We start from the raw sequence: 144,179 nt of genomic DNA on the forward strand, positions 1-144,179 counted from the left end.
ACGAACAAGATAGCAATAGACAGTTTAACTTTCCCCCGGGACGTTTACTGGTTGGGATGTTATTGGCGGTCAAGCTGTAGATCCTGGCTACAGAGGAGTTGCAGCGATCGAAACGAGAGGTGGGAATAGTCCCTTTGTAGTACTTTGTACATCATTTCAGCCATAGGACGTCCACTGCTGAACATAGGCCTCCCCCAATGAATAAGAATAAGAACACTATTCAGCATAGAAAGAAATAAAATAAAAATACAGTACATAACATTAAACTATAAACTATGCTGAAGTGGCGTCCGCTCAGCTAAATTCGCGACATAGCAAGCGCCATGTCGAGAAGCTGGTTTTCAGCGGGAACCATTATACGACGAGGATCGCGGATTGCGCGCCCTCTTGATCGAGACCATATTGAGGCTACCAGCCAAGAAGGCGCGCAGCAATGACTTTCCACATCGCACGGTTGGTAGCGGCCTGATCCAGCGCCTTCCTGCTACCCTTATCAGGTCGTCGGTCCACCTTGTGGGTGGACGTCCCACGCTGCGTTTTCCGGTATGTGGCCTCCACTCCAGAACCTTGCTGCCCCATCGGCCCCAGTAGTTTGTACGAATTAGACTAATGTACTTTTACATGCACGAAGCAAGCGCGTTATAAGCTCCCTAAGTGAACGTAATGGACACGCCAATATTGTGGTCACGAGATTTGTGCCATATCATAAAAAATATTCAATAAACAGGTATTTAGCTTTCGCAGCCATCGTCTGATAAGACGATGAGAAAAAAACCCGGAGAATTTACTTTTCTATGGAATATTTGATATCCGATGATAATAGTGATAACGGCAATAAGTTACCCGGTTCTCTTTAGGTAGTTAGTATTTACGATAGCTTTGTTTCAATGAAATCAATATTATGTTCTTAAATCTACTACACCAGTTCCAGGAATTCTACACACAGTACTTATTCAGGAAACTCGTTCCAATCGTTCTTTAAATTTTTGAACTCTCTTTCATAAACAGGATTAAACGTTAATGGGATTAAAAGCTTGCGATAACGGACCGGATGTCTAGCAGGATGAAAATGTTCAAGCTTTTCAACCAAAACTTTCAACGAATGGATTCGTTGAAAGTTGCTGCTTTCCGTTTAGAGTATTAGAGAGTATTTAACATGCGAATTTAAACAAGTTGTACACTATTCCATAGGCGAATTGCAAATGTTATGGTCATAAATACGAGTATGTAGCCTACATAGGTACAACCTGAAGCTATTTCACCATCGTACGTAACAAGCTAACTGGTTGACTAAGCTATCAGCAATATACCTGTTTCCATGAATTATTGTAAGTGGGGTCAACGCCTTATTCAGGTTAATGCACATAAATTAGTATCACATAGTTTCCGAGGATTAAGCGAAAAACCGAAAAGTGGTACCTTTCAACCCCCCTCTCCCTGCCGGCTCAAGGGCTAAGGGCGGGGACTTTTGCTATGTTCATCTCCTAACTAGTCTAAATGAAGTCCCGAGGTCAGAAATTGTGTTCCACGGATTTCTCTCTACACCGTCGTTAAGGCATTCATTGACTGGACTATTAAGTGATAGTTTATTATGTTTTCTGCGAATGACAAAGCCAATCTGGGTATTATTGTATTAAGGATACATTAAATAAGTAGGCTTTTAAAGGACCAGGAAAATAAATTTAAAATTTGCGGTCAAATACCTGCCTTGTCTAGCATAAAAAAAAAAAAAAAAAAAAAAAAAAAAAAAAAAAAAAAAAATATCGTCCATCCTTTGCCTGTAAAAATCAATTCCATTTCACACAAAATGCAACATTTGATTTGTCAATTTATACGAGGATTTAAAAAAAATAGTAATGTATTCCACTACAATCACCCCTTTTGGATTGGAAAAGTATTTTTACACGTTGATCTTAAAGTAGATTAAAGTCGCAGGATTATGGAAATCCGGCGACTTTAATCTACTGCAGGAATCGGCATAATAATAATCTCCTGTTTTCGCTATACCCAAAGTATTAAATTACTTTAGTTACTTTATATGTCTTGAAGGAAAATGCTACCTTATTTCATAATATTATATAATATACCTAGCAAGTTCTACGGAGGTTACAGTAAAACCCGCTCATATCACACATGACAAATGGTGCCTTATACAGGCTTGTTTGAACAGCTCGTAGTCATCTTGAAATACGCGTCATTGCCTTTTACAATATACCCAATATTTTTCTACCAAAAGTGGACTCTATTTGAATTGTATAAGGCCAATAGAGGGTACCGTTGATTCAATGACTCTACGTCATAGCCATGATAGTGCAAAACTTTGGGGTCAAGGATGTTTAAAGTTGCCCAAATCAAAGGAGCAGACGGATATCGATATTTCAATTTACATTTTAAATGCCTGATTTTATTGTATAATAGACATATTTTTTAAATTAGAAAAAAGAGTATGTGCTAGTTAGTCATAGCCAATAATATTAGCATTATAGGTACATTATGAGTTTATTGGTATTTCACAGTGAACATTTAACCTTATGGTCGCATTCTATTCCAGATTGTAGGTAATCGCTTTGAAACTGAAATGAATGTTTTTACAGTAATAAACACAGAAGCATGGCTCTTCTCAATCTAACAATTTTATGAAGGCATGGCCTAATTTTCAGATGAAATCTTTCACTAAAGCTTTCTATCAGGACATTTTTCAATTGTTGTACATTAAATGTACTTAATAGAGAATTTGCGATATTCCACCATTCACCGACGGTACATACTCTTAATGTTACTTTCGTTCTCTTTAGAATGCGATTGTCTCGTGAAACTTCTCGACGTGGTATCAGATGATCGCCACAGCGATGAATGAGCACCTGACCTGAGCGCATGACCGGTATTTTTAGAAGTTACTACTTGAATACCGACGCCAACGAGCCGGGCTGTCTGCCACCTCTGCTGGCGAGGATTGTTTGAACCTTTTATTCATAAGAACTGGTACTTTGAATACTTTAAGTGATCTGTGTTTTCTTCTCAAACATTCCCAACTCTCGTTGCCAGTACTGCAAGTCCTATAGGCAAGACTTACCTATACCTTTAGCCGTTAAAGAAACCCAAACAAAAATAGAATCCTTGGTCTATGTGTTAGTTATTGGGACTCTCTTGATACGAAAATTGTTGGTCCGATTGTCTAACTGTTCCTGTAGAATCAATGAAGCTGTTTTTTAAATTATTACAGTAAAAAATGATACAAAAAGATGACGAGTTAAAGCAAGAGAATAAATCATTAGGTGTGTAAATAAAAGGATGAAAATAATCAGTCAACCTAAAGTCAAAATAGTGTTTCTAGAAAGACGAATTATGCAATAACTAATTAGTGCATAGTTAAGGAACGTGACTGGCAGAACCAGTCAAAACAATGTGATAGAGCGCATTAATAGCTAATAACTATAAATACACCTGTGTTGTCTAGTGGAGAGTAGGTAGGACCCTCTCGCTTCAAAGGTAGAGCCGTAGATCGGACGCAAATAATGGCCAATACACTCTTTACCCGACTGGTTTAAGATTAGGCTTGAATCTGATGAAATTGGCTTCAATTAAATTTAAAATAAAAAATTAAATGTGAACGTAGAGTGGTAGAGTCGACTTCGATATACTATCTATATCCAAATTATCCATATCGGATAATACCTTATATCGGATGGTGCCCTCATGAAACGCTGCGTTTATTAGTTCGCGGTCATTATACTTACTCTATCCTTCTAAACGGCATTATAGCTTGATCACAATATTTATAAGATTTACTATCCTAAACCGTTTCAAAGCAAAAGTTACTTAAAGTCAGTATGAAAACTGTACAACTTTAAACATAAGTCGTTGACTTGAACCGTAACCATCCGTGAGCTTTTGTGAACACGTCGCTACGACACCATTGTCGAGTTAGTGACGTCACGACTTCGTGACGCGCACCATGCATGACGTATAGCATTTTCATTCCTAGAATGTACGTTTTATATGCTGTTTTAATCAGTTCTTTCTGCGAAATTAATTAATAGGATGCAAAAGCTCGTTAAGCTTAACTGCAGGGTAGGACTGTGATTAACTTGCAGGCGATTCGTTCGAAATGGTTGACGGAGTCACAGGATTCCTGTGACTTCATTAGTACGAGCACGTCATAATTATTAAGTTGACTACTGTTTCAAATCAAATCACTTTATTTCGCTTGAAAGTGGTACATTTTAACCCCGTAGCAGCTCAAACAAATTAAAAAGCATAATTACCACTTAATGCAGCAATCAATCTATTTATAGCGAAATACTAATTATTCACAATACATGAACAAAATACGAAAATATACTTAAATATTAAATATCAACAATTTAATTGACACCTAATTATTCGGTTAATGACAACAATTATTATTAAGTTTAATAAATAACAAGCAGGTATAATTTCCTAATCGATGCTGTGCTAATTAAGCACTTAAGTAGGTAATTACTTAGATCTATTTAATTTATAAATAAAAATACAATTACTTAATTGATACTTAACTGCTCTTAATGTTGTTTTAGTAAAAGTCGAGTTTAATAACGACGTTTCACTTTTTAAAGAAGAGTTGGAGAAGATTTCTTTGAATGAATCAATTAGTATAGCTATGTTTATCTGATTAAGTTTTATGAGTTTTGATAGTTACACCTGCAGGTACACCTGGTAGATAGGTGCACCTGCAGGTGTAGGTACCCAAGCAGGTCGCAGAAAAGAATTGGATACAAAACACTCAGACACGCCTGCTGTGCTATTTTGACCAAGGTACTCGTATATCCTCTTTTAAGTACACTTAAATTGGAAACTACCCAATGATATTCATATTATGATCTACGAATTGAATCTATCCTCTAAAGATTCCGAGTTCTGCTCCATAACCACGGTGGCGTTTGAAGGGTCATAGAAGCGTAAGAAAACGGGTGTCTTTGTATAATAAACATGCAGTGGTAATACTTAAACATCTCTTGGAAAGTTCTTACTAACAATTATTGTTTGAAACATTCCTCGATAACCTTTTATAACAAACATAGAGCGGAAAAATAATACTAATCTTACGTAAATACGGTGACATGCCGAGCATTCTGTTAGGTTAGGTCATGTGATTTCGTTATGAGCTACTACCTATCAAGTTTTGTACGGAATCAAAATCTATTGGTTTTAAGTTCCTCAGTGAACTTTAAGCTTAGGTTTCGGTATCTAAGCTTCGATTTTCTCTACTTTATTCTAGGAACTACAAATACATTTAGAACTTAGGAATAGTAAAGTCGATAAAACTTCTTTTAGTGGGAAAAAAGAACAATTTAATGTGTTATAACATGTAGGTAATCTTAAAATATTATTTGCAGGTGAGTGATAAGGGCTAGGCTTTCGAAGCTATAAAGTCACGCAGAGATATGACAAAATGAATCACTTTATCCACAAGGACTTTGAACTTACATATTTCGGTTATTGTACGACTAGTCAGTAAAATTGAGTATTATGTACAGAAATACATAATGTAATGCTGTCGGTATACTTCGCCCCAGGAACTAAATTTTCCTTATCTAGTGACGTGCGTTAAATAAGTAAGTCATTATACTTGCTTCCTTAAATATTCACAGGCTGATTAACAGTTATTACAGTTTTCGTTCGTTTCAGCCAAATGACGTCCACTGCTGGACAAAGGCCTCCCCCAAAGATTTCCACAACGACCGAACGAAATGACAGTTTTAGTAGTTAAGAAGCAGTTGTTCACTTTCATGCAGCTTTTGTAACAGAGGACGAGGAAAATTTTCCAGGAATGTAAACTGCATTGATAGTAGTCGCGATCTCTAATAACTTATATCGAGAGCTTACATCAAATAGATGGTAATAATATCAATAATAATAGCGATTAAGATTAGAGTAATTGTAAAATATATGACTATAAATTGCATCATTTGGAACACACTTACACTGATTAACCGTCATAATGGATTACGCTTATCGAATTCTTTTCGTATCTTTCAGGCAATTTGATAAGATTTCAGCGACCGGGCGCCAGATTTCTCCGTTCGGTAATTAGATCATAACTAAAATCATAATGACAATACAAAAATAGCAGTCTTAAAACACTGATAAAAGTCTACATCTCTAGTGATGAGAATAGACCATCTTTGATTGTAAAGTGAAAAGATCACTGAGACTGTTCGATGTCTGGTTTTTATCTGTTTTATAGGAGACTAAGTTCAAGTTTGACCCCAATCTCAACCAATAGAAATAATAGAAAGCATCTTTAAGATCAAACATGCTCCTAAAGTAAATACTATTTACCCCCGATATAAAACAGAATTTACAGGAATGCGGTGAGATAGACTCGAGTACTCGAGATGTAATGACACAAAAGATTGTCAAAATCAATTGGCGCGAGCTAAAGAGATAACTCTAACCGTAACGAAGAAAGTAGAAAGGAGCAGGCGTGTCGTGTCGTGACGTTGTGTAACACTTCCTCGATCCTGGCGGCGTTCGGCGAACCTCCACGGCTACGTCGCCGCTACGTAGGGCGGTGACGCAACCGCAGGTGTGCGCCGGCTTAAAACCAAACCCCGTCACCGCCACCACCAGATCACAACAGACCGCGTCCGAAGCAACACGCACGGAGTTACACGCTCGTGATAAGTGAATACAGTGCTCAGTGATTACTTGATATTGATAACGATGGCCAAACTACTGTGGTTCGTGGCGTTAGTGGTGGTAGTGGAAGCTGCACATGTACACCATTCCAAGTTCCGGAAAGGGACGGATGAGTACGAGTCGTCCGCTTACAAGAAAGGTACGTCGAAAGTTTTCAAAACTTTTTCCGCAACCTGAAATAAGTTTTAGATGTAACTTTTAATATAAACAGTTTTATTAAAACAATTTGAGAGTATTAAACGTGCAATTAAAGCTTTTGTAACATTTGTTTGTAAAGTTTTGAAAAGTTCGCAATAAGTTTAAAAACTTTTTAATTGTTGTGAAAATTGTGTTAACGATTTTTTTTTTGTTTTTTGCTAGTTCCCTGCTCTAATGATCACGATCGAGAGCGAAATGAAATCATGAACAAGTCAAGTTGTGGCGCCCCCAAAGAAGTTTTCGTACATCTAGCCCCTCAAGCCACATATGAACAGGTACATCTTCAAATATTTAATAACAATTTAAAACTTTTATTCTCTGACTGCAAGCTTACGGATTTGTTTTGATGAACTGATTTTTTAAGCCGGTTAATATGCTTTGCTGGCTCTTTGATCTAATGTAATCTAATGTAACCGCAGCTGTCCCCGCCCACTATTTTTCTGACCTGGTGCAATATCGGTGTTAAAAACACAATCATGATACGGAAAATTCTATTAGCTGTATGACATTATTAGGCAGTTGAACCTTGATAACAGTGAGACTTTTGCCCAACTGGTAAATTATTTTGATTATATTTCAATTATTGCATTATCATGCCTTCAATTTACTTGAGATAAGTATTTTATTAAGAATGTCATTAAATAATTACTTAAATAATAACTTCATTATGGGCGCTCTGGTTTTAATTCGTCCATTCATTGAACTCTTTACGATAGGCATTAGAGTATTTCGCAACTTAGAAAAATGTTACTTTGAGAAACCAATTAGCGCCTTCAGCGTGTCAGATCGTGATGTATGACAGTGACATTATCAGTGTATTCTAGAGCTGTGACACATAATATCAACAAGATACTCACGACGATTTTCTTTTATAATATAGACCAAGAGAAATTTTTAAACTTCAAGAATAAATAAATAGATTTTGTGCAATTTGTTAAGATAATTTTCTGATAAGCACCTTCAGGCACGTATTGATATACAATCGCCAAATTAGTGATGATTTAATATGCACATTAATCAAAACTTTTACCCGCATTTTTACTCGCAAAGTTTTCACTTCTGGAAAAGAACACTACCTGCCGTATGTGTACTTACGGTAGTGAAAATTGAATATCAAAATCGTAATACAAAACTGCACCTTATTATAATATCAGCATCGATAGCCTTTCCTGGGGGCGAAAAGATTCCAATTTGGGCAGTGATAACGTGTATACGCATCGTTAGGCACGCGTGAGAATCCGAGGCAACTATAGTGGAGGAGGCTCATAGTCCAGCAGTGGACTGTAAAGGGCTGTTGATGATGATGATGATGATGAGAATCCGAGACAATGTTCTGACGTGATCATAAATCCCCAGGTGAGCCCAAGCGCGGTATGGGTCAAACGCTGCGTCGGGCTCTGCGACCACGCCGCATACGGCTCCCGCTGCATGCCCACCAAAATCGTCCATAGGAACATACCCGTAAGTACCTACAACCTCAACCATCCCATTTCAACTTATCTAACCACACAAGTCACTAACCTATTGTGAATATCACTCCCTATTACAAATAGCCCAAGGACACATACCCAAAAATTATGTTTGTATTTTTACCCACCGTCAAAGTAATCAGCTCAAATGACACTGCTTATCACATTATCTGTTTATCTCTCCTCTGCTAATTCAAACGAGTCCTTGACACGGTTTCTTGTTGGCCTGTGTTTCTTGCGCAACTTAATGATAATAATGACATAACGCACTTTGATGATTCAGTCGTTTCTAACCGTGAATTTTTTGGCAGGTTCGAATATACAACGCGAAGACCAACAAAGCAACGTGCTCCACGTACAGAGTGGAGGAGCACGAGGCCTGCGGCTGCTGCTCGGCGTCGGGCGAGAAGTGCGAGGAGAATAGAGTGTTCAATCCTCGTAAGTGCTCCTGTCAGTGTCCGAACATGGAGGAGAGGCGGAGTTGCCTACGCAAGGTTTGTAAGATGATGGATGTCACCACTAACGTAGGTGTGGAAACACGCATGCATTTGTGTACCATCTCGCAAACGTCAGCACTTCCTTTTCTTTTAACATTTCGCTTCTCCTTCACTTTTTTTTTGTTTTCGATGTTGTGACTGTTGCAGAAGTCTACTTTGCAAATTGATTACGTTAAATCGATTCTCTTTGTATTTCTCGTCTTGCCAGCATCTTTTGGTGGATGAGAAAACAGATACAATCGAATATAGTGCAACTCGTCAGAGCTAACGCGTCCGAGTAAATCCTCGACGTGTTACAGCGAGATGTCTCGTTTTGATTTTGTTTGCGTTTAGACATCCATTATCTTCGGATCTTGAGCTTTTGATGTACGAACCGCCTTAGACCAGTTGTGAAATCATTTTCTGTTGACTCAAACGCTATCTTTTCCTATTTAAACTCTTATCGACGCTAAAATGTTTTCGTAGCTAACACTATTTGCAATTAAATCGCATCTGACTGTCTGTTTTAATAGATTGTCGATGGTTTATGTCATCATTATTAACACTTGTGGCGTTTGTAACCAACAAGCATCTCGTCTAAGGCTATTATTTTATATTTTGTTATCTAAGCGCTTGGTTAGAAGCAAAGTCAGCAAAGTCCTCTCTTTTTGTTACAGCGGAACCAGAATTTGAGGTGGAATCGGTCTAAGTGCGCATGCGAGCCACGGAGGCGAGCGCTGAAGTGAGCATCCCTGACAAACTGTGACACGGTGAAACTCAGCTCGAAGGTGAACCAAATCTCAAGACAGTCGGTGAAGAAGACAGAATAGGTGCCTAGTCGACATCAAAGATGGGAACGCGTTGTGAAATTTTATAGACTTTATGTGACTAGTTTCTAATGTTGACTGACTCGTGTGTCTTATTTTAGCTCGTATTAAAGAAAACACAACAGTATTATGTTTAGATGTAGGCTAGCTAATTTATTTATTGTAGGATAGTGAAAATTGGGGCCAAAAGGTGCTGTGAGTGATCCACTTTGTTTCGTAACTTTTTGGTGTTTAATGTAAATAGGCATTTGTACTTAGATAATGGACTCTCCAATGTATTTGTGAATTATGTAGTTGTGTAGCTGCACATTTGTACGATTGACATCACTGTTCAGTATTTAGTTATTTTTATACGTATAGTTAAGTGATCGAGCGTAAATTTGCCTTTGCGCCATTCCTAAATTTGTGATATAGTAGGTTGTTATTCCATTTTCTATAATGTAAGGTAGGTAAGCATTTATCTAGTTCAATACTTAGGTTGTAAAGTATTTGCTACTAGTCAGACGGTTCTTTAAACTAATGAGTGCGTCTCTATCTTTACCGATTGCTCTCTTTCACTATGATTTTATTTTAAGTAATACGAATTTTAGTTAATTTAATTTATTGTAATGTCTTATTATTATGTGCTCATGATTTTCATGATTGCTTATGTCCATGATGCTTTGGGCATAGTTCCTCTGTAATTCAAGATTTTATTAATACTATGGGACTTAGTCTATAGTGCCAAAGGCATCGAATCTCATAGGTTTTAATATTTCCTATTATTTTAACTTATTTAGTATTAATTAAGCTTAAGAAGCTTTAAGTGATGAAATCACGACATTTCGATTATTTACTGTATTTATGTCGAATATTATCTCAATTTAGAAAACAGCTGAATAATAAAATTCATACTTATTTTTATAATATCTTGTTTCAATAGTTTCCTAATTAATTCCACGCGGTTGAAAATAAGTTCGTATCTAATACAATATAACAACTATTAATAAATACATAACATCTAATAAAAGTAGTATCAATACAAAGATTCAGTGAAAAAAATAATATCATGGATATCGTCCGATATCGCCTGACCAAATATTCATTTAGTCACGTTTAGCACATGTATACCGATGATTTTCGATGAGAGTATACGTGACAGTTCACAAGTACGTGTATGCAAGTATGTATGGACCGACGATATCATGCTGCTAGTCAAAACAACGAAAACAAGATTATACTTTCTATATTCCCCACTTTAAAACAATTAAAGTCAATTGAAAGTTTGGAACAAATAATAATACACTTAGAGTAGGCGCACACCGTTGATTTTTAGTTGGCCGATAGTTGTGCCCGATTTTAATTGTATGAAGAATCGGCCAAATCGAATCGGCGTAGTGTGCGCACGCCTATACATGCCCATACTGATCAACTGCCCGACTAAACTATCGGCCGACGTAAAATCAACGGTGTGCGTCTAGCCTACTCTTACATGGCAGATATGTACCATCATAGACTGCATCCCACTTAACACCAGGTGCGATTGGGGTCAAATACCTGCCTTGTTGTAGGTACATACAAAAAAAATCAAGTACCTAGATACCTAATAATCTCAATCTTCAGCAATTTAGGTAAATAATACGCATACAAGTTCGATTGGTCCTCTATAAACGATAAAATAAAATAGACAATTTCAACTCAGTGAAAGAACTAATGATCCAAGGCCTTTCAACGCAGGCCTGTCTTCTCTGTTTATACATAAAGAAATAATACTTTGGAAGGAACTTTATTTAAGCTGTCCGTTCGACTCAACCATGACAGACTCGTGAAGAAGGGTAGGCTCATAAATTATGACACTAGAATTGCGACGTATAAAGTTGTAGAAAGTTTTTAATTTGAAGAACTAGATAAGTAGGTTGCATACAAAGCTAGTAACAAATAACTGAAAATGTAGAAACAGTGAAATGCAAGAATCAAAAGCTTCTTTTGACCATCAATATTCGATTATCACCTATCTCTTAAAAATTATTAAAATTATAACCTACTAGCTTTCCGCCCGTGGCTTCGCCCGACTGTCTGTCACAGAAAAACTTTATCGCGGCGTCCCTGTTTCAAAAACCGGGATAAAAATGTCCTATGTCCTTTCCCGGGACTCAAACTATCTTTATGCGAAATTTCATCAAAATCGGTTCAGTGTTTTAGACGTGAAAGCAAGACAGACAGACAGAGTTACTTTCGCATTTATAATATTAGTATAGAAGTATAGATTTTATTTATTATTTATGAAACTACCTAAGGCTGTCCACCGTTTTAACAACATCACTACAGCCACAATAGTGGATTTCAATATTTTCAATGACGTAAATAAATGTATCAGTCGGCGACAGCGGAATCGCATGACCTAGGTCAGAGATGACCAGCCTTTTAGAACTGCCACTGTCACATTTTCTTTAAATTGGACGGATAAAAAGTGACAGTAAACAAAAACATTTTAATTTTTTTAAATAGAAATATTCTGTGATACTAGGCCTCTGTTGAGATAAAGAGATCGCTTTTCTGATTGCATGGAGATCGTTTAGTTTAGGTAGTAGAGAGCAAGTGATTATTTTAACTTAGATTCCGATATCGAAAATAAGCATTAGCGACAAGAAGAACGGGACTATTCCCACCTCTCGTTCCCACCACTGCAACTCTTGTGTCGCCAGGATCTACAGCTTGACCGCCACAAAAACCCAACCAATAAAGGTCAAGTTTGTCCCGGGGGAAAGTTGAACTGTCATTGGACCCGCAACGAAATTAATCAGAAGAACACAGGAGGAGTTCGAAATTAAGGTTCGACTTCCCTCCATTGCAAAGCGGATGACAGGTGACAAACAAAGGTTTAAAACCTTTAAGAAAAGATTATTATGCACCACGGACAATAAATTAAATTAAGGGGGCCTATCTTATGAGCAATTAGCAACTACCTGCCAATAATATTTTTCACAAAATCGCTTAAAAGCACGGAAATTTTTCCTTGTCGCAACAAGATCGGTGTAATAAATTGCGGAAACAGATGTATGTTGTATTGAATTAAGCATTATATCACGTTCATGTTTCCAAAGATCACACTCCCACAAGATATGATGGGCAGACTGCTCATGACTGACATCATCAGTGGAACACTCGCAAAAAGGAGACGGAACTAGTTTATTAGCGACAAGAAGGCACGTTTCTGAATTTTACAGTAATATATTTTATTTTTATTTTATGGTCGCTATAGCCGTCGGTTAATATTTAATAGCATAGCACCTACTCTACTTTAAATGCATTTTATGTCGTAGGCACTAGGCTTACTACCCCTGACATAGGAAATAGTTGCAGCATTTTCCTAGAATTTGTTTAGATCTCGGGGATTTACCTATCAAGAAATTTATCGAGCAATTTCCATTTTCCTCTCATATTTATAGTCGGTTAAATAATATGTAATTTATCAACTTGATTACACCATTTAATGGCAGATTTTGTACTGAATAAATTATGTTGTAGGTATACGAGTATCTATGCAATGAATTACATATATTTATTGTTACTTTACAATTAGGCTCTTCTATAGTGACTTTGTATTATGTCTCGAGTCATGTTTAAACTTTCTTTTGGTCAGAACTTCGACAAAGCGAGTTCCTGAGTGAGAGTATGCTCTTCGCCTTTACGGACTGGACAGAGGAGGGCCAGGTGACTACCCGATGGACTCTACCTATTTGTCCCTAAGTACGTTTGAACCATTTTACATTTAAAACTCATAAAACTCATTTATTTCTGTAAATAGGCTTTAAAAAAGCACTTTTACACGTCCCAGTATTAACCCTACCACTGCTTCAGGACAATAAATGGGCCAGTGCTGAGAAGAAGCAGCGCAAGAAACACAGTCACTATTGTCAGCCTCTTTTTCAAAGGTTTACAGGCTTTAAAAATACATACCTAGTTATAAATATTTATGCGAGTTAGACAGTTACGCATCCCAAACATTTTTATCTTTTAAATAATCATCGACTTTATAGTAGCCCTTTTTCATTAAGGTACTTTTAATATGTGCTTTGAATTTATGAATGGCTAGTTCTACAACAGTTTGTGGATTTTACTGTTACATGACCCAGATGATCTGACCATTAGCCGAAACGTAGGTAAAGACTACCTTAACTATATGCCCTGTCGGACGCATACGTTTGTCTTACTAATTGTTAGTTACTAAGTAAGTAACTATAGGTAACAATGCACAATACCTTCTCTGTCAATAATTACGCAATTTTTCAAACAAAATGCATCAACACGGGTAATAACCTATCTATTTATGGAAATATTTCAGTTTCTTCCATGATGCAAATGAGTCAGTGGTCATGGAGACGAGCTTGTATGTGTGCGTGTTGTTTAGATGTACTTAGGCGGAATTACCGACAGTTAAGTCGTTGGTATTTCCAAGTTATCTCTTAATATTATAAAACAGCAACAGTTCCGTACTGGTGTATATTACGGATGTATCTTACGCACAATACAAAGTAAACATATGAGCAAATATGAAGACTACACATAAAAATACATTGATTCCACAATCAAACCACACTGTGTTGAAAACCATCATTTGTACACAGTGTTTGACACTGATTTTCTACTGCTTCGAAATCTATTAGGCAATTGACACAAAGGACAGTACACAAATGGACTAAACGAGATTTTCCTGAATGTCAATTTGATGGTATCCTTCCGTTTGGCCAAATTACTTTTCGCCAAATTTCACTTCGCAAACAACTTATCGCCAAAGTTTCATTTCCCAAATGAACTTTTAGCAACTGTACTTTTCGCAACTATTTCATTTGGTCAAATTATCATTTGGCAAAATTTTACTTGGCAAATGTTTATATAGCAAATGTTTTATTTTGCCAAATATTATATCCCAAATAATTTGTTTGGTCAAATTGACATTTCACATACTTACCCACCGTTACCCACAAATCAAAGCATAATATGGCACATGTTCGTGGTTTTCACAAGAATTTTATGTAAAACAAAGAGATAGCAGAAAATAGTATAGTTGCAGAAAGTAGGTATTGCAGAAAATAGTAGGTTAGGTTAGGTTAGAACAGTGATCCTTAACGCGCGAAGGCGAGCGAAGCGTGCCGCGGCAGCGGCCGCCGAGCGCTAGAATCACCTCTATTGTTAATAAATCATTTGGAAATTTCGATAAAAAGAATGAAATATGAAAATTAATTAAGAACAAATTTTATATTAACTACCCACTAAACAAAATAATAACCACAAGCTAATTTGTATTCCATTTTATGCACCAATCAAATTGTTTTGTAAATAGTTTATCGTGAAATACAGGGTGCTAGGTAAATGGGTATATGAGCCGACACTAGCCCATGTTAACATGGTCATATAAATGGTATGGTGAAGTCAGAAAATTGATATCTTCATTTTAATTATTTTAATTTTCATACAAGTCGGATTTTATAAAATTTATTTTGTATGAAAATTAAAAAAAAAAAATATGATATCAAATTTCTGACTTCACCATACCATTTATATGACCATGCTAACATGGGCTAGTGTCGGCTCATATACCCATTTACCTAACACCCTGTATATTTGCCAAATGAAACATTTGGCAAAACATACTTTGCCGAACAATAATTTGCTAAACAATAATATGCCAAAAACGACATTTGCGAATTAAAAGTTTGCAATAAGTTGTTTTGCCAAATAAGAATTTGCCAAATGAAAATTTGCGAAACGTTGTTTGCGATGTGATAATTTGGGAAACGTTTTTTGGCCAAACATTAGTAATCCCAATTTGATACCGAACCGAGTAAACGTTTGGCCAAAAAATCTGTGTAATTTTTTTTTTATCTAAATAGTAGGTACATTATAATACGTCGCAAAAAATACATATACAACTTTTCAAATAAAATTATCAATCAGTTTTTGATGTAATCGATAAGCGATAGGAGAACGTGCGTCTAAATACAATGACGTTATATTTCACTCTTATTTGTACTTTATTTACTACGAGTATGTTTACAAAAACTGCCACGAGCATTACTTTGTCCATAGGCATTGCAGCCAAAAAGAGTGCTGTTTTGGAGCAAGCGTAGAAACTAGCCAGGAGCCTAGTCTACATTTTCGTAGTCGCTGATGCTACGACTCGTAGCAATAAACCCGCCCGGGCGGGAGTGTTGCTGTATCCATAAACAGATTACGTTCAATTAAATGAACCGAAAACTAGATATATTTAAAGTTTACCATTTTTTGGTTAATTCATTGATGAGTGGTTACAATTTGTTTTTATTTTTTCAGTGATAGTGTAGTGACTGAAAGATTACTGATAGAGTTAATATAGTTAGTGTTAGTTTTCTAGCCTTCTAGTTTTTCTATGAATGCCAAAATGTATACGCGCTGAAACTTGTTTCATACTCCAAGCAACAAACAAACGAATACAGATAAGAAAGCATCATTTTATAGGTGAAATATTTATACCTACCTACATGTATTTTTATAACTAAGTATGACTGTTCTTGTGTTGCACAGTCAGTGTCAAAAAGTTCGCAAGATGTCTTTGTTACAATTAGAATATGGTTGAGGCCTCAACTTTTTGGCCAATTTGAGTGTCACGAATTGTACGCAGCTTCCGGTCTTTAAGGTAGAAATGTAATTTTCCCATTATTGTGAATCTACATATATTTTCCCCATTATTACGACACTACGTCTCATTAGTAATTTCCCCATTAGACGGATCTGGTAAAAAACGGAAAAGAATTACGGCTGGTTTTTGTGTGGTCAGCCTTCGAGCTATTTATGTCAGTGGGTTATCCCTCAATTGGGCGATCAGATACGCAAATTAATTGTGAACGCGTGTCCAACGTACCAGGCGTGACGACACGGCATTGTCTTATTGTACTCTTACACACTTGTGTGGATACAGCGACTTGAGTACCTATTTACTATTTGGAGAACAAATTATATGTAGACACGTTATTGTAGAGCACATCAGAGATATAATATGACTGTCTGTAAAAACATGTTTGCTGAGAAATCGCACTTATTTCGACTGTACTATCGCGGCGGACACAGTGTTAACTATCCGTTTCCATTTTTGCTCTCGCTCTCATCAAATGTTGATTCTTTGGGATAGAACGAGATGACATGACCGGCAATGGGTAGTTAACATTGCTGCCGATAGTACAAGATTATGGCCAGTAACTGTTTTGCAGTGTTAAGCTAGATATGCCATCCTCTTTACACCACACAAAGTTACCAATTACACAAAATAGAATTTACTTGAACCAGCACAAGTCAGATATTATCGTTGAAAGTGATTTTTTTTGGACAATTACAAGACAAACAGGTAGAATTAAATAACGGCGGTAAAGAATATGTAATTGGAACTCCAATATGTAGGTAGGTAGGTTCATATTTAAGTAAAGTAAAACAGACCTGTAGACTGCGAATTTCCCCTTGGAGATAACCCAACTTTCTCTCTAACCGCTATTTAAACAAGGAAGATGTCATGCTATTATTTGTAAACATAACAATGGACAGATCTGTTCATATTTGTGTTCGAGGGAATCCCAACACAATCGGTCGTCGACGCATCACATGTCAACATCGACATGATAGTGTGAAATTACGGTGACCAATTTGTATAACACGTGCCAGCCACGATTTGATCAACATGTTATGCTGTATGATATGATACACCATGTCTACAATACAACTATTTTCTTTATCTATATCAACAGGTGTAAACTGGCATTTCCGATAAAGCTCGTCTCGGATCGATTGAACCGAAACAAAACTTGAAATTAAATTACTTAAACAATACAATATCTAAGAAAACAATACCGGATGCACGATTTATTATACTACACAATTCATTTGAAACAACAATGGACATGTACCTACCTATTCTACGCGTTCAAAGTGCAAACAAAATGAATGTATTGTATTTGTTTTGTGATAATATCTCATGGTGTAGTAAGGTCAGTTTAACTTGACGAAATCCTTGGATATTGGAGAAACGATAAGACGAATGCATTCTAACGAAAAATTATATTGCCTCATTTAGTTTAGTAAGTCATATTTCCATTGAAGCAGCGTAATAATAATAATTGTTTTACCTGAATTTGGAGTCAGAAAAATTACTTGCTATTTTCCCTGCTAAAAACAATGAGTATGTATGATGATGATACCTAAATGAAACATGCACACAGCTAACAAGAAAGATAAACAAAGAGATGTAAAAATAAGGATAAAGAATGTATTTAAATTAGTAGGTCATCATTGTTGCAGTTCTATAAATGGTACATAATCAATCCGCTCCGTATGAAATTTGGTATTTCCCTGCACACGGCCTTGTGGTTTTTGCTTGTAACACGCGCAGGTCCAGTTAGGAACCGTCAATGACGCTGTAACGTGCTACAGTACACCTGCAAGTCATCATCAGAGATCTGTTGTAATTGATCTGGCAGGATCATTAACTTTTTTATTATTGTATGTGAGGTTATAAGACAAGAGGAAAAAGGGATCAAAAAAGTTCGAAGTTATTTGGAGATCTGAAATCTATTTAGGATGTGAGAATATCGATAATACAAGACGAGCGGATCCTTTATCAGTAAGTAAGCAGGCTGCTCCAAGCCTCTGAGTGAAGGCTTCGTTACACCTATACATTTCACCATTACACCACTTAAACTTTGAAGATACCTAGTTATTAAAGGTTAAAATAAGCTGAAGCAGATACAATTCCACCAAGTTTTTTTTTTAGATAGTCGTAGACGCTAGATTCGCTTTTTTTTGACAAAAGTAATGCATGAAATTTTACTTCCATGCGTGTAATGATGTAGTTTGCTACAAATCTGGTCAAGTGAGAGTCAGACTTGCGCATAGGAGTTCCGTACACTCCTCTCTATCCATTTTTCTTTGAAAATGAAAAAAAAATTCACTTATTCTCCATCCCCTCGTCACCATAATTTTCTGGCTCTACCAATGACAGAAAACACAAAGTCAAAGTCAAAGTCAAAATTTCTTTATTTGTTTAGACTAATAAATAGTTCTTACAAATCGTCATTTTGCTCTTAACGAGCCTCTACATGTCTCATAATCTTTTTACCCTACCAGCGCTTCGAGACCAACATTTGGCAAGTGCTGAGAAGAAGCGCCGCAACAAACTCAGTCACCACTGTCTGCCGGTTAATATAAATAAATAGAAATAGCAGTAGTAGGTACATTCGATTCAGGAGCACATTTACTTTTACAAAGTATATTATTCTATTTTTCATCTACGAAAGGGTGTGACTGAACATTTTTTGATATTTCCTCTTTGTTGTGAAACCAGATCTCATAGATTGAGTAGGTATACCACTGAGAGAAAACGATGTGATGAATTGTTTCGTTATAGGTACGGAATCGTACAAATCAATCAAAATAATAACTAAATTAAATTAGAATTTATTATCAAATACGAGAAAATATAAAAAATACAAGCGTGAAATCAATTTTCAGCTACGTAGTCTTAAATTTTATAGAAACAAAAAGGTGTAGTGGTTCAGGAAAAAGGTTACTGGTCGATTAATATTTCTCGTTCGAAATAAAATGAGTAAAAATTAAAGAGGTAAATGCATTTTTTCAGATGCTAAAACCAAATAACTGTAATAAGCTGGTAGTTTACTCTTATGAACGCTCTGCAAACGTGATTTTCAGAAAGAGTGAAAATTGATAAGAATGACACATTTAACGTGGGCCCTGACAGTGGTTACGATTCTGGCAGCCGGAGCGCAGGCTAACTTTACGCGTTATGCTTACTTCGATCAATTCTTTCAGCCCGAACCTTTGCACCACTTGGATCCACCTTTCGTGAAAGGTAAGTTGGAAACTTTTCCGAACAGCGTCCGTTATTACAATATACTGGTCATCACAAAAATCGGCCCACCTACGTTTTACAGGAAAACTCGTTTCTACTGACACAATCATGGTGCCCCAACAATATTGGTGTTATTTGAAAGCCCAATAAATATCCTTAAAGAAAAACACATTTCATTTCTTAATAAACGATTAACATAAACGCGATATACAATAAATGTGACTTGAAAAAAGACCTCACTTTGGGCTCACCTCTGGGATCAATTAGACCAATTTTTATGGTTATAAAACCAAATAATGATCTCACGTGTCCTCTTTAACAGATGCATAGCGTTTAATCCCAAATTAACAGTTTTATAGCCATAAAAGTTGGCTCAAGCGTAACTACCTATTTTTTGAAGAAGTGACTCTGGATTCTTCTACAGACACTTTTTTGGGGTAAAAACCTTTCCTTTAATGAAATGAAGTTTAGAACTAGGCTTTTAAATGGTGCCAATATTGGTGGGAAGTGGGAATGCATACTTTTGAAAGTGCTTGTTGCGGGAGGGTCGATTTTTGTGATGACCAGTGTAGTATTATCATGACCCAAGGAAGAAAATTCAGGATGTTAGTGACCTATGATCAGGAAGAGGAAAGAAATTCAAAATAAGTATGTTCCTTTATAGCAGGGATGTTATGGATATCCGTAACCGTAACTGAAACTTCCGGATATTCGAAATAAAAAAATATCGAAACCGGTATAATATTATTCCTATATCCGTAACTGTATCCATTACCGAAACTACATATCCATAACATCCCTACTTTATAGTAAACACATTGTTCTTTTTTCAGAAATCTGCAATGCTGACCACGACAAGCACTACCAAACTGAACTGGAAAAGTCTGATTGTAATTTTCCCAAGTTAGTTCTAGTGAAGATGAAAGTACCCTCGTATATATTGGTAAAATACTTTTCCAGTACAAAATTACAGATATCATCAAAATATACAGAATACTTTTGATGAGCAAAACCTTTAACCATTATTATCTAATGCCATGACATCACTCGTAAAGCTGTGACTAGAGTAACAATCGATTTCGATTCGAAATCGAGACCGCTTTGCTTCATCCCAAAGCTACGCATAAAATAGTAGCTAGATATGCGCAAATAAGCAAGACACAACTCATGACGACCACGACTGCTCCATCAAGAGTGTAATGACTAAGGCCCAGAACAGACGGCGAAACACAACTGCAACGAAACTGCAACTTTCTGATGATTCTTATGAATGAAACTGAATCTGAAAGTTTCAAACTGGTCGCGTCATGTGTGGTCTCTCAACGGACGCTATGGCAGAAACTTATATGCAACTCAAAAGTAACTAGCAGTTGCAGTTTCGTTGCAGTTGCGTTTCACCGTCTGTTTTGGGCCTAAGAAGATGCGAATTTATCGAATCGAAATCTATAACAAACAATACTTTATCTTTCAAGCTTATATTAATCTAATCCCATCAAAAACAATACTTGTCAAAAAAACCAAGTCTCGCAACTCAGTTGTTCTACGGTAAAAAGTTGTGAGATCCATGTAATACCAAGTCCAGGCCAGGAAATCTTTAACGTTTTACATAAATTATTGACTTGGCCATCGCACTAAATAATTTAATTTACACGTGTTTTCATGCGATGGCCAAGTCAATATATGTATTTATGTAAAACGTTAAAGATTTCCTGGCCTGGACTTGGTATTACATGGATCTCACAACTTTTTACCGTAGAACAACTGAGTTGCGAGACTTGGTTTTTTTGACAAGTATTGTTTTTGATGGGATCTCATTTCTTTTTGTATTTTGTAGACAGCAGTTATGTATCTAGAAAACTGGACCGAAATTGAAAAATTTTACTCGACTTGGCGGTTGCACTACCGTGCCCCCAAATCTCATTTCTTTTTGTATTTTGTAGACAGCAGTTATGTATCTAGAAAACTGGACCGAAATTGAAAAATTTTACTCGACTTGGTGGTTGCACTACCGTGCCCCCAAATATTTTAGTTTTTCCTTGATTCATACACCAAACACTACTTATATTCCAAATTTGAAGCTTCTAGGTCTGCTAGAAGTGCCTTAGAGTTTTGATGATCGGTGAGTCAGTGAGTGACAAAATTAAGTAACTTTGACCCGTTATAATTCTTAAACTACTGGTTCAAATTGAATGAAATTTTAAATATACCGTGTCTTTACAATGCCTGCATAGCTAATGAAAATTCAGCCTTCTAGTTTTATCCACAACGAAGTTACAGGCAGTCGAAAATGGCCTGAATTGCTTCGAGAAAAGGATGGTACGGCCGTGCCGCTTTTTTGCTCGACTTGGTGGGGGCACTGCCGTGCCCCCAGATGTACCACAATGGAAATTATTTCGACTATTTATTGCTTGTATGAATTACTATCCTATAGAATTATAATTAAAGTGTTTATGTCCAGCTTAGACCACACCAGGCGTGGGTGAAGCGCTGCATCGGGGCCTGCTACTCCGGTTCTGACCACTGCTCAGCTAGTAAAACAAATGACCTGGAAGTACCTGTGAGTTTCCTACGACAACCCACTCTGGCTGAACCAATTTGATGTTAAGAAATACAATCTGGAATGTTCCGACCAAACTAGAATCCAAAGCGACTGTAAATTTTAATGTAGGTAAAAAGAGGAGAGTTGAATTTTCCCAAGACCGATAGACCAATCCGAAAGATAGGAATATTTAATTGTCAGAACATTAGACATAAAATGACTTCTCATTATCCTGTTTTCGCCTCCGAGATTTATTTTACCGTGTAGTACCCCTGTACGACAAGCCAATCCGCACACAATATTCAGCGTAGTAGTAGTAAAAAACAAAAGAGCGGGCAACCCCACCCCTACCACGCTGTGGGCTCGGTGTCCGAGCGGTCTCATTCCTTTGTGCGCACGCGCAACGACCGCACGCAGTATAAGAAAAATGCTTAAGTGACGTCACCAAGGACGTTTTTACCGACAAAAAACGTAATTATTTTAAGTTGTGCAGTGTAGTGACGAGAATTAGACCCAACACAAGGTTGGTTGTAACAACTATTTTGTGCAAGTGCTCGTACATTTTTATTATAAGCGTTGTGACACGACGCGTAACTTTGACCCATTTTTAGCTCCAAGTTAACGCGCGATGTTAACCAGTAGCCATTTTTTGCTCCGAGGTAATGCGAGATGTTACCCAGTAGCCATTCTTTTGCTCCGAGGTAATGCGAGATGTTACCCAGTAGCCATTTTTTTCTCCGAGGTAATGCGAGATGTTACCCAGTAGCCATTTTCTGCTCTAGCGAGTTAATACGAGATATTAACCAGCAACCACTTTATATTCGGTCATATTTGCGGGTCATTTTTTAACCAGTAGCGTTAATACGAGATATTAACCAGCAGCCACTTTATGTTCGGTGATTTTTTAACCAGTAGCCGTTTTTTGCTCTAGCGAGTAAAAACGAGATATTAACTACCGAGATAGCCAGGTATTGTAATATTATTCACTTTTACGAGTTTTTAAGTATCTTCTTTTCGGCCATTTTTAAAAGCCGTAAAAACAGAACATAATGAGCTCATACAGAAAAATGTTGCGTTTGTACGAAACTACCCACATTAAGAGCTTGCCTTCTTGGCCTTACACCTTATGAACCATCAACCTTCTTGGAGCATGATGACCCGGCGCCGCGGACGCACTCGCCCCAGTCGAGCCTCCGCCTGCTTTTATAACGACCGATGACCCTGTGGCCATACACATTGTTCAATGCTACAAAGGGTAACTGAATAATTTTGTTGTTTCGTATTTTTATACATTACACCAATCGATATTGGTCTAAATACAAAGGCTAGTAAGAAAGAAATAAGTATCAGATCAAAATTCAAAGTGCATTTATGTAGATTCGTTACTTGCTATTATAAGGTCAGAATAAAAGATCCTAAATAAACCTTAGGCCGGTTTGTTGACCGAACCGAGTCGAAGTGGAAATAAATGCCTACTTTATATATGAAGTATGACAATATGTCGTTTTTTCTATGCAACGACTCATATTAACTGACATTGTGATTGTGAGTACTTATCAGTCTCACATTTTTTTGTTGGAAACTTACAAAGATCTTTCTACATTTCCGGTCGGTCGACCAATTACATCGACGGTCGACAACTATAACTCATTATAATCCTCTAAAACGGGAAAAGAGGTATTTATTTGATATGACAACTAATCCAGGCTGCTGCACTGAATATATAATTTAAGCTTTAGCCGTTCGCATAACTGTGTGAATCGAGGCTTTATACAGAGGCCGTACCGACAAGCTACGCCCTGCTGTATGGTATGATGGGCTAAGACCTATCACCCGCCCGCGGCGCAACCACGCCGCCTTCCACAAGCGCAGGCGCCTTTATTTACGCCGCAGCGCCGCGCCGCCGCCGCCGCATGCCCAGCGCTGCCAGAGCACCGCGGGAAGCGCCATTAAAGACCGACCAGAACACCAAGGTAACCCGCGTCCCTAGACGACGCGCCATCTATGTACACTAATGTACAGGTATGTGCTGGCCGCTTAAAATATTGTTATTTTAAATGCAATGTACCTAATATCCGGTTACAGAATTTATTGTACCGAGATACCTATTCGATTCCCGATTCGAACCCAGATGTTTTTTTTCATAATCATCATAACCATGCGAGTAAACATAATTAATTATACATAACAAATAATTATACACGTCGGCGCAGAGACGTTGATATTAAGAATATTCTTAATCGCATCCGTCGACACGAGTACATTCTGAGATTACCCACTTGTTAAAAAAAAAAAAAATGTTCCTAGATGGTGGACTTAGATAGCGTTTATATAAGATGCTAAACAAAGTTTATGTGGTTTAAGCACTTCAAAAGGGATGATATTTTAACCGCAATTAAACTTTTAACAAAAGATTCATTTATGGTTTAAAGAAACTTATTAATATAAAATATTTTATGTTTATTACATAAACACGATAGCCACTGAAAAGCAAATAGAATTATGGTCTTATTTTAACGGATGTTTGTTTTGTATCTGAACAAACAGGCAACATTTTTGTTTGTCTCTTTGCGGCCTTTCTTTAGCCCTGATATTTTTACAAAGTTTATTTTTTTATTCATGACGTCTCACCAGCTTGTATCTATAAATAATAGATAAAATCTAAGAGCTTCCTTAAACTGTATCAGTATCGGTACATAAGATGACGTCATTTTTTTCTTGTATTGGAAAAACATTGTTATGTAGGTTTGTACCTACTAATCAATGTATGATTAATGCTAATAATACTATTGATAGTCTTACAAAGTAAGGCTTCATCATCATTATTATTATTTATTTACTAAAAAAAAAAGGTCAGTTTTAACTTCATGTACTGTTTTACAATTGGTTCGTATAAATTATTTATGTATAACGTTAGAATTCTCATAAGAAGAGATGCGACATCATGAAATACATTGAATCATTTCTTATCTTGCTAAATCTTTTAGACAAGCAAAGTATCTTATTATGCGTTAAAGCGATAATAACTATGCCTTTATAAATATAACACAATAATAATTACATTGTAATCAATGTAATAGAAAATTATTGACGCATCAAAAAAGAAATCGGGCCGCTTGTAATAACAACCGGACTAGTGGACTTTGGTTAGTCAAAGAACGAATCAACCACATAAAATAAACTATGTATTATGTAGGTACCTACCAGTACTACCACTACTTGTAACCTTTAGTTTAGATTAAGGACATTTTTTAATAATACCAAAAAATAATGCGATAATGCGAATCGATAACGCTGCCACAAACTCATAATAATGAATGAGTCTTTCTTCCCTTTCTATGAAGTATAAATTGAGAATTAGTATTTGTTATTTTTTCTTAGCATGATTATAAAAATTCAATCATCACAGTCATAATACTGAAGCTGACTGAATCAAGGTGTCTGAATAAAGACACGGAGTAGGAGCTTGGTTCAATATTGTCTCAGAAAATGTTAGACGCTTTGGTTTCAGTACATGACATAAACCTATTTTTTGTTTCTTGAACTTTGTTTGATATTTAGTCATAATTCATATTTTATCGTCTGGCGTAGAGATTTCTACACGATTAACATGAATTAATTCCAATTAATTCGCCTTAGAATGGCGACCATTTTTTTTTAGACGTTAATACGTTTTTTCACTAAAAAATAAATAAATAAAAAATAAAAAAAATAGAATGCTGGGGCAACAGGTACATCAGTAGTACCATATTGCCCATTTAAGCTTACCTTTCTTTGGCAGTGAGTTTTGTATTTGGCAGTCGCGGATCAAACAAAACGTACCAGACTCCGCTATACACTCCGCAAATAATACATAAATATCCTTCCTTCGACATTTTACACTACGCTCCTAGTCCCAAACTGAGCAAAGCTATGGGTCCTAGACAACGGATATAAACATACTTAAATACCGTTTTTATATACATAAGTACATATTATACATAGTAACACCTAGACCCATCACAGAAATTAAAATGTATCAATTCAATTTCTGCCCGGCCGGGGATCGAACCCGGGACCTCTAGGCATAGTAGTCCGTTTCGAAACCACTACACCAAATGACTGACAAATAAATATTTTTACAATGCTCAATTACATCATTGTACCTACCTTACTCTATTTTCTTAGCATATTCTAAAGTCGGGTGCATCCTATAATAACATTAAATAACCACCGCTTAGCAATATCGTTAGTGAAATCATATAATTTATTGAAATATATAATTATTTAAATAAATATTATAATTTATAGGTCAGGTTTCAAGAATCAAAAGATTGCTATTAAAAGGTGCTATTAAATAGAAACCAAACTTTTTCCTCGCAACAGATTACTTGGAATCCAAATTAATACTGTTTTGGAATACTGGTCAAACTGTATCCAAATAAATTAATAAGTTTTAATTAACCACATTATTTATTTATTTAATTAAAATGCAAGTGAGCTTATGTTTTACAACAATCAGAGTGTTAGCCTTGCAATCACTGTGATCGATTCGGTGTTAACCACTACCGTCGTCAAGCTCAGTTCTGAGATGAAACTGGATAAATATAGGAAAGGAGTGTCGACACGAGGGTGTTCGGCCCACACAGCACGCGACACGCGGCAGTATTGCCTGCGGTTTGCGCCGCTGTCAACGTTGACACAATTAGCCAGTGTGCTGGATAGACAGGATGCTCTGTCAACTGTCTTGGCAACTTTTTACAATCAGTAGTCGTACTTAACAGTTAATAGAAGTACAAATAAATGTATAATAATAATACTTTATAATGAACAAAATCTTGTTGAGACCGTGATACTAACAATAACAATTGTTATGAATAAGTGATGCAATACGATTATAATACAAAAATATTGCTTTATTATGTATTTAGTACATTGACATTTACTCTCTTAACCATTAAACATGGACATTGATCCATGCTCTAAACATCTACACGGTAAAATAAATCTCGGAGGCGAAAACAGGATAATTATATGATCAAACGAACTTACCAAGTGAAGTTCGATCTGAATTATCCTGTTTTCGCCGAAGAGATTTAAGGTCCCTCCCAACCCGAAGATTTCTATATCTTCTTCCCTGGAGGTAAACGTCAATGTCATCTCTTCTCTAAATATAATGAGACCGCTCGGACACCGAGCCCACAGCGTGGTAGGGGTGGGGTTGCCCGCTCTTTTGTTTTTTACTACTACTACGCTGAATATTGTGTGCGGATTGGCTTGTCGTACAGGGGTACTACACGGTAAAATAAATCTCTTCGGCGAAAACAGGATAATTCAGATCGAACTTCACTTGGTAAGTTCGTTTGATCATATAATAATAGACCTACACATTCATTTGACGACTAATAACTTTCGGAAGCCTTCGTCGAACGTATTTGGCCGCACGCAATCGTGTTGTTGATAAGTCTATAATACACAATATCACCGTAATATTAGTGACTAACCTTTATAAAACTGTTTAACTTATAAAGCAATTTATATCTGTTCAAAAAAGCATCCGAACGAATGTTAAGATCATAAGCTTAAGTTAAGATAATAAAAAATAAACAATTTTTTTAAACAATTTTTTTATAAGCTGTAACGTAGGGCGGCGCCGGTGCAGGACCGATCGTTTTAAATATGTGGACATCATTCGGCTGAAACGAGCGAACGTAACCATTTAGTCTATAAATTGCTGCCCAAGAAACCTACTAACTCCTAATTTATATTTTGCCAGGTTCGAGTGTTCAATGTAAAGACAAAGAAGTGGATGTGCGGCACTTACAGATTAGTGGAGCACTCGGAATGTCACTGTCCTCTCGAAGCCAAACTTGAGGCGGATTCTAAAGATTGATTGAAGAATAAATTTAAAACTTTGTTCACTTTGAAGTTACAATAAATAACCGCATTGTGCGTGTTACCTTTACACTAGTTTTTATTTGTTCCTATTGGGGGTACTTACTGAAAAAATATTTACCAAAATACAAATAAATATTTTTATTTGTTTCGAAGACCTATGGACATATTCGCCCTGTAGCATAAATTATACAAAGTTATTTTTAGTATACAACATTATTTTTTGTATATACGAAAGCCGAAACACGTGTCACGTATTTCAAATTTTAAATTTCAACAATTAGACCTAAATGATGTCTGCGTATTTTGGCTGCTACTTACTGGCACACGCACATTTTTTTACCTATACATATTTAGGTACTTATACCTACTTTGAAGTAAAACACAAATACTTAATTGATAAAATAAGCTGAAGCAGATAAAATTCCAGCAGGTTTTTTAGATAGTCAGGATGCCAGATTCGCTTCTTCTAAATTGATTTATTTGGAAATATTTAACAAAAGTAATGCATGAAATTTTACTTCTATGAGTGAAATCATGTAGTTTGCTACAAATCTGGTCAAGTGAGAGTCAGACTTGCGCATAGGAGTTCCGTACACTCCTCTCTATGCATTTTTCTTTGAAAATGAAAAATATTTTCTTTTCTTTTTTTATTATTTACTATATTTTGACGTTCGTAAGTGCCACTTGTGGTCTAAACTGAATAAATATTTTTGAATTTGATTTTATTAATTCACTTATTCTCCATCCCCTCGTGACCATAATTTTCTAGCTCTACCAATGACAGAAAACACATTTACTTTTACAAAGTACATTATAATACTCTATATTTTTCATCTACGAAAGTGTAGTGTGACTGAAAAAAAAATTTTTGTTGTGAAACTAGATCTCATAGATTGAGTAGGTATACCACTGAGAGAAAACGATGTGATGAATTGTTTCGTTAAAGGTATCGGAATCGTATAAATCAATCAAAATAATAACTAAATTAAATTAGAATTTATTATCAAATACGAGAAAATATAAAAAATGCAAGCGTGAAATCAATTTTAAGCTACGTAGTCTTAAATTTTATAGAAACAAAAAGGTGTAGTGGTTCAGGAAATGACTCAAAATTAAAGAGGTAAATGCATTTTTTCAGATGCTAATTACAAATAACTGCAATAAGCTCGTAGTTTGTTCTTATGAATCCTGAAACCCTATGATTTCAGAAAGAGTGAAAATTGATAAGAATGACACATTTAACGTGGGCCCTGACAGTGGTTGCGATTCTGGCGGCAGCGCAGGCCAACTTCACGCGTAATGCTTACTTTGATCAATTCTTTCAGCCCGAACCTTTGCATCACTTGGATCCACCTTTCGTGAAAGGTAAGTCGGAAACTTTTGCGAACAACGTCTGTTATTACAATAGTATTATCATGTCCTATGATCAGGATGAGGAAAGAAAATAAAAAAAAGTACTTTATGTTCTTTTATAGTAAACACATTGTTCTTTTTTCAGAAATTTGCAATGCTGACCACGACATGCACTACCATACTGAACTGGAAAAGTCTGATTGTAATTTTCCCAAGTTAGTTCTAGTGAAGCTGAAAGTACCCTTGAATATATTGGTAAAATACTTTTCTAGTATAAAATTACAGATATCATCAAAATATGCAGAATACTTTTGATGAGCAAAACCTTTAACCATTATTATCTAATGCCATGACCAAACTGTGACTAGGGTAACAATACTAAAAAAAGATTTCGATTCGAGATCGTGATCGCTTTACTCCATCCCAAACCAACGTATAAAATAGTAGATAGGTCACAACTCATGACGAGTGTAATGACTCCATCAAGAGTGTAAGGACTAAGAAGATGCGAATTTATCGGTTCGAAATCTATAACGAGCAAAACTTTATCTTTCCAGCTTATATTAATATAATGTACCACAATGGAAATGATCTCGACTATTTATTGCTTGTATGAATTACTATCCTATATAATTATAATTAAAGTGTTTATGTCCAGGTTAGACCACACCAGGCATGGGTGAGCCGCTGCATCGGGGCCTGCCACTCCAGTTCTGACCACTGCTCGGCTAGTAAAACAAAGGACCTGGAAGTACCTGTGAGTTTCCTACAACAATCCACTCTGGCTGAACCAATTTGATGTTAAGAAATACAATCTGGAATGTTCCGAGCGACCAAACTAGGAACCAAAGCGACTGTAAATTTTAAAGTAGGTGAAAAGAGTGTTGAATGTCCCAAGACCTCCGGATAGGAATACCTATTTAATTTTCAGAACATTAGACACAAAATGACTTCTCACAATATACAAAGTAGTAATGTACCTACCTACACATTCATTTGACGACTAATAACTTTCGGAAGCTTCGCCGAACGTATTTGGCTCGCACGCATTTGACGCATTGGTGTTGTGGATAAGTATAATACATTATACTTAATATCACCATAAAATTAGTGACTAACTTTCATAATTTTACGGTTTAACATAGTAAGCAATATCTCTGTTCAAAAAAGCATCCGATCTATTCTGTTAAGAGCATAAGCTCTAACGTAAGAGGGCTGCGCCGGCGCAGGACCGGCCGTTTTTGAAATCCAGCAGTGGACATTATTCGGCTGAAACGAACGAACGTAACTAACCATTTAATCTATAACTTGTTGCCTAAGAAACATACCTACTCATAACTCCTAATTTATATTTTGCCAGGTTCGAGTGTTCAGTGCAAGTACAAAGAAGTGGACGTGCGGCACATACAGACTAGTGGAGCACTCGGAATGCAACTGTCCTCTCGAAGCCAAACTTGAGGCGGATTCTGAAGATTGATCTTCGTTTACTTATTCTTAAAGCCCTTTGGAAGAATAAATTTAAAATTTGTTCACAGTGAAGTTACAATAAATAACCACATTGTGCGTGTTACCTTTACACTAGTTTTTATTTGTTCCTATTGGGGGTACTTACTGAAAAAAAAAATATTTACCAAATTACAAATAAATATTTTTTTGTTTCGAAGACCTATGGACATATTCGCCCTTCAACATAAAATATAAAAATAAAGATAGCAATTCTAATCTGGATATTCCTCTAAGGTTTTTTATTCCTGATTGAGAGCATCTCAAGGTAACAGAACTACGTAGATAGAGCTGGCTAAAAAAGTTACACGCTTGTTGAACACTGAAATGTCATTTCCATACTAAACGTCACTTTAAACCACTGTTCAACGAGCGTGTAAGTTTTATTAGTAAGGTAGATACACTCAACATCAAATAAACCGCACCTTCCGCGACGCGAACTTTAAAGATTTTTTTCTGACACAATTATGGTACCCCAACAATATTGGTGTTATTTGAAAGCCCAATAAATATCCTTAAAGAAAAATACATTTCATTTCTAAATAAATGATTAACATATACCATAAATGTGACTTGAAAATAGACCTCACTTTGGGCTCACCTCTGGGATCAATTAGACCAATTTTTATGGTTACAAAACCAAATAAATATCTCACGTGTCCTCTTTAACAGATGGATAGCGATTAATCCCAACTTAACAGTTTTATAGTCATAAAAAATGGCTATAGCGTAACTACCTATTTTTTGAAGAAGTGACTCTGGATCCTTGTAGACACATTTTTGGGGTAAAAACCTTTCCTTTAATGAAATGAAGTTTAGAACTAGGCTTTCAAATGGTACCAATGTTGGTGCGAAGTGGGGATGCATACGTTTGATAAGTGCTTGTCGCGGGAGGTGCGATTTATTTGATGCCGAGTGTAGATTATAGTCAGTGAAGTAGAAGTCGCTCTACCAAACTCAATACTTTATCGCATAATGTGTAGTGTACACGACATTAAATGTGTTTATCCCGGTTTTCAAGGAAAAATATTCGCGGGAGAAGCCGCGGGCAAAAGCTAGTATGTAATAAGTACGAGCAGCAGGAAAATCTATAATATACTATTTCGTGTAAAAAGTGGCTAGACGAGCATATGGTTCGCATTGTCAAAAAGTTATCAAACAAATATTTTGTAAAGCCAAGCTTCTAACTTTACAAGCCCTACACAAACTCTACACCTTATTAGTATGACTGTTACGCTATATAGGAGAGGAGGTAAGGAGAAAATTTATTTACTGTTAGTTGCATTTTTGTTTACTATTAAGCCTTATACCACTCGAATTGCCATTTTAGTTAGTTTAAGGGTATAAGAGATACCCTTAAACTAACTAAAATGGCAATGAACAGGGTAGTGCATTGATATTGTGTGTATTTTGTTACCATAAGGGCAACTTTTTAACTCGTTTCCATATGAGTAAAGCTTACTCGTTTATAAATATACCTAAACATAGATTGAAAAAATATATTTACAAAGAAAATTCAGATTCGATAGGCTTAGATTGGAAAATAAAGTATAAAAACAACATTATCGAAGGTCAGTGTGAAATTATAGAAAATAAAATGCATCTGTGAAACGAATTCAGCGCAATGAACACGGATAATAGTTAACTTATAATTTTTAATTTGAATTTTATTTTTTTGTCGTTTTCACTGATGCGGAATTCATTCATTTTATGTGCCAGTGAGCCCTGTGCATAAAGGTACTGTAATAAGAAAAACTAACTTGAATAAGTTATTGATATGGGGTCGGATCGTCACATCTCTACGAAGTATGGAAGAAAAGCTGACAAAACAAAGGTGTTTAACTTCGTGTGGATAGCGATCCTGGTCACAGCGGTGGCTGCACAAATTTTTGACATCGATGAAGAAGCTCAACTCCCAAAACAAGGTTTGTTAGATAACTTAAAGGGTGTTAAATAAGGGAGAAGCCACACGGTGCGGTGCGGTCGCGGCGCGGCGCCGGAGCGGTGTTATGCCAGAGAAGAACAATGATATGCTAGAGTGCTAGACGGTGCGTTCCGGCGCCGCACCGCACGTACACTTCGATTGAGCGAGACGGTGCCGTTGCGGCGCCGCATACCATCACACCATGTTTACACTTGTAGGGATGCGGCAAAATGCGGCGCCGCACCGCACCGTGTGGCATCTCCCTAAGGTAGCTAATGAGTAACGATTAACTAATATGGAACTGTACCAAGTTTTCATGCAAGTGCTATGAGTTTTATTATCACCATCTTTCACGGTGGTCGCAGACTCGCAGTTATCGCTTTATTTAGGCATCATTTTGCCCGTGGCATTGATCGCTGACTGAATTTCGGAATACCGACCGAAGTAGTAGTTCTACTGAACAGTTATACCGTAGAACTAATGGGAATTTTATTTCCCACTAGTTATTGGCAGTAACAGCAACCAAACAAATACCGTTACTATATGCATTCATGTCCCACCAAACTGATTCCACTATTCGGTGGTAAGTACCTACCTACATTTAAGAAAGAAAGAAAGATTTATTGCCATGGACATCACAAAAAACAAAAGAGGTAAAATAAAAAAAAAGCAAATAAGACAGAGGTGACATAAAACATACAATGAAAGAGCAAGTAAACTAAGCAGTGCCACCCTGTCGCACAGCGATGCCCATCGCAATGGGACCCCACTCAGCATATGCCGTGGCCCCCGGTGAGGGAGGCCACGACCCTGGTTTTCAGTGCGCCCCATTTAAAAGTAGAACTAGTGGGAAATAAAAGTCCCATTAGTTCTACGGTAGAACTGTTCAGTAGAACTATTGGGAATGAAGGTCAAGAACCTTCTATTACAATGATTTGTTTCCAGTGCCCTGCAGTACCCAATATGATCTCCTGATAAATGAACGCACGTTGGCTTCCCGATGTCAAATTCAACCTGTCTATATGGCCCTGTCCGGTCCTACTAGTTACGAAGCGGTATGTAAGAGAGGTACCTAACCTACATAAAGATAATAAAAAGATTTTAACGCATTTTTCCCCTTGGCTTCAGACAAAGCTAGGTGTGCTATGAGTGGTGCGATATGTGGTGTGGTATAAACAGACGGCGTGGTGCGATATGAGCACGACGTGCTCGCATGTCTGTGACTGCCAATACGATACTAGTATAACCAATTAAGGTTCAGTCAAACCAACGCGATCACACGCGATCAGACGGCGTGCAGCGATGGCGATCAATGGATTTAAGTCTGATCGCCATCGCTGCACGCCGGCTGATCGCGTTGGTTTGGCTGAACCTTTATGCAATCTAGATCTACCCTGGCACTTTGTGGGTGAACCGCTGCGTCGGGGATTGTCTACATTCTGAATATCCTAGCTACATCTGCCGGCCCGCCAAGATTGTCCGCAGGGATGCTAGAGTAAGTACGTCGCAGTATTTTGATTGACACATTTAAAGATCGTTACATCCACGAAGACGCGCCCCACCATTCTTCCGCTAATGTTTGAGTGTTATCGGTACACGCTAAATCATCCATGAGTGCACACGCACAATACAATAATAACACTCGGATTGCTCGGATCAAACTCCCCGCACTTTCCTCGACCAAAAATTAGTGGGGCGCGTCTTCATGGATGAAACGAACAACATGTTTCAGATCACCACAAGATTAAAAAAAATATCGTTTACCCATCTGGCGATGGAAGATTGCGTTTTTTGATTAATAAATAATTATTCTGTGGCAGGTTCACTTATACAATGTCAAGACAAAAAAGCATTATTGCACCAAGTTCCAAGTGGAGGAGCACGTGAGCTGCCACTGCGATGACCCCAACTCTACATGTTCCTCCGAACCGATCTACAGCCCTGGCTTGTTGGTTGGTAGACAAAGCTATCTTAACGGGACTATTCCCACCTCTCGTTCCCACCGCTGCAACTCCTGTGTAGCCAGGATCTACAGCTTGACCGCCACTAAAAACCCAACCAGTGAAGATCAAAGCTATTATAAGCGTTTTCGTTGTATAGCAATCCATAATAGACCAAATTATACTTAGTGCCAATAACTTTTATAACATTGCTTACTTTAATAGATCAGGTCCAAAAAGTAAGTAAGTTCTTACTTACTTTTTGGACCTGATCTATTCATAAAGTTACTCATAAAGTTTTTTAAGTACCTACGAGTATATTTTATAAACTACGGGCTACTAAAACGATTGAGCTACTAATGGGTTTGATTCTTAAAAATTACAACATCAGTTGTGATCTATCAGTTACTGTTATCAATAAGATTTTAATTCACTAAATTATTTGATGTTATAGTACACAAAACTCTCTTTTTAAGTACTTCCCCCAACTGAAGCGATGTGTGGCGCAATACCCTCACTGCTCTCAAAGGCAAGCCTCCTGCGCGCCCGAAATTGTGTCTCTCAAGAAAGTTTATGTAAGTATCCCAGAATACTAATTTTTTCCTAGAAACTGATTGCTTACTAGTTTTGACGATGCTTCTTCTCAACAGTCGCTCACGTTTGTACAACCCTAAATTGTGTGGCGTTATCGGTTTTACGAATATGACACATAATATTTAATAAGACATGACAAAATAGTATTTGAATTTCAAATGACTTCTCTATTTATCAGATTTTTTATGCATAACTAGGCAGGTATTTGACTGCAATCGCACCTGGTGTTAAGTGAGATGCAGTCTAGGATAGTACATATTATCTGCCCTGTAAGTGCCTATTCACTCTCGCTTGAAAAGACCCGGAATACCTATAGTGTTCAGGAAAGACAGCAGCAGGCAGCGAATTCCAGTCCCTAGCCGTTCGCATTATAAAAGAGTTATCAAAACGCTTAGCGCGAGCTGGTGGAATGTCGACGTAGGGACAGTACGCTAACCTGCGTCTGGTTCCCCGGAGACGGAACGGGGTTGGTTGAATTAGGTCGCGTAATTCTTTGGCACATTCTGCGAAGTGTAGCCTGTAGAAAACCGTTAGTGATGCTACTTTACGGCGGCGGTCAAGATTTCTGCTTATTGTTTGACAGATGGAGGACAAAATAACGCTAATAGCTGAGGAGCACGACACCTGCCACTGCCGCCACGACTTCATTGCGTGCTCGCCCAAGGAGACTTACATCGATCTGCCCACGAACTATGAAGTGGTTAGAGTCTTATAAATACTCACACTTAAGTTAAAGCTAACAAATACCACCGGAGATAAAATAAACAAAAAATGTAACCTATTCTTCAACCTTCACGATTTCCAACGAGAAAAAATATTCAGTAAATCGATCTCTTGTTACTGGAGCATTGTTTTCTTTTTTAACCCTTCATTTGATTTTGTTCACTGGGATGAACATTCAATTGAAAAAAATAATATGCCGAGTGCATACGTCTTAATTTCTGGTAAGTTTTTTTTTTTTCACTAGAAAATATACTTAAGTTTTGGTAGAAAAATATTTTTATGTGCTAGTCACAGTCTGAAAGTGTTAATTTTAGCCAAAATGCCGGCCATAGCGAAGACCAGGCTTTAGTGTCAAGGTGTTTATTCAAGCTTTACATGTTTTTTATTATAATTGAGTAATGACAGTGGTTTTAACGTATTGCATAGTGTTCATGCTTAATAACTTGATTGATTTACAATGCTCATTTAATAAATAAGCCATGTTATACCAGGTCAAAGTCGAGTGTTCATCCCAGTGAACATTGCCAAATTACTAATAATCTTTGATTGTTCATCCCAGTGAACGTTGTCAAATAGGCTACGAAACGTTTATTTTTGCTTAATTTTATTTCAGTGGACTAATTTCTTTATTTAGAGTAATTTTTTATTTTGTTTGGGATGTTGGCAGCTTAATACTGTATATTGCATGAAATGTAATATCAGAATAATGTTTTGTTACTGGTAAACGTGGACATAATTGTTTTCTAAATTTTCATGCAAAATAATTACATATTTTAATTTAGCGGTTGTTTGTAGATTCAAAGTTTGTAGTTCCAAAGAATATTTTTGATTAAAATCATTTTTACTTTTTTATTTAAACCCTGAAGAATATATTTTATAAATGTGGGAGCTGTTTTTTTATTATTTAGTGCGACTTGTCCACTTTTAAGTTACATGAACAAAAAATTATGATTTTTTTCTTTAAAAACATTAAACATTGTTTTACCGCAACGATCACACAAAATTGTATGGTAATAGTTACTTTCTTACTATTTTGTGCACCAAAAAGCGTTTAATAATATAAATTTTACTTTTTATATGAATAATTGTTTTAATTTAATGCCGCTACCCTAAATTGGCAATGTTCACCCCAATGAACAGTTAAAATTCTCCATATATTTGGCAGTGTTCATCGGGATGAACATTGTTTTTTTTCTATTTGGTGAAGTTCCGATTTTTTATATATTTTTTTCTGACCTATAAATAACCCTAAGAACATAAATCCGACGATGTATTTTTATTTTTTGATAAATAATGAGTCTGCCAAATTAAGGGTTAAGAAAAGTAGACCAACTAACACGTCACATTCTGTGGTGTCCACAGAGTCCACCTAGGTCCTGGGGAAGGACCGTTGTCAAAATGTGCTCTGGCAACTGTCACAACGCCAACTTCACATGCTTCCCCACTATGTTGTCCTGGAGGTGGTATCAATTTAAGCCGGTAAGTACCTACTTATGTTTTCCTGCACACACCTTGCATGAACATTTATTATAATGACATTTATTTACTTTATATTCCAATCTTTGAATCTTAACTGTACCTTTTGACAGGACGTCGGGTTCAAATTGGCCGACCACGTGGACTGCGTCTGCGGCTACAGGATGTATAATGATACCCCAGTTGATCAACTTCATTTCGAACCCCTAGATGATTAAAGTTTGAACCCTAGAAATCTCTGCCTTTATTAAGAGCCATTTCACAAAAATATTCCGCGCGAATTTAGGTAAAAGCTGTCAACGCAACGTCAAAAGAGTAAAAAGAACGCTGAAATGGACAAAAAAATCTTGAGCCGTGACCGTATTAAGACTTGATTTAAGTTATTAATTTTAAGGTAGAATGAGGTATTCAAACTTGATAAATTAATTTAAATTTTTAATAGAGTTTAATAAGTCTTTTATATTTCGATTCATAATGAAACACGAATAGGTATAATATGTAAAATATATATTAAGTACAAAATAAAGACAGTCACATAGTGAAAAAAAAATCTGCCCCTTTACAGCTCCATCATCGGGCCCTGGATACGAAATATTCGTCAAGGCGAATCACACAAGCCCAAACTCCATAGGGTTCTATTGTTTTGTTACGGAGGTGGCCATTGCATCTCCTCCAGATCCATTATCAGACAGAGCTAAGAAATAATTAAATAAATATTATTATAAGTAAACAAATAACTAAAATAATTCATCTTACTATCTTACTTCTTACTAGTCTTACTAATATTATAAATACGAAAGTTTGTGTGGATGTCTGGATGTTTGTTACACTTTCACGCAAAAACTACTGAACAGATTTTGATGAAACTTTACAGTACAGTACAGCAGTACTAGGCAGTCTGTGTTCAACTATCACTCGGGTCGGAAGTTCCTATCGCAAGACCTTTGGTTCACTCAGTTCCGATACGACTCTAGTGCTGTGTGTAATTATTTTCGTGAATACACTGAATTTATTAATTTCTACGAGTGGATTTCATTTTGCCTGAGACCTACGCCATGAACCCTGAACCAAAAGACCCTGTCGCCAGCGACAGCGACGCTCATCCATCCCTGGCGTCGACCAGAATAACAAAGCCGCCGCAAAAGCCTAAGTCGGTGCCACAGAATGGCACGGCGGCTAACCTTATGGAGGTGGACACGGGGGTGTCCGCCTCCTAACGATGAGACCCGAAGTGCGCGCGGAGTCCCCGCGCGCTTTGGAGAGATGGCGTCCTATTCAGATGCCTTATGGGAGAGGCTGCGGCTGTAGCGTGGGGGCACGAACCCGAACAATTTGTTTTGACTCGCGGTGTGTCCCACTAAGCGCGACCAGAGGGACCCGACTGGTTTTTAGTGGGTAGGCCCTGTTCTTCTAGCAGGGAGAGCCCCACATAACCCATTGGCCCCCCCGAGCCATTGGGTATGTGATGAAATAATAAATCTTTAGATAGAAATAAACTTGGTTTTATTTTATCAAAATAATTTATCGAAAGAAACGCGCACACCGTGACCATAGACCGGAGAGAGTAGAGATGTGCATAGACAACACAAAACGAGTTGCGTTCACACTTCATCATGCTCCCCTGGACGCGAACGTTTTGTGGTTAAGCCCATTGATGCAGTAAAGTCTTCATGTTTCGGTCTGTGAAGTCCCTTCGTCAGCGCATCTGCAACCATGTCTCTTGTGCATAGATATCGAACGGAAATTTGGTTCGCAGCAATTTTTTCTCGCACGAAGTGGTAACGCACGTCAATATGCTTGCTGCGCGCGTGATACATTGAGTTTCCTGAAAGATTAATCGCACTCTGGTTATCACAATAGAGAACAGTTGGAATACCTTTGTGACTCGGCCAGATCTCTTCTTCCAGTTGTTTTAGGCAAAGAGCTTCCTGTATTGCAGAAGATAATGACATGTATTCCGCCTCAGTACTAGATAATGCTATGGTCTGTTGTTTTTTGGAATTCCAGCTTATTGCAGCACCCTGGAACTTAAAGAGATAACTAGTGCAGGACCTGCGGTCTTCAATGTCATTTGCCCAGTCCGCATCACAATACCCATGTACATTTTCTTCCATCTGTTTTTTGTAAGTAAGTTTCATGTTCACTGTACCCTTCAAGTACCTTAAGACTCTCTTAACAGCTGTCCAGTGTTCACTAGTGGGTTGATTATTGTATCTGCTCAAATAATTCACTATATAGGTGATATCAGGTCTAGTACCTTGTGACAAGTACAGTAAGCAACCAATCACCTCTTGATATGGTACATTTTTCAAGATGTCCTGTTCATTTTCAGCCTTTGTTAGTTTTATATTTGCATCACAAGGTGTAAACACTGGTTTGCAGTTCTGCATTTCGAAACGGGTTAGTATCATTTCAATGTACAGTGATTGATCAATTGAAATCTCATTATCTTTATGTGTTATTCTAAATCCAACACAATGTTTGGCGATTCCCAAGTCTTTCATACAAAATCTGTCTTCTAATTTTGATTTTATAGTCCGTTCAGTATCTTCATTGTTAAAGAAGTATAATAAGTCATCGACATAAACAGCTATAAACAGTATGTCCTTCTCATCTATGATGCGATAGTAAACACAAGGGTCAACCTTTGAACGATTCATTCCAATTTCCACCAATGCAGTGTTTAGTTTTTTATTCCACTGCCTGCTTGCTTGTTTTAATCCATAAATGGACTTGTTCAATTTACACACTTTCTCTTTATTTTCATAACCAGGTGGTGAAGTCATGTATATTTCTTCATCCAGTTCACCCTGTAAAAAGGCTGTCACTGCATCCATTTGATGAATTTTTAGACCATGTTTTGTAGCTAAGCTGATCAAATATCTTATTGAACTATACCGGACTACAGGTGCGTATACTTCATGATAATCAATACCCTTGACCTGCTTATAGCCCTTAATAACAAGTCTAGCTTTATAACGTGTTACAGATCCATTTTCGTCCGTCTTTGTTTTAAATACCCATTTGCAGGGAATGGCGGCTTTGCCTTCTGGTAAGTTAACTGATGTCCATGTGTTATTCTTAATTAAAGATTGATATTCTTCATTCATTGCCTCTTGCCATTTATCAGCCTTCTCACTACTAAGAGCTTCTTCTACGCTTTGTGGATCTTTGTATAGTAAACTCTCTGTTGACTCACCACTCATACATATCATAGATGTGGGAGATTGATCATTCTGGTATATTTCTAATCGCCGTGATCTCAAGTTCATATTATGACGGGGTGGAGAATCCAGTGTTTCATCGGGTGAGTATGTTTCATCATTAACATCCACAAATTCAGCAGAATCATTTATGCAGGAATCATCAGAAGGATTATTAGACGTATTTTCTGTCTCAAAATTATTACTTCCTCTTTCAGCTTCAACGTGTTCTTCAAATATTGGTAAGTATTCTATCCTTTTTATTTTGTTTTCTTCTTTACTCTCATTGTTTATTGTATTAACTTCTTTTTCTTGTTTATTAATTTCTGTTTCATTTTCAGGTACATCATCAACTTTATTTTTCTGTACTGTGCCTTCTAGAAATACAACATCTCGGCTTATGACTGCAAGTTTTGTTTTAGGGTCTATGAACCGATAGCCTTTAGTGCAATCGCTATAACCTACAAAGATTAGCTTACGTGACTTCGCATTTAGCTTTGTTCTGTTCTCTTTAGGTATGTGTACCATAGCATCGCATCCAAAGATCTTCATGTGGCTTAAATCAGGTTTCTTTCCAGTCCATACTTCATGTGGTGTCATGTCAGAGAGAGCTCGAGTTGGTGAACGGTTGATTATGTATGCAGCTGTGGCCACTGCTTCAGCCCAGTATGTGTCCTGTAAGTTAGCATTTAAAATCATACATTTGGCTCGCTCAATTAAAGATCTGTTCATCCTCTCGCTAAGGCCATTTTGTTCTGGAGTATATGGAGTAGATGTTTGATGTAAAATGCCATGTGTTTTGAGGTACAAATCAAATTTTCTATTTTTATATTCTGTACCATTATCTGTTCTAATGATTTTAATCTTTTTGTCTAATTCATTCTCTACTCTGTTTTTAAATTCTAGGAATTTATCAAAAACTTCTGATTTATGTTTAATGAAGTAGACATGCACCCTTCGGGAAAAATCATCGATAAATGTGACTACATACCTGGCACCTCCAATTGAAGCATGTTTCATTGGCCCGCATACATCACTATGTACAAGTTCTAATAAGTCAGTTGCATGGGAGCCTTCACTAGGAAATGGTTTCCTGGTTTGCTTACCCTCAAGACAAGTTATGCAGATGCATTTGGTCATTTTCGATGATAAGTTTACACCTTCAGTACAGCTGGGCATTTTATTTATGTCTCCAAAATTCAAATGACCCATCCTTTGATGCCACAAAAATGTATCTTCAGTTTTAGCTGTCATAGCATGTGCATTATCTTTTTGGTTACAAGCATTTAACAGGTAGGTATCATTGAAAAGGTTTGCTGTTGCTGCTAAAACATTAGCTTTATTATAAATCTGACAACCATTTTTATTAAATGCCAATTTGCAGCCACTTTTTATTATTTTCCCAACTGATAATAAATTTGTTTTCAGATCTGGAACATACAAAACTTCTCTCACCAGTATTTTTTCTGTGCTGCCATTTTTTGCCATTGCTTCTATCAAAACATTGCCAGAGCATTCAACTTTCAATAACTTGTTATCAGCAATACGAATACTTGATACAGGTGGCGGTCTGATCTCATGAAGCCATTCCCGGTGCATCGTCATGTGCATGGAGGCGCCAGAGTCTACGTACCAGTTCATTGTGTCATTCTTTGAGCATGCAGAAAATGCAGCAAAATAACCAGTATTTTCATCAGATTTTGCATTATCTTTCTTGTGCCAACAATTTTTGCTTAGATGACCATATTTGTTGCAGGTAAAACATCTTGGTCCTTTTTTATTAGTACTTTGCTGGTTGCCTTTGGGATAATTCTTTGTATAAAATGCAGAAGTAGTGTCTGATTCTGTCGACTGTATTTCTTGTAATAGTTTGTTCTTTACTAGATCAGCACTAATTTTCATTCCAGAACTTTCCAATCCCATTATCATTGGCTTGTATACCTCAGGCAATCCCGCCAGCATCAGAGTACCCAACCACTCATCGTCTACGTTGAATTTTATATTTCTTAATTTGTGTGCCGCTGTCATTATTTTATTTACGTATTCTTCAACTGATGAACTATTTTCCAAGTTTGTGTTTATAAGTTCTTTTAATAATCCCACTTTTCGTGTCAATCCACTGTCTTCAAACGCTCGAGCTAAATTGTCCCATAATTCTTTAGCATTTTCAGCATCTTGGATGTGTACATATAGTATTGGGTCGATCAACAATATCAGCTTGGACTTAGCTTTAGTATCTTGCTTCACTGACTCAGGTTTATCGAGATTTGGCGCAGTCAAAATACAGTCATACAATTCCTCGTGTTGTAGGTAAGCTTTGACTGCAAAACTCCAGCTTGCCCAATTTTCTCGACCCGTGAGTTTTGCAATTGACATCATTGGATTGTTGTTAGTCATATTTCAAATAACTATTGAGCTGAAATTGCTGAAAAATGAAAATTTTCCACGGACCGAAAGTGAGGTTATGTTTTACTTGAAACTTTTACTTTTTTACTTTTACGTTAATTACTTTTAAAATACTACGCGACAGGCGTGGGGCGGCCCATAACCTGATGAAATAATAAATCTTTAGATAGAAATAAACTTGGTTTTATTTTATCAAAATAATTTATCGAAAGAAACGCGCACACCGTGACCATAGACCGGAGAGAGTAGAGATGTGCATAGACAACACAAAACGAGTTGCGTTCACACTTCATCAGTATGCAATTCAATGCATTTTCCAGTCGAAAAAAAAAAAGGCTATAATTTATGACGATCTGTGACAAACTAAATTTCAAGCGGGTGAAGCCGCGGGCAATACTACATATTTCATTATAGCTTTTTGCCCGCGACTTCTTCTGCGATGAAGTGGAAAATGGTTCTAATAGAATTAAAATACTCTAAGAAAATTAATTTTGTTAAAATACACTCTCTTGAATTCTCTTGAATTTGATGGTGTTAGGGGAATCCTAGGAATGAATACAGACTTTCCAATGGGATCTCCTCATCAATATTGCGAAATTGCGAGTAGCAATGCAATGTTACGTTTTCACTTGTTATTTTATTGTAATCTGACCTTGATTTTTCAAACACGTGTCAAAAAAAAATTAAATCAAAAGTACTAAGGAATATTTCATTGATATCAACTCAGAAACAAGCACAGATCACAGAAACTAAAGGGAAATGTGACAAGGGACAAATTGGAACATATTGCTTGTGAAAGCAATGATGACAGTAGCGACGTCATTATGTAAACAGTTTATATTGCTTGCATAGTACTAAAGATTATTCGAACGTTGAATATTGATACCGCAGTGGATAATGAGCACATAATTTGATTTCTTTGTGTGTGTGAATTTCTAATACGACACTGAGTTTCGAACTCAGCGCATTACTTAGCATCTCTCTATATTTCTATGGAACCAAGTTATCTCCAAAATAACATTCCACACCTTTTTAACATAGTCACAGAATAAGTAATAGTACAGGTACAGAAGGATTACTCCGCAAGACGATTTAAATAAATGCGAGTCTAGCTACGACGCGATACAGTGGAATTCAGCTCGCACAGCACTACGTACCTACAATTTTATTCACCTACAAGTTTTGTCTCTTTCTATCGCGTGCCTCTGAACTCTTCTTACGCTGTTAGGGTTGCTGTCTAGTAGTGTCTAGTAAAAAAATAATTAATCTACTTATTTGTAATGAGGTACGTATGTAGGTAAGTACGCATTCATTATGGAAAACCTTGGGAGAGGCCTTTGTCCAGCAGTGGACGTCATTTATTTTGGCTGAAACGAACGAACGCATTCAGTACCTCTAGTAGGAAAAACTTTCGAGTTCGTTTCGTTGCGTATTCAAAGTGTCATCGAAAAATTTTGTATGAAAAATTAAACAGCGCCCCCTATATTATAGCCGCCCTAGGGGGCGCTGTTTAATTTTTCATACAAAATTTTTCGATGACACTGAATACGCAACGAAACGAACTCGAAAGTTTTTCCTACTAGAGGTACTGAGCAATAGTCATGGTAGGTTAGGTTCCTATACTATCCTAAGAATTATTGATCACCTACATGGTCAACATACCTTTCAGCATCTTTGGGAAGCGAAAAAAGATAAATCCGGTAGATTTATTTTCGAATTTAAACATCCGAACGCCGCACAATAATATTTCTTTCTCTTTATGTCCATTTTTAAATAATACTTCGATCATAGAATTAGGTACTACAACGCACGCCAGCATCCTGACGGGCGCGCGCGTGACACTCGACTGATATAATACCCGCCGGCGGGGCGCTTCGCTGTAGGTGATTATCAGATGTACCGCGCGGAGTGAGCCAGGCCTGACATAGTCAGGTAATAATTTTAATAAAATACGAAGCACGTCATCTATCAATAGGATATATGTATATTTTAGAAGTTAATAAATTATTCATAAAATATAAACACTAGAAGTTTAGTTAAATCGTAGAATTTCTGAAAAACAAGTACTAAAATCGTACTGAAAAAAAAGTATTAATATGTTATCTAATTTATTTATTAAACGTCGAATTTAATCAAAGATTTTGTACTATAATATAGTTTTTGAAAATATTTTATAGCCTACATAGAAAAAAAATTAGGATTCTAAATCGTGAAAGAATTTTTTTTCGGAGCTATTGCCTCCAAACAAACAATCAAATCTTTCCTCTTTTATTACTATAGATTTAACAACAAAGCTTCCCTCTCGAAACAAAACGCTTCTTTTTTTTCTTCACGAAACAAAACTCAAAGCGGATAAATAAATAAACAAATCTTTGAACAATTTCACAGCGCCATCTAGTCCAAAAGTAGGCAACCAATATGCTTGTGTTAAGGGTGCTAGCATAATGGATATACTTTTTTATAATTTATTTATTAAATTAAATACATGGTACCTACATATTATACATAGTTAAACCCAGATCCGTCAAAGAAATTAAAATTCATCATTTCAATTTCTGCTCGGCCGGCCGACTCGAAACAGCCTCTCGGCATAGTATCAAATGTATTTGGTCGCCGTACAAATCACCGCTTTTACGACACGAACGCACGTAAACGTCACGGCGGGAAAAATGACACAGGTCCTGCCTTGACGGGCGCTCGCGCCATACTAATCGTTGTCGGCTTGCGCATTGTAATTTATACTGATATTCACATCAATATTTTGACAAAGTGGTTACTAATATTTAAACAATAACTGTAGAAATCAATTCTACAATGAATATTCTTTATTTTGGGATACTTTTATTGCAGTTATTGCTGTGTTTTTAAACCAAAAACCACGATCAAAATGTGACGTTAATCTTCAAATTTGCCAAATTATTTTTAGATTTTACTCAATAATGGTAATGAAATTCAAGTATCTATTTCATTAATGGACTACAAGAATATATGTCCGATGATTACTATATATTTTTAAGCTTATTATATGAGCATAAATAATAGATACAGGACTTTGAAAATGAGTCTGCGGCAATTTTTCCGTAAAATGGTTGTGGGAGATGGGGCACTGTGAATTAAGCAAAAGAATTTTAGTAAATCCGTTTCATTAATGGTCAACACCAAGGATTGACCTATCTTTCGCAGTTATTAAATAATCTCTGGGTGTTGCTTAAGATAGTAATTCATGCTTCCAAAATCTTAGAATTTCGCACGAAAATGTAAAATGGCTCTTAAACAATCGCAAGTCCTTATCATTGAGTATGACCAGATCTGTTTATCTCCGCGTGTTTGCATCGAAAACAAAAGACGTGCGACTACCCCTCCTGCGGTACCTAACCGTCAGGACAATCACGAGCGATTATTGACGCAGGCACGTGTATTCTTCACCCATTTGCATTGTAAAGACAATAAACTATATGTAAAAACGGTGGTGTAATTAATACTGTGCAGTATTTTTTTAACTGCCTGAATAATAATAGAAACACAAAATATAATTCATGCTTATTCATGGTATTTCCTCCACCATTTTCCGCAGTTTGGCACCTCACTTCACACATCATTTTACCGAAGTCAGCCCTATGGCTTCGGCGCAGTACCGATCACTGACGTTTGTTAACAAAATGGTGCTCAACTCTTGAGGCAAGCTAAATTACACCACATTGTTAACGACATTGAGCATCCTTTTTTTAAATACCTTCGCCAAGAACATCTTCTGTACGTAGTATTTATTATTATTCTGTGGTATGACTCCGATTGACTCCATTAAAAAGGTGAGAATGGACATTTTAATATTATCAGCATTTTCACTAGACTATTAAAGCAAGTATAACAATGAACAAAGCATATTGACAGACCTTACCAGTAAACCAGTAATGGCCCTTAAAACAGTCCTACAGTAGTACTTAGGTACAAATTTCTTAACAGCTTTACTTATCTGCTGATCCAGTGTAATTTCAGAGTTAGGCGGACTGAATTAATATTTTAAAGCTTCTAAAACCCCAAATAAGGTAGTATAATTTGAATTTTCAGATCCAATATAAGGTATTGATTAAATTGGTTGCAAAGTCAGGCTTAATTTTTTCATATCACAAAAGTCACCTCAAAATCTATACTCCCGCGTGCGTTTCACATGCATATCCAAAAAAGGCAATCGTAGTAAACACGTCACAACTACTTGGCGTACGTGAGTCTATTTCGGGGTTGCACCTCCGGATTTAGTCCGGGCCGTTTATACACCGTTATAAACACCATGTTCAAATGAAGCCGGTTACGCGGCGCGTGGGCACCCCTGGCAGATTCATGCTCGCTATGTTTGTTAGCATAAGCGGGAATGCGTATTTGTTTTCTAACAACCGATTTAGTGTAAATCCGCTACGTTCGCTGACAGACATGTTATTCAGTGTTTAAATGCATCAATTCGCCTTTTATTATACTTTTATTTGAGGTTATTCGGTGAATGCACTCTTTTGCAGCTTAATCACGTTTCGTGAATGCATATTACTTCTTTCTCTACTACCCGTTGACAGTCTACTTTTGAAGGTTTTATAGCTCGTAATTTGGGACATCTGCCTGGACCAGTGTATGCCCATGTTGTGACATAGCGTGACCTTAGAGAGTTTCTAAGGTCTCTAATAGAGACCCATATTTTTAAAGATTTAGTTTGTTTGGAACTTTCTGAACGGAAGCTCTGAGAACACGTCTACCACCTAAGTATGTATCCTATCTACATAAAGCCTTGAGCCTTGAAAGTTTCTCACCGGATGATCCTCTGACACTCTTCCTGGTCCATTTAATACAGTCACTTCTAAAACCTGCATATCGATGATGCAATAAGACCCATCGTAGATTAAATCAAAACAGGAGCACGTGAGAAATTCAAAGTTAAACAACCGATTAACAAAATATACAGATCCAAACTAAATAAATCGAAAACGTCGCATTAATCAAAGGTCCAGTCACACAAGTGGAAATTCACGAAGCGATGCCTTTGCACACGTTTCCCGAAGAAAAATGCCTTCGTACTTACTCAACTACCAGAAGCAAATTCCTTCAGGTAAATGTAAATAAAATATCTGAAATTATATCTTCAGCGCCCACTCGTATGGTGTTTGTCGAAAACAACATTTCTTTGTGCGAAAAATAGTGGGCTAATTAAAGAATTGGGAAAGTGTTATAATTGTTCAGATATGGGCCGATGGACATATAAAGTTTGCGCAGTTGGAGCGGAAAACAAGCCATTTATTTTGGGGGCAAGGAAACTCGAACATGGCTAGATTTTATCTACCCAGCCAGAAGTCTGGGAGTGCTTACGAGTTCAATGTGAAAACTCAATAGACGATACATAACTTTGATTATCAAGCGAGTAGTTATATGACGTTGTTTGACCTACAATCTCACATCTTTGGTCAATCATTGGACATAGTGGTTCAAACAGTCAGCCGACTGGTGTTAGATGGATTGTCGAAATGAGACTTTGCCTAGTTTTTATTGATAGGCGTTAATATGCATAATTTGGAAAGTAGAACTTTTTCCGTGATAGTTCCATTGTTTTAAAGTAAAACAGATGTCGACCTCGGTAACTGTCCTGTTTATGCCATTCTTAATATTTTATATCCTACAGTTCATTTGCACTTGAGAAGTTATTTTTGTTTAAACTTTCAGATCTTACATGCAAACTCTTCTCGTCGGTTAGCGCAAACAGAGCAATTTATACTGCAATTAAGAACTCTCTTAATGACTAATGAGCGGCGTTCGGCATAATTTCCAACAAGAAACATTCCTGGCAATGGACGGCGCCACATTATTCCCGATATTCTAAACAAGGGAATCTTTCATAGTGTTAGGAACTGAATTATCGATACAACCTGTATGACCCATTAATTATTAATTCAATTGGAAGTTACTTCAAACACGTCAAATAAGAATTACCAACCTACTTTGAAGTCTTTGGTGGTTAAATTGAACCTCTTAATTTAAAAGGTGGTTTCGTTGGCTTTTACTTTACTAAAGATAGAACTGCATTGCTCGCACACTCACTGCGGGCGCCCGTCGCACAGACGTGACAGCAATATAATTACGCGCGAGCGATAAGGATGGGTAGTTTGGGGTCATTGGACAAAATTCTACGTGCTCACGGTGCGGGTTTTACTAAGATACTACCATCTATCAATATTCTACTGAAACTCTACTTTTACCTACAAAATTCGATGTTGGCGGGTTTACTCCCTTTACCAACCTTTCCTATACCATTGTATTTTCAGGTATATCCCTCTCAATCACTCGTACCGATCGACATCTTATACTGAGCGAGGGAGATGACTCGACTCAAAAATACCGAAGAGGCGTTCCTTAATGGACTTGGTAGTCGCGATTTCAGTCAGTCAGTTTCAATATTATAGAGCTCAAAAATCACCCCCAACATCGATACAGCAAACTACTCGCACTCACCTCTAGCCCTGAATAGCATGCGCATTGCGCGTGCGTTCAGCGGAAATGGCGCGCGCGCTCGCTTTGATGTCGCCGCCCGAATGCCGCTGTCAGTTGTCATTGCAGCGCTGTGATTCACAAATGGAAAACACTAAGCATTTTATTAGGATTCTTAGCTACAGTATCATAATTGAAAATATTTCGGAAACGCCGCGAATTCCATGTTTAGTTGGCACAAATTCTTCCTAAATGATTTATTGGTATAAATAAATGTCGGTCGTGGGGTAATTTTCTATGGAAGTTGAGCCCTCGTCTTTCAACAATAATACAAAATATTTGTAATATGAAATTTCTTTTATTATTTTTCAGTTTGTTAAGTAATATAAATATTTACATCAAGTACATTATGTACAAAATAACTATTGCAATAAATAGTTTCGACTACTTAAATGTAAGGGTAAATAGAAGTAAAGTCTTATAGTAACATACATAGAACTGTGTGAGGCATGGAAGATTACTCATAAAACTGTTTTTATTTAAAAACCGGAATAAATTTTAAACAACAAATGTTTTAGGCTGAGTTGCACTAACTTACTTTAACTTAACTATAACAGTAACCGGTGTTTTTTATATCGAGTTTGGGTTTTTGACGTTTGTTAAAGTTAAGTAAGATTGTGTAACTCAGCCTTAATAACTATTGTAAAACAGCACATGTAAAGGAACATTCCCACCACTGCATATTGCTTATAGAACAACCTATGAAATGAGTCTAGCTACGTGTTATTTTACTACATTATATTATAACAATATACATACTATATAGCAAAAATACAAAATAGTTAAAACTACACTACAGCTAATAAGTCGATTATTATGATATATAAACTTTAAAATACTGTAAAACATATATTTACATGAACTATTTACACATACATAAGTTGAACATCCACCCATATACAAATATCAGTCGAACAGTGTGCACTCAGCATAGGTATATTGTGTAGAACTACTTATGACTGTTAATAATGTTTAATTAATAAAAACAATGGGTATTTGATGCCATCAATCAATTGAAGTAACTTTTAAAAGCTGTCAAAAAGATAATTATGTAATTTGTTCTCCATCTCAATTAACAGTTTAGAGATTTCAAGGCAACTAATTTTTGGTAAGTTAATTAAAAAGTCAATGATTTTTCAGGTCAACATAAAGTATTTTTTAGAGAACTTAACCTTTGGTGATATTGGTTACAGACCGGTAGTCAATTAAAATGCTCATGTAATTAAATAGGACTAAAGTTAACCATTAGATCTACTGGGCCTACCTACACGTTGTAGTCTCAAAATGAAGATGAAAATATTGATGAAACTTTCGAATTTATCCCATACGTTGAAAGACTTCCAAATCAGGTACATCACAGGTACTAAACAACTATTTATTTAATAAAAAACACGCGTATTTTATTTTTATGTATCTCGCTCGATCAGTCACCAAAATTATAAAGCTTTTGAGTTTAAACAATGTTATATTAAAAAGATTTCGAAATACAGCAGCTGTAACACTAAGCTACATATTTCTGTTGCAAACATATTAATTCTGTTCCATGTCATAACAGATATTGAATAAATATTTATGCATATAGCTCGATAACAGTTATATTAACAACTTTAAACTATCTGGAAGAAAGGTAATAAATAGGAAGATAGATGGAATCAACATGAGTCTTAAAAAAATTGTTTTATTTTATTTGTAATTTTATTTTTAAGTTTAATTATGCATACTAACAGTCGAAGTACGACTTCTTTCAGAGCCTGCATTATGCTTTTATTATTTACCACAAATAAGGCTGGGTTGCACCATCTTACTTTAACGTTGACAAACGTCAAAAATCATTTCGTACAGAAAACACCGGTTATCGTTAAAGTTACGGTCAAAGTTAGGTGGTGCAACTCAGCCTAAGACTTTTGATTTGAATAATTAACAGCTATGAGGGTTTGTTAACTAGCGACATATTCTGAGTAGTCTTATTCAATTATTTAATGTAATAGGAATGATGACTGGGTAATTAAATCGAAATTCTATTTAGTCCATCAAACAGATAATTAGAAAATATTAAAATCATATTTTTTATTTTTTTTCCATAATCCAATAATTACAGTATTATATTGAGTTGAAATGTCGCGTGACGTCACTTTTGAGTAAAAATTCTACTCAAGCGTGACGTATCGCGCCATTTCAACTCAATGTAGCACTGATAATATTTAATTATGAAAGAAAATAAAAAATATGAGTCTAATATTTTCTAATGAAGAATGTTCACTAATTTTGTTTTTTAGCTTTCTGTATTCTCTGTTAAAAATAAAAAATACACGTGAAAGAATTATTTCGATACGTCAATTAGTTTCCAAGATATTGAATTTTAAAAGTGCGGGCGGCGGCCAGCCCGCCATTTTATGCGCGTGACGTCATATTACAGTGACTGGCTCATATTTGTATGGGTGGAATCTTGCAAGCTGAATTAAGACCCACTTCCGGACAACCGATTAAGCTGAAATTTCGCAAACACATGTGATTTGGATGACCATGCAATATTATGATGACATGGAGCTGATCTGATGATGGAGCTGGAAGGTGGCCATAGAAACTCTATAATAAAACGACTTAAATCCATCGAGTTTGGGCTCGTTCGTTTTGTATTGATGAGTACTTTAATTCTATATAGTAATCAGGGTCTAATGATGGAGCTGGAAGGTAATTCGCAAAAAAACGACACAATCGCATCAAGTTTGGATTTGGTTCAATTTTAATTTCTGTGATGGGTCTGGGTGTTAATATGTATAATAAGTTTGTATTTACAAAAATAAATGTATTTAAGTATGTTTATATCCGTTTTCTAGTGAGCGGACACTGTGAATGTACGTCACGCGGGGTCACGTGACCGTCGGCGGGACTCAATATTTAAGCGAACTTTGAATGCCTATAAAATCATAACTACTGGGTATTTTTGAATGAAATAAAAACTAATGTATTTGTAAATGTAAAAGCTTAACTGTAACATAGGTTTCAAGTGATTTTGCATACCTAGTAACATTCTCAATTATCTGTCTGACGGACAAATAATAGAAATTTTGTCATCTAGCCTTTAATGCAAGATGTTGCCTGCAACCTAGCAAATTGAATAATGCCTGTTTTCACCATCAATTCCTAATTGTTAAGTGACCCATATGAAAACAAAATGCTTGTTATGTGTATAGGGGTCAACAAATTATACTGTATTTATTATCGCTTAATTAATTGCCTAGCTTTTTCAAATGAGAAATCTAGTTTTCAAATTAGATAATCCAAGCTTACTGACGACTGTGCCAACTTATTAGCACCTTATTATTGCTATACTAATCACACTTCCCACACATTGAAAATAAATATGTAACTTTGTATACATCCGTTTAATGTACTAATGGTCGATATACATTGGTTCTACAATAAATTAGGATTGTCTAGTTTATTATTATAATTAAGTATATCAATTGTACCTAGAATTAAGTTTATTAAGTATAGTTATAGTTAATCATATCACGGTGTGATCACGGCAGACGATGTACACATACAATGTTCTCCCATTATTGCTCATGATCCAATGGACAGTCTTTTTTACCCCACATCAGAAAAGGGGCAATGTTTTCTATTGTTGAATTAAGTAGTTACTTATTGCTTTTTTACGTCTAGCTGATTAGATCTAATATTATTTATCGCTAGGAACAGTAAACAGTAGGCCTAGGATGCGCACCATGATAAACGTTTATAGAGGCATTTTATCGATTTTACGCGATAAAATACATTTGACGTCTAAAATCATCGATAAGATTTTATCACGGCGCGCATGCGCTAGCCCAGCTGAATTACTTTATTATTTTTGATAACCTTTAATCACAGGCCCAACAAGTTCAAAAATGTTTTTGTACTGGGTTAAGTATTAATAAGGGGTTAGAATTTTTATAACATATTTGAATTCTCTATAAAACAAAAGGTTTTTACTGGTGCTGCTATGATTTCAAGTCATGGGAATTTTTAGCACAACTTATTTTATAGGAGCCGCCGTCAAAGTAAGCGTTCATGTCAAACTCAAATAAGTGTCTGAGTCAGTCAGTCAGTCGGGTGTGCATTAATTAGAGCCACGGACCACGCCGGCGCGTCTCCGCAGTCTTGAAATGTGGCCCGTCGCTACCGCACATAGCAAAGTATTATATTTGTCACAGAACGGCGGTTGTCTGTTGTTATTTATCTAATGCTTATACTGATTTGTGTTAATTTGAAATAAATAGGAATGAATTTGTGTGATCCAGCAACAAATTATAATGTAAATCGTGAATATTGTGATAATATACGACATTTCAGGGATCTATTCCTGTTAGTTTTTAGCAAGTCTCATACGGCCGATATATTGTATAACGCTGTCAGTCTATCTAAAAAACCGTTTTCGATCGTCTCCCCGTGCAGTCCGTCGTGCCTGACCTCCCTAGCCAGCTCCCTCTCCAGATGCCTAATATCGCCCAAAGAGACCGAACTACTTATAACCGGCCCGCTATAGTCCTTAGTCTTTTCTACGTGAGTGTATATTTGCATCTTACCGTCAGTGTTCTCACTTCGGTACGGCTTTTCGACGTCACACACGTTTCGGAACATGATATCTCGGTCGTCGGAGACCCGCTCGCTGTCCTTGTACATGTGCTCGCCGTAGTCCTTGACTTGATCGCCGTACATCTCCTTGTAGTGGCTGGGCTGGCGGAGTTCGAAGACCTCGATTTCGTTGTTCTCGGCGATTTTGAAGGTGTCGTTTTTGGCGACGGTGACGTTGGGGGCGCCGCCCTTTTTGTTGACGGGGTTTTTCTTGAGGCGGGGTTTTTTCTCGACCTTGAGGATGGTGGGGAGGCGCGTGGTGGAAGCGAGGGCGACTTTTTTGAAGGTTTTGGCGGGGGTTTCGGGGGTGGGGGTGGGGTCGGCGCTTTCGATTTTGACGTCGGGCTTGGGCTCGAGCTTGGGGTCGCGCACGCGAGGCTTGTCGCGAAGGCGCGCGCGCGACTTGTCGTGCGTCAGCGTGTGGCGTCGCAGGTCGCCAGCTACACGGAAGCATTTCTCGCATTCGTTGCACTTGTACGGCCGGTCGCCTGCCGACAACACAATAGACATGTTGACACCACAGTCAATTGACGTACTTTTTAAAACTGTCAAAACGAAACTCTCCCATAGATTTTGTATGGCACTACAAGCAAGTGACGTCACTATTTTGTCAACCCAATTAAACTACTTTTTACAATTACAATTCGATCAAAAATCGAAATTTACAGGTAATTTAAAATAAATTAGGTTTTTAACACCAGAATGAAGAGTCTTTTTAAAACAGTTGTGGTTTCGAATTATTGGGGTATGGTGTCAAACTGTCTATTAGATGAGTAAAGATTATAGCACACTTATCAACTCGGAAAGGGATCGTCACTTTATCAACTCGAGCCGTTCAGTAACTCTTTGTATGATACTCCCTTCCCTACTGCAACGCACATTAATCGGAATCGTGATGTCATTGCCTCGCCCCGGGACAAGCTTACTAATCGCAGTGCATTCGTGGTCTAGTTCAACTAGCACTACTAACAACTAGCATTACAACTAGCATACTGCTCGTCGTCCCCGCGCTTACGGTTCGTTGTCCGTTAGCTTACAGCTCTACGTTCATATTATATTCAAACTGATTAAAGCGTTTGGCGATCCGTAAGCGCGGCCTCATCTAGCAGTAGCCGAGTCGATGCTGATCCACTTACGTTACGTAAAATTACATTAGGTTAACAGCGAGTACTTGCGAGCGGGCTCACTCGCATGCGTCCCACATAGAGACTACACTCACCCGTGTGCGTGCGCATGTGGCTGAGGCGGTAGGAGGAGGCGCGGAAGCTCTTGCTGCAGTACTCGCACTTGTAGTTCCTCTCGCCGGTGGAGGTGCAGCGAGTACTTGCGAGCGGGCTCACTCGCATGCGTCCCACATAGAGACTACACTCACCCGTGTGCGTGCGCATGTGGCTGAGGCGGTAGGAGGAGGCGCGGAAGCTCTTGCTGCAGTACTCGCACTTGTAGTTCCTCTCGCCGGTGGAGGTGCAGCGAGTACTTGCGAGCGGGCTCACTCGCATGCGTCCCACATAGAGACTACACTCACCCGTGTGCGTGCGCATGTGGCTGAGGCGGTAGGAGGAGGCGCGGAAGCTCTTGCTGCAGTACTCGCACTTGTAGTTCCTCTCGCCGGTGGAGGTGCAGCGAGTACTTGCGAGCGGGCTCACTCGCATGCGTCCCACATAGAGACTACACTCACCCGTGTGCGTGCGCATGTGGCTGAGGCGGTAGGAGGAGGCGCGGAAGCTCTTGCTGCAGTACTCGCACTTGTAGTTCCTCTCGCCGGTGGAGGTGCAGCGAGTACTTGCGAGCGGGCTCACTCGCATGCGTCCCACATAGAGACTACACTCACCCGTGTGCGTGCGCATGTGGCTGAGGCGGTAGGAGGAGGCGCGGAAGCTCTTGCTGCAGTACTCGCACTTGTAGTTCCTCTCGCCGGTGGAGGTGCAGCGAGTACTTGCGAGCGGGCTCACTCGCATGCGTCCCACATAGAGACTACACTCACCCGTGTGCGTGCGCATGTGGCTGAGGCGGTAGGAGGAGGCGCGGAAGCTCTTGCTGCAGTACTCGCACTTGTAGTTCCTCTCGCCGGTGGAGGTGCAGCGAGTACTTGCGAGCGGGCTCACTCGCATGCGTCCCACATAGAGACTACACTCACCCGTGTGCGTGCGCATGTGGCTGAGGCGGTAGGAGGAGGCGCGGAAGCTCTTGCTGCAGTACTCGCACTTGTAGTTCCTCTCGCCGGTGGAGGTGCAGCGAGTACTTGCGAGCGGGCTCACTCGCATGCGTCCCACACAGAGACTACACTCACCCGTGTGCGTGCGCATGTGGCTGAGGCGGTAGGAGGAGGCGCGGAAGCTCTTGCTGCAGTACTCGCACTTGTAGTTCCTCTCGCCGGTGGAGGTGCAGCGAGTACTTGCGAGCGGGCTCACTCGCATGCGTCCCACATAGAGACTACACTCACCCGTGTGCGTGCGCATGTGGCTGAGGCGGTAGGAGGAGGCGCGGAAGCTCTTGCTGCAGTACTCGCACTTGTAGTTCCTCTCGCCGGTGGAGGTGCAGCGAGTACTTGCGAGCGGGCTCACTCGCATGCGTCCCACATAGAGACTACACTCACCCGTGTGCGTGCGCATGTGGCTGAGGCGGTAGGAGGAGGCGCGGAAGCTCTTGCTGCAGTACTCGCACTTGTAGTTCCTCTCGCCGGTGGAGGTGCAGCGAGTACTTGCGAGCGGGCTCACTCGCATGCGTCCCACATAGAGACTACACTCACCCGTGTGCGTGCGCATGTGGCTGAGGCGGTAGGAGGAGGCGCGGAAGCTCTTGCTGCAGTACTCGCACTTGTAGTTCCTCTCGCCGGTGGAGGTGCAGCGAGTACTTGCGAGCGGGCTCACTCGCATGCGTCCCACATAGAGACTACACTCACCCGTGTGCGTGCGCATGTGGCTGAGGCGGTAGGAGGAGGCGCGGAAGCTCTTGCTGCAGTACTCGCACTTGTAGTTCCTCTCGCCGGTGGAGGTGCAGCGAGTACTTGCGAGCGGGCTCACTCGCATGCGTCCCACATAGAGACTACACTCACCCGTGTGCGTGCGCATGTGGCTGAGGCGGTAGGAGGAGGCGCGGAAGCTCTTGCTGCAGTACTCGCACTTGTAGTTCCTCTCGCCGGTGGAGGTGCAGCGAGTACTTGCGAGCGGGCTCACTCGCATGCGTCCCACATAGAGACTACACTCACCCGTGTGCGTGCGCATGTGGCTGAGGCGGTAGGAGGAGGCGCGGAAGCTCTTGCTGCAGTACTCGCACTTGTAGTTCCTCTCGCCGGTGGAGGTGCAGCGAGTACTTGCGAGCGGGCTCACTCGCATGCGTCCCACATAGAGACTACACTCACCCGTGTGCGTGCGCATGTGGCTGAGGCGGTAGGAGGAGGCGCGGAAGCTCTTGCTGCAGTACTCGCACTTGTAGTTCCTCTCGCCGGTGGAGGTGCAGCGAGTACTTGCGAGCGGGCTCACTCGCATGCGTCCCACATAGAGACTACACTCACCCGTGTGCGTGCGCATGTGGCTGAGGCGGTAGGAGGAGGCGCGGAAGCTCTTGCTGCAGTACTCGCACTTGTAGTTCCTCTCGCCGGTGGAGGTGCAGCGAGTACTTGCGAGCGGGCTCACTCGCATGCGTCCCACATAGAGACTACACTCACCCGTGTGCGTGCGCATGTGGCTGAGGCGGTAGGAGGAGGCGCGGAAGCTCTTGCTGCAGTACTCGCACTTGTAGTTCCTCTCGCCGGTGGAGGTGCAGCGAGTACTTGCGAGCGGGCTCACTCGCATGCGTCCCACATAGAGACTACACTCACCCGTGTGCGTGCGCATGTGGCTGAGGCGGTAGGAGGAGGCGCGGAAGCTCTTGCTGCAGTACTCGCACTTGTAGTTCCTCTCGCCGGTGGAGGTGCAGCGAGTACTTGCGAGCGGGCTCACTCGCATGCGTCCCACATAGAGACTACACTCACCCGTGTGCGTGCGCATGTGGCTGAGGCGGTAGGAGGAGGCGCGGAAGCTCTTGCTGCAGTACTCGCACTTGTAGTTCCTCTCGCCGGTGGAGGTGCAGCGAGTACTTGCGAGCGGGCTCACTCGCATGCGTCCCACATAGAGACTACACTCACCCGTGTGCGTGCGCATGTGGCTGAGGCGGTAGGAGGAGGCGCGGAAGCTCTTGCTGCAGTACTCGCACTTGTAGTTCCTCTCGCCGGTGGAGGTGCAGCGAGTACTTGCGAGCGGGCTCACTCGCATGCGTCCCACATAGAGACTACACTCACCCGTGTGCGTGCGCATGTGGCTGAGGCGGTAGGAGGAGGCGCGGAAGCTCTTGCTGCAGTACTCGCACTTGTAGTTCCTCTCGCCGGTGGAGGTGCAGCGAGTACTTGCGAGCGGGCTCACTCGCATGCGTCCCACACAGAGACTACACTCACCCGTGTGCGTGCGCATGTGGCTGAGGCGGTAGGAGGAGGCGCGGAAGCTCTTGCTGCAGTACTCGCACTTGTAGTTCCTCTCGCCGGTGGAGGTGCAGCGAGTACTTGCGAGCGGGCTCACTCGCATGCGTCCCACATAGAGACTACACTCACCCGTGTGCGTGCGCATGTGGCTGAGGCGGTAGGAGGAGGCGCGGAAGCTCTTGCTGCAGTACTCGCACTTGTAGTTCCTCTCGCCGGTGGAGGTGCAGCGAGTACTTGCGAGCGGGCTCACTCGCATGCGTCCCACATAGAGACTACACTCACCCGTGTGCGTGCGCATGTGGCTGAGGCGGTAGGAGGAGGCGCGGAAGCTCTTGCTGCAGTACTCGCACTTGTAGTTCCTCTCGCCGGTGGAGGTGCAGCGAGTACTTGCGAGCGGGCTCACTCGCATGCGTCCCACACAGAGACTACACTCACCCGTGTGCGTGCGCATGTGGCTGAGGCGGTAGGAGGAGGCGCGGAAGCTCTTGCTGCAGTACTCGCACTTGTAGTTCCTCTCGCCGGTGGAGGTGCAGCGAGTACTTGCGAGCGGGCTCACTCGCATGCGTCCCACATAGAGACTACACTCACCCGTGTGCGTGCGCATGTGGCTGAGGCGGTAGGAGGAGGCGCGGAAGCTCTTGCTGCAGTACTCGCACTTGTAGTTCCTCTCGCCGGTGGAGGTGCAGCGAGTACTTGCGAGCGGGCTCACTCGCATGCGTCCCACACAGAGACTACACTCACCCGTGTGCGTGCGCATGTGGCTGAGGCGGTAGGAGGAGGCGCGGAAGCTCTTGCTGCAGTACTCGCACTTGTAGTTCCTCTCGCCGGTGGAGGTGCAGCGAGTACTTGCGAGCGGGCTCACTCGCATGCGTCCCACATAGAGACTACACTCACCCGTGTGCGTGCGCATGTGGCTGAGGCGGTAGGAGGAGGCGCGGAAGCTCTTGCTGCAGTACTCGCACTTGTAGTTCCTCTCGCCGGTGGAGGTGCAGCGAGTACTTGCGAGCGGGCTCACTCGCATGCGTCCCACATAGAGACTACACTCACCCGTGTGCGTGCGCATGTGGCTGAGGCGGTAGGAGGAGGCGCGGAAGCTCTTGCTGCAGTACTCGCACTTGTAGTTCCTCTCGCCGGTGGAGGTGCAGCGAGTACTTGCGAGCGGGCTCACTCGCATGCGTCCCACATAGAGACTACACTCACCCGTGTGCGTGCGCATGTGGCTGAGGCGGTAGGAGGAGGCGCGGAAGCTCTTGCTGCAGTACTCGCACTTGTAGTTCCTCTCGCCGGTGGAGGTGCAGCGAGTACTTGCGAGCGGGCTCACTCGCATGCGTCCCACACAGAGACTACACTCACCCGTGTGCGTGCGCATGTGGCTGAGGCGGTAGGAGGAGGCGCGGAAGCTCTTGCTGCAGTACTCGCACTTGTAGTTCCTCTCGCCGGTGGAGGTGCAGCGAGTACTTGCGAGCGGGCTCACTCGCATGCGTCCCACATAGAGACTACACTCACCCGTGTGCGTGCGCATGTGGCTGAGGCGGTAGGAGGAGGCGCGGAAGCTCTTGCTGCAGTACTCGCACTTGTAGTTCCTCTCGCCGGTGGAGGTGCAGCGAGTACTTGCGAGCGGGCTCACTCGCATGCGTCCCACATAGAGACTACACTCACCCGTGTGCGTGCGCATGTGGCTGAGGCGGTAGGAGGAGGCGCGGAAGCTCTTGCTGCAGTACTCGCACTTGTAGTTCCTCTCGCCGGTGGAGGTGCAGCGAGTACTTGCGAGCGGGCTCACTCGCATGCGTCCCACATAGAGACTACACTCACCCGTGTGCGTGCGCATGTGGCTGAGGCGGTAGGAGGAGGCGCGGAAGCTCTTGCTGCAGTACTCGCACTTGTAGTTCCTCTCGCCGGTGGAGGTGCAGCGAGTACTTGCGAGCGGGCTCACTCGCATGCGTCCCACATAGAGACTACACTCACCCGTGTGCGTGCGCATGTGGCTGAGGCGGTAGGAGGAGGCGCGGAAGCTCTTGCTGCAGTACTCGCACTTGTAGTTCCTCTCGCCGGTGGAGGTGCAGCGAGTACTTGCGAGCGGGCTCACTCGCATGCGTCCCACATAGAGACTACACTCACCCGTGTGCGTGCGCATGTGGCTGAGGCGGTAGGAGGAGGCGCGGAAGCTCTTGCTGCAGTACTCGCACTTGTAGTTCCTCTCGCCGGTGGAGGTGCAGCGAGTACTTGCGAGCGGGCTCACTCGCATGCGTCCCACATAGAGACTACACTCACCCGTGTGCGTGCGCATGTGGCTGAGGCGGTAGGAGGAGGCGCGGAAGCTCTTGCTGCAGTACTCGCACTTGTAGTTCCTCTCGCCGGTGGAGGTGCAGCGAGTACTTGCGAGCGGGCTCACTCGCATGCGTCCCACATAGAGACTACACTCACCCGTGTGCGTGCGCATGTGGCTGAGGCGGTAGGAGGAGGCGCGGAAGCTCTTGCTGCAGTACTCGCACTTGTAGTTCCTCTCGCCGGTGGAGGTGCAGCGAGTACTTGCGAGCGGGCTCACTCGCATGCGTCCCACATAGAGACTACACTCACCCGTGTGCGTGCGCATGTGGCTGAGGCGGTAGGAGGAGGCGCGGAAGCTCTTGCTGCAGTACTCGCACTTGTAGTTCCTCTCGCCGGTGGAGGTGCAGCGAGTACTTGCGAGCGGGCTCACTCGCATGCGTCCCACATAGAGACTACACTCACCCGTGTGCGTGCGCATGTGGCTGAGGCGGTAGGAGGAGGCGCGGAAGCTCTTGCTGCAGTACTCGCACTTGTAGTTCCTCTCGCCGGTGGAGGTGCAGCGAGTACTTGCGAGCGGGCTCACTCGCATGCGTCCCACATAGAGACTACACTCACCCGTGTGCGTGCGCATGTGGCTGAGGCGGTAGGAGGAGGCGCGGAAGCTCTTGCTGCAGTACTCGCACTTGTAGTTCCTCTCGCCGGTGGAGGTGCAGCGAGTACTTGCGAGCGGGCTCACTCGCATGCGTCCCACATAGAGACTACACTCACCCGTGTGCGTGCGCATGTGGCTGAGGCGGTAGGAGGAGGCGCGGAAGCTCTTGCTGCAGTACTCGCACTTGTAGTTCCTCTCGCCGGTGGAGGTGCAGCGAGTACTTGCGAGCGGGCTCACTCGCATGCGTCCCACATAGAGACTACACTCACCCGTGTGCGTGCGCATGTGGCTGAGGCGGTAGGAGGAGGCGCGGAAGCTCTTGCTGCAGTACTCGCACTTGTAGTTCCTCTCGCCGGTGGAGGTGCAGCGAGTACTTGCGAGCGGGCTCACTCGCATGCGTCCCACATAGAGACTACACTCACCCGTGTGCGTGCGCATGTGGCTGAGGCGGTAGGAGGAGGCGCGGAAGCTCTTGCTGCAGTACTCGCACTTGTAGTTCCTCTCGCCGGTGTGGATGCGCCGGTGGAGGTTCAGCGAGTATTTGCGAGCGAACTCTTTTCCGCAGAACTCGCATTTGAAGTGTTTCTGTTGATTGGAACGAAAGGTAAATTGGAAATTTTGACTAACACCTAAAACATTGGTTGATTGATTTCTGCTCTAGGTATCGCAGCGAGTTGTGGCGATCAACACAAGCAAGATTATACGCTCGCCGCGCTAACGTCTTGCGTAGTTCGACTGAATATTGCTTGAACACATTTAGCAAGAGTGAGGTACGGTAAGAGTGTAAACGGTATTTAAACTTGAATGTGTAATTTGTTATGTGTTACAACAATGTGAGTAAGTGTTCGTCTACTTTAGCTGCGCGACCTATACGCTAAGTCAGTGCAATGACATATTGTGACGTGATAGAGTATACAAATACGAAAGGGATCTGAAGTCTGAAGTTTGACGTCACAAAAACACTCATTTGCTGCTCCCATGCTTCATACCTATAATGATTTCGAAAATACACATCTGAAGAATTTGATCTCTAGCTAACAAGACACTGCTGTCAAAGTATGAACTCATCATCATCATCATCGTCATTTCAGCCACAGGACGTCCACCGCTGAACATAGGCCTCCCAAGGGAGTATGAACTCACCTGGTCGGAATGTATGGAGGTCTTGTGGTACTTCAGGTCGCTCCACTGGCGGAACTCGCGCCCGCACTCCTCGCACTTGCACGGCCGGTCGTCGCTGTGCGTCCGCTTGTGGATCTAAACACAATACACATAAGGATGAGTTTTGGTTAACCACATTTTGTAGGTACGAAGAAGTACGCGAAAGAAATCATGAAAGGCCCATAAATACACTCAACATCCAATAAACCGCACCTTCCGCGACGCGAACTTTAAAGGTTTTCTTCTGACACAATCATGGTGACTCAACTACATTGGTGTTATTTGAAAGCTCAATAAATATCCTTAAAGAATAACACATTTCATTTCTTAATAAATTATTAACATATACCATAAATGTGACTTGAAAAAAGACCTCACTTTGGGCTCACCTCTGGGATCAATTAGACCAATTTTTATGGTTATAAAACCAAATAATGATCTCACGTGTCCTCTTTAACAGATGGATAGCGATTAATTGCAACTTATAGCCTGACCAGGAACATAAAAACCCTGGCATAGAGGCGCGTCAATTGCATTTGATAGTGCAACACTGAGTACAGTCGTACCTGTGTTAAATTAATAGGCTAACTTTATGTATCAGGATTCAGGATTACGGGCTAATTTGATATTTTCATAAATTAACGAAAAAATATTATTATGGGTAACCTGGTTTAAATAAATTAAATGAAACCATCAATCAAGCTAGTAGGATTTATTTTATTATTCATCAATAATCAAATTCAGAACTTAAATATTCAACTGCAATGTCTGCTCATGAACGCTTCAAACTCGGTACTTCTTTCCCAATTCCATAAAATTCAACACTTAGAAAGTGACAATTTTTTTAAAAATAGGTAGTTGAAACAAACCACAGCTAATTTTCATAGTGGACTGTACTATACGATAAACATGTCAGTCAATTTGACAACCTTTGTCGGAAACATTATTCAATGAAAATATTGTCCGAACCCTTAGTATTTCTCTTCGACAAATACTTTAACACATTGTGAACCACTTTTCTTTCACGACTATAAAAATATTTTAGCAATTTAATTCACAAAATCAATTGCGCACATTTAAAATAAAGTTTGTTTACACTTTGACAGCAATAGACTGACATGCAAGGTGACATGTCAATGAAGTTTTCAGTTACTGTTGCCATTAAAAGAAATTAGTACCATTAGTTTTCCGCAACATGGCGAGGGTTTTTATGTTCCTGGTCGGGCTATAACAGTTTTATAGCCATAAAAGTTGGCTTAAGCGTAGCTACCTATTTTTTGATTAAGTGACTCTGGACCCTTCGAAAGACACATTTTTGGGGTAAAAACCTTTCCTTTAATGAAATGAAGTTTAGAACTAGGATTTTAAATGGTGCCAATATTGGTGGGAAGTGGGGATGCATACGTTTGAAAGTGCTTGTCGCGGGAGGTGAGGTTTATTTGATGCCGAGTGTATAACCAAAGATCTAATTTACCTTCAAGGCAGCGGCGGTATAGAAACCCTTGCCGCAATCGCGGCATACTTGCTGCTTGCCGCTGTGCGATAGAAGGTGGTACATCAGACTGTTTCTGTAAACCAAATAGTTCAGCATTATCTATGGAAATAGAATCTGCAAACAGCCTGACGATTAACGCCAAGTACCTTTTTTTTTTCATTAGTCTTATGCTAAAAATCTCGGAGTATTGTTTGTGACTGGCATTAAAATGTAATATTTTTATCGTCAGGAAAATAATTAAAGTTATACCCAGCAGCCGCGGGTGCAGCTTTGCTAGTAAGTTATATGGGGCTCTTCCTGCTAGAAAGGCAGGGCCTACCCAGTAAAAACCTGACGTTGTCCTCGGTAGCCATATGAGTCGGGAACGTGGGACATCACTATCGGCATTTCGTCTCAAACATTCGTCCGCGTTCCTTGCTCGGCATTCGGATCGCTAGCCTTTCGAACTAAGCGTCACAGACGCAGCGTCTTTAGCTTTGGTCTTGTGCCACCAACGCCGCGTCACTAACTCGCTTCGAAAGGCTACCTTTAAGACCGAAGCTAAAGGACGCAGCGTCTTTAGCTTTGGTCTTAAAGGTCTATAGCGTCAGTAGCGGCGCGACTGTAACGTCGCGACAGAGCGACAAATAGATGTTCTATGCAAATGTATGAAATTCTAGGGAACGACATTCGAACGCAGCGACACTGTCGCGGCGTTAGTGACGCGGCGATGGCGATCTGCACGCGTTGGTGTGGTTGAAACATAAAGGTAGCCTTTCGAACTAAGCGTCACAGACTTTGGTCTTGTGCCGCCAACGCCGCGTCACTAACTCGCTTCGAAAGGCTACCTTTAAGACCAAAGCTAAAGACGCTGCGTTTGTGACGCTTAGTTCGAAAGGCTACCTTAAGTGCGGAGTTCCAACCAAGGAAGGCATCGTTACGCAGGACAAGCTGTGGCGTCGCGGCCTCTATAAAAAAAACTGTAATTTGTTCGTTCGTTCGTTTCAGCCAAATGATGTCCACTGCTGGACAAAGGCCTCCCCCAAGGTTTTCCACAATTGTGTGGAGGCTGTAATTTGTACCTGTGCAAGAACCCGCGGCCACACTGCGTGCACTCGAACTTCTTCTGCGGCTTCTTGGCGTCGAGTTTGTCTGGCGGCGACAGCGGCGGCGGCGGTGCGTCTGACAAGATGTCCTCAGGAAACGATGGCTCCGGGTTGGATACCACCCTGTAGATATCGTATGTACCTGTGCAAGAACACGCGGCCACACTGCGTGCACTCGAACTTCTTCTGCGGCTTCTTCTTGGCGTCGAGTTTGTCTGGCGGCGGCGGCGGTGCGTCTGACAAGATGTCCTCAGGAAACGATGGCTCCGGGTTGGATACCACCCTGTAGATCTCGTATGTACCTGTGCAAGAACACGCGGCCGCACTGCGTGCACTCAAACTTCTTCTGCGGCTTCTTGGCGTCGAGTTTATCCAGCGGCGACAGCGGCGGCGGCGGTGCGTCTGACAAGATGTCCTCAGGAAACGATGGCTCCGGGTTGGATACCACCCTGTAGATCTCGTATGTACCTGTGCAAGAACACGCGGCCGCACTGCGTGCACTCAAACTTCTTCTGCGGCTTCTTCTTGGCGTCGAGTTTGTCTGGCGGCGGCGCGGGCGGCGGCGACAGCGGCGGCGGCGGCGCGTCCGGGAGAATGTTCTCCGGGAATGATGGCTCTGGGTTTGATACTTCGGCCTCGAATATCCTTTGGAGGACCTCCTCTGTGGGTGGAAGAAAGGATTGTGAGTGTTACTGTGAGAAGGTTGACATTACATGAAACTGTATTTTTATAGCAAAATTGTTAAGACGACGTGGATTATAGGCCAGTAGAATTAAACACAAAAATGAATTAAATCGGAGCGCCCCTTTCGGAGGCCCCCACCACTTAAGCACCGAAGTCCGTCGAAGTCGAAAACCTAGGAGAGTCTTAATGGGCAACCAATGAAGCCATTAAAGCAATAAAATCTTTTGTAGGAATTATTTCTACTGGCTCTAATTCTACTAGCCTATAAGCCTTATAACAGGAAAACGTCCGTCAAATTCTTCCTGTCATTGTGACAATAATGTGGTGAGTGGAGGGAAGTGGGCTGAGGAACAGCACTTTTGAGTCTTTCTTTTGAATAACTGCGTATGTATGTGACTTTGTTGGTGTACCTAATAAATAAATTATGAATATGATAATAATGTACCACCCCTCACCCCACCACATAGCAAAGGCTACGCTAAAACTTACTGCGGGTGCAGGGAGCGAGTGCAAGCCATCGCGTGCGCCCGCCCATTCAAGCATGGAAATGCAGGCCAGCGGTTGATGCCCGTCTCTCGCCACGCGTCACATGCATAACGCATGCTCACTATATTTCGATACATATCCGCGTGCCGGCGCCCGCACAAAAGACAATGCCGGAAATTGGCGTCTTTTTTTTTCGCGCGGCCATCGATCAAACCTTGTTTTTTGATTACAAAATCTATATATATAAAAGAAAGTCGTGTTAGTTACTCCACTTATAACTCAAGAACGGCTGAACCGATTTAGCTGAAAATTGTCAGGGAGGTAGTTTAGAGCCAGGAGAAGGACATAGGATACTTTTTATCCCGTTCGAAATAAAAAAAAAGTCTGCTTATTTATTGCCATTAAGGCGGAACAAAGTTCGCCGGGTCAGCTAGTAGTGTAATAAACCAAACTTACTATGACATATATACCTCTAAACTCAGTCTGAACTGAGTTACGAGCGTTAGAAGTTTGATGATTGACATACTAGATTTGCTTTTTGCGCGCAAGTTTTGTAAAAAATTGCAACAAATTATTGCGCCATTTTTTTATTGCGCTGATTCTGCTCCACACTGATGTCTGGGGCCTTTAATGGATGGTCGATGGCCGCGCGAAAAAAAAAAGACGCCACCTTCCATACAAAATCTGGCATTGCCATTTTAACTGAGGTCCTGAGTCCTATCGCTATGAGCTATTCTATCTGCCAGTACCAGGCAAGCAGAATATAAGAAGAAACCTTTGAGCTGCAGAACTAGAACAGAACTAGCCGAGCTGCCACTGCGCATGTATTCTCCAGGAGCCCTCATCAGGCAGGACAATAGGCACCCTCCACGTCACAGCGCGCCCCACCCGCCCCGCACCCGCCCCGCCAGAAGGGCTGGTCAGGCTGTCATTCCGCATGTATCTCCCACGCACCCCCGCACTTGTGCTACGTGTAAAGCCTGGTTCGTGAGCACGTAGAATTTTGTCCAATGACCCCAAGCTACCCATCCTTATCGCTCGCGCGTAATTATATTGCTGTCGCGACTGTGCGACGGGCGTCCGCAGTGAGTGTGCGAGCGCGATAGCAACATAATTACGCGCGAGCGATAAGGATGGGTAGCTTGGGGTCATTGGACAAAATTCTATGTGCTCACGGACCAGGCTTTAGACTTAGATACGAACCTTTGAGCTGGTGCGGCTCGGGCGGCGGCTCGCGCGCGGGCGGCGCGGGGCACACGGGACAGTAGGCGCCGTCCCCGCCGCATCGCGTCCCACCCGCCCCGGGGGGGCTGGCCGGACTGCCGTTGCGCATGTACCTGGAATGGACAGCTGATTAGTTGGGACAAAACTAGTGTCTTTAATTTTGACTTGAATCAGATGTAAGTAAGTAAGCATTTATTTGCTGCACACAAAGTCACATACATAGTTTAACAAGATTACATAATTCAATATTTAACATGCACATTCAAAATAAAAAATATAAAATAAATAACAATTAAAAATAAAATAATGTGAGCAGAGTTGCGGCAGCAAAAGGTCTCCGTCTCAGCATGTGTCACAAGCTAATGCCTGGACGCTGATTTTCAGACGGCGGCCGACGAAAGTGGAGAGCGGCGGTAATCGCCGCAGCAATTCGCAAGGGCATTAAAACACAAATGATAAAGAAAAATTAAATAAATGTGAATGTGAATTATTTGGCAGAAAATTTATTGATCCCGATTTGACCACGCCCTTTCGCAAAGCAAGATGGCTACAAAAGTGCCTTAAATTGGGCGTGGCATGTGTTAGGACGCCATGCGTTGCCCGAGATTCTATCTGGTCTATCTGTATCTATCTATCTGGAGGTCTGCGGATGACGGTAAATGATAGATGGGGGGGGGGGGGTTTCGAAATTGACGTCATTCTTATTTATTTATTTATAGTTTATTGTTCACTTACAAAAAGATTATTCCTAAAAAGAAATTTCTTCCAGCACACCTAGTAAGTGAGACTGCAAATGTGAGAGGCGGCTAAGGCGCGTACAATACAATACTAAAATAACTCATAATAAACATACAAAAAAAAATAATAAAAGGTGATTCTACAGGGTGTTAGGTAAATGGGTATATGAGCCGACACCAGTCCATGCTAACATGGTCATATAAATGGTATGGTGAAGTCAGAAAATTGATATCTTCATTTTAATAATTTTATTTTTCATACAAATCGGATCTTATAAAATTTATTTTGTATGAAAATTAAAAAAAATAAAATGATGATATCAAATTTCTGACTTCACCATACCATTTATATGCCCATGTTAACATGGGCTAGTGTCGGCTCATATACCCATTTACCTAACACCCTGTATAACCAAGTGTTTTAATCATATAATACCCTATTTTTCTCAAATTGCAATGTTTTAATTTTGCCAAACTGGTAATGACGTCAATTTTGAGAGAAGGGGGGGGGGGGTCATTAAGAAATGACGATAGGATGATTGTAGGGGGGGGGGGGGGGTCTAAAATCTGAAAAAATCGATGACGTAATTTATGGACGGCCCCTTAGTGCACCAACTGACCAGTGGCGGATGTGGTCCTGGTGCACGTGCCCGTTCTCGACGGTGAGGTGCGGCAGCAACGAGTGGTCGTAGGGCTCGCCCGCCTCGTCCACCGCCACGTGGATCCCTTCCATTAGGTCTTCGGGCTCGCTGAACTCGCTCATGTCGTCCAGCTGGGAAGGAAACATTTGTATGACAAGCTAGCAGTTATACTGCAAGACACAAACATGACTTTCAAGTGTGTACGGGACCTCCACACTAGCATCTTTCAAACCATTGCAAGAATGGTCCCAAAAATGTTTGCAAAACGCGTATGGGAAGTAGACCTCTCCTACACTAGTGTCTTCGTAGTCGTCTTGCCAGCGCTGTGTAGATCTGGCGTTCAGCAGCATTGACGTCACTACGGCGCTGAGCCAGCCTCGCTTTCGGCGCTGCGCTGGCGGTGACAAGATGACGACGCTCAAAAGACGCTAGTTTGGAAAAGGTCTATTTCCTATACGCGTTTCGCAAACTTTTTTGCAAAGATAGCGCAGATAATACGCGAAAGATTCGTAGATAAGTACATAGAAACACGACAAAAAGGTTTTTTTCATAATTCCAAATATCTTGAGACATGTCTGTGAATGGCATAACTAGTATACACCCTAATCAATTAATGTATTTTTACGAGCCTACAAAACATTCCCAGATTTAGTATCACAAACTTAAAAGTATGACAAAATTAGACAGTATTGCTTGATATCTCTAGCTCAACATAAAACATTAAAATGTATACTAAAAGATTAAAAACTTCAAATGGCACAAGTAATCCTACCTTATGCACTTCCTTGATGTGTGCTTCGCATTGCTTGAGCTTCCTGAAGGACTTATTACATTTGACGCAGCTGTACACCTCCAGTTTCTCCAGCTCATACATTTCTACCTTCTCAGCGTCTGTTGTAGGCGCCGCCGGGTCCTATACATTTGAATACATTAGAATAAGATCATCAGATTGTGGATTGATCACGTTTGAACTCTATTACTGTGGGATAAGGATGAACTTTTACACACTACTTATTAATTGAAAAAAATGTACTTCACAATATTCTAGATGCAGACATGCTGTTTTTTTTTTCGTAAAATAAATGCTAAAAATTATCATCTGTTTGAAGTTGAAGTGGCAATGGGCAGGGCACATAGTGTAATTCTGAAGTGGAAGCCACGTATCGGAAATCTCAGCGTGTCCTACGCTCCACAAGGTGGACCGACGACCTCATAAAGCTGTGGAAATCATTGGGGGAGGATGTTCAGCAGTGGACGTCCTATGGCTGAAATGATGATGATATTTTTTTTATCCACAACGAGGAAGCTCTTGGCCTGCATCTCACCAGATGGTAAGTGATGATCAGGCCGAAGATGGAAGCGAGCTTCACCCGGAATCCTCAACCACGGAGGAACTGGCTATCTTACCTGTAACTGCCGGAACACAACAATGCTGTTAACAATGTTGTTATGGCGACAGACTTAGGTAAGGTGGTGGTAGCTAGCCAGGCGGACTTAGAACAAGCCCTACCACCAACCAAACCGAACAGAAAAATCTGCCCCTACTGGGAATTGAACCCGGGACCTCTGCATCTGAAGCAGGTGGTCTTACCACTAGACCACAGAGGCGGTTAGTGGTGGATGTTCATCTGTTTTACAATAAGACAGACAGACAAGTGACTCACCTTATCCATACTGGCTATGGTATACTGCAGCTTATTGCTGGAGTAGCTGAGCGTCTTATCGCTCGAGGTGTACAGGATGTGCTTGTCCATAGGTTGATACATCGTCTTAGGGACAGTGTTCTCTAGTGACTGGGACAGCTCCATTATGGAATCTGGTAAGGCTGCTACGTTGTCCACAATGCAGGTGTTGGTCATCTGTGAAATAATTGAGAAGTTTAGAATGACAGAAGGTAGCGAGTAGGCGCTGGATGCAGGCCGCCACCAACCGGCCATTATGGAAATCATTGGGGGAGGCCTATGTTCAGCAGTGGACGTCCTATAGCTGAAATGATGATAATGAATTAAGTACAAAGTTGTTCTACACGTTTGTGTAGTGTGAGTTTGTGCGTTTGCACTCTTAACATCTGGATACCAGCTCGTAGTTCCGACCTAATACTCTTGTGAATACCGTCAGGTTTTGACACTAAGAGTAGGCGCACACCGTTGAAGAATCGGCCAAATCGAATCGGCGTAGTGTGCTGCGCACTCCCATACATGCCCATACTGATCAACTGTCCGAATAAACTATCGGCCATCGAAAAATCAACGGTGTGCGCCTACTCTTAGATCCCACGATTTTGGCAGGGAAATCCCAATGATGTACTTACACAAGGAAAGCAAGCTCCCTAACCACAAAAACACTGGGGAGTATATGCTAAATCGTATTTATTTTCATTTAGATAAATTAGATGGCAGTAGTGTCAGAGTAAATACAAATAAGTAGGTCATCTTCATAGAAACGCACCGAGCGCGGTTTGTATGTGAGCGCGCCAATACGTATGCGGCGCGCACGCACACATTGACAAAATTTAGCGGGGATTAGCGGGGTCTTGCGCCGACACGTATTGGCGCGCTCACATACAAACCGCGCTCGGTGCGTTTCTATGAAGATGACCTACTCATTTGTATTTACTCTGGTAGTGTGCTGCTACTTCTCAGCAGTCACAACTTTTCAACTTTAGGAGAGAATCGTGCTTCTGCAGTGGATGCTAAATGATTAGATGGTGATAAATACCTTATGTTGATATATGGATCTGAAACGTGGTCGCTTACTATGTGCCTCATAAGAAGGCTCAAGGTCACCCAAAGGGCGATGGAGCGGGCCATGCTTGGAGTTTCCCTGCGTGATCGAATCAGAAATGAGGAGATCCGCAGGAGAACCAAAGTGACCGACATAGCACGCAGAATTTGTAAAATCAAGTGGCAGTGGGCGGGGCACATAGCTCGTAGAGACGATGGCGGTTGGGGCAGAAAAGTTCTCGAGTGGCGACCACGGGCTGGAAGACGTAGCGTGGGCAGGCCTCCTACTAGGTGGACCGACGATCTGGAAGAGCTTGGATGCGGGCAGCGCAGGACCGTGCATTGTGGAAAACCTTGGAGGAGGCCTTTGTCCAGCAGTGGACGTCATTTGGCTGAAACGAACGAACGAACGAATTACCTTATCAATAGCCAGATCCGGCACGGGGTTCTCGATGATGATGGTGTGTGGCTCGTAATGCTGCTTGAGGTGGTGGTAGAACTTCAGCTGGTCCTCGCCGCAGAACTCCCCGCAGATCTGACAGATGAAGATCGGCCGCACCTGGTGGTAGATAGAAGTTAAAAACTAGCCCATAAGTGTAGAGGCGTAGGACTTTTTTGAAGAATTGGCGTTAGATTGAACAGTGACATACCTACAATCTGGCGAATGGTGATGGTTTTGGTACTGGATTTAAATTACTTTTTGCTAGCCCCTAGTGCGTAGGTGGTGTTTTGAAAGGAATTAGCATTAGATAAAAATGTGATACATAAAACATGTCAGATCCTAAAGGAGATTATTCATGGGACCAACATCCAAAACTAAAAATACTTCTCTTATCACATTAGTAAAGACCGAGAGAGAGAAAGAGAGAATTTTTGTGTTGTATTTGAGCAGCAGAACAGATCTAATAGGGATATTTTTTCCCTTAGTAATCATAAATGGAAAGAGGCTTTCTTTTTGGTATAATATTGAATGTGTACTTTTAAAAGTCAAGTTACATTAAATTGATTTGCGAATATTTTTCGTAAACTGAATGTACTGACCTCATGTGTGATATGGTGAGTTTCCGTAATATGCTGCTGATGCTGGACGCTGGTTACAAAGTTGTCGGGTAATATTTCTTCTTGCTGCACCTCGTCTGAGCAGTTTATTACTACCAACTGAAAAAAAAACACTTCCAATGACTCTTGGTTCATGTTTGGACAAGGCATAAAATAATTTTTCAGATTTGGCAACAAAACTCTTTTAAAAAGGTAAATATGTAACTCATCACGCCCGAGCAGACGACGCCGCATCTCTTCAGTCCGCCCGCGACCATGACTCGTGCAAACGAGTCGAAATGTCGGGAAGGTAAATATATTTTGTTTTACCTTTTTAAAAGTGTTTTGTTGCCAAATCCCATGAAAGTTCAAAATATCATACTTTTTCAGACATGGAAAACCAAACAATTACCTGCTGCTGCGGAGTGCTATTCCCGTTATTTCGTTTCAATTTCCTAGAGATCCTCTTTTTGTGCGGCAAACTCTTCTTGTTTTGCTTATTTTGAGCGGGAGAAGCACTCGCTCCTAATTCTAGCACTGGGCCGTCCGAATCTGTTAGCATTGGCGTATCATCCTGAAAAAGAAAGATAAATTATGAAATATTGAGAGAATAAAGACAGATAAGTTTACTGTATTTACAGGATTAACAATAAACCTGTAAGTTCGTTTACCTCCTGTCACATAAAAAAAATATTATGAAATTACTGTTGAGATATTAAGTTTGGATTGATTTGTTTGCTTGAACCAATTTTGGAATACTGAACCTCCAAGATTTTGAGAGTTCTCCTCCAGAACCAAATCTCAAAATCGTCATCTTATCGCATTTTTGTCTGTTGAAACAACATTATTTATTGATGCCAACTACCTGTGATAATACTAAGACCATTACGACAATATGAAGATATTTGGAGCAACTCACCTTAAGTATAGTTTTGGTCTTATTGTTGAACCAGTCTGCCTCCTGGTTGCGCATTTTCATCTCCTGCAGTGGTGGCAAGGGCGGCAGGGCGGGCACTTCTACTACTAGCCCTTCTTGCTGCTCCTATAACAAGGTAGTTAAGTCATCAGAAGTTACAAAATATTTTCCATTTGATCAATGGTCTCCTCTCGCCCATGCATGGTATGTCTGGGATAAGTACTTGCCGTCGCTCTATCGCATTCAATAAGACTAAACCAGTGGTTCTTAACCAGTGGTCCGCGGATCACTGGTGGTCCCTGGAGGCATTCCAAGTGGTCCACGAAGACATCGTAATAAACAAGTGACGTGACGTGATGAGTCAACGCAACGCAAACGGCGCACAGTGGGCGAGAAATCGACCTCCACTTTCATAGGATTTTGAAAAAAAAAAGTGATCCCTGACAAGACAGAAATTTGGTAAAATGGTCCCTCGTGACTAAAGGTTAAAGAACCACTGGACTAAACAGAGGGTTATACCTGCCGAGCTCGATATGGCGTATTCTATTTCATCAGTTAGATAATTTAATAAATAACTTACCAAACTCTGTCCATTGAACAGCCTCATTGGAGTATCCAATATAACCGACGTGTCCACATCTCTACCGGGTTGTACCTGAGAATAATAAAAAACGTCTAAAATGACATACTTTATTATACCAATGAAGCATTTAGGGCTGCAACATTTTTCTTTTTTACATGAGAAAAGCTACAGTTTTCATTCAAATCTTTAGTGTTTTGAAAACACAATCACAGGATTCAAAAAAATATGGCGATGTCTCGCAAGTTGACTGCAGATTTTTCTTCTGGCGCACTTTAGTCAACAATCGTCGCAGCACACGGACTTCACGCCACAGCCACCAACGCCGCCAAAGAAGCTAAAAGCGGCTACAAATTGTAGTTGAAGCGCGCGTCGACCACTTGTGGGCGGTGGTCATCATTTGTGGTCGGTGGCCGCTATGAAGGTTCACTGAATGATATGAAAGAGTGGGCGCGCGAGGGTTAGGGTGTAGCAAAGGGGGTCCGAGACATAGCCAAATTTTCGAGCGTAATTTGTATGGAGCCGACATACGAAAATTTTGACGGATTTAGTAGGTATGGAGTTTAGACTGAGAATATTTTTCAACTTTTTAGTATGGAAAATGCGAGGTCATTTAAAAAACTAGCTGGATTACAAAATACTACGTTAGGTTAGACTGGTGACCATACCCAGTGTGAAGGCGAGTGAGCGAGCAAGCGCAGCGAACATGCCGCGGCAGCGGCCGCCGAGCGCTAAGTCTAGAATTTTTCTTAAAATTGCTCGTATTTCGAAAACGGTGCGTTTTAGCGCAAAAATAACGCATATTTGCCCCCCTGTAGATTCTTTTTTCCAATAAGATACTATAAATGATAGAAAAAAAAGGCATTTTTTTAAAAAAATTTCCATACTAAAAAGTTGAAAAAAATTACAAGTCTAAAAAAGTGTCGGCTCCATACAAAATGCGTCCGAAAATTCGTCTGAGTCGGACCCCCTTTGCGATACCCCGACCCGCGCCAGTGGCGGCGTTTTTTTGTGGCCGGGGCGGCAGCAGCAGCGGCGTTTTGTGGCGTATGTGGCGACCCTAATATCGAATCACTTACAGAAGCGTGCTTGTGGTGCGGCGCGTGTGGGTGGTGCAAGTGCGCCACGAACGCTGCCAGCCGCGTGTCCGTGTCCAGTAACTCCTCGCCCCACTGGCCCTCGCCCACCGGCTCGCCCACTGACACCCCCCTGTCCAACAGATAATTAAATATACATGGGCATTTTACAAATATACATGGGCAGCGTTCGGGAAGCTTCGCCATATACTCACGTCCGAAATACCGCAGTGTCTCAAGTCGAAAGTATTTGACCAATGCGTGTTGCCAGTGATGGTATACGGATCTGAGACGTGGTCGCTTACTATGGGCCTCATAAGAAGGCTCAAGGTCACCCAAAGGGCGATGGAGCGGGCTATGCTCGGAGTCTCCCTGCGTGATCGAATCAGAAATGAGGAGATCCGCAGGAGAACCAAAGTAACCGACATAGCTCGCAGAATTGCTAAAATCAAGTGGCAGTGGGCGGGGCACATAGCTCGTAGAGACGATGGCCGTTGGGGCAGGAAAGTTCTCGAGTGGCGACCACGGGCTGGAAGACGTAGCGTGGGCAGGCCTCCTACTAGGTGGACCGACGATCTGGTAAAGGTCGCGGGAAGAGCCTGGATGCGGGCAGCGCAGGACCGTTCATTGTGGAAAACCTTGGGGGAGGCCTTTGTCCAGCAGTGGACGTCATTTGGCTGAAACGAAGACGAAGACGAAGGGCATTTTACATTGTGCCTTGTTATGCTTTGAACCATGGGTATGAGACAACTGATATAAACAAAATATTTGAACAAAAATGCCCCCTGTCCAACAGGCAAGTAAATAAATATCCAAGAGCATTTTACATTGTGCCTTGTTATGCTTTGAACCATGGGTATGAGACAACTGATATAAAACAGAATATTTGAACAAAAATGCCCCCTGTCCAACAGGCAAGTAAATAAATATCCAAGAGCATTTTACATTGTGCCTTGTTATGCTTTGAACCATGGTTTTGAGACAACTGATATAAACAAAATATTTGAACAAAAATACCCCCTGTCCAACAGGCAAGTAAATAAATATCCAAGAGCATTTTACATTGTGCCTTGTTATGCTTTGAACCATGGTTTTGAGACAACTGATATAAACAAAATATTTGAACAAAAATACCCCCTGTCCAACAGGCAAGTAAATAAATATCCAAGAGCATTTTACATTGTGCCTTGTTATGCTTTGAACCATGGTTTTGAGACAACTGATATAAACAGAATATTTGAACAAAAATGCCCCCTGTCCAACAGGCAAGTAAATAAATATCCAAGAGCATTTTACATTGTGCCTTGTTATGCTTTGAACCATGGGTATGAGACAACTGATAAAACAGAATATTTGAACAAAAATGCCCCCTGTCCAACAGGCAAGTAAATAAATATCCAAGACCATTTTACATTGTGCCTTTTTATGCTTTGAACCATGGTTTTGAGACAACTAATATAAACAAAATATTTGAACAAAAATGCCCCCTGTCCAACAGGCAAGTAAATAAATATCCAAGAGCATTTTACATTGTGCCTTGTTATGCTTTGAACCATGGGTATGAGACAACTGATATAAAACAGAATATGTACGAGCTATCGTACAAACATATCCACTTTTCATATAGCTAATAAGTTATTGCTAAGTAAGCGTTTGCGCGGTTGACCCAAATTAGCGTCAATCGCATTGAATACGTTATAGCAATAAACCAGTGTATTTTTAACAGGCACTCAAACTGGTCGTTATCATTCCACCTCTCTCCCGATCCTTCAGCATCACTCACATCCTCATTGCATAGCATCCTTACCCTAGCATTCTTTAATGTAGGAGTTACGCCCCACAGAATATTTGAACAAAAATGATATAGAAACAGTTTTTTATGTAAGAAAGAGTTACAAAAAGTATATCACATTTTTAATATTTTAACAAAGAATAATGTCTTTCTTTAGGATTGGTTAGGCAACAGGAAAGTGCCAGTAGTAGCCAGTGTAAGATAGTGGCCACCACTAATTATTAAGGAAATAATGTGAACTACAAGGCAACTTAAACTTAATAAACTAGCTGAACAGATTGACTTGTTTCATTGTACTCTGGGTGAATTCACAAAGATGACACTTTTTAATTTGTGTTATTCTTAGGTTTATTTGTATATTTTCATTTAATTTACTTATATTACTATTGTTACGTTCCTGTCATATTTCGCTTGTCTATTGTATTGGATTTCTGTAAAAATAGGCTTAAGCTTGGAAATAAATAAATAAATAAAACTTATTGAACATACAAATCTAATAAGCACTTTTTATCATTCCTTTGGATAGTTTTGGATAACTTTGTTATTTCTTTAGGTAAATTAATAAGTAGGTATGGAGAGTACTTAGGAGACAATCAAAGAAATAATGTAATTACCGGCACAAATGAGAGTGTGAGTAGCTCTGCGGGTGCATGACGGTGACGACACGACCCCCTTCGTCCTCCTGGACATTGAGCGGTAAGCCATTGCTGTCCACGTGCACCGACTGTGAAGTTAACTATATTTTTATACAATACGTTTCATACACAATAATTAATTTACGTATAAAACTACAGGTTTGGATTTGTCTGCAAGAAAACAAGTTAGTTAGATTTTGTGATAAACATTATTTCCCAGAATTTTAATTTAATAAAATTACAATTGAAGTGCCAAAATAGTAAGATAACATGTAATTCATATTAAGTTATTGTATTGTACCAAATATGACAGTACCTAACTATAAATCTGTTCGAAATATAAAACAATTTATAATAAAAAATGTAGCTTCTACTTTAACAGACAATATAATATTTTTATCATCTTTTTTATCATTAATTATATTTATTAATTATTAGGAACATTTTCCGCATCATCTGCTATTCGGAATAGGTAAGAAGAACGAAAGTTAAAGAACACTTGCCTCGCCTGTCTGGTGCGATGTTATGTAGTGAGTTACAGTCTCGTCCATTTTCCCATCCAGGAGATGAGAATCCACGTTTCTCATGATGGTAAATTATCAACAAGTTTTGTGTTTAATACATCTTTTGTGAAGTAGTCTTGGTTAGGTTGACAGCTGCTTTTTTCAAGGTCACAATTTATTTATCTTGATTGAACAGTACCAATCATCGCAATTTTGTAAACAGATAATGATTACACATATTAAATATTTTAAATAACTAAGCTAAAATTAATTTTAATTTGGTAAACTCAAATCACATCACAAAAAGCCTTTTTTTCTGTCCGCTGCATTTTTTTTTTTTTACTTAGTTACAAACTTTTTTTATGCCTTTCGATTTGAATGAAGCAAAGACATTCACAAGTTCACAACACAATCCAACAATAGAATCTTTTATGATTTTAGCCCAAAATAAATCTCGGATAAATAACAATAAAAAATTAGGTTCATAAAACTCTTCCCCTACACTAAATATTCAACGCGACTGGACAGTTGGACACTCTTATATTATGCTCTTTGCGACTGGAAGACAAACGAAAATCAGCTGTTTGCACAAATAACGCGTGTCGCTTTGCGCCATAGAGGAATTAACGACTATAGGTGTACCAGAATCTCATGGCAAATGGGGAAAATAAACTTTGTTGAGTGCAATACTGGGGAAATTGGATTAAACGATCTTGATACTTTTTATTTTTTTATTTATGACTTTAATATTAATGAACATGAAGTACGAATGGCTACCTATACATTTTATATCTTATCTGTATACTTATAACTTATCACTTCATTCAGAACTAGAAAACGATTCTAAGAACTCCACTTGCATTTCTTGTTCTTCAATAGATGATCAAGTTAAAGAGGTTTATTATACAGGGTGGAAAATGCCACCTGGAGGGAAAGTACTCTTAATACTGCAGATAGAAAATTTTACTGAAAGAAAACATTCCTTAATTTTTGAAAAAAAAAAAGAGAACTGCATTCAAAGATTTTCGATTTTTTTTCGAAAATTCACTACTATACTATACAATTTTCTGTAACATTATCAAAATAATTTAAGATTTCATGGTTTTCCTTTCATTTGATTTATCAAGTTTGTTAGAGAGATTTCATCCTTATACTTAACCCAATCGATGTAATAAAAATACAGGATGTAATTCCACCCTGTATAATATAAATCGCTCTTTCAGCATTTCAATTACTCAAACTAGCTTGATGAAATCTTTTTCAATTTTCTTTACATGCTCATAACTTTTTCACTATTCCTCTGCACCAATGTATGAAAATAAAACACCTGAAAACCCCGATAAAGCAGCTATTAGGTAAGAATAATTTAAAAATAAACATAACCCACCCTCCTTCTGACGCAGTTAGGTAATAAACTAAATGTATCAAAACATTTCACTCCAACTTACTGTCAACTTAACGACGCGCTTTAAAATCAAAGATTGAGTTTGAATTATGCCCTATTTTACAATACACATTGAAAACAATATGATTTGCTTGAGCTTTTTCGACTTTTTCACAAAAATAGCGACGTTTTACCTGAAAATAAAACGTTTATTAAACATACTTACCTTATTCGAAGCCTTTATAATGAGAGTAGTGTCTGTCTTTTCCTGTTTGAGTACTAGTTTTGACGTATAATCTGCCCACGTGACTTCCGCTCCGGTCCCCCACCGCCTAAGCACGCCTCAATTAACGACACTAGCGCCACCAACGGTAGCTCGAAACTAGGTTTCGATATTCTCGCCATTGTGTTTTATGACACCAGGTAGATTTAAAAAGTAGGCTTCGAATAAGGTAAGTATGTTTAATAAACGTTTTATTTTCAGGTAAAACGTCGCTATTAAACAGTACTGTACCGTTATTCGAAGCCTTTATAATGAGAGACGTGTCTATTATCTCCTGGTGGCGCTGTGTAATCGCCAATGTGATCAATTGAAGAATAAGACATTGATCAGTGAGAAATGTTATGAATTAGTTAGAACTTTAGCTTATCTGTCTACTGAGTGGTAATGTACTGTGTGTAGGTACATTATAATATTTTACAGAACGCAACCTGCATCTGCATCTCCGTAAATTCACGTCTAATGCATCGTTTATTAACAACTATGTAATAATGAACTATCGGTTACTTTACGTCATGTAAAAGGCGCAAAAGCTACGTCCACCCTCACTCACAGTATCAGACCGTTGGATGAATTTAATAAGCTTCGGTAGGAGTGAATAATTATTAGGTATGGATAAGAATTCACTGGTACAGTTAAAGTCGCTTGCCGATAGCGGGCGTTTGATGATCTCCAACATTTCCCACATTTAGGTATCAGCTCAGATTTTAATATTTATAAACCTTTACAGGACCGTAGCCTAGGTGGACGGTGTAATGAATAGGTGACAATAGCTAGCCGGCTATGTATAGGTACGATACTTTTGTATTGCCTGAGTATTCCGCGTTATCGCTGTTCGCTAGGGATAGCGAAGTTTGAGTCGGAATTGATAAAATTTATAATAATACAGACTTTCCTAGTACAAACTTAGTAAACTTTGCGGTTTACAAACGTCGGTGCTGTGGTAAGACTGTGCGACCATTATCTTTAGGGCTAACGGTGATAACTTGTCAGCTAGATCAGCTTATTGACGGTTAGTCAACCAGCTTAATTCAGAGCAATCTTAATATTATGTAATTATGTATTATTGTAATTACAATTATGATAATAATGTTATAGGGCTGAACAAGAGTTTGTTTGCATCAACACAAAAACTATCTTTGTGTTGGAGTCCTTTAACCACGAATTCTATAACATCATTCTACCACCAATAGTAGCGGAGCATCAATAAGAATGTTGCGAAAGCGGGAAAAGTTATGCAAACGAAGTCGCAAGCACAGCTAGAATTAAATGATAGTTTCGTAGCCGATCTAAACCTTATCAGGTTTCATCAAGGCCCTTAGGGTGGGCATCGGATTTAATTTCGAATGATTTATTTTCATCACCCTGAATGCCGTTGGACGATCGCTCATTTGCACGATGTAATAATATTTATGTAAAAATATTTATGTAATGATGTTTGTGTAACACTAAGTTTTATATCATCGCCAATGTCACTCATGATTCATTGAAGTGTACATACCTAAGTTGCCAGTAGGTAGGTAAGTACTAATTTTTGTGACAATAGTCAGCAGAGATAAATTACTTTATTGACCTAGCGAGTCGGGTAGGTATATATTAGAATATTTCACGAGGCTGTTGTACTTAAAACAAGTTAACTCGTAAACAGTTGTGTGTGCCACAACATTTTGCTTGTGACTACCTTCGTTACAGTATAATAATTGATGGATTTAAATCACATCAAATACGAATTTTGTAAATTGTACTATGTAGGTAGGCGAAGGACTTTCGGCCCCAAGCAAAGAGCTTAAGAGTGCGGCACATTATCCAAAATTAATTCCAACCATGTTTATGTACTTCTGTGTGACCCTAAGGTCACAGTGATAATTGGAAAAAACAGAGTTAAATTACTTTCTTGGACTGAAGGTTTTGATTTATTCCCTTTAACTCCTCGTAAAAGTCGTTCATATTCATACGACAATTTTTTTTGAACCACAGAGGTGCACAAAAGGTCGAATTAACAATATGACATGGTGTCATATGACATTAATAATAAATTATATTTATTTACTTAAATTAAGTAGACAAGACGTAGTCATTGACACTATAATGGGGCACACGGAAAGTTCAGTTAAGAGACTGAAGACTTGTGTGACTTTTGGTATGCAATCTTTTCTCCAACGAATGTAATGGCTTGTGTAAATGAGAAAATAACAAATTGTAGTAGGTAAACCTGCGCGGTTTAATATATATTTAGTAAGTACGGTTTACTAAAGTCACTGTTTTCGTTGTACAGTGAAATTCAATTGCGAAATGCGTTACCATGCAGCGTGTCCAATTTGTTTTAAGCTCAGTAAGCTTCATACTTTTGGTTATTGTGGATCATAAGTACTTGGTATTGGGTGCCATGAGCGCCTCAAGTTGGCGGTTAAAATGCTCTTTGCCTCACGCAAATCATGAATTGTAGTGTTATAACATGAAAATAGCCAATGCTTTAGGATTTGTAACGTTACGTGACTTGATCTGCATGTTTTTGGTAACCGAGACTCGGTTAGACCATTTTGTATTTATGGAGTTCACCTTTTACTGTTACTAGTTTGTAAGACTGTTATTATTTTGTTTATTTATTTTATATAGGTAAGGACCGACTTCATTGTGTTTATTATCCAGACTTGTATGCTTTTATTACAATAGGGGCATGGGTTATATCTGACCCCGAAGCAAGGATGGGTCCTGAGTTACCCCAGAATGAAGTCGTCCAATAGGTAAGGGCGCGAATGTCGCGACTCTTTCTGTGCGAATCAATTGCCGTCAGAACATTTGCATGAGTCTGTCGGTGTACTATAGGTATGTATAGGCAGAAAAATACTTATTTTACTATTCAGTACTTTGTGGTACCCGCCAAGCGTCTATGGATGTATAACCTTATTTAAAAGACTATCAGGTCAATAGTTGTAACTTTACTATGCAGAGGCTGCATAAAGGCTTAAGTTTATTTAATTTCTCCAGGCGTTAACTGTTCGGTACCAAAAATTCAGAGCGCATAGCTGCGGCCCCGATTAATTAACATCCTTCAAGATTCTGAAAGTTTAGGGCGATGCCCTCGTATCATCTCGGCAGTAATGAAATAAGCCAAACTGACACGAATCGAGTCATTTTTGCGTAATCTCATGATCTCTGTCTCCACCTTTTACCCATGGCAGGTCTTAAATAGCTTACTTTTGTCATGAAATAAAGCATTTTAATTAGGGTTCCATAACCCTTGAAAATTATGAAGATTTGGGGCGATGCCCTCATGTCCTCCCGGCAACATCACTTTAATTTTGCCGTGCAAAATAGAATTTCAGAACCTTTTATAGTTATGCGGATTTAGGGCGAAGCCCTCATGTCTACCCGGCAACTTTACTTATTTTCGTTTGCCGTGGAATAAGGCGTTTGGGTTCTATAACTCTTCAAAATTATGAGGATTTAGTTTAGGACGATGCCCTCATGTCTTTGAACCGCAAATACAAACGAGCGAGGTTGCTTGGCTCGAAATGTAATGATCTGAGTCCGATTCTCCTTGGGTAATCTCCTATCCCAGAGGGATGAGGGATAACATGAGAGTTTAGAGCCATCGCTCTAAGGGCTAGGGCATCCCCTAAGATCTCTCGACGTAAATAAAAATGAGCGAGGTTGCTCGGCTCGAAATGTAGTGATTTGAGTCCGGTTCTCTTTGGGTAATCTCCTATCCCAGTGGGATGAGGGATAACATGAGGGTTTAGAGCGATGCCCTAAGACCTCTCGACGTAAATAAAAATGAGCGAGGTTGCTCGGCTCTAAATGTAATGATTTGAGTCCGGTTCTCTTTGGGTAATCTCCTATCCCAGTGGGATGAGGGATGACATGAGGGTTTAGAGCGATGCCCTAAGACCTCTCGTCGTAAATAAAAATGAGCGGCGTTGCCTGGCTCAATATGAGACTCCTTGAGTGTTTGAGTTTTCTCCTATCCCGGTGGGATGAGGGAGAAAAGGTTCTGGCTCCTGGTTTTTCCCTGTTTGCTCCAAGAGAACTTACCCTCGCTACAGGATTATGCTGCTGCGTTTTGGTTACACTGCCATCTAGCTTGCCGAGTAGCCAGTTTGAGTTTTCCACTGTAGGTATTTAGCATAAGGCGAAATCTCAGATCGATCTGCGGAGCAGAGTTGCGATCGTATTGCTGCCGAAAAATTTTCCAGACGCCGCTAGCATCAAATAAACTGCGTATCAGTCTGAATAGACGATGTTCATCCTTCACCGTTTATTACACAGACTCACTGTTTATCTACACAGTAACAGCATAGCGTTTTCCTGAAATCATAGTTTAAGAAAACCACAAAGGTATTATCATACCTACGTACCGTATCCTAATAGGACAAACTGCACACTTCACTCTTGGGTTATAAGCCATGCGTTAGACTCCCATAATGGCGGTAGAATAGGTACGTCGGTACGCTACCCTACCTAGTGGAAGTTTTCATACTTTCCCCGGATGCATATTGATAAAGGTTTTACCGTTTATTTATTTTGTTGATTTATAAATCAACACAATCCGTCCGATGGAATTCGTATGTCTGAAATGGTATTGGTAAGTTGGTACTTACAGCTTATTGTAGCAAGCAATCACATCTTGCGACTATCACATTACACCACACCATCCTTTGATTTGACCTCTACGCCAACTCTTGCTCCTCTTCTGCACGTGGACATAATATTTCCTCTTTCCTTTTGAAAATAAAGACATCTAACGGAAAACCCTTAGGAACAAACACAGCTAAAAAGGAGTGTTATACCGTTAGGAATGAACATTGCTAAAAAGGAATATTAGTTTTAAAACACATCTAACGAAAACCGTTAGGCACAAACATTGCTAAAAAGGAATGTTAGTTTTAAAACACATCTAACGGAACACGCCGTCAGGTACGAACATTGCTAAGAAGAAAAGGTTAGGTACAAGTATTACTAGAGAAGAAAGATAATTATTTAAAATTACACTGAGTTAGATTGAATGCAATCTACCCCCGAACGGTAACACCGTTGTAAAAATAAATTACACTGCGAAATAAGTAATCACAGTAATTTTTATAAGTTTTCAGCCAGTACATAATAATTTAGAAGTACTTACATTATGATGGTAATATTACCTGAATCACGTCACGACTAGTACCTGTGAGATGGGTCGCGAACTAGCGGAGCTAATTCTACGACCGTCTCGAACGGGAACTAAAACACCAATGGCGAGAATATCGAAACCTAGTTTCGAGCTACCGTTGGTGGCGCTAGTGTCGTTAATTGAGGCGTGCTTAGGCGGTGGGGGACCGGAGCGGAAGTCACGTGGGCAGATTATACGTCAAAACTAGTACTCAAACAGGAAAAGACAGACACTACTCTCATTATAAAGGCTTCGAATAACGGTACAGTACTGTTTAATAACAAATAGGCATGAAGGGATTACAAAATTTCTGCAGCGGCTGACAGATGTCTTGATTTACTTTGACAGGTGACAGTAAAGCCATAGACAATGGCCATATGAAAAACACACTTTTCCAATATTTTTGTTTGCCATGAGATTCTGGTACACCTATAGATTCTTGGGCTAGTTCAACAAACGAAGCTGTAACGTAAACGGAATGCAAGTGCATCTTTGTGTAAAGCAGACAGAAAGCTACTTTTTCTCAAACGCTTCACGAACATTTGCTGTGTTGTTCGGGGCCCTTGGATGAAAATATTTGAAAAAGATATACTTATAGATCACGCAATGAGAGTTGTTGGTTGAGCCATCAACAAAACAAGCACGCTGATTAGCTTCAACTTTTTTTGGAATAAAAAATTATTATTGTGAGAATCGGTCAGTTAAACAAGAATCATTCCCTTTAGGCTATTGACAGTGACAATTACTGCCTGTCATTGTGATGTTGAAATCTTGTTCCATTGTGGTACAAATTTTTATACAGTCGAAATTCACCACTGTTTTATAAAGAAATCTCAATACATTTGGAAACACCAGCGTTGAATAGAGAAAATTAGTTAACTAAAAACAAACAAAGCTTCATTGCGATGTTACGATAAAAACAAGACTTAATTTTAAAATTTGTTGTGTTTTCACATCTTTTGTGGATTTCCATTCGTAAGCACGGTGTAATAAACGATAATTATGCTCCGAAACAACGCCAGATATTGTTTTATGGTTAAAAAATGTGACGTAAGTAAAGTTCATAACCTTTTGATTCTGAATCAATAATTCTTTGTTTTAATGACTTTTAAATGATAATGTAATTTATTTCTCAATTTATAGCTTCAAAGATGTAAGCATACATCAAGTAAACTTGACGCCATCAGAGAAAAACTTAAGGAAGGACCCAGCTTAGCAGAATTTGTGTCAGAAGACAGACCGAAAAATTGGGAGGAATATGAAGGGAAACTTAAAAGAGAAAAGGGGGAGCAAGAGCGTCTTCGTCTTCCCCCATGGCTGAAGACGACGATTCCTACAGGTTTGTACCGTATTTTCTTTATTATATTGTTTACAGAAGCCATAGTGTTGTTTCTTGGCCTTGCCATTACAGCTGATTTGCGATAAATGCTGATTTCTACTCATGGTATGGCATATTTTGATAAATATTTCTGAGTGTTTTCTATCAATTTCTGATAAAGTGCTCAAATACCTTTTTTATTTTATTTATATTTCAAAAATATGAGAAAAAAATAAGTGTAAAGCTTTGTTAAAAATGTCAAATCGATATTATGTCATTAGTATCGTAAATTATTGTAAACTTGATTTGTTTCATTATTACTTTTGAACTTATTTCCGTGCTTGTTGACGTGCAAAGATAATAGCTGCTTATCTCGTTAATGAGCTGATGTAATAATGATTGTTTACTTTCCATAAATGGCCATATGTTTTTAAAATACCAGGGTTTCTCATTGTCTTTCTAATACAATGACTTCTGTGTTCTAGGTTCAAAGTTCAGTGAACTAAAGCAACAGCTCCGGACTTTGAAGTTAAGCACAGTATGTGAAGAGGCTCGATGTCCGAACATAGGAGAATGCTGGAGTGGGGGCAAACATGGCACTTCCACAGCTACTATTATGGTAACATATATTTCAGAATTTAATTTCTAATGCTAGGATTTGTACTGAGCCAGTGTGTGCCAGGTATTTAATCCATGCTGTGCCAAATTATTGAAAACTTAATTAATAAATCCTATCCTATGTTATATTTTGTTCTACTAGTGTGCACATTGTTGGTTCTGTCTGTCACTTTGTACAATATAAATTGTCAATAATTTAAACAGGAATGTTTATTTTGTTAATAAAGCCAAATAAATGACATCTGACCTAGTCTATTAACAAATATTTGTTATTAATATATGCAGATAGATAATAGCATTGGATGACCTGAAAATAATATTATTTCTTGCATTGTTATCTGCTTACTTGAATATAGGACACTATTGGATTCAGAACTTTATTTTATACAAGAGAATTGACTACCACTGTTAATAGACATGCTTTCATCATCGGTCAAACACATGAACATCAGAGGTGCAATAAAATCTGTTATATGCAGATAACATCTGTAAGGCGTTTGACAGAATATAGTTAGCGTACATTTTGATCTGTTAAATGACTACGATTGCTTTGCACAATTGCACCTCTGGCCTCCACAACCTGTCTAGCCAAGATCAACATTTCTTGCCTGTGGCACATTAGCGAGGAAGATGTTTTTGCAGTGGAGACCACATGACCTGATAAGGATGATGAATCGCTATCGCTATACTTAACAGTTGGCATCACTGAGTGACAGTACCTTACTCTATAGTGCCATCCTGTAAGCCTAGGATTCGCGCCGCGATAAGCGTTTATCGCGCCATTTTATCCGTTTTACGCGATAAGCCCATACATTTGTCGTCTAAAATCGGTAAGATTTATCACGGCGCGCATCTTAGGCTGGTTTTAGAGTCGCGCTGACCGCACGCTGATCGTCGGCGCTGACAGATCAATATGTATGTAATTGAAAGGAACGTTCCTGAGTGACGCTGACCGCTCGGCGCCGACGCTTCATACAATTCGGCTATCAGCGCTGACGGTCAGCGTGCTTGTTCACGTTGACTCGCGGGCGCGGTGGCGGGCGCGGTGACGAAATATCAAACATATGTATGTAGTGATTCCAAGTGTTCACGTACGAAACGCACGTGCGGTCTAACTAGCGGGCAAGCTAGCGACTGGCGCGCGCGGAGCGCTCGCGGTAATTTCGACGCGTGAAGATGTTTGTGTGTGTTCATGTCAAACTAGCGGCGGCGCGCGCGGTTCACTCGCGACGTCAGTCAGGTAAGTTCATCAACCAGTTTGAACTTGTCGCTAGAAACGATAGTACGTCACACTCGCGCGAACGCCTGGTCGTCAATGTGTACACGAGCTCGCGACGTTTCCCGCGCCCGCGCGTGCCTACGTGAACAAGCACTAAAACCAGCCTTAGCCCGCCTGGTGAGTGCAAATGCGACAGCCCTCATTGGCATCTCATATTGTTGTCCCCAGCTTATGGGCGACACTTGTACTCGAGGGTGCATGTTCTGCTCGGTGAAGACGTCTCGAGCGCCGCCGCCGCTGGATGTAGACGAGCCGCGAAACACGGCGCTTGCCATCCACCAGTGGGGACTCGGGTACATCGTGCTAACCTCCGTGGATAGAGACGGTCAGTGACACAACACTAGTGCTGCATACAGGTTGTTTCAGCTGTGAACTTTGGACTGTTATCGGAGCAGTTTCTGGCAGAAACTGTACTGGATCTGGCACAAAATAGATATTCGTTACACCACTATTTTGATCAGACCCAGTAACATTGTTGAAATTTTCAATTTCTTGCTACAAAACTGTCAGAGACTCAAATCTATAAAGATATGACAGTTGGACGTTTCTACGTCGTTATTTCAAAAACTAGTCTATTCAAATCTGCTATGACCTGACCATGTGAGTTCGTGAAGACTATGAGAAATCACCGAATGAAAGTGACTAAAACAACTCATATTTCTTTGCAGATCTACCAGACGGAGGCTCGTCACATTTCGCTGAAACTGTAAAAGAAATCAAGAGACAGTAAGTAACATCTGTCTATGTATACTTTATAATAAATCTGTAGAGAGGTCAATTTGGCATGCAGGTATCTTAGTAAATTTAAAGCTTAGTTACAACAGGATATTGCAAAATTCCCACGGGAACGGGAGTTAGCGGGAAAAAACATTTGTATGAAAAAATCTAAACCGCTTAAGTTAGATGAAGAGGGTAAAACGGGATGCACGCGTACGAAGTCGCGGGCGGCCGCTAGTTTTTTAAATATGTGTATTTAGATGGCATAAATGAATAGGAAGTACTGCACAAGTATATTTTTCAGCATTAAATTTTTCCCAACCCACCTGGGGAGTGTAGGCCAAATACTCCATTTATCTCTGGTAAATTAGAGGGGGGTTTCCTCATGGACACTAAAGAATGATTTTAATGCATTTCCAGAAACAGCGAGATCCTAGTGGAATGCCTGGTGCCAGACTTCCGAGGCAACCGTGAGAGCATCGAGAGGATCGCGCTGTGCGGCCTGGACGTGTTCGCGCATAACATCGAGACTGTCGAGCGACTCACGCCCTTTGTACGGGACCCTAGAGCTGGGTATGTGTTTGTTTGGTACTGGACGAGCTCCCAAGTGCCTCATATAGGGGCATAATGTAGTAAAATTGTACTTTATTATTAGACTAGCTTTTGCCCGCGGCTTCACCCGCGTGAAATTTAGTTTGTCACAGATCGTCATAAATTATAGCCTATATGTTATTCTGGGTTATAAACAATAATACTGTAAAGTTTCATCAAAATCCATTCAGTAGTTTTTGCGTGAAAGAGCAACAAACATCCAGACATTCAAACTTTCGCATTTATAATATTAGTAAGATATTAGTAGGATTCTATGAGTCCACTGCTGGACATAGCCTCGCTACCGCTACAGTGCCCTAATCAGATAGTATACTTTCCCAACACTGAACCGTCCCAGCTATGACATTGACAGGAGGGCGCTACTAATTACTGTCATACTGGGTTATTAGTTTAAATTTTTGCCACGTTGGACAACTCCAAACTGTGCCATTACAGGAGTGCGCTACTATCAATACTGCATTATTAGTTCTGATTTTTACCACATGACGTTTCAGAATCGTTTCAATAAAATATCATTGTAATTTCATAATTCCAGTTACCGCCAGACGTTGAAAGTGTTAGAAACGGCGAAGGAAATCAACCCAGACCTCGTGACGAAGTCGTCAATAATGCTGGGACTGGGCGAGACGGACCAACAAGTTGAACAAACTATGAAAGGTAACATCCCAACACTAAATCATAAACAAATAAATTCTACTTTTTATGGTATAAACATTCCCTGATTTGTGTTCTTCACTATCTGCACAAAAACTGATTTGTGCTTAGTTTTGTGCTTACTCGCACCAATATGGTCGTGTTATGAACATTAGCGATCGCGAAACGAACGGTTTTACTTACCTGTCGGTATTATCTGCAAATGGTAGCAACCTGCGAGTAGATCTTGTTTTTATTTTTTCTTCTTTTATTATTATGTGCCACTGTCATGTCTATGTAATTGCCTGTATTTGTGTGATGTCCATTGTAATAAATGTATCTTTCTTTCTTTCTTTCTTAGATTAGTCGCATTGCGTAACGTCGTGCCACGTCGAGTCGTGTTACAGACTCACGACACTTCGTAAATATTGACAAGTGCAGTAGCCAATACATAAATGAATTTATGTGCTTTCATTACAGATCTCCGTTCAGCAGGCGTGGATTGCGTGACCCTAGGCCAGTACATGCAGCCTACGAAACGCCACCTCAAAGTCTTCGAGTACGTCACTCCCGCCAAGTTCAAGCAGTGGGAGGACCGAGGCAATGAGCTCGGCTTCCTCTACACAGCTAGTGGGCCCTTAGTTCGGTCCTCGTATAGGGCTGGGGAGTTCTTCATCGCGAGCCTGCTGAAGGATAGAAAGTCGAAGCGACAGTGACCGATAGATGGCGCTGCCGTTAGTTCCGATTGACGGCGATAGATGGCGCGATTCTAGTAAAATTTAGATAAAATAAGCTACTCAACTTTAAATTAATTGGATGTAGCTTTTTGACTCATTCAAACGTTGTTTCACATAATATTATTTTGTTGTCGAAGGATTTTCACTAGCAATTGACCAATAATAATAGCATCTATATTTTTTCCTACGTCACGTTTCCTACGTCATAGGTTTATACGTATCAATAGTCATCTATTGATATCATACAAGTATCATTACTTTGAATCTTTTTTAACACACATTCTTACTTTTTTCAATGGAATATACTACACTGTTTTACTGTAGAAAACACCGAGACTTACATCATAATAAGCTAGTATGTAGCTTGTACATAATGCCTTTAGATATTAATATTTGTTATGTAGTGAATATTATTATACTATGTTTAAAGGATAAAATATTATTTATTTTTACATTTACATAATGTAACTATTGTAAACTAGAACCTCAATCTGCGCTGTGTATATTTTGTTATTATTTGTTATCAAATAAATGATTTAATTTCAGATAAAGATGGTTTTTTATGTATTTCCTAACGTAAACGTTACTTCATCGATTTAGGATGGGTTAGGTTAAACAAGAGTAAATATTAATCTCACAATAAATCGTCAGTTTTGTCATATTTCCCATACTGAAACTTTCAATGTGTCTGTTATACCAGGAGTTATCTCGGATAAAAGTTTGGTCGATTCGGGTCTTGCAAGTCTATACTCAAATACATATTATCCCAACTCATAGATTGGCAAAACTTAATAACTACAAAACTGAGAGAGTAAAGCATTTGTTACACAAAAAAATCTCAACACGGTTTGATATTTTTCAAATATTCATCTAAAACAACACGTTGGGCGCCAACATCAAATATGTTTGTGAATTGATAGGCATCGCCGTAGTAGAATATTCTTGAACATTTCAAGAACTTGTGCAACTAATGAGAACATCCCTTGCTTGGATATCGGTTTGATACACATGTAACATATTTAGTGTATAAAATAAATAACGTACAATTTTGAATGTGGTCTTATTTATTGAAGTAATTCGCGATTCAAGTTGAAAGCCATTTTTACCCTCGAGTACATTCATGTACCACATTAGCCGCCGTTCGCCAAAGGTGGCCTCTGATACTTTAGCCGTCCTATTTGGGCAGCGCCACGCGAGCGGAAAAACAACGGCGTGCGCGGAATACAGTTAAATGTAACTAATTTACCTCATGACTTGTATTGGCAGAGCGGGGGAGCCACGAGATTGAGGATATGGCATTTAAACCTAACAGGTAGGTACTAATTTATTTATTGATCTTTATAACGCTCTGTTTATTTTTCGTAAATAGGTAGGTAAGTATTACAATGAAGTTAGTGGGTAAGTTAAACTGGTAGGTAACTTGGCTACCTTGTTGAACGCCCATTCAAAAATTTACATTTTTGTTTGTCTACTATTAGTACTGGCCGTGAACCACCGAGAACGTAAATGGCAAGTAATTTTACTTAATTTTTAATAGGAGGCCAGGATCGCCTGGAGGTTTGCAGTAATTTGAATGTTGTATCCTTACAACTAAGAACTTGGTGTAACCGTAGGCGTTGATGTACAAAACTGCTCAGTAGTACCACAGGTATATAGTAGGTACAATGCAGAATTGTTGTATGATACTTAAATACCGCGTCCACACTATTCATCGTCCGCACTCTTTGCTGCGCGTACACAGACGGTGTGTTTGGGCGGGCGGCTTTTTGTGCGCTCGTGCGGCACCGACGCACGCCGCCCAAGTCTCAAAATTGCGCCCAAGAAAGACCATCGCCCGATTCTTTGATACGAAAATTGTATTTGCTTTTGTTTCTTTGTGAAAATTAAATTGTATTACTAAAAGAAATTCTTATTAGCGAAATACGATACAAGCAAACAATATTGATAAAGCGAAATCCCTTGGGTGACGCTATCTTGATTATTTTCAATAGTCGCTATAATAAGCCTTGACAGAAAATTTTAAAACGAGTATAAAGTTTATTCACTCGCAAGAAAATGTTTTTAACCTGCAAAAATGAGACAAAATAAATAAGTTTATTTATTATTCAAAACAGGAACGTTTAACGCTTTTGATTAGGCTCTACAAAATTACCGCCTCGTTCTTCCATGAAATGTTGTTCTTTTCCCCGAATAATGTAAGTTTAAAAGCGTTAATCGCAGTAAATAATTCCCATTTGCGAGCGCCACGTTTCGGTTCCCACCGCGCTCATCACGTATGCGCGGCTCTGAATTTTGAGCGGCGCGTATTCGAACGCAAACATGTTCCGGTAAGCCTTTACAACGCGTATTTTATTGGGCGCGAAATATTCCGATGAGGTTAGGTTAGGCGCTCGTTTGCTGGATTTTGCAGCTCCAACGTGTTGGGCGCCAATGAATTTATTGGTGCCCAACGTGTGGCCGGAATTATTTTATATCTGTTTTTGAGTTGTTGCTAATTGGAGTAAATGCATTCTCAACACGTAGCGCTGATTCTCTTTTTTAAAAAAAAAAGATTACGCTAGCCGAGTGTTATATTTCATGCTGTGTATGCACTAGGCATTTTTGATCTCAAATTGTTTCTGTGGGCATTAAAAATTGAGTCATTTTTGTATTAATTTAAATTAACAGTTATTACAGCAGTTTAAGCAGTTCCCACTGGCTCATCAAATATGTATTTGAGTCGAACAAGAGACCGGCTACACTCACAGCCTCCGATTCAAACCGTCGCGACTGCTTCACGCATTCATGAATTTTGAGCGACGAACGATGTATGTACTCTTCGTTAGTCTGTGGGAGCATTGTGATACTTTACATAATTTAAAATAAATAGATTTTAAGAGGTTTTACATGCGTAAGGTGGTGGTTCCATGAGTCTGTACTAAGTAAGATTTAGAAATAAGCCTACTAAATTATTCGATATTTTAAAACTTGCTCAAAACGGGTTGAGATGTTGACTCGAGTGATTCCATTTTTGAAACCCACTCCTTTTGGACATTTACATATGGCAAAGACATGACGTCATTTAGAATTCTACAATTACCTACGTCAAAATGTTGTTGTCGTTGACGTGAAACAACAAGATAAAAAAAAAGAAAATGTCACTGGTCACTGGCTCGCTGGGCTCGCTGCCATTGAGTTGACGCGACGCGAAATTTTATTTCGTTGTTATAAAATAATTAATAATCGTTTCTAATATTATTATTTATGTGGGCAGTCGTGTTTGCATGGTGTGTGCAGTGTTTGTGTAGTGTAACTTATTCTCGTAGATAATAGGGATTGTAGGGACTTTTTACGTGTTTGAGTGAGTGGTTTTGAAGATGGAGATTATTGTACAGGTGAGTCTTTTTATTTAAAGTTATTTCTGCCTTAATCTACGTGCTGTGGTTACTATCAACCACATGGTACCTATAAATGTTTAAAAGCCAAAGCACACGATACGCTGCGCTCCGACGTCGCAACACATTCACCCTTGCCCGCCTCGTCTCGGTGGTCGCAAGGCCAGACTGCGTGGCGCCGAGGCGTCGCAAAGCAACATGACGTCCCTGTGTGCTTTGGATCTAACACTTAGCCTAGACGCAGACCATCAACTTTTTGTCGGCGGATAGTTTAGTTGGCCAGTTAATCAGTATTGGCATGTTTAATAATGGAAGTGCGCACATTACACTTTACAATTTAAATCGGGCCCAACTATCGGCCGACTAAAAGTCGGTGGTCTGCGCCTAGGCTTATGTAGTTAGCAATTAAGTATTTTATTACTTCGGTAACGCGACTGTATAAGTAATTTTGATGATGCAGTTTCGAAAATATCACAAGTCGCTCACTAATCTACAAGAACCTAGTCCAAATGAATAGTTGATCTTAATATTTCTTCCTAAATTAACAGCAGTCAATTAAACTCCAATTAATGAGCCGACACTTCCTTTGAGATCGTGCTTGAATCTCTCAAGTCAGTGTTAAGTTTCCCCCTCCACTAGCGCGACTGAAATCGTATTTTAAAATATAATACGCTTTTATTTTTGGAAAATTCCGCGAATGGCTCTAGGGAGAGAAAGCTAATTTCAATTTCATTTAGTTCTGGCGCGATTCCATGCACCGGCAAAGAGCAGGCGGCGTCAGCACATTCAGATGTGCAGTTGCATCGATTTCTGAATCTACATGATCTTTGTAAGATTTCAATGTTTTCTCAATTGATTTGGCTTTTGTATAATTTTTCACTGTTGAATATCCCCAAAAAGGACGATGTTTTCCATTCGCTATTTTGCTAATGAAAGTAGCTTAATTTACGGTTTCATTTATCAAAAGCATAGTATAAGATTAAATTATAAACTTTGGCCTAAACCTAGCCCTTTATCAAAACTATTTATCTTCTTGGTCTCCTCTGGTACCTATAAGCCGCGTTCTTTCTCCAAAAGGCTAAGGCTTGAAGTAGGTTTAACATGGCTCTGATGTTAGACTGTAGGCTGTTAGGTGCTGTTAGGTACGTAACTACGTTCTGAAACTAAGTGCAACGATGCAGTCTCCTCTGTCAAAGCGCACAGTATCGCTTGCTCTTTGGCAGTAAGTGCAGAGTGCTCGCTGCGCGGAACTCTCGGGAGCGTTTGGGGTCCGTAGGCAGGCAGATTACACCCTGTCTGAGCCCCAATACGCAATTCCATTCGTTTCAAGAGGATTTCGCATTTTTATCGTTGCCTCTACTCCGTGCCTTCACTATTAAATTGGCCATACTTGACTCTAAGGATTTGTAAGTAACGTTTGATACGTTCAGGTAACGAGGTTCCTTAAGAATTTCTTTGCGGTTTTAAAGTATCTACAATTACTTACCGGCAAATAAAATCTTTTATCGATTTCTTGGCCATTTTACATGAATACTAGGAAGTACAATCACAGGTAAAACTAACTAGTTTTGTCATTCTAATACGTTTGTTTGTGTCACATTCAATTGCCTAACATTATAATATAGGTATATGGGAAGTGACTAGTAGTTTACGATTTAATTTTGAGGATCTATTCATTGCAAGTTTATTGTGCCTGTTATTTTAGTTTACTTGCTTTGTTTGTGTAAGTTTTGATTGTATTCGAATCTACTACCAGTATATATACTCGTAATATCGTTGTTCGCCTATATCAAACGATCTCGTTAGAAGTTGATTAGAGGCGGCACAATGGAAGGTCGAGTTCAGATTACCCTGCTTGTGGGGAGTTTCGTTACTCCTGAATCGTAATCCTATAATCGATGTCTTAAATAAATGATCATGATTTTTGAAGCGCTGTAGCAAATTACTATCCGTTTATCTTCATCATCATCATTTCAGCCATAGGACGTCCAATGCTGAACATAGGCCTCCCCCAAACCATGTTGATCGATTGGTAGCGGCCTGCGTCCAGCGCCTTCCTGCTAACTTTATGATGTCGTCGGTCCACCTTGTGGGTTGACGTCCCACGCTGGATTTTTCGGTACGCGGCCTCCACTCTAGAACCTTGCTGCCCCATCGGTCGTCAGTTCTGTGCCCTGCCTATTGCCACTTCAGCTTGCTAATCCGACGGATTCATCCCTTGATCTTATTATATGTTAAACTAGCTGACCCGGCGAACTTTGTTCCGCCTTAATGGCAATAAATAAGCAGACTTTTTTTTATTTCGAACGGGATAAAAAGTATCCTATGTCCTTCTCCTGGCTCTAAACTACCTCCCTGACAATTTTCAGCTAAATCGGTTCAGCCGTTCTTGAGTTATAAGTGGAGTAGGTAACTAACACGACTTTCTTTTATATATATAGAATACTGCATTTTTTAAATAATTTTTAGGACTGAAATTGCAGTTAAATTCGATGAGAGCTTTTGTCATTTACTTACGCTTCGCCCCAACCTGCTGACCACACCTCTACCTACATACATAAGTTCTCAAATCGGCACCTAATAGATCCAAACCCCGTGGCGGACATTAGCATGCTCTCGAGACGCGGGTTCTGTCCCGGGCGGGGCAAGTTCGTCTGAGAGGTCTAATGCGTTCGGAGTGCATATCCTTACACGGTGAGGATGAGTGTTTGTTTTTGGAGTGGATTATTGAAAATTTATTTCAACGGTTTGGTAGAGCTACATGAAGGTTTAACAAAAAGTAGTTAGGTAAATAATAATTTTTATATAAGATTTTTGACCATAAGTTCTTTGGTGAATGATATTGCCATACTTTTATAAATGCAGCCATAATTAATTTGTTTCTGTAATCTGTTTGGGGATTTAGTTTTCACGCTTTCGTGTGAGCAGTGACCAGAGACCCTAGTTTTGTCTTGACAAAATCGTGCGTGCTTTTACTAGATAGTCTCTAGGACTTAAAATTAGAGATTGCGAATCCCGGCGCCCTTTTAGGAACCCACCGGGCCTGGGTTAGCGACGAATGAAACCGGGCCCGGCCGGGTTGAAGAACATACCGAGTTGTAGTCTCTCTCTACTTAAAATATCAAAGGAAACTTATGGACGAAGTAACAAACCGGGACATTTTTCAAAACAATATCGATTGATCGAATACTAGGAATCAATCTTCACTGCATTACCCGACCAAAACACTAACAAGCTAGTTAAGCTGTAGCAGTGATAGCTGATAAATCCCGGAGCTAACGGCGGCAGGCGCGCGCGCATTAGTCATGATTACCGCGAGGCGCACCATTTGTCTGCGTACGGAACTTGTTTACGGGAAATTAAACTTAGATTTACCTTGCTTTCTTGCCCTTTAGCCTAAACACCGTCTTTTTGTAGGTAATCACATGAGCTTTTTAGTGGTAGAAAATAATATAGTAAACTAGCTTTTACCCTCGGCTTCACCCGCGTGATTTTTTTTCTGTCACAGAAAAACTTTATCGCGCGCGTCCGTTTCAAAACCCGGGATAAAAACTATCCTTTAGATGTCCTTTCTCAAGACTGAAACTATCTCTCTGTCAAATTTTAAAGGTTCAGTGGTTTAGGTTAAAAATTCATAAAATTCATTTATTTTTGCAAATAGGCTTTTAAAAAGCATTTTTACACGTCCCAATATTAACCCTACCACTGCTTCGGGACAATAAATGGGCCAGTGCTGCAATTTATTAATATTAGTAGCGATTGAACCGAATGAATTCATTCAAATTCAAATCATATTATTATCTTGTAAAGTATTTTTCTTGGCATTTGGTTGGGCTAATAAGTACATGATTAGGGAGAAGTTGTTTTTAAGCTGTCTTTCAATTTGTCACAAACTTTCGTCTTTTCGCCGGCAAGTACTTACCTACTTTTCAGTTTCACAATGTTTTATTCAAACAAGAAATAGGTACCTACTTATTTTTATCTTTCGTATTAATAATTCATCAAACATTTTAATTCAAAATGTTAAATAGACAAGAAAACTTCCTTTCATAACATTCGGACTCCGTAAAATTACTAAGTTTCTTTTTAATTACACTTTGGGACAGGGGTCCGATTCCGAAGCTGTCGATAAAGTGGGGGTAATAAAAATGCAAACGAAGCAAGTTGCCGGTTAGATGATTGCTGATTCCCGCTAACTTGGGTGAACCACTTTGACTGGCGACTGGTCACGGAGACGTTTTCCTTATTACTGAAAGGATTTTCAGGGACTTGTCAGCGGAAGTTTGGTGGAAGTTCAACTATCAGCTGGGTTTTTATCTTACTTCTTACTAATATTATAAATGCGAAAGTTTGTATGGATGTCTAGATGTTTGTTACTCTTTCACACAAAAACTATTGAACGGATTTTGATGAAACTTAACAGTATTATTGTTTAATAATCCAGAATAACATATAGGTTATAATTAATGACGATCTGTGACAAAATAAATTTCATGCGGGTGAAGCTGCGGGCAAAAGCTAAGCTAGTAGGTAATAATAATGTTAGATAGTAAACTAATTTTATTTAAAAAACCAGTAGTATCAATGTATTTTTATCGATTTTTTATTTTTGAGTGGAATGTATTTGAGACAGACTAAGTACCTACCTATTTGTTGCGATTTTATTTCTGATTCATAGCTGAAAGACTATTTTGCCGTCTCTAAGGATACATAAGTAAATGTATCGTCTCTTAAAATTTGTTGCCATTTAAAATTTATTTACTGTAACATTTTGAGATAGTTCAACAACGCTGCAACTGCACGCAGACTAACTGCCAGCGGCCGCCACGGGCAGTTTTTGAGCCGGTCGGATATGCATATACGGGCAAATTAGGACGCTTTCAGACGCCACTCGACGTTAGACGGCAACTTGGTATAAACGACCCGGTCAGGGTTGGGGTCGCCAGGGTTTTGGGATTTATAGAGACATGAGGGATGGAGATTCTGAGATCAAGTAGGTATTTGCTAGTTAGTCGCGTCCAATTTTGTCCTGAGTTTTGTGGAAGGATAAGAAATAAGGAGAGTTTCAGTTAGAATTGACTTTTCTTTTTGTAAAGCTGATGGCAGATGAACACTGTGGCACCTTGTAACAGTTGTAATACTCTACTGTTTTGCAGGGCGTGCCATATAGTATAGATATTGTATGAGACAGGGACCGCTAATATTTCGGCTTCTCCGCGGTTTCATAAACCAATTTTAATAGTATTAGAACGAGTAGAACTAGAGTGTGCGCCGGATGCCTAGACAGGATCCGTCCCATTAAACACGTAATTTTAAAATTGTGACCAACGATGTTGGATTCATGATAAGCACTATCTATAAAACTACATAGTTGTAGGAATACACATTGTGAAGATGTTTGTGGTCCAAATTAACATATTAAAAAAATTGAATGCACCAGGAGTTTCCTACCAAATCGCTGGATCCTGGTCACACCGCGCCCGGTCCGGTGGCGGATATACGCGGGGCATTCGTCCGTGAAATTGGCCGGCGTCGGCCACGCTCATAAAACATAACTGACGCCTAATGATGTATGGGACAATACCCAACTGACGCACCGCTAACAAATTTACGACGCAGCGCGGATACATTTATTTTCTGTTGACGAACTAACAAAGGATACTCTATCACTCTATCGGGGGGCGGTAGTTGACGCTGCCCGAGGTTTGCCACATAATCATGCAGAGACTTTATTTTCTCAACTCGGTAAGAAACTCTGGCACTCCTTGTGTCAACTGAAAATTAAACCCAAATTCTTTGAGAGCGCTACAATTCGACCCTTTATGAACCACTGTGTCCCATCTACGAAGGCGTTGCTGATAATGATGTCAAACCACCTATTAGATAGTAAATGGTGATAGACCCCATCTGACACTCCGCTGTTTGGCAAATGTCCAATAAACAGCAAGAATTTTACAATTTAGCCTTTGGAAAACTATCCGCGACAAGCGAAACAACCAGACAACATTACCCTTGGCGCTAATAAAAACCACTAACACTGGATTTATGCTACAACACGATAATCATAACAAAATTGTGAGCACGTTTTACAACGCCCAACATAGAGCTGGTATTTGCATATTATACCTTTATTACACTCTCTGAATTCATATGCTAATGCTTCGGCGATATTTTCGATCCCTGCGGAACCCTTCCGCCGGGCCGCCGCGACCCTTAAGATTTCAACACGTTTTAATATGTGTTTTCGGTTTTTGAACGACTGTTTTGGGCTGCCCTTTTGATGCTCAGCGGTCAATTGCTTCATGTAAAACAATTTTTCCTAAAAGGAAAGCCCTTGGTTGTCCAAACATTACCGAGTTAGTCGTTCTAAATTCTAACGGTATCTTTTGCCACGAGGATAAAAGCAAATAGGATTGGGTTTTCAGTTTTTCAGTGAGCAAATAGGACCCACCTACACAGGTTTTGGATCCCATATAACCTGGCGCTGTTACAATAAATATCGGTTGCCCAAACTCTATCATAATAATAAATGTGTTATCATCATCTATTTGCGTTTAATATATGAGTGCGCTCATGAAAATACGTTACATGTATGTAGTTTAAACATACCCTTCAGGCTTAGTTTAACATTGCACAATTTGCACATTAGTGTAATTTTTTTTGTTACGTTATACGGTATGGTATTGCTGCTGTGGCATAAAATGTAAAAGAACATAATTTATTTCATGAAAAGTTAAGCAAATATTTATTACAAAGTAGACATTATTCGTTAACCAAGTCAGTTATCATCTACCAATAAAATCCCGTACGCGGACATCCGAGCGCCCAATAATTAGTTTTAAAATGTTTAAAATCAATTTTAACTTATTTAGCTGCATTAAAATAATCTGTTCCGTTAGGGAGCCGGTTAAATGAACCGTTAACTTTTAATCCGGCGATCGTATTTACCGGTCGCCGTTTAATCTCCGGGCCGGATTACAAATTAAAACCGATTGGTCTGAATTGTCGCGTTTACAATGTTTGCCAGCGAATGTGCGATTTAAATGAGTTTATTAAGTGGACAGTAGAAATACGATGGTAATTAGCACACCGACCATTATACGCGTTTTTACCTTCCGTATTTTGTTGGGTTTGCTTTTGTTATTGTTTTCTTTTGTTTACCTACGGAAGAAATGGGTAAATATGAAGATACCTTTGAACGAAACGTTTGGCCAAAGTGGTTTAAGAATTCGGCCAAGTGATAATGATTAAATTATTTATTTTTATAATTCGTAGTTCATTATAGGAAAACAAAATTAAGTAGGTATGTAGAAGAAATTATTACTATTTAATTACATATTTATTTTTTAAATTTTAAAGTTTTTGCGTTAATTTTCTTGTTGAAGCTTTCGTTAGATAACGAAACGTTTAATAAATGTTTAGTAGATACTTATCATATCAGCTCATGTAAGTTAGTACCTAAGTGTAAGCAAGTAACAACAAAATCACAAAAGTAGAGACAATAGGTACTTAGTACATACCTACTGAAAACTTTGATAGATTCCACCAATAAAGTTAAAAATGATCAAGTTTATAAAGGTGCACATCGGCCCATCCGTTCGCTGGTCATTACACGGGCGGGCGCGCAGCAGCGCCCCCACAACCGACGGCAGACACCGACACTAATTTACGCAGGGAACACCGAAGTATTTTGGTCAGATTTTATTTTTTTAGTTTCCTTACCTTTGGTTTTACCTTTAACGGTGTTGGTAATGTTCCAGTCTAAGAGGCTCTCGATTTATTATCTACATTTGAAAATCCCCCTGTTCATGAGTCCCAAGAGCACGATTCTAGATAAATTTGCTCCATCACATCACCGATCGCTTTATATGGATGAAATTATGATCAACAGAATGCTCATTCCTTGGATAGGTACATTTTAAATATCTTTTCACACACGTTTAATAAATGTGTCTGCCAAGCCGCTCAAAGTTTTCGTTTCAAGTTTAGTGGTTGAGGGTTAAAATCGAGCTCCGTACAAATCCAATCACGACCAATCAACCCTGATTACGCCTTTCAAGAGCAGTATCACGCATTGGCTTATTTTAATTAGCTAATAACGAAAGCAAACGTATGGGCGTGAGGTGAAAGGGAGCCGCCCTTTGATCTGCCGCTCATTTCGCCATTACCCACCTTTTTAATTAAGAAATGACCAGCGGTCAAAGAGCTGAATGCAGGCTGCAATTAGGCGGTAAAGTACGGGAAATCCAGACGCCATATTTGCCAGTGCATTCCGCATTTTCCGATGCATTAAGTTTTCTTTGTGTGGTTATCGCGAAATAATTACCTACCTAATAATGCTAGCAGGATTTAAAGTAACCAACTTACTTAAGAAGTATTTTTGTGAAGAAGATACTTAATATAGATAAGCTCAATATTCGCTATTATTTAGCAAATTTACCGTTAAGTTGACTCTACATTGAGTTTCTATGAGATGCCATGAGAGTTTCTGTTTAAACATTAAAATCGCCTGCCTGTGCCTTTGGATATCTGCACTTGTGGATAATTTGGGGAAGATGCTTGTATTATACGAAAGAGATACGCGGATATGCACGATAACGAGGTATTTGATGAGACAAACTATCGAGCGTAACTCCCTTGATCTTGTACAAATTGATTCAGCAACGCTACAAATTGCAACAGAATACCAAACTAAATTATCAATGATTTGTCGCAGTATAATATTCAACCTGCTTTGGTACGTGTGACATACACGCTTGTACAAATTGTGTCTGTGTAAGCAAGCGCCTGATTACAATTTGAGTCGCGCGTGTTTGCAAGTTGTTGCCGCGGCTGATTGTCTAGGCGTTCGCGCGAACTCGCAACAGACTGCAACAATCAAACTATTCAGTTTTTGATGTAAGATTCAATGTGTGTTTGTGAAATGAGATGTAACTTTAGTATTTGACACAGCTTTACTAAAAATGATTTTAGACACGTGAACGTGAGTTGAGAGATTTCTTTTTAATAGCAACCTAAGTATGTATGTACCTACTACCTACTTTGGTCCCTTAAAACTTAAACATTGAGAATTGCAAGCGAACTAAGAAAAATATCCAATTGTAAAACTGAATTAGGTTCGATTTAAATCCTGATAGGTTTTTAGTCTCAGCTCGAACCTAGATTTTCCACTTCCTAAGTAAAACCTTCATTTGCATCCAGAACTCTTTCACGGTAACCTGAACTTTAATTAAAAACAAAATTACCGAGAATCAAGCGCACACACCATGAGGATATTTACACTTCCTGGCAAAATATTGGAATACGAGTTATACGAGTAAAGATAAAATTAATGCGAATTCATTTTATTCTCAAAGACCCTTATTATGTATCACTTTTTTTTTCGTCAGGAAAATATGTTACATTGATTTGTATACCCACCAGCAGCGGGGGCAGTTAGTGCTTATTTATGTATCACTGTATCAAGCTATCTTATGGTAGCTAATGTACTAATTATTAATTAGAGAGTTTGATATTCTTAAAAACTTGGGCGGTGATTCAATTTTATTATAATTTTATTATATTATTTGAATCCGAACTAACATTAGTCTGTGGGGAAGGACCCATCATGTTTTGGAATATTCTAAGGCAGCAATAACAAATATAGCGTGATAACACAGAAGCTTGGGGAATGGGGATATGACAAAATTATTTACTTAATTTTTATTAGCTGGATTAAAACATCGCAATTGTCGTGGCCAATTTCCACGACCTCGAGTGTACCAGTTAGCATTATCTATCACTGGCCAGTCGTGCAATCCCGGGGGACGCAGATCGTCTGCAGGCCCTCACTCCGCGGGGGAAATAACCGAAGATGGCGCTGCTTACGATTTTATATCAATCTGATAACCCAGTGGTAAATTCCTGTTTTAATAGAATTTTTAAACGTCGATAAATTAATTCCCTGCTGATGTCGATTTTCCTGAATTTATTCAACCACTGTCTTTAAGGTTAGATAATAAAATCTTCTGGCGCGTCATCGTGAATCGGGTGATTGTGAAATTATCCCAATAACTCGTTTAAAGAACATAATTTTATTATAAGATTAAAATAAACATTAAAAAAATGGACTAAAAGTGTTCTTAGAAACGGAAAAGTATTTTCCTGAACAAAGAAAGAAAATATTGAAATAACGATGATCGTTTTTTTTCATAATAGCACAGAATAAGTAATAGTACACGTACAGAAGGATTACTCCGCAAAACGATTTAAATAAATTCGAGTCTTGCTACGACGCGATACAATGGAATTCAGCTCGCACAGCACTACGTACCTACAATTTTATTCACCTACAAGTTTTGTCTCTTTCTATCGCGTGCCTCTGAACTCTTCTTACGCTGTTAGGGTTGCTGTGTAGTGAAAAAATAATTAATCTACTTATTTGTAATGAGGTACGTATGTAGGTAAGTATGCATTCATTATGGAAAACCTTGGGAGAGGCCTTTGTCCAGCAGTGGACGTCATTTGGCTGAAACGAACGAACGAATTCTGAGCAGTAGTCATGGTAGGTTAGGTTCCTATACTATCCTAAGAATTATTGATTACCTACATGGCCAACATACCTTTCAGCATCTTTGGGAAGCGAAAAAAAAAGATAAACCCGGTAGATTTCTTTTCGAATTTAAACACCCGAACGCCGCACAATATTTCTTTCTCTTTATGTCCATTTTTAAATAATACTTCGATCATAGAATTATAATCATACTACAACGCACGCCAGCGTCCTGACGAGCGCGCGCGTGACACTCGACTGATATAATACCCGCCGGCGGGGCGTTCCGCTGTAGGTAATTATCGGATGTACCGCGCGGAGTGAGCCAGGCCTGATAATAGACAGAATTTATAAGTAGGTAAATCACATGCGTAACTACCTAAATCTAGACATTACCTAGCTACTAACCTAACTACCTAATGTAGTTAGAAAATTATTACGGCAATTGTTAGTATGTAGTAGTAAAATTCGCGTCCATCCAGACCCCGTCCGAAAGTAGTTTAGCAGCCGTTGTATAATAACACTGTAAAGCGTGTGTTTTACGTAATGAGACACACCCTGTCTGTAGTGATGGGATGGAGACGTCGATAAGTGGATTGAAAGGTCTACAAATAAAAGAAGTCAAGAAAAATGGATCTGGGAGACAACGCTCATTCGTAAGCTTTGCTTCCGTTTCAACTAAAAGACGTTTGAAGAAAGATTTTATTGTTTGCTTATTTATGGACTATTTCATTACAAGATAGAGTAGGTCGGCATCCTTAATGCTGTATCTGAAAAATTCAGTGAAGATATCGGTTGATAAGATACTACTGTTTTTCCCTGCTTACGAAGTGTGAGATTTTTTTTCCTTCTTGATGACAATGTAACAAATGCATAGACATGCTTATTAGATCAATTTAATTGTTTCATTATTATACTTATCTGAATTAATTCACCGTGAAAATTCGCTCATTTTAATATGGACAAATAATGTCTTTCAGTACTTTCAGTGTACCTTTAAATAATGTGCGTTTCATTCTAGACTGCAATGTCTATTGCCATTCTAGGATCCGTATTGAGATCGTGCTCAATTTTATGTTATGCTCTGACTTAGATTTGCAATCGTAGACTTTACTAACAAAGGTTTTAGTAGAGATTAAGACATTAATAAGTCCAAGATTCATGTTTAAATAACCCCATCACTAGGGACAGATGACAACGCGTTGGTTCCAAGTCGAGTGCGGCACGTGAGCGTCATCGGCAAATGGGATTGCACATGCACTTACGATGGTATTCATTTAAGGTTACTTTTTATTGTGCCGCTTAGTAGGGCTTGCACGCTTGATTCTTTCAGAGGTTGACATGGAATTATGGTAGTCGTATAATCGTATCTCCAATTCTATAAAGTCTGAATAGTGTTTGCGTGCGAATTTAGTGTCAATGCTTAAAAAACGCCTCTTGATCAACAAATAATCTTAATATTTGGTGCTCACAAAACATAACTATAGATGACGTGACTGAATAAAACTGTAACAAACTTTTATTAAGCAAGCCTTGGTAGATGGGTATGGGAATTCTCACTCTCAATTCATGACTAATTTAGAATCTTTATTGATAGTGCGTTTTCCAAGGATATCGAATCCACCGTGCCATGGGACTATTTCCACTGTATTTATGATGCAGGTGATGTTCTTTAGTGTTGTTTACAAGTCGAGTGTGCCCACACCCTTACGCCGGCCATGGACATTGGACACTATTAGAATGTATGGTTATTAGACGCAATCGCAGCCGGCTTCTGTTACTATCACGACAGTCTGCGGCTTTCTTTTTATAATTGGATTGGAGATTTTCGAGCGAGGTTATAATGAAATAGGTACATAGAGAGGACAAGCGACTTACATGATCTTTAGGGATTCGTACAGTTAAAAAAAACACTGTGATGGTCAATATTAAAAAGGTATCGATCACTATCTACACAAAACTTTTTTTGTTTCCAACCAATCGTGATGCCCACAACGAAACAAAAATGTTGACTCGTGTACCGCGAACCTCGCCGGCGGCGAACGTTCGCGCGCGTTTATCACCAAAATCGAGGCTACAGTTCCAGAAACAATTGCCCCTCACACACCCGCCCAAATTACATTTCCAATTCATGAAGGCAGTTATCCCGTTTTTCCTCAGCCCCACTTCACACCTCGCGATCTGGACCTATGAATATATTTTTCTCCCAAACTTGTTGACTTAATTTTATATAGGTTTCCCTTTTTAATGCCGCCCTTTCAACTGTTTAAGTTGTGACGTAGATGACAATCTTATTATTTCGCTGCTGAATTTCAAATGTACTTAATACGATTATTTGGGGAGGCTGTTTACTTTACGGTGGATATAATACGAAGTCGTATAGAAAGGGAGATAAAAAACATACGGTTGTCTTCGAGAAATGTGATTGCAGTGTTTGACTTGAGGGGAGATCCACTGTCGATTTGGATGAAAATGTTGATAGTTTATTTGAACAATAGATTGATAAGATCGTTGGACGGTGGCTATAAGTAGCTAACATTGGAAACTTTTTTTTTTGTATAGTTTGTGTTGTGACTACTGCAGTCGGAAACCTGAATTCAGGCATGACTGAAACGGCTCGACATCTTACAGTGCCTTTCAAAGCACGAAATCATTTATTTATTTTCGGAGAGTATCACATTAATTCAATATGCATTGAATGACCTATTTTAAGTGAAAATAATCTGGATAGAGTGAATTTCCCACTTGGAAATTGAATTAAAATCTTCTGAAATATTTATTTTTATTTTATTTTATTTACACTTTTGCACATACAACTGTACAGTGGCGTACAGTACATCTAAATGTGTTAATCTTTACTAAACTACAAATGGTGAAAGGCGTAAAGTATATACCACACTAACAAAGCCACTCGTAGCTACCTCTATAAATAAAAGATCGAGCAAACAATTGCCTAGTTAACCCCAATACTTGTCCATCAGCCGTCCGGCCAAGTTGCAGAGTGGCCAAGTGTCCAAGATAGGGTCCAACACCAACTTGGCGGCGTGACAAATGACGTCGTTACGGCCTTTAATATGCAAACTGATAGACAGATTCACTGCGAATGCTCTGTTTTGGAGATAGAGTAAGTTTGAGATCAAACTGAAAGTTTGTTTTGATTTGGTGTTAGTTTGTGAGAAACAATGTGACGTGATTGTTTTGCGCCGTAATTATAGTAGGTACCTAGGACAAAAAATTCAGTTGGGTCATGCAAGGCCCTATCCTCTTTTTTGTGACTATCTTTCAGTAGAGTTTTTATTAGCAGTCTCCTGCCTTGGTACTTAGTCCACGTATAACTCTAGTTTTGGTTATGGTTGTGGGGTTGGTACCACAAATACATCTATGTTCTGTGATTGGTACCTCATAAAGGTAGCAGGTAGGCGCTGGATGCAGGATGCCGCTACCAACCGGGCGATGTGGAAATCATTGGTGGAGGCCTATGTTCAGCAGTGGATGTCCTGTGGGGTTGAATTCTGTTGGGGGCTAATGATAGTTTAATGAGTGCGAGCATTTATACCTGGGTTTATTTTATTTATCTACTTTCCTATTTAAAAAGTTGACTTATTAATATTTCTTACCCTAACAAAAAATAATACGATTCATGTCACCACTTTGGCGTCTCTAGATAAGTTTTCAAAACATGTTACAGGACTCATGACTGCTCTTATATTTTTCGACCAATTACCTTCCCTGCAGCACTCGAGTGACTCGAGTAAGTGAGTGAGGAGTGCCAGTGTCGAGGACTTGACTCGAGTTTGGTTACTAATAGGGTCTTATGTTTATAACTCTGGTTATAAGGTGTCTCGAAATCTAATTTTCCAGATTCTTGTAAAAGTTTCGTAGATTCTTGTAAACTTGATTACTATAAATGTACCTATCTTGCAGTTATAAAAAGAAAAAGTTGGTTTTATCGAATTACTTGCTTAGGCTTTATAATAACATTGTATTTTGTAAACCATAATAAATTCCAAAACCATATTATTTTGGGTTTTGTCGATTTTTAGCAGTTCTGTCGATCAGATTTTGACTTACTTTGTAGTCACAGAAGTGACGCTACATTCTCCCAGCCTAAGCGTGCCCTCGGGACAGCTCCTATCGAATATTAACCAGGCTGAACGGATTACACTTGACAATTACCTATGGTGTACTATGCGCTTGTTAAACCAAGTATAGGATGTAAACTATGTCTACTTATGTCTTGGTGTTGCGTCCAAGATTATTCCACGACATTTATGGAGTCCCATGGTAGAGTAAGGGTCTGTATCTATACTAATATTATAAAGAGGTAAAGTTTGTGTGTTTGTATATTTGTTAAATTGTAAGGGGTAATCTCGGGATCTACTGAACCGATTTTAAAAATTCTTTCACCAATAGTAAGCCACATTATTGCTGAATGTCATAGGTTATATAAAAAACCGAAAATTCCACGCGGGTGAAGCCGCGGGAGGAAAGCTAGAGTTTTAATAAAAGTCTTCGTAATGATTATGACTCCAATGGTTTTTACCTTCGATTTGTATACCACACGGGACTATTCCCAGCTCTCATTCCCACCGTTGCAACTCCTGTGTAGCCAAGATCAATAGCTTGATTAAAATATGAATGCAAAATATTTAAGTTCAATTTAATATTAACCGTAATAAAAGTCTGCTTTGTTGTTTAAACACTGATATCCGGACCGAAATCATAAACCGAAGTAATTTTGTGAAAACTCCTGAAAAGTGTTTTAACTTAGAGTGTAGTTCTTTCAAGCTTGCACTTGACTCTGTGTTTACGCTTTAATTCTATATTCATCCTGTGCCACACTGAGGATAGATACGGTGAGCTTACTACAAGAACTGCGTTACCGACAGAATATTATTTTTATTATAATTCGGTTACAAAAAGTGCAGCCTATGTGCCATGATAATGAATAAATACGAAAAACTTTTCATCCATGTGACCCGTCTAAGTTTATTTATACCAAGTTGTTTATCATAATTCTGCTCGAGTTTAAATTTTCGTATTTACTAAACTGTAGACTCAAAGAGTCTTACCTCCATTTATTTAGGCTGACATCTCAATCAAATGTCGATTAGGTAAGATTTACTTTGCAAATGTCTGAATTATTGTCCGGCTAGAGACTTCTTTACCTACCTGAACTGTGTCGTTATCCACAGCTAACTTTCTTCAAACAATTTCCATAGTCACACAGGGTCATATCTCCGCTATAAAACCGAACATTCCCGCGAGTTAAACCTAGTTGAGCAGCAATGGAGTACCTGGATAAACCCAGGTCCAGCCGCCTATGGTATAACTCCGAAATCACCCATTCCTATGCAAATTCGTTCGCTGAACCAACTATGGCTTTATGTAAAGGTGTGCACTCGAGTTAAGGTCGCGATGTTCGACCCTGATTTTTTGATACATTCTAAATGGGTTCTAGTTCTTTTAAGATTATTAGTTCTTATTTTATTTATAGAATGTATAAATAACTCACGCAGGTCACGAAAAAATAAAGCAACTTGTCCAGAAATGGTATTCTTTATGATATTTATTTACACTTTTTGATGTTTTATTTTTTATTGTTTTTGGTGTATATGCTGCAAATTTGATACTATGCACGTTTGCTACTACAGTAAACTTGAATTACCTACAGTTATTATTGTTGACCCGAAGCCAGTTTAACATTTTAATTAATCTAATCTTCTAAATCAAATCAAGATTTCAATCTATTTTGCATTTCGTCCTTTACACTTCTTTTTTTTATGCACAACAAGGCAGATATTTGACCACAATCGCACCTGATGTTAAGTGGGATGCAGTCTAGGATGGTACATAATTATCTGCCCTGTAAGTGCCTATTCTACTTACTTACTTTAAAAGATATAAAGTTTAATAAAACAGGGTCAAATACTACGGCCTTACCGGGAAAGCGCCATTATCCTGAATGTTTGTAACGACGTGGCCATAGAGTAAGTGAATTCTCTCCATGAGCCACTCCGCTTGCCAGAAGGTGGCCCTGGATTACAGATCTCATCAAGGCTTGTTTTGTTTTGGGTATGCAGGTGGATTGGAAACTTAGGAGTCAGGACATTATTTTTTATTTCATCTATTTAAAGAGGCTACGTTTTTGCTCAGTTGTAGGTTGTAGCACAGTAAATAAAGCTCATTTAGCTCATCATATACTATGGTTGTAGTTTCTCATTTTATCATTGTTCTTTTGTTTTCACTTAAGGGTCTTAGAAGACAGTTTTTTTTCTCCGCTCTACATGCGCGGTCCGTAATTTTGTATGCTCCGTAGGAAATATTCATATTATCAAGAAGAATGGTATTTGGTATAGTGATGTATGTTTTCTATCAGTGATAGAGCGGTATATCAATTATATTCTCTTTTAACACTAGCTACTCTACCTTCCTGTTCAAAGGAGGTCAAATAAAATGACATTCTTCATTCAATCATTCAGTCAAAATCTAAGAATTCTACATATTTATTGCAAGCACCAAGATGCAAGACTTGTATCGCTTGAAATCCTAATAAGTCCTCTGCAGCGAATTCCGTCGTTGCAGCAGCAAGCCTTCAAAGAACAACACCGCGTTCACGCCGGTCACGTCGCAAAAATGCAGCGCCACAGTTGCCAAGACACTCGTTAGAGCCGACGCCGAGTCAACAGTCAACTTGTGAAACAGGGATAATTGCATTCAGTGCTAATTTCTTAGATGCAAATTTGGTTGGCCTAAATTATTTAAACAAGGCAACAGACGAAGGCTGCAGTTAAAAAAAGTCCATTTGTTTGTTCAGTCATTTTGTAGGCATCTCGTTCACTGCATAGTACTTACTTAATCGTACATGTTTATTTTGTACTAGTAATTCACATAAAAAGTCCCTAAGCTAATCACTGTCACTACATATTATAAAACTAAGTCGCTTTTCTGTCTGTCTGTCTCTAAATATGTTTAGATCTTTAAAACTACGCAACGGATTTTGACGCCATTCTTTTTATTACAATTCAAGTAATGATTCAAGAGGAAGGTTTTTAAGTATAGGGGCGGTCTATGTACAGGGTGTCCCGTAATGTAACGTCAAGCCGGAACTGGGTGTTGAGGCAAGTTGTGCTGGTTATCAGAAAAATATAAAAAAAAATCTATGTGGCATATTTTAAAAATAATAGGCATTTAAAAAAAATCAAAAAATTCTACTCCAGGTGACGGTCCTTTTACTCGTGTTGCCACAAATCTTCACTTTTTCCAAATTTTTTTTTTGTTATGTAACCCTGAATAATGCTTCTCTAAATTGTTATCAAAATTACAAAACCAGCTGCTCCAACTTGGATGAAAAAAATACATTATTCCCAAAAAAAAATCAAAATAAAAATTTTGCCTAGTTTAAACTGACTGTACTGAAAAAAAATTGTACTACGCGAGTGTGGCAAGTGACGTCATAATTTGGCGCATTTAGTAAGGATTCCAAAATGGTATAACACTTTGTAAAATCTTGCTGTAATTGTCGACAATTTTTGTTTATTGGAAATAATCCCGTTTTTAACTTTTATCTACCTTGGTTAAAAACATTATTCTAATGTGCCCAAAATTCAAGTTTCTGGCTTAAGTGAGGTGGAGAAGCCATTTTAAAAGGTATGAGCGGGACGGAGAGGGCCATCTTACCAAGCAGGGATGTTATGGATATCCGTAACCGTAACCGAAACTATCGGATATCCGAAATAAAAAAATGTCCATAACCGTAACCGAAACTGATTCAAAAGTTACGGATAGTTTCGGATAAAGGCCAAACTGCAAAACTCTATGAAATCTGCAGTATACACGCCGCAGCTGCAATGCCGCGCTGCCGATTTCATAGTTTTGCGGTTGCAGTTTGCGGTCTGCGGCCCGTCTTGGAATTGTACCTTAAATCTTAATATTTGTTACCAACTTGTCTGGCATTCGCTGGCACCATCTGATATGCCAGCCTGTTTTACCTTTATCATACATAGGTGTCGTCTTAGTTGGTACATAAAGTAGCTATGTGGGTCACGCTCATGCAGCATCTTGCTATTTGTATTATACCTACATTTTTGAAATTCTAATAATTCCGTAACCGAAATTATCCGAGACTTTCGGATAATCTGAAATGATTTCATATCCGTGACTGTAACCGAAACCGGTATAATATTATTCTAATATCCGTAACCGTATCCATAACCGAAACTTCATATCCTTATTATCCCTGTTACCAAGTACAAGTGCAGGCAGAGCAGGTAGTAAAGGCGCGCGCACACGGGTGACTTTTGTCACAGTATGTCAACTACTAATTACTGTCATGGTGACAAAAGTTTCTGTGACTGACTGTACGGTAGTCAGTCACAGAAACTTGAATTTTGGGCACATTAGAATAATAATTTTTAACCAAGGTAGATAAAGTTAAAAACGGGACTATTTCCAAAAAACCAAAAATTGTCGACAATTACAGCAAAAATTTACCAAGTGTTATACCATTTTGGAATCCTTACTAAATGCGCCAAATTATGACGTCACTTGCCACACTCGCGCAGTACAATTTTTTTTCAGTACAGTCAGTTTAAACTAGGCAAAATTTTTATTTTGAAATTTTTTTTGGGAATAATGTATTTTTTTCATCCAAGCTGGAGCAGTTGGTTTTGTAATTTTGATAACAATTTAGAGAAGCATTATTCAGGGTTACATAACAAAAAAAAAATTTGGAAAAAGTGAAGATTTGTGGCAACACGAGTAAAAGGACCGTCACCTGGAGTAGAATTTTTTGATTTTTTTTAAATGCCTATTATTTTTAAAATATGCCACATAGATTTTTTTTTATATTTTTCTGATAACCAGCACAACTTGCCTCAACACCCAGTTTCGGCTTGACGTTACATTACGGGACATCCTGTATAAAGTTCAGTGGCTTTTCTTGAAGTTTGACAGTAAAGTGTTAACCATGATAAAATAACCCAAACAGATTGTATTTAGATAGGCTTTTAGGTTTTCAAAATACTTACTTGTACATATACCTACCTCTATTTCAGTATTTCACACCAAAATATGATTTATATCCTTATATTAATATTTGGACCGTGTCCGTCACCCCTCGGTCAAAAATAACAAATCGCATTGGAAATAAGCGGAGGCCGACGTTGCGGCGCAAACATTGGGCTGCGAGGCGGAGAGGCGGAGAAGCGGAGATGATAAGTTGGATTGGCCGTTATTGGGAGCGCACACAGCCTGACAACTGGCCACTTGGCCGTTGGAAGATGAGGTTAGCGCAGAAGCGGTATTTCGAATTAGGCAACATTGAATTCTGTTTATGATACCTAGAGTCAATAAACGACTTTACATTTTGTCACTGTAGATTAATACTCGTGGTTAGACGCTGCGGGTTTATAGTTAAATATCTATCTAAAATGTATCTACTTACCTACTTTTTGTTGCCTCATGCACAATTATTGACATTGACATGAAAAATATATAGTATAGTTAGTTGAAAAGGTATAATTTAGATGATCTTATCGCGAGGAAGTTAGTACCAGGAAAAGTTGTTGAAAGTTGATTATTACTATGAATTGTGTAGTGACAAAATGTTAAATGTAAGTAGAGGCTGCTGCTACACATCGTACAAACGCATAATTACTACCTGCCTACGCCATGAATGTCATTAAATGTAATTTCCGTTATCAAATCACTATAATAACTAAGCGACGACATCGTTTGTTTTTTCTGAAATGGGATCGTATGCATAGATTTTCTTTTTCATTTACCGCAACCAAAAAAGGTCAAGTCATATTTGCACACATAACAATGACCCCTGGCAATATCTGTATTATTATTTTGAAGGTAAAAAGAGCAACTCTATCCTCCCTCGACGGCCCCTCTGCGGCTTGGTGTTTGCCGTTAGGCTGGTCACCTATTTGCATTGGAAATTCATAATAATGATATTATTTCGTCAATTGACGGCACCCTTTGATTGCTCCACCTAATTGTATTTGTGTCCGGCCTTATTGATTTTTGTTATTAGCTTTACAAATCTGGACACTGTTGATTTTTGCAACTATGCGAATTCGAATGGAAATAATAATCTTTATTATATCTTCAGCTTGAACTGTCAAAGGGACTTTGGGATTGTATTTGTAAAAAGGTAGATAAATAAATTTTCATCAAAATTTATGTAGAAGTCGTAAAAAGAAAAATGATCGAGAATTTAATAAAGATCAGACGATTTACGCAGTTTTAAAACATGGATATTAGAATATAAAAGAGTCATTAAATATTTTTTAAATGAAATACTTATTTCAAATGTTGAAGTTTCAGTTCGATTATTTATTAGATTTAAAATGAAAAGTTGATTCATCTTTTTGTGTTCTTCAGTCTCTAACCAAAGTCATTATTAATCTTAAAGAAAAAGATGATAAAGAGTATTTTTTCCATTGGAAAAAAATATTAGTATCAACATACCGACGATGGACGCGAATCACTAATGCCTAATAGTATTAGGCAGTTTACTGTATACTTTTTTTTACTGAAATAAATATTCTTATTCTTGACCTTCAAAGTATTATTGAGATTGGCACACACAAAGGCAAATGCAATACTTATCCCAAGCGCAGCCGCCGTCAATACTCAACGTATTGCCGGGTCCACTTATGTTTGTCCAATACGTTTAAAAATAAATTCTTTTCTCAGACTGTCCGTTTGTTGTATCAAAGACAAAGCCGCTTTCCTTGTCTAAACCTCAAACGATAAATCCATTGGTGTCCAATGCAGCTTATGGGACGCCTGGCGAGCGTTAAGGTGCCTCCGCACCAACGGCGCTCGTGTGTAACACGGCTTTTAGAAGCTAATGTAATAGGGCCCAGAGAACTATAGGATAAGTAGAATTGTCATCATCATCAGGTCATTTAGTCTCCACTGCAGGAGCACGACCCTCTCAAATTTACCAGAGGCAAATGAAGGATTTGGTCTACACGCCCCACGCTGCTCAGATGGGGAAGAAATTGTGAAAAATCCGATAGCAATGGGAGTCAAAGAAATGGTGGAAGCGAGAGAATCAAATTTTTGAAATTACAATCAATGAGGCAAGAGTCATGGAGGTTCGATTTTGCAAAAATTCATAAATTTTAGCTACTCCTTTTAATACAAAAATAATGTACCTACCTTTTTGTCGCTCCTTCGTTTGGATCTAATAGGTGAATGGTTTTGTGAGGCTGCACCTTAAGAAGGCGTACTGCCTGGGCCTCACCAAAAGAACCCGAATGACTTTTAGATAAGATTTATATTTAGTGTATGATTGTGTTGGTATGTACTTCATACATAAATATCAAAACGAGCTGATGCTATAAATAAACATATTATGATATATTTTTCTAAATTTGTGGTCTGTGAAGAGTTTATTGAATGATGATAGTGGTCAGATATCAGTAGGCCTAAGATGCGTGCCGTGATAACTTTTATCGACGTCAAAATGTATGGACAAAATCGATAAAATGGCGTGATTTATCGCGGCGCGCATCTTAGGCCTACTGGTCACTGTAAATATGGAACAAACTTTTATAACATTTCGCTATTCGATATTTTCCACTGTGTAAAGGTAAAATGTATTAGTCAAGGTTACCTAAACGGAAATGTTGCTGCAGCTTTTGTATAGTCGCTATAAAAACTCAACAGTAAATTCTAATTTAGTTCCGGGACTTGAGCTTAGTCGCCATTTCGCAAAAGACTAAGATAATCAGTACTAATAGAGCCTCTACAAAACTCCAAGAACACCTGGATAGGATTGGCTCGTGGCTAAGGAAGTGGAGGATCAAGGCCAGTGCAGCAAAATCTATCCATATTACCTTCGCCCTGAGAAGAGGAGATTGTCCAACGGTAACACTCAACGGAAACGCTATGCCACATAAACAAACCGTGAAATACCTAGGCATGCACATAGATAGAAGACTCACCTGGCGTGAACACATCAAGAACAAAAGGGAGCAAATTAACAGACAACTTCGTGATATGCAATGGATACTAGGCAGGAGGTCACTGCTAAGCCTAGAGAACAAACTGCTGATTTACAAATGCATCCTAAGACCCGTGTGGACATATGGCATTGAGCTCTGGGGGTCGGCCAGCCACTCAAATGTGGAAATACTCCAGCGTTTCCAAAACAAAGTGCTGAAAATCTTGAGTTGTGCACCTTGGTTTACAAAGTCCACTGAAGTGCATGAATACCTGGAGATACCAAACGTCCAAGAGGTTGTGGATAAGTCCTGTAGGGCTTACAAACAGAGACTTCAGCGTCATGAAAATGTACTTGCTGCATCCCTTCTGAATTCTGAGAACTCTACATTCAGGCTCAGGAGAAAGCGAATAGCATCCATCTGAAGAGTTATTGTGAGGGAAACGAGGTGACACATCATGGGATGTGCAGAACCTAAACTGTCATTAATGCAAATTCATCTAATCTGATAAAGGCTGACGGCTGATCGCAGATATAAAAAAAAAAAAAAAAAAATCAGTACTAATAGACAATGACAGAACTGACGGCCGATGGGGCAGCAAGGTTCTAGAATGGAGGCCACGTACCGGAAAACGCAGCGTGAGACGTCCACCTACAAGGTGGACCGACGACATCGTAAAGGTAGCAGGGAAGCGCTGGACGCAGGCCGTTACCAATCGATCAACGCGGAAAGCATTGGGGGGGACCTATGTTCAGCAGTGGACGTCCTATGGCCGAAATGATGATGATGATGAATAGACAATGAGGAAGTTACCGCTTTTAGCTACTTTAGGCTCTCCATGTCACACTGTACAAGTGTGATCCGAGCTTTAGGTCCAGACAAACGATCCAGTTGGCCCGCGCGCCGGCAGCAAATCGTGTGCAAGCACCGTCACAAACGCGCGCGTTACTCTAACGTATTCGCGCGCCGCCGTCCATTACTGACGGACGGGACGATGCGTTTGCTGTGTCTGTGTTATAGGCAAATGCCGATATTTGGCTCTCGCAAAATGCCTGAATTGGACTTAGTAAATATAGGAACTTCAGGCGGTAAAACGGATGTTTTTAGATCTCAAAAGACGTTGGAAAACCTCGATACGTTTACAATTTGTAACTTTTCGTATGCTTTTCGTAGGTTTTCAATGGGCGTTGATGATCGTTTGCCACAACTCCGTTAAACACCATCTTAAAATAACAAAAAAGTTGTTTGAATGTAAGAATTTGCTTTGGTTAAGGTGCTCCAACAGTTTAGAACTACATTAACTTAGATCTGACTGTTCAACCTAGATTTCATCAAATTGAATTTCAGCCATAAACTGACCGAGTTGATGTCTCCTAGGTCACGACTTAAATTCATTAGTCGAAACGATCTATTAGTTTGGACTTTGAGTAAATTTGATAATACACATCCAAACATGCAAACTTTACCTACCTACTGAGCTCTTTTTAATACGAGTATAAATGTAGATACAGACTCGCATAGCCACTGGCAGTTTTATAAACTTGTCAGTTGCAAAATATTTAGCACCCCATTTGAAGTTCGGTAATAGCCATAATCCATTAGGGGAGATCGAGGAGAGTTGTAACAGAGGAGAGTTGAGACATTGACATTGACTCGTAACAGTGCGCGCTTTTTAGTTCAAGTCTCGAGCTAACAAATACGTGCTGTTGCGAGCTCGCTGATAGTCAATAAGTTCCAAAAAATCGTCAATGTCTCAACTCTTCTCGGTCTCCCCTACCGTGTTACAGGGCAACTGTTTAGGAGCGCGCTAGGTGCATGGCGCGGAGACAGTTGTTGCAAAGATTGACGATACACATCCAAACCAAAAACCTTTACCTCTTTATCGCAATGCCATTGGCAGTTTTATAAACTTGAAAATGCCTTAATCAGAAGCAAAATATTTAGCAACCCCATCCGAAGTTCCGCGATAGCCATCATCCATTACCGTGTTACAGGACAGGGCAAGTGTTCAGAAGCGGCGAGGTGCGTTTCGCGGAGACAGTTGTTGCGACTTTAAATCAAACAGTTCGCGGGAGTCATTAGGGACACGTGCGACTGGGACGTCTCGAGTTTGGTGCGTGTTCCCGTTGACACACGATACGATAGCGACTTGGGTCCGGGAATTTTTATACACCTTAATTGGCTTTTTTTAAGTCTCAACGGGGAAGTTATACCGGATGAAAATTAAGATGATCGGAACTAATTTGTGAGACACGATAGCGAGTAAGTATGTCAACAACTAGGAGCATTAGAAGGTTTGACTGAATCTATGACGATAACCATAAAAAATGCACAGTTTTTGTAAAATCTAGTAAGTTATTGTTACGTTTCTCATCTTTGATGCTTAGGAGAATTTTTACTTATTTTTTGTTTGGCTTTTAGTACTTAAGCGTCACACAAAAGTATTCGATCGTGGACAAGTTCCGTCACACTGGACACGCGCACAAAGAATAATGAAAGTACGAGTGAATGGACACCCCAGCGCCGTAATTATCCGCACCAAGTTTGTTGTTCTCTAATTTATCGCCTCTGATTCATATTCGCCCTCACCTTCCGATGGAGATGCTGAGCAGATACGGCCCTTTGTTTCCACTTTCAATATATCTGAGACCAAAGTTCTTGTAACCCTTCAGAATTCGTATCTAACATTTTAATTATGCTAATGCTGTTTTATTGGGAAATTACGAATACCTATGCAAGTGGCATTGAAATTATACAGAGAAATATGCAGGATATTATACTCGTAGTGATATCTGTACGACAGTCATGCTCATTTCGTGAAATTGATGGGGGAATCATTATTAAAGGTAGCTCTCATTGGTTGTCTAATAGCATAATGAATCGCTTAAGTACAGTCTATAACAGTCATTACAAAGAATTGACGAACATTCTAAAACTTTTAAATAATCAAATACTTCATCAGATCAAAGATATAACTTTTCAGTCATTATTAAATTTTGGGATTCATAAAAGACCAAATTTAATAATGAATGGGCTATAAAACGCCCCGAACATTAACGCTGTTAATATTGTGTTGACAGAAGCACAATGTCATAATACTTGTTTATTTAGACGACGTCATAATACCGGCAGAGGTTTAATTCTAACAATTTCGCGGAAATACATTAAAAATGTAACACTTTCCGACAATGGCGTGTCTCAAAGAAAGCGGCGTCTAATAAACTGCTATTTAACAAACAAGTGGCTCGAAGGAAGTAATACCTCGTGAAATATTCCAATGAAATATGTATTAAAGCGGTGGCTACCGAGATTAAGCTGCAGGAAGATAGAATATTAACAAAGTCTGTCAACCAGTTGATGCGAGTGACTAAAAGCTGTTAGAAAATGTTTGATGCAAAAAGTTTCGAGAAAAGTATTTTCATGATTTAGAATGTATGTGTAATGTATGTGAGTACGGATGGTGGGAAGGGTAATAGCCTGGTATCCGGGAATAGGGAGCCGAAGAAATGAGACGCGTGTTACTCTAATGACGATTTATTCCAGACTGGTTGGCCCTATGTACAGAATATGTTAATCTACCCTATTTACTTAAATATTAATTGTTAGTAACCTACCTACATTACACTCCTCCACACTTAATTAATACATTCACTTAACTATATTCTAATTAATCCTTAATACTAAATTCTAAATCTAAAACTTATATCTAGGCACCTTATCTAACCTACACTTCCTTATCGGGCGTGACTGGGGCGGTTCAGCGGGGACTACTGGCTGTACATTAGGTGAATCGAACACTTTTTCCGGAGTAGCAAAACAGTCGTCGTCCCCCGACTTTGCCCCTGCCTCCCCTTCTTCCACGCTGCGCGCTAGCGCCGGCGACTCTGGCTGAGTGTGCGCGGGCGCTATGTTCGATTCCACAGACTGCTTCGACTGAGTGTTTGATTTTGTTGGGGAACTTATTGTTGTATTAGCATCTGAGCTCTCTGTTTTATTTTCAATCGGGAACGCTAACGATTTTCTAGACCTACGTCTTAATTGGTCGATATGTCGGTGAATGTCGTTACCGTTATTATCTGTTATTGTATAATCAGTACTACCTAATGAGCTGCGAATTCTTCCCGGTTGCCATTTTTCTCCCTTCAAATACTGACGATACCAAACATCCTCCCCTACTTGCAAATTCCTATTCGCCCCCCCTGATGAATTTACCTGCAATTGTTGACTTTTTGTGACTTTGTTTTCTATGTCTGGTTTTAATAAGTCCAAATGAGTGCGCAGCCTTCTTCCCATAAGTAAAACAGCAGGTCTTTCACCTGTCGAGCAGTGTTCTGTATTACGATAGTAAAGCAAAAATTTATTTAATGATTTTAAAACATCAGATTTTTCAACAATTGATTTCTTGATCACACTTTTTAATGTTTTTACCGCATTCTCCGCGGCACCGTTCGACGCTGGGTGATAGGGAGCGGTGAAAATGTGATCAATTCCATCATTATTGAGAAAACACTCAAACTCTCTACTCGTGAAGGGCGGCCCGTTATCACTCACTACCTGTTTAGGAATTCCCCACCTAGCCCATAGTTCACCTAACCTATCTATTGTGGAACTAGCTGAAGTGCTGGGAACTTGGAACACTTCGATCCATTTGGACATCGCATCTATGACCACCAAGTAAGTTTTTCCCAGTATAGGCCCCATAAAGTCTAGGTGAATGCGAGACCACGGCCGGCGCGGCCACGGCCACGGGCGCGGCGCGTGCTGCGGCGGCGCGGCGGCGGTGGCGGCGCACGCGCTGCACGCGCGGCAGGCCCCCTCCACGGCCTCGTCGATGCCGGCCCACCACACGTATGAGCGAGCCAGAGCCTTCGACTTGACGATACCCATGTGTGGCTCATGTATTATTTCTAACACCTTATCCCGGCACGCTTCGGGTATGACCACTCGATACCCCCACATTAAGCAACCTAGCTCCTCATATAACTCTGTTTTCCTATTAAAATACGGTTTTAACCCATCGATGTCACACTGGTCGGGCCAGCCGTCCCTAACGTAAGAAAGAACTCGACTTAAAATTCTATCCCTAATTGTTTCTCTCCGAATCGTATTATAATCTAATAATAAAGCCTCTTGAGCAAAATGTAAAAATGTTTGTTCCGGAATTTGTTCATTGCAATTAAATTCAGGCTTACTTTTCGGAGGTAACCTCGACAAACTATCCGCGCAGTTATCGTTACTTTTAACATACTCGATTTCGTAATCGTAAGCAGATAAAATTATTGCCCAACGTTGCATACGACTCGCCGTCATGTTTGGTATTCCGGTATTAGGTCCGAAAATGGATACTAGAGGTTTATGATCGGTGCGTAATATAAATCGTCTACCATATAAGTACTGATGGAACTTTTTAATACAAAAAATGATGGCGAGCGCTTCCCTGTGTATTTGCGAATAATTCCTTTCCGCATTATTCAACGAGCGCGAGGCGAACGCGACGGGGCGCTCGCCGCGCGGCCCGGGCTGCGTCAGCACGGCGCCCAGCCCGCGCGCGCTCGCGTCGCATGTCGCTATCAACGGCTTGTCGGGGTCGTAATGAGCTAGGACACTTGCACCGGACAGCTGTTGTTTCACACTATTAAATGCTAGTTCACATTCCGAATCCCAGTTCCATTCTACACCCTTGCGTAATAAAGTGTATAAAGGAGACAACATGGGGCTTAAGTTTTTTACAAATCTCCCGAAAAAGTTTACGGTTCCCAAAAATGACCTCAGTTCGGGAACATTTTGAGGTTGTTCCATTTTAACAATTCCTTCTATTTTAGATGCATCTGGACGAGTCCCCTCCTTAGACACCACATAACCTAAATAAGTGACTTCCTTAGCAAAAAAAACACATTTACTTTTCTTTAACTTTAACCCATATGATTTTAACCGTTGAAAAATTGATTCTAAAGCCAGTAAATGGGCAGCCCTGGATCTCCCACCCACAATAATATCATCCAGGAACACTTGCACATTAGGTATATCGCACAATAAATTAGTCATAATCCGCTGAAATATACCTACACTCGATGCTAAGCCATATACTAACCTATTATAGCGAAATAGACCCCGGTGTGTATTTATAACAGTATATTTCTTAGAATCATCCAACTCGATTTGATTGTACGCTTGTGAAAGATCGATTTTACTAAAATATAAATTCCCATTTAAATTTACTAATACATCCTCTATTTTAGGAAGTGGGTAACGATCGACCAATAAAGACGGGTTCAAAGTAGATTTATAATCAGCGCAAATCCTAAGCGTACCGTCCGGTTTGTTAATCGGCACAAGCGGCGAGGCCCAGTCGGAGCAGTCCACGGGCTCGATGACGCCGGCGCGCAGCATGGCGTCCAGCTCGGCGTCCACGCGCTCGCGCAGCGCGTACGGCAGCGGCCGCGCGCGGTGGAACACCGGCGCCGCGCCCGCCCGCACCCGCAGCGTCGCGAGCCCGCCCGTGTACCGCCCCAGCCCGCCGTCGAATAGCTCCTTAAACCTGTCAACCAATTGAGCAACATCGTCATTGGGCTCACTCTTATTTGCTACATGGTGACAACTAAATAGTGGTACTTTAATTTTTAATTCGGCTAACCATTGTCTTCCTATTAGAGACGTTGTCCCTCCTCTAATTACAAATAATTCTAGTTCCTTACAATAGCCATTATAATATACTAAAGGTTTGACAATACCGAGTGGTTTAATTTTTGATCCATCGTAAAAGTTTAGTACAGTATTATCACTCTCAATTTTTAAATGAGAAAAGTATTTATCGTATGTAGATTTACTTATACATGATATGGCTGTGCCGGTGTCTATTTCCATTTCTAGAACAGTTTTATCTATTTGGATTGACAAACTTACTGATTTGTAGTCATTCAAGCATAAATGGTGTAGTTCTTCTTCGAGGTCTCCGCCGCACTCCTCGCTAGTTCCGCGATCGGCCTCCCCAAAGTACAAGCCACTACGGGCCTGCGCCGTCCCCGCCGGCGCCAGGCCTTGCCGCCGGCCTGCGCCCTGCGACGCCTCCGATGCATTCCATCCTGGACACACTCGCCGCAGATGTCCGGGACGATGACACTTGCTGCACACATACTCCCGGAACCGACAGTCCGCATAGTTGTGATTACGTCCTCCGCAAGCGCTGCAGTTATAGTTATTCTGCGTAGGTTTTCGTTCAGTGTTATTATTCCGATACGGTGTTTTTACGCCTGAGCGTGCTCCTGCGCCGCCGTCGTGCCCGCCCGGCCGCTGGCGCGCGTATGATGACGTAATAGCATGCATAGCCTTTGTCGATGATCCCGCCTCCTCGACTATCGCCGCGTCTCGTTCCGCCGCTTCCAATGATGTTGCAAGTTTGACCGCCTCAGAAAATGTTACCGCATCGGTTTCCGCAAACAGCCGCTGTCGTATGATGTCGCTGTATAGCCCGCAAATGAATTGATCGCGTAAATTATCGTTCAATGTGTCTCCAAACTTGCAATGTTTAGACAAACTTCTCAGCTCCGCAACATAGGCAGACATGCTTTCGTTAGCGCTTTGTCGCCGTTGTCTAAAACGATATCTTACCGCCAAAATTGATGGGGTAGGTTGCAAATGTTGCGTCATCAATTCATTTACCTTCTGTAAATTTAACTCCGCGGGTTTTTTTAGGGCTTGCTAAATTCTCCAATAGCTCGTATGTTTCGTCTCCAATAGTAGCTATTAAAATAGGAAGCTTCATCTCTTCATCCGTCTTGTTCACTTTGAAATACATTTCCAAACGGTCCATGTACGACGACCACACTCCGCACTTCACGTTGAACTCATTTAACTTTCCGATGGACATTTTTGCACTTTACGGTTCGAAATAGTTCGTCGCCAATGTAATGTATGTGAGTACGGATGGTGGGAAGGGTAATAGCCTGGTATCCGGGAATAGGGAGCCGAAGAAATGAGACGCGTGTTACTCTAATGACGATTTATTCCAGACTGGTTGGCCCTATGTACAGAATATGTTAATCTACCCTATTTACTTAAATATTAATTGTTAGTAACCTACCTACATTACAGTTTTGTAAATAAGAATCTGAAGTTCAATAAAGTGACATAATATTTTGAGATAAGACATTTATAAATAGCATTGTAAATGCAGAAATCCCAGTAACACAAGACAACAATATCTAAACCTTGAATTCCTTGTATATTTGTAGGCATAGGTATAAAGTTAGCATACTAATGTTATTAATGCGAATCTTATATATTTTAGCCTATGTATAATTGTATATTATTCATAGATATTACCTTGAATCTCATCGCTTCCCATGGAGCGCAGCTTACGGCTAGGTGTGCGGGAAGCAAAGAATTTAATCTACAATGAAAGAAATTGGAGGTTCTTTGTGCGTGTCGCCGACCGCCGACCCGCGCGCTCTGTGATCTCTTCAGCTCATCATTGAGCTGTCATGGCTTTGAGGTGGCAATTTTGACAAAATCACGCCATTAAAATGCTTTTTGGGTTTAAATATTGATCTTGGTGTTAATACCAACCTGTTGTTGAAAACTTTTGTTTTGTTGCTGTGGTAATCCTTGGGGAAGACTCCAGCAGTGGACGTCATTTGGCTGAAACGATATCCAACCTGTACGAGTCATGTGTGTGCTTATCAGTAGACTAGTTGACTCAAAATGCTCGATCTTGATTGATGGGATGATAAGTACGAGTAACCTGCGAAAGTAGACATCTTTTGGAATGAGTCAGCAATTTTGGTAATGACCAATTTATTATTCAACGGAAAAGCTTTGATATAGTAGAACTACACTGAACTGTCCTTTATTTGACACTGACAGGGGGCCACCGTCTATAGCGGATCGCTAGTTCCGATTTTTGCCACGGTGGAAACCATGTAGTTGAACGAAGATAGTGGCGCCCTTCTGTCAATGTCGTCGGTGGGACATTTCAGTGTAGTTCATCTATAGTTACTAAGCCTGCGAAGTATTTAATTAAGTCAATAGCAGTATTCAAAAGAACAACCCGTGGTTCGCAATGGCAACATTGTGAAACGTACCAATATGGTCTATTGAGTGAAATTTCCCTGCTCTTTGTTCCCTTTAACCGCTTCTGTCGCACACAAGAGAATAAAGTGGCGGAATTGTTGGAGAATGCCGCATCCAGCGCTCGTTCGCACCTCGCCGTCCCTTTTCCTTACAATTCAATATCATCCCTTTGTTGCTGGTTTTCACTTTAATAAATGCGGGACCCCCAATTTTGGCTCGAATAATATTGTCACCTCCGACCAGTTTATTCCGCAGGCTCTGTAATGTATGGTGTGTACGGAATAGTTCCTTTCCTTTCAAAGGGTGAAATGTAATTTGACTTTTATTTGCCCGTTTTGACTTTCAAATTACCCTCTTTCGGGTTTTGTTCCACTTTTGTTGATGGTAGAAGACTTTTTCTCATTTCCCTTTTCGCGTCATGAAATTGAATTGTCAACTTTGCTTCTTTGAAAATTGGTCAAATTGAAAGGAGGTGCAGTAGATTTTAATTGCTTTTTAGGATTTCGGTATATCAGCAGTTCTTAAATGTTTAAGGCACCGGTACGCTAGAATATATTCACCAAATATTTCAGCATCTAAAATTACAATTTGTTAGACATTTTCTGTGACAGGGGGACTCTAACCAACCCAATGTTAGTTCAATGGCTTACATTTACAGGACTCACTTTATGCAAAGTCACCTACCGTGACGAAAATAATTATCCCTGTAGCACGAATATAAAATCAGGACAAAAGTAACCATTGCCGTATTATACAGTTTATTTAAATCCGTTTTTCATTTAAATTGATTCGCGATCCCTTTAAGTCTAATTCCGCAAGTGTAAGCATCGCATCGGAATGAAAAACGTTTAATTTGAAACAATGCCACCAGAGAACGGTTTCTTAAACAAGTTAATTAAACAGTGGGGCTGAGCCAATCAGCCGGGCGCTAATGCCGCTTAATGTTGCCAAATATTACTTCACGCCTTATTAATTTCTTGTTTGGTGTGCTTGTAATATTGTAGCGTGGATACAACGCGCAGAATGTGTCATGGAACATATTAAGTAATTTCTAGCATTTTTAACAATTTTCAGACCCACCCTCTAACTTCGATGTTTCTATAATTTTACACAAGAATAACAAATCTCAAAATACCTATCAAAGGGCTTGGTCTTTCAAGTTCTAATGTGAGATCTAGAAAATTTTGTGACATTTTGTATTAATATCTAATGCAGCAAATTAAATATATCTTCTTTCTAATAATGACGCAATTATGATACTCATAGGTTGTGTCGTTAGTCTGTTTCTATCGATGCCATGTCTTTATCTTTTTGACCGATCCTGATAATTATTTGTATTATTGAACTTGTCAGTTCCAGCAAACCCTAACCCTGGTTCTAAATCCGCGAAACAATCACGTCTCTTCCCTTCAGAGTTGAGATGAAACGATTCATTGGGCTTCATTAAAACTCGCCACTACCGCCATCTTTGTTCTCATTGCCTCCGCGTTAACAAGCCATTTTATTTCACAACTTTCGGATTGAGATACAAATTATTTTGCTTTGGTTAAGTATGAAACAATATTTGTATTCGCTACTGGTTATTCATTTCGGTTAGTGAAAGATTTTCATTCCACAAATTACGATGAAACTTATCAAAGTCTGTTTAGATCGCGATCGGTTGGCCTAATGAAGTAAGTATCCAGACTGAAAAGCTAAGCTAGTGATTGTGGGTTCGAAGCTCACTAGGGACAACTTTGTTATTTTACCTGGAGCTGGGGCTAGACAATAGTAAAAGATTGCTGGTCAGTCTTTATGACATCAAGTAAAAAAATATTTTTTTGACCAAATGATACCTACGATATTATGATATTTTGGTCTTCCGTCCGATATTTGAAAAATTGCCAATCACCTCCGCCAGCAATACCCCATAATCGTTTCCAATAAACAAACAAATTAGCCCCACTATTCAATATCTCCGTCCGTAAAGCGGCCATCATTTTCGCCGGTAGATGGCGCTCGAATTAATCCGCCGGATTAACTGTATAATGTGGCGCGAGGTGAGATATAGCGCTATTAATCTGGACGACCGTATCCAGGATCGGATTTTGGTTGCTGCTTATTAGGTAGGGCCTAGGGGAAGACCACTGCGTCCGTAGACGTCATGATTAATTGATAGTATAGGTATATCTATATCCAATTCTTTGTGGGAAGAATGACAGTTTGATACTACCCCGGGACAAACTTCACCTTATTGGCTGTAATGATGTTGATCCTGGCTACACAGGAGTTACAGCGGTGGAAACGAGAGGTGGGAATAGTCCTGTACATTCATTTCAGTAAAGTGAACTGCGGTTTTCTCTGTCGCTTCACTCTTGGCAGTCAGGCCATGGTCACGACGATCGTAGATGTGGATATAGCTCTTCGTACGATCTCCCACCATCTCTCCCTTTTGGCAGAAACTGTTTGGGGCATTCAGACACGCAGTTTTTTGCACAATTTGTTTATGCATATGACCAGTAGCGGAGTTCTAAGGGCTGATTGCACTTACTTGGTAAAATGGTGATATCCATAGATTGAGGCATCTATGTACAAAGTTGTCTATAGCCTAGGTAACGCTAGGGGACCCTGGTAATAGACTATTCAGGTTTATGGTGGTGCAGTGAGTGGAACGAAAAACTATCATGCACAGTTAAACGGCCATTTTGAACGGTAAACCTGACAGCCAGACGGATGACATTAGGGTAGCTAAATAGTGGTATTTACTTTATTTTGTGAAGTTAGACGATGTGGAAACCACTCATTAAATCACGTAGCCCTTAAATAAAGTTGCTTTAAATGATTGCGATCATTTACTATTATAGTAGTCTTCATCAGAAAAAAAAAGTATTTAAAAGCTATGGTGTGTATTTGTTGCTTGGTACTACCAGATACAGAGCCAAAGTGTAAATTGACAAAAACATTTTTTTTTATTATTTAAGATAATGATAAAAGTGCGATGGTGGTTACTATAAAAGGGTTTCACATTTGCAAACTTAAAAATATGCAGCATAACATCTCAAATTGTGTAATTTTCTGCTGAAACAAATCGGTTTCTTCTAGCGTTAACCCTCCGCGGTGTTAATTAATAAAGAGTATTTTTGCTGCCTCATCTAAATGAAGCAATCTCGTGGCTCTCAATATTTTCCACGTATCTTTATTCAGCGCATGTGCGGTCATAATCTTTAATCTATAAACCTCATCACCATGCATCAGAAAGAAGAAAGATACGGAACAGCACACACCGTTTCCCATGCTCTATGCATGTGGTCCCGTTTAATCTGTGCAGGGCTGCCACGATTTTGTACAAGAGATTTGACATGACTGATGTTGATTTATCTGATTATTATGGGAGTCAAACTATTTTTTTTTTGGAAATTATTTTTTTAATAAATATTATTTTTGTCCCTTAATTCAGATATTTTAAATAGACATTTAAAATTACAGAATTATTTTAAAAAAAAATCAAAAATCTTTCCGCATGAACTCCTTCACAGAAGCACAGATAATAATACAGAAGTATAGTCAGACAGACATTGGACTGCAGAGCTATTCTAACGAGATTGATATTGATTGAAACCGATTGATTGAATGATAAATATTATACCTACTTATTGGCTATTTTGACGAAATCCGGTATCTTCTGTCTATCTTTCATAGGTACCTTTTATATTCCGTTTACATAACGACTCATGTGTTCCCATGGTGTCATGGTGGCTGGCAGCCCTACGCACATACGGCTAGACGCGTTACGATATTAATTATTCATCGGATCGAGCGAATAAACCAATTTCACGGTTCTTTGCGCGCGAATCATAGCCCGCCGCGTACAGGCTGCTCCGACTCTTGACTTTGCATGATTTTGTCTGTTGAACACAGTGGTAGACTGGATTCGTGATGATGGATGTAGACATAGATCCTGTCATGGTCAACCTGTTAGGTTTTAGGAGATCTAATTATTATGGCTTTTTTTTAATTTTATTTTATTTGGAAAACATACACATCTCTCAGATATTTTTGAGTAAAAACTCATTTTTTTCCTCAACCTGTAAGTTATGTTCGAGATGCGACTCTTAACACTAAATATTTATAATAGGTATCCTGTTGGTAAACGTCATCATTTATAAAATAAAATAAAAGGTTTAAATACTTTAAAAAATAGCATCGATCAGAAGAATGCCCTATTTTTATCTAAAGTAGGAATTCATAAATTCATTGTAAGATTCATTGCATATGATTTTTTGCTTCATCATCATGATTTGATCACTTACCATCAGGTGATCCGTCTGTTCGTTTGCCTCTTGTCACATAAAAAAAAATATCAGCCACAGGACATCCATTGGGGGAGACCTTGGGGTAGGTCTATGTTCAGCAGTGGGCGCCTGTGGCTAAAATGTTTTTTTCTTAGCTATTTTTTTTAGAAACATCCATCTTTCTCCTTCAAGCATTTTGTGCGCACCCTGTATACTCGCTAAACGCATCGCGAGCCGAAACCGCGCGATCAAATTTGCAGCGTCAGCGCGCGTGCACCGCGTCGGTCTAATTAGTTTCCCTTATAAGGCAACTCATATAGAGAATAACCTACATGGAGCGATAAATCGAGTGAAGGGTTGCGGGTTTGACTCTCAGTGGGAGTTAGTAGGCCAGGAAACAAAATGTGTAAATGAAGAAATAAATTACCTAAAAATATGTTCAAAAATCCTCTTTCTGTTCATCGTGAAATGGATGAAAGTCTATAACAAGTAGTCAATTTTTGCTCTTAAAGAGCCTTTGCATGTGTCATGTTTTTTGTACTACCATGGCAGGTACACAAATTAGGTCAATAAGCGGTATCGTCTTTAAGATAAATTGACGAAAACCTTATTATAACGTTTTGTAACTACCTACATTAGTGACCTTATAATGTTGTATTGCCTAATTAGAATATTATGAAACCATGTCAACTATCACGGAAGCTCCTAGAGCTCTACAAGTATTTGTTTATAAATGACAGAGCTACCCGTATATGCCAATTGCTGCCCCTGAAGCTGACGATTTTTAACCCTTTTATTACCTCACCGAATGGCTTCCCAAATTAAAATCAAAGTTCTAGCCAAGACGGTATCACTGCGCCGTCATCTAAAATGTAAATCTTTAATTGACAGAAGGGATCCTTAAACAAACACGCTTTCCCAACTTTCGGAATTAACATTTATATTAATTGAATAGATTGTCTCGCTACTTCAATATTTGAAATTGTAAATACAGATTTCATGGCTTGTGAAAGGGTTACGCTATTTTTAGGCTCAAGTTTGGTTATGAAAATCTTTATTGGAGGTTTGTATTGAATTTAGTTGTGTGGGTTAACTTCTTGGGCTCTAAAAATACAACTACCTTCTTAGTTAACCAATTTAATTTTGAAATATTAACTCATGAAAATTCAGTAACAAATAAAGATTTTACGTTAGTGCCTTCTTGACATGTTTCATAAGTTTATTAGTTTTTTTTCTGAAGTCATAATAATTTAAAGTACCTAGTGTTTTGTTAAATTTATTTGCCTGAAATCACATTTGGATTAACTAAACCGTTTATTAAATCACAAAGCAAAGCGTGCAAAAGATTAAATATCACCTTCATCTACAATTCCCGATGCAGCCCAAGATGAGCGGGATACCTTCGTTTAACGAGTATGCAAACGTTGGGCGGATTTTTCTGCTCTACGGCGTTTGATTTGATTACGCGGGCGGGCGGCGTTCTGCCCTGGCGGGCGGCTGGCTTCGCGACCCGCGCACGCCTTCGGAACAGTTGGGAAATAAGAAATCTGTAGCTTTCTATGTGTTTGGAAGTAAATATGTATCTTGTAACTAGAATAACCTTCAAAGTAGAGTCATCTAGGTACGTTACAAGCATCGTTTAATTTACATTTCTTAGGCTGAGTTGCACCACCTAACTTTAACTATAATAACGATAACTGGTTTTGTATGGAGTTTGACAGATTTTTGACGTTTGTCAAAGTTAAAGTAAGATGGTGCAACCTAGCCTTAAATGTGATATGCTTGCAAAGCCAAAATTATTTGTATTCTAACTCAAGCCTAAACTTTTCTGGATTGATGATTCTAGGACTGAAATCTAGTTCTTTGATCAATTTTTTTATTTTAATTTGCTCTGTAGGTACTTTCAGCTATCTATGTACGCATAAAATAAAAATTAAGAATATCATTTTCATAAAAAAACATTCCATAAAAACCAACCAACTGTAAATTATTATAAGAGTCGCCAGCAAATAAAAGTCTAAAAATAATTTTCACACTCCTCTATTAGAATAAACTCCTCCCCAATCCAAGGGTGCAGTACCAATAAATAACTTGACTCACTGTTTTATGATCTAGACAATAATATAATTAAATTACCATAACTGCTCCGCGTCCCTAATGTTGCCAGTGCTATCAGAACGTTCTGGAAACTTGGAACAATGACTCATGCTGTACTCTTTTGATTTAATCTTGGGCAGTAAATTTTGAAACATTGAGGTAAGCTGTTGGTAATTATTTTTATTGTTCGTGCATTGCATACTGATTGTGCGAAGATTTAAGTTACTAGTCTAATGTGATATTACTTATGTTAGGTAATTAAATTTAGAAATGGGAAAGTTGCGAGAGTGAATAGGCACATGGGCAATGCATCCTAGACTACATTTTACTTAAGATTGGGTGCGATTGAGATCAAATACCTTGGTCTGCATATAAAAAATTGGTTTTCTTGGTACATTTTCAAACTTAGAACGCTGAACATTATGATAGAAGCAAGAGAATTTATGACTCCCATGGAAATATGTTACTAATTATCGGCTTTATTGGAAGTCTTATGCCCGTTTTCACCACCAATCCCTAATTTTTAAGTGACCCCCATGGTAACATTTAACAGGATAGTTTCCTTGATGATTTGCGTCCGTCCCTTAGTTCTTCAAGCATAACAATTTGTTGAATCGCCTTTTAATTATCTGAATAATAGTTTCAACAAAATTTATTACCAAAACTCCATTGTAACATGAAATCCTCTCCAAAATAGTTAATTACAGGAAGCTCTCGAAATGCTTACCGCGCTTTGATAATTTCTCCCCAGTCCGGCCCTAGCTGTGAAACCCAAAAAACTCAGTTCCGAACTAGTTCCTGAGTTAGTGACGGGAATGGATGGCGGTTGCGCGGGAAACTTCTCGCATTTTTAGCGCGAATATTCTGACATGGCTTTTAATGAGCCATACGAAATACGTAGTTACTGGTAAAACTAGCTAAATTATACACTTGTATGATGAGGGTACTCAAGTATTATGTAAGTACGAGTATAGCAGCTACATAAGTACTTACTTAAATAATTAATTAAGTCGATTCCTAGTTACACATTCACAGTTTGTTTGTTCTACATAGTATTAAAGGCCGGTCGATCTATTCTCATAAATAAAACACTGGATACTCATCTTTCACATTATATTGCCTTATTTTAGATACAATTCATCACTTAGCACAAAAGCGCGCGGAGTCGTCCCCGCGCGTCCCTCTATTCTGACATTTGATGCTAGCGTGACATTGACGTATCGTCAATGTCACTATGACAGCATCTCATTAGCCACAACGATACCGTTATTTTAACGTTTTAGATTTTTCATAATTAACAATAGTTACAGTTTTCATCCGAATTAATTACCAGAATTGTATTACAGAGCTATTATCAACTAAATACAAATTCGGAGTCAGATTTTACAGACCCCTTTGGTACCCAATACTGATCCTTCATTATCACTCCAATTACTACTGCCGTTGATGTAACAAAATGTACAAACAAACACCTACGCTGACGAGCCTCGCAAACATTGGTAGGTTGTTATTTAAATAAATGCAGTGTCAAATGATAATGTTAATCCGTCACATGCAATGTGTCGCGCCGAGTCCCACGGGGTTTATTCGGCTGTGCAGACGGGCGTTTTTTAACCGCCCTTAAATAAAATTAATGTTAGCAGAGAATATTATACTAAAGAGATAATATTGATATAAATGACATGCAGATAGCTTTCATGACCAACATTTTTTCGCCACTTAAGGAGTGGTGGTTTGGCCTTTTCTGTTATACAATATTTCTTGTAGTAACAGAACTTCACAAACTATACGCCTTAGTCAAAATGTGACTTAGCCGTATAGTTTGTGAAGTTAGTGTAGAGTAGAGCTACGCTCTACAATCTACATGAGATCTGATGACTTTTGATTACGTGTTGAGTGTCTGATAACGTGGCTGGCAATAGCGAGCCATGAAATCTCGTCTTGACTTCACGTCTCGTCATGAAAATGTCTTTAGTGGGATTATAGTCTACACCCAGGTTCCTTTATGAATTTCCGTATACTCTTACTTTTCTAAAACGCTGTAAAATAAAAACTGCAAGCGTTTTTTCACAAGCTCGTTTGCTCCGCCCAAATCAAAGGAATGTGCGAAAGGGGTGCGAAATGACACGTGTCGCGCGCTGATTGGCCGCGTCTGCGCAGCATTACACGTAAGCTGATTTGCCCCGATATACGACTGCCTTAAGGGTGATTATTTGATGGATTCTAGGAGTACATAGTGCTCATAAATTCTCATTCTTCTCTGCTCTAGGTAACTAAATAAATACGAAAGAAACACAGAATAATAATAATTACTTTTTTTATGCAGGGCAAGGCCGGTATTTGACCGCAATCGTACCTGGTGTTAAGTAAGATGCAGTCTAGGATGGTACATATCTGCCATGTAAGTGCCTATTCACTCTCGCCCCTTTTTCCCATTACCTATTTGGGCTCGCCTTGTTCAGAGGCGCCAACAGTCAGTCCAGAGTGACTTAAAATTAAAACTATTTTATTAAAATCTATTAAATCTAGGGAAAACATAGGCAAGATTTTTAACCAAGTTTTTGAAAAGGGTTCACGAGCGCTATAGTCTTTCCTTGACATACCCAAATTCACGGGGACGCCTGGGTCAAATGCTAGTTAATAAAATATTTAATTTGTATTTGTTTCAGTTAGACGCGTCGCTCAGAATATTATGTGCTAGTGACAACAAGCCAAATGTGATTTCATTGAGGAAAGCAGCGCTGCAGCGGTTGGATGTAAGTTGAGCCTATTGCATACCTTTATAATTCAAATGCCCGCCACTGAACGAAGTACCTAAGTAATTGTATAAAGAACCCATGTGTGTGACTGATGTTTCTATTAGATTCCAAAGTATTTCCATTAATTTCATGTTCAGCTCATAGTTTTGTTGGTAACGTGAAAATTCCAGACGTAACGCGGCGGCGCCAACTAAGCGGAAGATTCACGGACTCCGGCCCAAATCCAATTTTATTTAGCCAGGACCTTATAAACTAGGGCTGCCGATGGCTAAATAAGTAGTTGATAAAATACTGACATTGTTCCAGGTGTTGCCCCAAACGGTCGTCAAAACTGACTTATTTGTGAGTTCCAATTTAAACTATTGATTAGCATGTAGTACACCCCCGATGTGTCGCTTGCTATGGAAAATACTTTGATTGCATTTTCACGGTTAGGCCCTAAGGTGTAGATAGACCCTTCTCAGGGCACATAATTACGATACTAGCTTGGGTCGTCTGATTATGCAGCCTAGTAATGAAATGAAATATATTTATTTGCTTCAATCTTGAGTAATACAGTAAGGTGTTCTTAAAATGGTTTGTTCGTCAAAATCTACTTATATAAAAGCAGTAGTATTGTATAAAAACTTACTCGTGTGCAACTCGCTTCGATAGACCCTAGCGGTAATCGTAGCTGGCACTGTATTCAGTTACTTGAGAACGTTTGTTATCGATTTGTTATTTTATTGTGAATATTTTGACACGTAGCGCAACGAAGTCCAAAATGTAAAAAAATATTCGTTAATTTTTTCTTCACCATCAAACCCTGATGGTATCTTAAAAATTGCTATTAAAAAGGCGTCAAAACAGACACGCGCGGCAAAAAAAACTAAACTCCGCCTAAACTTTTTTGCGATTCAACCCTACGCGGGTCGCAGGGCAACACTGCCCGGAAGGGTCAATTTATTTGCGAATTGATAAACCCGTTCGCTTCACAATGGCGCCGGTTGATTATTGCCCGGGCCTGGTTGACCCCCTGACTTTTTACGGCCAGTCGTGCTTGTAAATAGTTGGAAATGTCAATAGATTTCTTTGGGGTTATAATGGGGCATCGGTGCGGGGTGATGCGTGAGGCGCTGTTTGAAGGATCTTTTTTGGCGATAATCTAAGCTTTAATATGGATTTATAAGATGATAACATTATTAGGATCAAGAGTTAGAAAAGGACCTACAATTATTATTGAATTATTACATCTTTTTCATACAAACACAAACAATACATAATACTCCCTTGACGCCGCGCATTAATGCTTTGGCTGCAGCTATAAAATTTAAAAGTATCGGAATTTGTGTTGAAGTTTGTGTTTAATTTTGTCTTTTAATAACAATTATAACTTGACACTTACTTAACTAAAAGTAATCTCCGATCCGTATTTTATCTTTTTGACCATTCCATCAGACCTTAAGTTTTCTGCTAACAGAGGAACAGTAATGAAATAGCCTTTTCCTAAATGGCGGTATTTATAAGGTCGAACAAATAGGTAAATATACGAGTGACATTAAGTGTGGCTTTTGTAGCAGTAGTTAAAAAGTCTGCATATGAGTATGTTGTAACAATGTTTCTGTATAGGGTTTTAAATGATTAATGGATAATTAATCCTGGTAATATTATTTTGTATTTAACGTAAATTGCTTGATGCATCCGTTGTCGCTTTCCGTGCAAATACAGCTTTTCGTAGTACGAATATTACTGCGTTAGTTTTTGGCACTTCATTTAATGAAGAGCAGTTCAATTTATGTTTTTTATTGTTTTCTTAGTTAATGTTGCCAATTCAAAGTTACAATAACCGTCTCCCCACGACCGTCCACGTGTCTTGCAATACGTCTGTCCTATTGAAACTCTTAAAGGTCCAAGTACAGTGGTCATTGATATTTGAACATAAAAGGAGGGTCCCCACTCCCAGGGGAGGGCCTTTTGAAAGGGCTAATGAAATTCGTGACCTTACGTCTGATGGTTAAGTAGGTCTTGTTTTGCTACTTACCTAGAGAAATATAGTAAGTCTACAAAGAAAACAATAACAGACAGCTACCCTATTGGGACTTAGGATTAAATTTGTTGTGACTGGGCGACTCTGGCTTAATAATAATAATTTAAATTAAAACATTCTGGTGATTGGCAAGCTAAAATGACAAAAAGTTGATAATAATAATTTAACGTAGACATGGCCATTTGGGTTAAAATTGAGTAGATACTGTATCTTGGATAGCGCAGCGTAAAATACCTATTCTTCGGCTAGTTAGTGATTGGTATACTCGTATATTGAAAATGGGAAGCAAACGTGTTTACAACCATGATTTAATCAATAAGTAATGAAAAACGAAATAATTTTGCCTGCTCATTGAAATTCAAGTCACATCAGATTTTTTGCGATACACTGTAAAATGTAAATTGTTAACCCTTGCTAGTCCGTCCGAAAAATGGCCCTCAACTGGACAATTTTAATAAGTTTTTACATTTCGAACACGGTATTGTGGGCACGTGCAGACGTACAATTATCAGTGATTTCCACTCCGCAAGGTGCCACTTTGCATCACAATTAGCCTGCATTATGTGTTAACTGCACAATTCAACAATATGCGCGCGGAATGGTTAATGTCTACCGAACCGGATTAAACCCTCAAACGCGCGATCGACTATTTGGTTATCACATTTGCGTGTTTTATTAAATTGCAATTAGCGATGTGTTAATAGTCCGCAGTGAGCGTTTTAAAGTTACATTTTAGTTGGCCGATATGATGGCGTTGTTTGGCAAATGTTTGACAAATTATTATTTTCAGGGCTAGTGGTTTGCTATCGTCATATTATTATTTTAATTTCATATTAAAATAGATGACGAGTATATCTGAGGTCTGTCTGTTTAAGAATAGGTACAGTATCCACTAAAATGTAAATCAAATAAAGAAAATTATTTCACAAATTAAGTTCAGCTGTCAATTTTGTAAAGTAACAGTAAGTAAAGTAATCAGCACATGCGAACATTAACTTGATTATCACAAGTAACGCTGTCATTGCTGATTGACAGATACATTAAAACTAATACGAGATTATCCGTATATCTTAAGGCGATTAGAGTCCTCAATGACCTTGGGCGTTTGACCTTCACGCCGCGCGAAACACCCGCGCACCCCGCACGAAAACTCCGATTTGACACCGATTAAAATTACACGGGCATAGGTAGATACAGAATAGAAGCTCTTTTTTCATGACATTACTGCCTATTATTTTAAACTTGAATTGATGAACCTTGATGTCGGTGTCATTTAACTCAGGCGTAAAGGTATTTAATAAAAATAACACAATCCATGAACATTTTGTACGGGACATTTTTTTTTCGTAAATTTTCTAATGTTTTTGTCGGTTCAGCCGTTCTCGAAATTTGAACATGTAATATGTAGGTAACTTCGGGTGGAATCTTGCAAGCTGAATTTAATAGACCAACTTCCTGACGACAACTGTAGGTATTGGAACACATAGTATTATTGTCTATGGTTTAAAAAAGCAAATGTTTCTTCTTTTGTCTATTGTCATTATCTTTGTGTCACTTATGAAGAATAAACTGAAAATGTGTTTAATCTCGTCTTTTTATTAGAAATCCTTCAACAACTGATTGAGTTAAAATTTTGGATGTACATGTAATTCGGATGACAATGCAATATTGTGATGACATGGAGTCGATCTGATGATAGAGCTGGAATGCCAGTGGCCCCATAGCAACTCCGGGATTAAACGATTCCATCGAGTTTAGGCTCGTTTGATTTGTATTTATTTATTTATATAAAGATAAGTAAGTAATATTATGTAAGTAAGCTACTTTAAAAATCACGAGTACCTACCTACTTCAATTGTCAAAGGCAAACAGGGTCTGATGATGGAGCTGGAATTTGGCCGTAGGAATAGGCTAGTTTCTTAAAAAAACACTTTTAGACCGTCAATTACACTATTAAAAAATATTGGACACGGGATGTTTTTATTTGTTAACAAACAAGTAAGTTATGATGCGATGAAATTCCGCGTGACGTCACAAATCGCAACAATTTTAAGCACGCCTTAACGTCATGGGCCTCTTCTGAACTTTGGCGCGCTTTATCTTTTAAATTTTCATAAGTTTAAAAAAGTGAAAAATACATTTAAAGTATTTTTTTGGTAAGTTGACCGACGGACTAATTCAAACTCTTGCTTTACCCAGGAAACATCCCTATTCTTCGAAATTATTACGAGCTACATAACGAAAAATCTTTGCTACTACGCCGCAGCAAATTCCGAATCATAAATAAACAAATAAATTAAAAGAAAAAGCCTTTTTTTTAAAACAAGTTTTTGTATGCTGATAATTTTAGTTTCATGACATGCTCCCAAAATTCATCATCTTATAAGAGGATTTCAGTTTTTATCGACGAAACTTTTTAATTATTATAGCCTATAGGTTTCGTAACGTTTCATGGTTAGGTAATTTAGGGAAGTTTATTTGCACTTAACATGAAAAATATGGTATCAATGTACTGTGTACCTATGCACCTTCAGTGGCAACAACAAGGTCTATTGAGTACCTATACTATAGTCTACTAAAGGCATGAAATAAATTAATTTTCACCAAAAATTATAACCAACTCCAAAACGAATCACCAAAAGGTAGGCTGTCACCGACTCCGAAAATATCTACAATGATATACGGGCATTTGTAATCAGTATCCACATTTTTAATAAGCTCTATAGAACAATTTATCAATACCACTTTATCTTATTTTTTTTAACTGTGGTATTTTCGCGAAGAAACTGAAAATCTAATTCTAAATGGCCCATTTGCGCCGAGCCTAAGTATGAAAAATATAAATTGTTTTCAAACTGATAGTGCAGAAATTATGTCCGATACTTTTACGTATTGTGCAGATGTTGCGATTGGTCGCGCTCCAACTAGAGGTGTACGTAGATGTGATTGGTGGAATGAATCGCTGGTAGAAATTAGGAAAAAGTTTCGCCGGGCTCGCCGTAAGCTTAACAAACTTCGAAAGGCAAATGTTACTGGGGATGCATATGAAAATGCTTTATGTTCTTTGAGGGTTGCCAGGTCCCATTATCGAGCTGCTGTAACTAAAGCCAAGGGCGTGTTACTGCGGAAAACAGTCGAGAGATTAGAAAAAGAGGGTCCGTGGTCTCCGATATATCATGAATTCAAAGCTAACCGTAAATTAGATATTGCTTATATTTCTAACATAAAAATTAACAAAACTCATACGGTGGGTGTAGAGGAAACAACAGGTGCTCTTCTTAACGCGCTTATACCCGACGATAGTGTGTCTGACGATAACGATTATCATCGGGACGTCAGAAATGCTATTGCGGTGCTGCCTGAGTCGCCTGTGTCTTCTATTCCTAGCCTTGATGAGTTTTACGATATAGTAAATAGTTTACCCTTAAACAAAGCATCGGGCGAAGATAAAATATCAAATAAAATGATTAAAGCAGCGTGTAAAACAGCCGGAACGGATATTCTTAATGTTTTCACTCGTTGTATCTCGGAGGGCGTGTTTCCGAGTATATGGCGTCGCGGATTTATTAAAATTATACCAAAGGGAGGTGACAAACCGCCCGAAGATCCTAAATCGTACCGACCTATTACATTACTTCCCTCATTAGGTAAACTGTTAGAGCGATTAGTAGTGCCGCGTTTGCTACCGGGTGGTCCAATTTTTCACGAGCAGCAGTTTGGCTTCACCGCCGGGAAGTCTACTGCAGATGCAGTAATATCTGTTAGACAAAAAGTGACGTCCTCGGTGGCAAAGTACGTTGTAGGAATATTCCTCGATATTTCAGGTGCCTTCGACAATGCTTGGTGGCCGATCCTGCTCTTAAAACTGAAAGTTCGTGGATGCTATAGTAATATATATTCACTACTGCACTCGTACTTTTGTAACGGTACAACTAAATTAAAACTCGGCCATCATGCTGAATCAAAGATGCTCACGCGCGGCTGTCCCCAAGGATCGGTCCTAGGGCCCTACCTTTGGAATTTGGGTTTCGATGATTTTCTAGCATTACCATTACCCGAAGGCTGTTCGTTAACCGGGTACGCTGATGACGGTCTCCTTTTAATAGAGGCTGACACTAGATCAAAGCTTGAAAATCTAGCGGATACATGCTTGAATTTAATATCTCAATGGGGAGACAGGAATCGTTTGCAGTTTGCCCCTCACAAAACTTATCAGCTTCTATTAAAAGGTAATCTTAAGGTTTTGCCTCGCATTAAATTCAATGAAATAACTGTTAAAAAACGGGAATCTGTTTGCTATCTCGGACTAATTTTAGAGAAAAACTTTAGTTTTGTCGAGCACATTAAACAGATCGGTGAAAAAGCTAAAAAGAACTTTTATGCCTTAAGTCACATTTCAACCTCGACGTGGGGTCTAACGTTTAAAATCCTCCGAGTAATATATTCGGCCACTTATTTAAGCTCCATTTGCTATGGTGCACCAGTTTGGGCTGACAGAGCTACTATAGGAGCCGCTCGACGGAAACTACTCCAAAGTCAACGCCTTGCATTGATTTTTCTTTGCAAAGCTTACAGAACTGTGAGCACGGAGGCTCTGCCAGTCCTGGCTGGTGTACTGCCGGTCGACTTAGAGGTACAAAAGCGTGCGGCTATGTACTTCGCATCAAGGGAAAATATAACCTCCGATTTCTTAAATAGCCGCGATCGTTCTAAAATAAGTCGATTATTTGATTCCCGAGAAGTCGTTGAAGAAGATTTACTTAATGAATGGCAAAAAAGATGGGATACGTCAGTCAAAGGACGTCACTTATATAAATTCTTCCCGAATGTACGCGAACGTCTAACTAGGCGATGGTTAGAAATCGACCATTGCTCGTCGCAGTTCCTCACGGGACATGGCAACTTTAAACAAAACTTCACGAATTCAAACTAGTTCCGTCTCCTTTTTGCGAGTGTTCCACTGATGATGTCAGTCATGAGCAGTCTGCCCATCATATCTTGTGGGAGTGTGATCTTTGGAAACATGAACGTGATATAATGCTTAATTCAATACAACATACATCTGTTTCCGCAATTTATTACACCGATCTTGTCGCGACAAGGAAAAATTTCCGTGCTTTTAAGCGATTTTGTGAAAAATATTATTGGCAGGTAGTTGCTAATTGCTCATAAGATAGGCCCCCTTAATTTAATTTATTGTCCGTGGTGCATAATCTTTTTCTTAAAGGTTTTAAACCTTTGTTTGTCACCTGTCATCCGCTTTGCAATGGAGGGAAGTCGAACCTTAATTTCGAACTCCTCCTATGTTCTTCTGATTAATTTCGTTGCGGGTCCAATGACAGTTTAACTTTCCCCCGGGACAAACTTGACCTTCATTGGTTGGGTTTTTGTGGCGGTCAAGCTGTAGATCCTGGCTACACAGGAGTTGCAGTGGTGGGAACGAGAGGTGGGAATAGTCCCGTATCTTATTTTTTTTAACTGTGGTATTTTCGCGAAGAAACTGAAAATCTAATTCTAAATGGCCCATTTGCGCCGAGCCTAAGTATGAAAAATATAAATTGTTTTCTACACGTAAATCGATTAAGTTACTGATTCTGACTCGCTCCTAATTTGGATACTGATTGCAAAGGCCTAGTAAATAAATAACGGAATATATTTTTAACTTTTACTTATCTAGTGCCGTTTTTCTGGAGTCGATTTTTTTACACTAATAGATTCTATTTAGGTAGATAATAGCGTCCGAGCATGCCTTAATTCAATCGTATCGTCTGACTGAACGTGCTCTATGAACAACTCTGACATAAAAACTATTGTCAAACAAAGACTAGGTTGCACCATCTTATTTTAAATTTGACAAAAGTCAAAAATCTGTCAAACTCCATACAAAAAACACCGGTTATCGCCAAAGCTACGGTCAAAGTTAGGTCACGTCAGGTGGTGCAACTCAGCCAAAGAAAAAATTCATTTTGATCGCTAATGTCAGTTTGCAGCGAGTGACACAACCTCCCCGTCTGAAGGCCAGCGGCCGACTGCCGCCCGCACCCCGCGAAGGCCCCCTCAACAGCAAAACGTTCGGAATTTATCAAAAGTAAAATTTATGAATGAAACTAATGTTCGATTGAAAAACGCAACGTGTCATTTAAAGATTAAAGAATTCCTAATCTATTCGTGCAAAAATCTTTTAAATTAACATAGCCGTTTTGGAGGAGTAGGGAATTTAAGTAAAAAATCGATGTCCCGTATTTATTTTTTTAATCCAAAACAAAGAGACGTAGCAAAAATTCAAACGTCACAAATGTAGTCCTTGAACTGTTGTATAACATATATTTTTTTCAACTATTTCTGTCCAGCAGTAAAAGAGGAGTAGGCTTTACAAAATGCCCATTTGACGCGGATTGAGGACTCTAATCGCCTTAATGAAATCTATCGCAGGAGGGGAAACAAAACATTATTGCTCGGCGTTGAAGGGTGAAAACCTATTTGGGATCAATGTGTAGTCAATAATGAACGAAGATTATCAAACGATCGATCCTGATATCAAGAGATTTTTAATTAAAAAAATAACCCACAGCCTAGCTAAACTATTATATTCACAATTAAAAGGTGATTAATCCGTTTGAGGAATATGAAAGCGCCCGCCATTAAATTTTGTTTTTACCAATCTCTTTTTGGATGGCGAAACGATATTCTTTCTCATACATAAAGTTGTAATTATACCTAAATAAATAATTAGGTTTGTGTTATAATACAAAACTCAATACTCCATTGAAAATCAATCATTTTTCTCATCGATTCAATAGCTTATTCTAAATATTATATTGGCGTGGAAACTGAATGACATTAGTCCTTACTATTTATATTATTAGGTATTTACTGATCTACAGCTAGATTTTTGAAAACCCAAAATCCTCAGACCCTAAATCTTGAACTGACGAATACATACTCCAGTTTCGTGTGTTTTCGCTCGCGTTCGTATTCCGTCTGATTTTAATAAAATTATAGTATCGC

General features: G+C 39.5%; 7 protein-coding genes across 8 annotated transcripts; 5 read left to right on the plus strand and 2 right to left on the minus strand.

The window, feature by feature from the left end:
* Window positions 1-6,615: 6,615 nt before the first annotated feature.
* LOC135073522 (uncharacterized) lies at window positions 6,616-10,557 on the plus strand. Of its 2 annotated transcripts, none has more exons than XM_063967705.1 (5): window positions 6,616-6,820; window positions 7,042-7,154; window positions 8,236-8,340; window positions 8,660-8,842; window positions 9,502-10,557. In XM_063967705.1, exons 1-5 carry the CDS (start codon window positions 6,706-6,708, stop codon window positions 9,568-9,570), a joined length of 585 nt encoding a protein of 194 aa, XP_063823775.1. In that variant the 5' UTR covers window positions 6,616-6,705; the 3' UTR covers window positions 9,571-10,557. The 2 variants fall into 2 exon arrangements, with proteins under 2 accessions (XP_063823775.1, XP_063823776.1); XM_063967706.1 differs by having other exon boundaries at window positions 8,660-8,786.
* Window positions 10,558-19,234: 8,677 nt separating this feature from the next.
* Window positions 19,235-28,005, plus strand: LOC135073523 (uncharacterized). Its single transcript, XM_063967707.1, has 5 exons — window positions 19,235-19,273; window positions 19,363-19,522; window positions 20,356-20,465; window positions 21,981-22,079; window positions 27,817-28,005. Exons 2-5 carry the CDS (start codon window positions 19,384-19,386, stop codon window positions 27,931-27,933), a joined length of 465 nt encoding a protein of 154 aa, XP_063823777.1. The 5' UTR covers window positions 19,235-19,273; window positions 19,363-19,383; the 3' UTR covers window positions 27,934-28,005.
* Window positions 28,006-28,908: 903 nt separating this feature from the next.
* LOC135073524 (uncharacterized) lies at window positions 28,909-30,867 on the plus strand. Its single transcript, XM_063967709.1, has 5 exons — window positions 28,909-29,058; window positions 29,147-29,303; window positions 29,437-29,546; window positions 29,950-30,048; window positions 30,652-30,867. Exons 2-5 carry the CDS (start codon window positions 29,168-29,170, stop codon window positions 30,766-30,768), a joined length of 462 nt encoding a protein of 153 aa, XP_063823779.1. The 5' UTR covers window positions 28,909-29,058; window positions 29,147-29,167; the 3' UTR covers window positions 30,769-30,867.
* A 1,544-nt stretch (window positions 30,868-32,411) lies between these two features.
* Window positions 32,412-37,696, plus strand: LOC135073040 (uncharacterized). The gene is made up of 8 exons (XM_063967048.1): window positions 32,412-32,719; window positions 33,664-33,773; window positions 34,106-34,213; window positions 34,539-34,670; window positions 35,135-35,233; window positions 35,836-35,952; window positions 37,338-37,454; window positions 37,565-37,696. The coding sequence occupies exons 1-8, from the start codon at window positions 32,572-32,574 to the stop codon at window positions 37,667-37,669; spliced, it is 936 nt and encodes a 311-aa protein (XP_063823118.1). The 5' UTR covers window positions 32,412-32,571; the 3' UTR covers window positions 37,670-37,696.
* Window positions 37,697-52,617: 14,921 nt separating this feature from the next.
* On the minus strand, window positions 52,618-78,684 carry LOC135073430 (uncharacterized). Its single transcript, XM_063967613.1, has 18 exons — window positions 78,352-78,684; window positions 77,828-77,937; window positions 75,425-75,554; window positions 74,346-74,420; window positions 73,769-73,891; window positions 73,262-73,423; window positions 72,853-72,969; window positions 72,230-72,370; window positions 70,753-70,947; window positions 69,861-70,001; window positions 69,068-69,219; window positions 67,690-67,823; window positions 65,742-65,977; window positions 65,459-65,607; window positions 64,211-64,304; window positions 62,719-62,832; window positions 61,998-62,160; window positions 52,618-54,687 (listed from the first exon to the last, which is right to left on the minus strand). Exons 1-18 carry the CDS (start codon window positions 78,433-78,435, stop codon window positions 53,948-53,950), a joined length of 3,060 nt encoding a protein of 1,019 aa, XP_063823683.1. The 5' UTR covers window positions 78,436-78,684; the 3' UTR covers window positions 52,618-53,947.
* Window positions 78,685-85,947: 7,263 nt separating this feature from the next.
* On the plus strand, window positions 85,948-91,629 carry LOC135073525 (lipoyl synthase, mitochondrial). Its single transcript, XM_063967710.1, has 8 exons — window positions 85,948-86,214; window positions 86,308-86,503; window positions 86,968-87,101; window positions 88,548-88,704; window positions 89,048-89,105; window positions 89,517-89,669; window positions 90,244-90,365; window positions 90,822-91,629. Exons 1-8 carry the CDS (start codon window positions 86,167-86,169, stop codon window positions 91,055-91,057), a joined length of 1,104 nt encoding a protein of 367 aa, XP_063823780.1. The 5' UTR covers window positions 85,948-86,166; the 3' UTR covers window positions 91,058-91,629.
* Window positions 91,630-120,642: 29,013 nt separating this feature from the next.
* On the minus strand, window positions 120,643-124,624 carry LOC135073432 (uncharacterized protein K02A2.6-like). Its single transcript, XM_063967614.1, has 4 exons — window positions 123,853-124,624; window positions 122,345-123,487; window positions 121,544-121,996; window positions 120,643-120,976 (listed from the first exon to the last, which is right to left on the minus strand). The coding sequence occupies exons 1-4, from the start codon at window positions 123,864-123,866 to the stop codon at window positions 120,643-120,645; spliced, it is 1,944 nt and encodes a 647-aa protein (XP_063823684.1). The 5' UTR covers window positions 123,867-124,624.
* Between the last annotated feature and the right edge of the window lie 19,555 nt (window positions 124,625-144,179).

Source organism: Ostrinia nubilalis, chromosome 7 (assembly GCF_963855985.1).
Source record: "Ostrinia nubilalis chromosome 7, ilOstNubi1.1, whole genome shotgun sequence".
NCBI classification, from domain to species: domain Eukaryota; kingdom Metazoa; phylum Arthropoda; class Insecta; order Lepidoptera; family Crambidae; genus Ostrinia; species Ostrinia nubilalis.

What these genes read in the sequence shown, in the direction of transcription:
- LOC135073430 (XM_063967613.1), bottom strand. Translation starts at nt 78,435, where the DNA reads ATGAGAAACGTGGATTCTCATCTCCTGGATGGGAAAATGGACGAGACT. An exon ending in AGACCAAAACTATACTTAAG is followed by an intron (nt 73,424 to 73,768) that starts GTGAGTTGCTCC and finishes TTTCTTTTTCAG; the next exon opens with GATGATACGCCAATGCTAAC. An exon ending in CAGGACCACATCCGCCACTG is followed by an intron (nt 67,824 to 69,067) that starts GTCAGTTGGTGC and finishes TGTCCATTCCAG; the next exon opens with GTACATGCGCAACGGCAGTC.
- LOC135073040 (XM_063967048.1), top strand. Translation starts at nt 32,572, where the DNA reads ATGGGGTCGGATCGTCACATCTCTACGAAGTATGGAAGAAAAGCTGAC. An exon ending in TCTACAGCCCTGGCTTGTTG is followed by an intron (nt 34,671 to 35,134) that starts GTTGGTAGACAA and finishes TCTCTTTTTAAG; the next exon opens with TACTTCCCCCAACTGAAGCG. An exon ending in TGCCCACGAACTATGAAGTG is followed by an intron (nt 35,953 to 37,337) that starts GTTAGAGTCTTA and finishes TGGTGTCCACAG; the next exon opens with AGTCCACCTAGGTCCTGGGG.
- LOC135073522 (XM_063967705.1), top strand. Translation starts at nt 6,706, where the DNA reads ATGGCCAAACTACTGTGGTTCGTGGCGTTAGTGGTGGTAGTGGAAGCT. An exon ending in CTCAAGCCACATATGAACAG is followed by an intron (nt 7,155 to 8,235) that starts GTACATCTTCAA and finishes ATAAATCCCCAG; the next exon opens with GTGAGCCCAAGCGCGGTATG. An exon ending in GGCGGAGTTGCCTACGCAAG is followed by an intron (nt 8,843 to 9,501) that starts GTTTGTAAGATG and finishes TTTTTGTTACAG; the next exon opens with CGGAACCAGAATTTGAGGTG.
- LOC135073523 (XM_063967707.1), top strand. Translation starts at nt 19,384, where the DNA reads ATGACACATTTAACGTGGGCCCTGACAGTGGTTACGATTCTGGCAGCC. An exon ending in GGATCCACCTTTCGTGAAAG is followed by an intron (nt 19,523 to 20,355) that starts GTAAGTTGGAAA and finishes TTCTTTTTTCAG; the next exon opens with AAATCTGCAATGCTGACCAC. An exon ending in AAGTACCCTCGTATATATTG is followed by an intron (nt 20,466 to 21,980) that starts GTAAAATACTTT and finishes GTTTATGTCCAG; the next exon opens with CTTAGACCACACCAGGCGTG.
- LOC135073524 (XM_063967709.1), top strand. Translation starts at nt 29,168, where the DNA reads ATGACACATTTAACGTGGGCCCTGACAGTGGTTGCGATTCTGGCGGCA. An exon ending in GGATCCACCTTTCGTGAAAG is followed by an intron (nt 29,304 to 29,436) that starts GTAAGTCGGAAA and finishes TTCTTTTTTCAG; the next exon opens with AAATTTGCAATGCTGACCAC. An exon ending in CAAAGGACCTGGAAGTACCT is followed by an intron (nt 30,049 to 30,651) that starts GTGAGTTTCCTA and finishes ATATTTTGCCAG; the next exon opens with GTTCGAGTGTTCAGTGCAAG.
- LOC135073432 (XM_063967614.1), bottom strand. An exon ending in TGTATTAAAAAGTTCCATCA is followed by an intron (nt 121,997 to 122,344) that starts GTACTTATATGG and finishes TTCTTACGTTAG; the next exon opens with GGACGGCTGGCCCGACCAGT. An exon ending in GCTAGTTCCACAATAGATAG is followed by an intron (nt 120,977 to 121,543) that starts GTTAGGTGAACT and finishes ATTAAGACGTAG; the next exon opens with GTCTAGAAAATCGTTAGCGT.
- LOC135073525 (XM_063967710.1), top strand. Translation starts at nt 86,167, where the DNA reads ATGCTCCGAAACAACGCCAGATATTGTTTTATGGTTAAAAAATGTGAC. An exon ending in CTTCCACAGCTACTATTATG is followed by an intron (nt 87,102 to 88,547) that starts GTAACATATATT and finishes TGTTGTCCCCAG; the next exon opens with CTTATGGGCGACACTTGTAC. An exon ending in GTACGGGACCCTAGAGCTGG is followed by an intron (nt 89,670 to 90,243) that starts GTATGTGTTTGT and finishes TCATAATTCCAG; the next exon opens with TTACCGCCAGACGTTGAAAG.